A 106,586-nucleotide genomic window follows, 5' to 3' on the forward strand; every position below is an offset into this window, starting at 1 on the left:
AGCCTATTTTTCTGTCATTAACACACAGTATGACAAACTAGACAATGAGGCCATGTCACTTGGATCATATTTAAGTTGATTTAAGCTATTTACATAATTTTGTTGTCGACTAGCTATACTAGTTAGAAAAACGAAGCTGCTAGCAGCTAAGTGATTAGCTCTCACTAGGCAGCTATACTGTGCCTTGGCTGTTAACTGATTTTACTGTTGAAATAGTGGCAGGCTAGGACTAAAGTGGACTTGGCTGGTTTCTGCTTGTGTATAGAAAGTGCTAGGAATTTGAAATTTGTAAAAAGGTTTACAGTGTATGGCAAAATATGTAGCGTTTGTCTATATGATCCTAACGAATTAAATTACATCTCTATTCTGCGTTCACTTGCAAAACTTTTGAATTGCCCGAGAAAGTTTTATTCGGTCATAAAATTTCTACGAAAAATTTCCACAGAGAAACTTTGGAGAATGAAATAAAGAGCTGGGAGGAAATATATAGCCAACACAAAAGTTATGAAAGTAACGTTAAACGCAAAAACTATTATAGCCTAATCATTCCTGTCATCTCATCTTTTCCCATCACTTTAGATTTGGTTAATCTTTAATACATAATTTCACAAGCTATCTTGAACGAACAGAGGCATGGTCTGAGATATTGTAGCCTATTTACCAGTGTTGAATTCTCGGAAGATGAAGAAAATATCCGTCAGATAAAAAAAAGAAGAAAAAAAAGAGTCATTTCTTCACCAAACTACAAACCGCCACAATGGAACATCCCTGGCCTCATCGTCTAGTTTGTCATATATTGTGAGTGTGTTAATGACAAAAAAATGGGCTACTTACTTGGTGATTCCACAAGATAGTGGTAGATCTGAATAGTCCGGCATAGAGAGTATGTATGTTTGTGCCATTTTTGCTATCAAGAAACTTTGCAGATCTAGAGCGAGTTCTGTTCTCAGAGGAATCCGTTTGTCTTCCTTCGATGACGCAAAAGTAGCGTTGGACTGACCGGCGCCGCTATGAATGAAAAGGCGTCAAAATGGATAGAATTGCTCGCTTCACATTTGTTGTTCTTTTTTTCATCAAATAGCACAAGTCTATTTGATGTGATATTTACATCTGGAAGACGTATTTTTAAGAGTGTTTGCTCTTAGACGTTTAGAAGATGTCAGTTTAACATGCATTCTAAATCATTACATCTTAAAGACATCTTCTAAACGTCTATTTGACATCTGACAGGAAACGTCCTATAGACGTATTGCAGATGAGCAAACACTCTTAAAAATACGTCTTCCAGATGTAAATATCACATCAAATAGACTTGTGCTATCTGGGTCCCGCTTTTCGTAAAGGTAAGTTTATACGCACACACAAACACATGCACTGACGACTGTCCTGTCGACCACATTCTATATGGGGAGGCTGCAGACCTGGGTGCTTATTTATAACCATTGCGTACGCACAAAACAGGCCCTGAAAGAGGCGTTCGCCACTTCCGACGCACAAGCTGTGATTTATAAAAACAAACTTGACTGGAAAATTTGCGCATCTGCACGCAAACTCTGACCCATGCGTACGAACATTTTGGAGATGGAGCAGTTTGGCGACACCGATGGTGAGCTGGAGTTATGTCTTTTTGGTCACTTTTAGAAAGAAAATCGAAAACAAATATACATATAGAGAAAGATAATAAAAATAATTTCACTCACCAAGCCTATCACATGAAGCAAACAATCCATCCCTTCTTAAATGTCCGCGCCAGCGAGCGCGTTGGCCGTGCAGACTGAGTACAGTGTAGACACTTCTTGCGTTTTGATTTTTCACACAAAAATGAAAAGTGAATTTCCACATGACATGCCACATGACATTTCATTAGCTTGTAGACTAAGATATTATCAATCAATATCAATACCCAGTTTATATTTTCCACAATTAGCTCATAAATATAAAGTGCTTTTGTCTCAACTTTGTCTCAACTGTACCCATATATACACCCAAGATTAGCACAAAATGTTTAGTTCTATTTAGATTGCTCCTGACTTGAGCATATTTCTGCTCTCTGTGTCGGACAGTACAAGAACAACATAGAGGAAAGGACAGACAACATGCTTGACGTGCAGTTTATTAGACATTTATAAATCCCTTTGTGCTAAATCAGTGCAAAAGTGTGTGTGTAATATAATAGTATAATAATAGGTCATTGACAAATAAACAAATAAATGTTTTTTTAAATCTTTTCAAAACTTATGTAATGTATATTTTTGTGTCATGAACAATGTATTTAAACAAGTTTCAGTTGTGAACATTTCTAAGTGTTTAAATTCACCTGAAAGTGTACCAACCTACTCATACTTGAAAGCAGTTTTTACCAGTATTTGATAGAGATCTACAAGAATCATTAAGTCTCCTCTGGACAATGCTATATCATGCATACTGTAATTACCATAATAGGAGAGCCATGTTTGTAGTTGTGCCATTCTGACATGCAAATTGCTTGACAAAAGGTTTTCAATTATCTCAACAGCTATAAATCTACTGAAATGTATAAAATTTGGGTAACACTTTAGAATACTGTATCTTACTTAATGCATAATTAATACGGAATTATTGCAGAACTAATAGGTAATTATTTATGAACACTTCAGTCACTACTATTAACTACTAAGGAAGATGTGTTAACTAATCGGTAAGTAATATCATTTTTTTTATTGGGTTAAGTAACAATTAACTAATCAATAACTACTGAATTCAGTCATGCCTCCTGAAGAACTACTATTAAGTATCTACTAATTAAGGTTCATCAAAAATAACTATGAAGTAACTACTAATGAACAGTCACACAATTAGCCATTACAATAATCAGGTTGGTCTTTTTCTTTACTACCAATGCTAGTATTATTATTATGTATGTATGTATCATTATTTTTACTACTATAGAAATGCAATATGGATTTAGTGGAATTACTGCACTCCCAAAAATAGTCATTTAAGCAACATTTTTTTTCCTGTATGGTCTATTGCTTTGTGAGTGAGGTCTTTAAGAAGAAATAAACTTAGGAATGGAACCCCATCCCAACTCTAAGTGCCTTGCCATAACTAGCCAACTTACCGCAGGTAGGATTATGAATTTATATACAATACAGTATGTGTGTCTGTATTGGGTAAACTATTTCAAATTAGGCAATGACTGAGGGGAAGTGAAAATACAGGAAACCCATGAATATTTAAAAAAGAATTACTACATAATTCTTAAGGAATTACTTAAAAATTACTGAAGGAAAGTGAAAATATAGGGAAACCATCAGTAATTACTGCATAACTCTGAGGGAATTATCTAGAACCTGGAACAGTATTCTAAAGTGAAAATATAGGGAACCCATTAGTAATTACTGCATAACTCTGAGGGAATTATCTAGAACCTGGAACAGTATTCTAAAGTGAAAATATAGGGGATAGTGAATGATTATCGGGTGCTGAACTGTAATTCCACATTACAAGATGACAAATTATTAGAACATTGAAATTTATTGCAAAAAAGTGTTGAAAACATGTTTAAAAAAAAAAAATCCACAACAAAACAGCAGGTAATCACTGTCATAAAGAATTGTTTAAATTCCAAAACTTTTACACCAAATTACAAAAAAAAACCTGACCAAATAAAATGTCAACAAATAAAATTAATGTTTATGCACTCCCAAGGCCTGAACTTCAACCTTGCCAATGTTTCTCTAACACACTTTTGAACAAAAGTTACTTTTGTTTTTGGCAAAGGTCAATGAGCAAGCCATTTTTCTTTTTTTGCTCAATGACACTTTGAAGTGGCTCCTTCATGCACATTTCTTTGCATTGTTCTGCAAACTGTGACAGTTTCTGGCCTCTGTGGAATGTTTCTCGCAAGGTCTTGTAGGCTTCACCGTCACAAGCCTCTAGCTCAGCTATCGCTGCAGTATCCACTATTGTTTTGCGGTCAACCCCACACTTGTGGTATGCCAGCGTTTTGGTGATTCCCTGTTGCAAGTACTGCAGGACCTTTTTATATCTTTGGATTGCATGCTCTGGTAGAAACACTGGGAGAGAACAAAGGTGCATGATTGGTAAATAACTCAAATAAGACTATATTTCTCACACACACACACACACACATACATACATATATATATATATATATATATATATATATATATATATTTTTTTTTTTTTTTTTTTTTTTACTTTTTCCTAACAATAAATATGTTTCATGATATGATACGATGAAACACTCTCGATAGGATTCAAAACAATGCAATAGAGTTATCAAAACAGTGTCCCAAATAGTGTGCTTGAACATATTCACAAATCAAATTTGAAATTCAAGAAATGTTTTTTAAATATGTAATTACACAATACTGAATGCTATTTGAGAGCAGAAAGAACTCTTAATAAAGGTGGAAAATCCAAGGCACATTACATGTCACACAAAGGTTTTTCATTTTTTTTCAATATCAATTTAAATATCATTATTGAGTCTGTTTTTACATGAACAAATATTGTTACACCAAATATTCATTTAGCTTTCTATGATGTTAATTGAGAAGTTAAAACTATTTATGACATTGTTTTTGATAATGCACTTACTAGACAACATTTTACACTAGTATTTAAAACGTTTTCCCAGTACTTTAGGACCCCATTATAAGTATAACCTTGATGATAGCATAGTTATTATGACATTATGACAATAAGAACATACCTCTTCTGCTTTTTTGCATTTTTTGTCCAGCTTTCTTTGATTTTTTCTTATGTTTCCTTGATTTGTGGGGTGAAGACGAAACAGATGAATCAGAGGTGGAATAAGACACTGATTCATTGGAAGAGGATGAAGAGTCAACTTTGTTTGACTTTTTTTTCTTTTCCTTTCTTGCCCTTCTTTTGCCCTTTTTTTCATTCAGGTTGTCTACTTCATCAGAAGAGTCAGGGTTAACAATCATATTTCGCATTTTGGAGGAATCTCCTTGCATCTCATCCTTTGTTGACAATGCTGACAAGAAATACAGAAAAAAAACACGTCTCAGTTATGCATGTACCCTTAGTTCCCTGAAGAACCGCTGCATCCTCGCTATTGGTTCCATATGTGCTTCACGAAGCAATCACGCAGAGGTGTTCCCACAGCGATGTAGCTCAACCATAAGTTTATCAGTAATGAGAATACATTTTGTGCACATAAAAACAACAAAAATAATGACTGTATTTAACTATTCATTTTCTTCATTATTATTTTTTATTTTTGCGCACAAAAAGTATTTTCTTCACTTGATAAACTTATGGTTGAGCTACTTTAGTCACTTAGACTATTACAAACATTGTCTTTTCTAATTGCCTGGGCCGTCAAGTTTCAATTACAATAGAAGCCTATGGAGGAGTGAGACAGCTCTCAGATTGAATCAAAAATATCGTAATTTGTGTTCCGAAGATGAACGAAGGTCTTACGGGGTTGGATCAACATGAGGGACAGTAATTGCTAATTTTAATTTTTGGGTGAACTATCCCTTTAATGGCCAATTTGCATGGGATAAGAAATCTCAGTAAAACTATTCGCACGGGATTAGTATTACCTGAGGTGATTTTCCCGGACCTTTTTAAAGAAGGTAAAAGTCGCCGTAATCTTTACTGACATTGTCCGTAATTATAACTGAGATTGCACATTTGAACGGGACTAAAATCACTGAGAACCTCTGGTAATAATTACTTTACCCTCCTTTCCATGATTAAATAGTCTCGTCCAAATAGGGCTTAAATCTGTCATTGTATATTGAATGCATTTGCAGCCTTTTCACCTAACTAGACTTGCGATGTTGTTAACTGTGGAGATGAAAAAGGGTCCAGTCTCAGTTAGCCATGATGATTCATTTAACTCGTTAACGAAAGGGTCCAAAACCACGAGTGTACCCTCTCCATAATGTGACATGTGATTGAAATGTCAATTGAGTCCTCAGAATTTTAAGCAAATTTGTATGCTCTTCAATCGTTATAAAGATTGACTTATACTTTATTTTTATGTTTTAATGAGTGCATATTAAAAAATGTACAGTACTTTTTATTAGACAGAGAGCATTTTACCATTTGTCAGACTGCTGCGCAGGAAATCCCTCTCGCTCTCTAGATCTCTGCATTTGTCCTCAAGGACTTTGATTTTTGATAGCAAAAATATGTTTTCTTCCTTAATTTTCATTAAGGACACCTGCAGGGTTGGTGCAGGTGGTGTTGGTGGTGTTGATGCTTCTGTTGAAACAAAACACAAACATTTTATTTATGTTAAGAGAACAGCCAAAGTTGATTGGATTTATTATTAGATTAAATATAACATGTCATATGAAATCAAAATGTCATAAAAAATAAAATTTGCCTTGATGTTGTGATATAATAATTTATAATTAAAAAGTTACAGAGCTCTAAGTGTTCCACTGCCCTAAAAAGAGCATTTATTGTTTTCACCCTGCGAAAACAAGTTTTACAATGTAGAAATTGATAATCTAATGCATGTAATCTAAGTAATAGTTCCCACAGTTTTCATTGTACTCATTAAACTGATAATCAAACAGAAAGTTGCCCAGTGCTGTAGTGGTTACCAGGGTAACCGGTCCATAGCGCCATCTGCTGTCAGGGAGTAAATTAGAATTTCATTCGGCCCATGGTGGTCATGGGCAATCATTATCAGAATTATTCAGTGTTTTAGAACGCACTTAACTTATTTAACGGTATGCCATTTGGTGCCAGCTGGCATACGTAAAATAAGTTAAATGCGTTCTAAAACACTAAATAATTCTGATAATGATGTAGGCCTACTATACATATTTGCGGTATTTAGAAGTGGCCACAAATCACGTTAACAAAACCGCTTGTTCATTACAGCGATATCGTATTACCGATAACCGGTGTTATACCGAATTCTTATAGTGATGGTAAGTTTAGGATTAGCTCAATACAGTTCAATTACTGCGGTCACTTTGGTGGGCCACAGAATTCGGCACAACACAGGCATGATATGTCTGATTAAGACGCAACGTTACATACTAATATACTGTACAACTTTAAGAAAACATATAATGAAATATACAATTACCGGCTTCTTCGTTATTCTCGTCGATCAGACGTTGAGGTCGAGCCCTTTTCCGCGGATTTTTCTTCTCCATCGCCACGCTTTCTTCCGAGCTGGAACTGTATGTCATACGGTTCTCCAATCCTATTTGCGTACAACGCCCATCTCGGCTAATGAATTCAATCATTTGGTGTGACTCGTCGAGTTCATTACTCCAAAGTGTAATGATATTAATGATTGGCTTTATCCCAGTTCTTTTAACATCTTCCAACATTTTAATAACGTTTTTGTTTTTTATTCTGTCTTGCTTAAGCTGTGTGTATGCCATGTTTGGTCCACTAAATGGCTCTTAAATGAAACGCTTCTTTCCGGATCTTTTCAACCGGTTCGCAAATACTGATCCGGAATGGGCAAATGCATCCAAATCCCTTTCAGGTATATGCTTTAAGATTTAGATAATTTTGTAATCGTCCTGGGATCACATGCACTTTCCCTGAAATTTCAAAAGTAGAAAAGTAAAGCTTCTAAATGTTAAGTTATTATAATACTATCACGAAAAACTCAATTGTCCAATGAGGGCATTGCTTTTTCAGATATTAAGTGGCTTTAGGGTATTACGTAACTTTTCCAAATAAGGACAAAAAGGCGCCTACTGAACCGGATATTGTAGGTCTCCCTCCCCCCTTTATTTCATATCCCCTTGCTGTATAGTTTTGCTTGGTTGCAGGTTTTTGAACAGCAAAATAATGGCACTTGGAACGAAAGTTGTTTCACTTTGTGAGCAAACCAGCAGAAGAGGGACCAGACGATTAATTGAATGGCTACAAAAACATAGACTCATGAAGTCAAGGATGAAATGCAGACTGTGTAAAAAAAAAATGAAATTCCAGAAGACACAAACAGGAGATGGATACCAATGGTAACAATATTAATACATCTTTTTTTATTATTATTATAACTACAATTTATCATGTTTATTGTATATTTTACGATATTGAATTTCTAATCTAAATTATGTTTATGGTGATTTCAGGGAATGTAAAAAGCGAACACATAGTAAGAAAGTGAAAAAGACATGCAGGGCGGGATCAGTTTTTGAGAAAAGCAAGGTCACCTTACAAAACTGGATGAAGTTCATGTACCGGTAGGTAATAACACTGATCTATATAATGTCATTATATTATTATATTATTATTATATAGAGTTAAGAATTTTTTCCAAGCTCGATTTTACAAATACAAACACATCAAGGACAAATAATCTACCGATTGGTGAGTCAAAAACTATTTTGGGCTTAGGCTAATATTGAATTGATGTGGTTGAATTAATGCAAAACATTTGCCTTTCAATTGAGCAGTGTGTGATTTTACTTTTGCTAACTGACAAACATAATTGGCCGTTGCACAACAATTAAGGATTAAGAATGGTTGCATTCTGATGCTGGAGTGGACATGAACTACCGGTGTGTGTCTGTGCCGCGCTTGTGTGTGTGTGCGTGCGTGTATGTGTATGTGCGTGCGCGCGCGAGAAAGAGAGAGTAGGCTACACCACGATATTCATACGTTCCCTTTCGTTGTCACTCCGAGTTACGTCGGATGACGACGAATGGGGTTTTGCTTAGAAAGCCTATCAACTTCGAGTATTACAAAACGAGCCAATGGCAAAGAAATGCCATGGGTCTGCGGAATTTGCATGACGTAACTCCGCCCCACCTCGTGGGTATAAAAGGAGGACGCCAGCAACAGGCAGATATGTTTTCGCTTCGGAGCCAAGTGTAATTCTTCACTCCTTAAGCTATCTCTGATTGTCAGCTTCTTACGAGACGAGCAACTCTCCAGTGTTGGTGTGACGGCGATCTCCCGGCGAGTGCACACTTCCTGCTTATCTGAGCGTGGTTTGCCAGCGAGTGTGTTCTCCGCGGGCGCTTCAGCACTGAGTTTCTCTCACAAAAAGAGCTTGCACGCGGCACGTCTTTTTAAAGATGCCTCGCCCGTGCACTTCTGGTTGCGGTCGACTGGTGTCTGACTCTGATGGGCACGAGCGCTGCTTGGTGTGTTTGGGCTTTGATCACGCTAAAGCAGCGCTCGTGGATGAGTCATGTTCTTTCTGTGGGAACATGACCATCGCAACACTTAGATCGAGACTCAAGGATCTCGCAAGAGTGAGAGTCCCCTCATCCACACCCCGATCTAGCGCCTCCTCGAGAGGCTCTACTTCGGCTGGTGGCCAGGGTGATCTGAGGGTGACTGTGTGGAACAAAGCGCCGACTATGTGTCCGTGCCCCGCAGCACCTTCTCCAGTGTTGCAACCCGCGAGTGTTCAGGGGATCATCGCGGGACCGTCCTTTGAGGTCCCGCGAGTGTCCTTTGGCGCTCCAGAGGAAGATGCGATGTCGATCGCAGCATCACTAGGCGGGTCTGATTCGTCTGGAAGTGACGACTCGTCACAGCTGCCACCCTCGGGTGTGAATACGGCTGTGGCTCAGTCTGATCCAGAGATGACGGCCATGCTTTCCCGGGCGGCCGCGAGCATTGGTTTGGAGTGGAACCCTCCACCCTGTCCTGAGCGCTCGCGGCTGGACGATTGGTTTTTGGGTGCAGCTGCGGCTTCCCGTCCTCAGCCTGCCCCAATACCTTTCTTCCCGGACGTGCATGATGAAATCTCGAAGTCCTGGAAGACTCCCATGTCTTCCCGCGACCGCTCGTTGATTTCATCCGCCTTTCCTCCCCTCGATGGGGCAGCTGCCCGTGGGTACACTGGGCTCCCCCCGGTTGAGCGTTCTGTTGCGATGCAGTTGTGTCCTCAGAGTGCCTCTTCTCGCGGCGAGCCTAAGCACCCATCCAAGGCCTGTAGGTTCTCGTCTACCCTAGTGGCGAAGTCCTACAGAGCGGCGGGACAGGCGGCTGCCTCTTTGCATGCCATGGCCACTCTGCAGGTCTATCAGGCGCAGATGCTAAGGGACATGCACGAGGGTAGGACGGACCCAGGGATCTTCGATGAGCTGCGCGCCGCCACCGACCTCGCCCTCCGGGCGACGAAGGTGACCGCACGCTCCCTGGGTCTGGTGATGTCCACAGCTGTGGTCCAGGAGAGACACTTGTGGCTGAACCTGGCTGACATGCGGGACGCTGAGCGCTCTCGCCTGCTCGACTCCCCCATGTCCCAGGCCGGCCTATTCGGCGGTGCGGTGGAGGATTTCGCCCAACAGTTCTCCACCGCCCAGAAACAGACTGAGGCCATTAGGCACATTCTGCCCCGACGGCCCGCTGCTGCCTCCACCCAGCCGACCGGGCAGATCCCTCAGTCTGTTCGCCGCCGAGGGCGCCCTCCTGCGGCTCCCGCCCCTCCCGCCCGGCCAAAGCAGCAGCCTCCACCCAGGCCCGGTCGCGGAGGAAGCCGTAAGAAGGCGCCCCAGCCCTCTCCAGCCCCGCCCCCCGCTAAACGCCGGGCCAAGCGGCGCTCCTGAGACGGGCTGCTCAGGGATGCTGAAAATTACTTCTCAGGAGATGGTAGCAGGACCACTCCTTCCCCCGGTGGAGGGCCGGGGGAGAATCTTTTGTTCTCCACTCCCCGCTGCTCACCCACGGGTGGGCAGCACCCTAATGTGGTTAAAGAAAGAAGTAACATTTCCATCCCTGAGCACACAGAGTTCTCGGACGACACGGTGCGCCGCCTCCGAGCCGTGCACCCCTCGTCCCCCTCTGTCCCAGAGCCGGCTGGCAGTGCGCGCCGTCCCCGGACCGTGCCGCTCCCTTCCGCCTCTGTCGCCAGCCCCCTGGCAGAGCAGACCCCCGTGGAACGTTCTTCCTTCCCTGGTCTCCTCTGTCAGGGCGCGGTTAATGACTGTGCCCCCACACCGGGCCGCTATGCCGTCCACGTCCGGGCCAGTCATTCCGCCCTGCTGCACCATCGGTGGGAAGTCTGTGGTCCGTATGACCCCGCTGGTACAGTTTTTGGGAGCCTGGCTAGAGCTCCCCCTCCTGTCCCGCTGGGTCGCACGGACGATCAGGCTCGGCTACGCGATTCAGTTCGCGCGGTCTCCTCCCCGCTTCAGGGGAGTCCGCTCCACTTTGGTCGGTGGCAACGCCCCTATCATGAGAGCCGAGATCGCCACCCTGCTGGCGAAGGGTGCGATCGAGACCGTCCCTCCGGCCGAGATGAGGACCGGCTTCTACAGCCCGTACTTCATTGTCCCCAAGAAAACCGGTGGGTTACGACCAATCCTGGACCTGCGTGTGCTGAACCGTTCCCTTCACAGGCTGCCGTTCAAGATGCTCACTGCCAAACACATTCTCGGATGTGTGCGGCCCCAGGATTGGTTTGCAGCAATCGACCTGAAGGACGCCTACTTTCATGTCTCCATTCTCCCTCGACACAGACCGTTCCTTCGGTTTGCCTTCGAGGGGCAGGCATACCAGTACGCGGTTCTCCCTTTCGGGCTAGCCCTGTCTCCTCGCGTCTTCACGAAGGTCGTCGAGGCTGCCCTTGTTCCCCTTCGGGAACACGGGGTTCGTATCCTGAACTACATCGACGACTGGCTGATCCTAGCTCACTCTCGAGACCAGGTATGCGAACACAGGGACCTAGTGCTCCGGCACCTAGCTCGTCTGGGCCTTCGGGTCAACTGGGAAAAGAGCAAACTTTGCCCCGTGCAGAGGATCTCTTTTCTCGGTATGGACATCGACTCGGTCGCCATGTCCGCGCAGCTTACGAGCGAGCGCGCGCATTCACTGCTGACTTGCCTGAGACAGTTCAAGGGCAAGAGTGCGGTTCCACTGAAACTCTTTCAGAGGCTCCTGGGGCATATGGCATCTGCAGCCGTGGCAACACCGCTCGGATTGCTTCATATGAGACCGCTTCAGCTTTGGCTTCGCGACCGAGTCCCGAGGTGGGCATGGCAACACGGCACCTTCCGAGTAACTGTTACTCCGTCCTGCCGTCAGACCTTCACCCCGTGGTCGGACCTCAGTTTTCTACGGGCCGGAGTGCCCCTGGAACGAGCTTCGCGGCATGTTGTTGTAACGACAGATGCCTCCTCCACGGGCTGGGGTGCCATGTGCAATGGACGTGCTGCCGCGGGCTCCTGGACAGGACCCCGCCGCCTCTGGCACATCAATTGCCTCGAGTTGCTGGCCGTACGTCTTGCTCTGCGCCGCTTCCGGGCCGTGCTCAAGAACCAACACGTACTAGTCCGTTCAGACAATACCGCCACTGTAGCGTACATCAACCATCAAGGTGGTCTACGCTCCCGCCGTATGTCGCAACTCGCCCGCCACCTCCTCATATGGAGTCAGAAGCATCTGAGGTCGCTTCATGCCATTTACATCCCCGGAGCCCTGAACTGTGCAGCCGACGAGCTCTCACGGCTTCAGCCCCTCCCGGGAGATTGGCGACTCCATCCCCAGTCGGTTCAGCTGATTTGGGACCAGTTCGGGGACGCACAGATAGATCTGTTTGCCTCTCACGACTCGACCCATTGCGCCCTGTACTATTCCCTGACCGAGGGCACGCTTGGCACGGATGCACTGGCGCACAGCTGGCCGCGGGGCCGCAAATATGCGTTTCCCCCAGTGAGCCTTCTTGCGCAGACCCTGCGCAAGGTCAGGGAGGACGAGGAGCAGGTCATTCTGGTCGCGCCATACTGGCCCGCCCGGACCTGGTTCTCCGAACTAGTACTCCTCGCGACAGCACCTCCCTGGCCGATTCCCCTGAGGAAGGACCTCCTTTCTCAGGGACGGGGCACCCTATGGCACCCTCGTCCCGATCTTTGGAACCTCCACGTGTGGCTCCTGGACGGGACGAAGCAGGTTTGAGTACCCTTCCACCTACGGTGGCGGCTACCATCACTTCCGCTAGAGCATCGTCCACGAGACACGTCTACGCGTTGAAGTGGAACCTCTTCGTCAACTGGTGCTCTTCTCTTCAAGAAGACCCCCAGAGATGTTCGATTAGTGTCGTGCTTTCCTTCCTTCAAGATAGGCTGGAGCGAAGGCTGTCTCCCTCCACCCTGAAAGTCTATGTTGCCGCCATTGCCGCACACCATGACCCAGTCGAAGGTAAGTCTGTTGGAAGGCACGACCTGATCATCAGGTTCCTGAGAGGAGCGAGGAGACTGAATCCTCCTCGTCCTCCTCTCGTTCCCTCTTGGGACCTCTCAGTGGTTCTAACTGCCCTGCGGAGTGCTCCCTTTGAGCCTTTGCAATCAGTGGAGCTTAAGTTCCTGTCTATGAAGACAGCGCTCCTGGTTGCATTGGCCTCCATCAAGAGGGTGGGGGACTTGCATGCATTCTCCGTTGACGAAGCGTGCCTGGAATTTGGGCCGGCTTACTCTCACGTGATCCTGAGACCCCGGCCTGGATATGTGCCCAAGGTTCCTACCACTCCCTTCCGGGACCAGGTGGTGAACCTGCAAGCGCTGCCCCCGGAGGAGGCAGACCCAGCCTTGGCACTGCTCTGTCCAGTACGCGCCCTCCGCGCCTATGTAGACAGGACGCAGTGTTTCAGGACCTCAGACCAGCTCTTTGTCTGTTATGGTGGGAAGCTGAAGGGAAAGGCTCTCTCCAAGCAAAGGTTGTCCCACTGGATAGTGGACGCCATTACCTTGGCATACCAGCAGCAAGGTCGACCGTGCCCCCTTGGTGTGACCGCCCACTCCACCCGGAGTGTGGCATCCTCTTGGGCTCTAGCGCATGGCGCCTCGCTAACAGACATCTGCAGAGCTGCAGGCTGGGCGACACCTAACACATTCGCCAGATTCTACAATCTCCGAGTGGAGCCAGTGTCCTCTCATGTACTCGCTTCAACCAGCTAGTACTGGACCCGCTCAGGTGTCTTCGCTTGCTCGCCATTCCACTCCACGGACTGGATACGTGCGATATTCTCCTCAGGTGAGCTTCCCCAAAAAGCCCTGAGTTCCTCCAGCACTCCTGACGTTGGCGCCAGTGTCTATTGCCTGTGCGTCGGCTAGGTGCCTCCCGTGTGCATGGTCCCTCCTCTGAGCGACCCCCACATGTGTATTTCCACTGTAAGCCTCTCTGAGCGTGTGTCTTTCCCTTGGCAAGCCACCTTGCCACCCCTGGGGTTGAAATATTCCACCTGCGGCTGGACACCCCAGTGTTCTCCATATGTCTCCTTCGGGTCATATGTGTATTCTCTAAGTCCCCCCCCCCTCTGGGTTGGCAGTAATTGCATATTTCCCCTAAACTTTGGGATATGCTCCCCAGTGTACCTTGGTATTCCTGTGCTAAATAGGAGTCCTTCGTCCGTGCCAGTCTCACGACAGGGATCTCAGATTTACGCAGGGCACTGGAAGACAGCTGAGAAGGTGGCGTGATTAGACTGGTAACCCCATTCGTTGTCATCCGACGTAACTCGGAGTGACAACGAAAGGGAACGTCTCGGTTACGTATGTAACCCTCGTTCCCTGAGTAGGGAACGGAGACGTTACGTCTGCCTGCCACTTTCCGCTGTACCGCGGGGATCGCCTGAGCTCAGTCTTGGCTCCTCAGCGAAGAAACATATCTGCCTGTTGCTGGCGTCCTCCTTTTATACCCACGAGGTGGGGCGGAGTTACGTCATGCAAATTCCGCAGACCCATGGCATTTCTTTGCCATTGGCTCGTTTTGTAATACTCGAAGTTGATAGGCTTTCTAAGCAAAACCCCATTCGTCGTCATCCGACGTAACGTCTCCGTTCCCTACTCAGGGAACGAGGGTTACATACGTAACCGAGACGTTTTTTGTATGAATATCGAAAATATCGATGTATGTATACAATTATACTGTTAATGTTATTTGATATGCCTTGCTTGTGCGTAACGTTTACTGTTATTACGTATTATTATCCTAAACAATAAATCAGATAATCTGGCTTTCATAACTCAGTGCCTACCCTGTTTAAGACATCACCGCACGTCACTGGTAATAATAGGCTGTAAAAATAATTCACAGATTTAATATCTTGATCTGCGATCATGTCTCTACTCTACACCAGACATCCAGTCGCATCCAGTGTAGCAGCATCACTGATTATATGGGTTAAATTTGCTTTTGTCACGGATCTCTGATGTAGACGGTGTTAGTTTAAGCTGTGAATATGTAGGTGCTAGTTAAAGTACCGTAAAAAAAACAGTAATGAAATTAACTTCTTTTTTTTTTTTCAGATACTGTCAAGGACTAAGATTAAGGCAGGTCGACATGATGCAGGATGGCATAGCTGGAAGTTCAGCAACCCTGAGTAAAATGAGTCAAAAGCTCAGATTGGTCTGTAAAGATGCTTTAAAGAGATATAAAAAGAAGACTGGACAGAGTATGGGTGGAAGAACAGAGTTCATTGTTATAGATGAAAGCAACTTCCGCCATAAAAGGAAGGTGGGATATATTGTATTATTATTAATAATTTTATGTTTATGAGTTCAAGGGAAATTTCACAGATGATGGCAACATTGAAAAAAAAGTAAAATATAGCTTTTAAACAAACTTCAATTTAAATGTGCGTAATAATTAAACAATTTAAAAATACATGTAGGCCTACTGTAAAATATTTCCATGTTAAATTACAGTAAGCTACTGGCAGGTACATTTACCAGCATATAATTCTACTGTGTACTGTAATCACAGTTTATTACTGTTAAAAACATTAGACTACTGTGCTGTATAGAATACAGTACAAGATTTACATACAATTATACTGTTAATGTTATTTTACTGTTCCTATGGTAATCTCCATTAAGTGTTAAATACTGTAAAATTCCTTGAAGAACTGTAGAATATGATCTTTACAATATAACAGACACTAATATTTTATTATTTTTTACATTATAATATTAAACCCTCTGAAAATTGATTGCATTGAAATAGCTCAGTCAAGAATGACATTACATTTTTTATTATTTTTATTAAATTCAATACAGTATCTCACGCATTCAGTAATTCACTAATTAAAACTTAAATACATTATACACCCTATAATTAAAAAAAAAATCCAGATCTGAATGACTTTCTTTCTTCTGTTAAACTGTTAAATCTTCAAAAGAATATCTCAGCTCTGTATGTCATACATTGCAAGTGAATGGGTGCCAACACTCCAAAGCTAAAAATTCATCATGATTGAGATTAAGGCTAAAAACATTTACACTGATTTACATTGAGAAAGGAGATATATTTTGTTTTGTTTTCACCCAAATACTTTTGAATTACTTCAGAAGATACTTATTAAAGACTATTTGTATGTTTTTGAAGTGTTTGCAGCCATTCATTTGCATTGTGTGGAAGTATAGAGCTAATATATTCTAAAAAGCTTCATTTGTGTTGAGCAAAAAAAAAAGTAATACACATCTGGAATGCTGGAATGAGTGTGACTAAATAATAGTATTGTAATTTTAGGCTGAACTATTCCTTTAATGTACTCTGATTTCAGTATCAGTCTTTAATGTGCAATAGTAAGCAAATTGAGGAACAAACCTGGAACTTAAAATTGTATTTAGTAAAATAGCACCCTTGCATTTGATTTATTTATTTGTTTGTTACAGTATTTTAATATTTAAAAATAAAAAAAATGATATACTCTTGTTACTACAATGAATTTGACATGTTTCTTTGCAAAACATAAAATGTTATTATTTTACTGTGGTTTGGATGAAAGTTCTGTAGAATTTTTTATTTTATTATTATTTTAAAGGACAATGCTTATGCAGCCAATCAGAAAAAAGCAGTTATTAACAGTATTTTTGTATTTCTAGTATGGACGTGGGAGAGTAGGTGGAACATGGAAAAGGAAAAAGTGGGTGTTTGGCATGCTGGCCATTAAAGCTCAAAGACGACGACCGATTTTGCGACTCGTAGAACGCCGTTCAAGAAATCATCTCATTCCCATTATCAGAAGACATGTTCGCCCAGGATCCACAATTTTAAGTGATGAGTGGAGACCCTACAGGGCTTTGACAGGGCTGGGCTACTCTCACTACTCTGTGAATCACAGCAAGTTCTTTGTGAACCCAAATCATGGAGGACACACACAACATATTGAAAGGGCATGGTCTACATACAAAAGTCAGATCTGGAGATTGAGAGGCAACAAGACCGAGAAGCTCTTGAAGGAACACCTGGCTTGTATTGAATGGACTTATTGGATGGGGATGGAGCACAGATATGGTCCTCTGGGGCGTTTGTTGAAGGATATTAGAAAATATTACTGCATTTAAGACATTACAACAGATGTTGTAATTCAAACATTGTTCAGTAAAGTTGTTTGAGGATATGAAGCTAATAAAAAATAATTAAACTGACACTTGAGCCATAACTTTATTGAAATACTAAAACAATCACTCATTACTAATGCATGGGTTCCCTTTTTCACTTTAGAATACTGTTCCACTTTCTAAGAAATTCCCTCAGAATTTTGTGGTAATTATTTATTAATTACTAATGGGTTCCCTATATTTTCACTTTAGAATACTGTTCCAGGTTCTAGATAATTCCCTCAGAGTTATGCAGTAATTACTGATGGTTTCCCTATATTTTCACTTTAGAATACTGTTCCAGGTTCTAGATAATTACCTCAGAGTTATGCAGTAATTACTAATGGGTTCCCTATATTTTCACTTTAGAATACTGTTCCAGGTTCTAGATAATTACCTCAGAGTTATGCAGTAATTACTAATGGGTTCCCTATATTTTCACTTTAGAATACTGTTCCAGGTTCTAGATAATTACCTCAGAGTTATGCAGTAATTACTAATGGGTTCCCTATATTTTCACTTTAGAATACTGTTCCAGGTTCTAGATAATTACCTCAGAGTTATGCAGTAATTACTAATGGGTTCCCTATATTTTCACTTTAGAATACTGTTCCAGGTTCTAGATAATTCCCTCAGAGTTATGCAGTAATTACTGATGGTTTCCCTATATTTTCACTTTCCTTCAGTAATTTTTAAGTAATTCCTTAAGAATTATGTAGTAATTCTTTTTTTAAATATTCATGGGTTTCCTGTATTTTCACTTCCCCTCAGTCATTGCCTAATTTGAAATAGTTTACCCAATACAGACACACATACTGTATTGTATATAAATTCATAATCCTACCTGCGGTAAGTTGGCTAGTTATGGCAAGGCACTTAGAGTTGGGATGGGGTTCCATTCCTAAGTTTATTTCTTCTTAAAGACCTCACTCACAAAGCAATAGACCATACAGGAAAAAAAATGTTGCTTAAATGACTATTTTTGGGAGTGCAGTAATTCCACTAAATCCATATTGCATTTCTATAGTAGTAAAAATAATGATACATACATACATAATAATAATACTAGCATTGGTAGTAAAGAAAAAGACCAACCTGATTATTGTAATGGCTAATTGTGTGACTGTTCATTAGTAGTTACTTCATAGTTATTTTTGATGAACCTTAATTAGTAGATACTTAATAGTAGTTCTTCAGGAGGCATGACTGAATTCAGTAGTTATTGATTAGTTAATTGTTACTTAACCCAATAAAAAAAATGATATTACTTACCGATTAGTTAACACATCTTCCTTAGTAGTTAATAGTAGTGACTGAAGTGTTCATAAATAATTACCTATTAGTTCTGCAATAATTCCGTATTAATTATGCATTAAGTAAGATACAGTATTCTAAAGTGTTACCAAAATTTGTTTATATGAACGGTTTAAATGATGCCATAGAATTTCGTTTTTATTTTTTTATTCTTAAAACACCATTTAAATTAGTATTTTAATCTGTTCATTTGTGCGGACAGTTGCACAACCTGACATTTTGGGGGGTTTAAGATATAACAGGACTATAAAATATATTAAGACAATCACCTGTTTCCTGCAAGTCTCCTGTCCTTGTGAAACCATAGTGAACATTACGTGATAAACCCTTAAATAACATAGGCTACACGTTTAAGAACGTGAAAAATACTTCAAAACAACTGCAAAACGGTCTTTAACCAAGGTACAGTTAGCCAGAAAATATGTTAACAAAGGCAGGCAACGCTGGTTGACCACAATAAACATTAAATATTAGCAGATTTTTATCTTTTAAAAACAATAATGCCGTAACTACATACACATACTACATCCAAATGTCAATGTATTATATACATATTGTAAACCAACGCATTTATTGACTACAAACTACCAAACACCACAGTGCTGGGGCCTGTTCTTCGTACGTCGCTAACTCAGTTAGCTGGATTTGATTGTTGGCGATTTGGCATGATCTTGGATTGTTTGGTTCTTCGACGCTCATTCTGGACTTGCTGTCATAGCAACAGGTGCGCCAGCTTGAACCTGCTCGCAAGCAGGCTTATTTCATGTTAACAGGATTAGATCGTGGCTTTTTAAGCGGAGCTGATACGGGAAGTCTTTTAGCGCAGCGCGATAGTGTACTTTTTGAGAGATATCATTTTTCTCATGACTCGTGAGGATGTCGTTTACATCATTAATTTGTTGGAAACGCATAAATGTTTGATTCGTCGGAGTCGGGCTTTAATAACAGTGCAGGCAAGTTACTATTGCGATTCTTATCCAGATTATTATTATATCAAATTTTAAAAAGGCAGTTGACTGACTAAAATCTCTTAGATGGTGTGCTATGTTCCATATCACAAATATGGCCAGGATCTGTGCATGACTCAAGAATTTTCAGAGATTTATGCACATTATTTGAACGTGGTAAGGAAAAATGTAAATATCAAGCTCACTGTATTACATACACGTATGCTTATCCTAACAGAACTGAATTTTTCCATTAAACAGGTGATTACAACAGGATCCTGCTTGGAGACAGGTGTTTTATGACCCCATTCCCTGACCCAAACCCCAGACCAGTTACAATGCAGCTCTAGCCTGGACAAGGGCACACAATGAAGTGAACTTTAGCCAACTAAAGTATCTGAAAAGTCTGAGGGTTGCACCTGACAGGGCCTGTGACATTGCATGGGCCATATTACACAACATTGCACCATCAAGAACAATATAAAAGATTTCATTAATGTTTAATAAAAGACAAGACAAATATGCTTAGTTCCTTGATTTTTATTTTAATTGTTCTTTGTAAAGAAAAGCCAGTGATCAAGTCATCTTTTGCCTGCAAAAAAAATATATTGTACTCTGTGTGAAATAATATATTAGCACTTAACTCTGAAGTTCCTATGAAGCAACTCTATCTCTAGTGCCAGTTTTTTTTTTCTTTAAGTTGTCAAGTATTTTCAAAATACTCTTTTTTTTCTAGGGGTAGGGGTAAACCTGTCAAACACATGGCTTATGCATCAAAAATTAAAAGGAAAAGTACAACACTGCCCACCTCTGCATCACTGCTTTGTGCAGACTCTTCTGTAGATGTGGACTCCTGTAACTCATATTAGAAATAATAGGTACTCAAGTGTAAATTAAGTAAAGTTATTTATGCAGTTAAAGATACCTCAGAGGGTTTCTTCACTGTCCTGTGCATTGGGGGGAAAATGGGCGGTAACACTTTATTTTGATGGTCCCTTTTGAACTTTCTGTTGACTATAAGTAACTTTGCAACTACATGTCAACTAACTCTCATTAGAGTATTAGTAGACTGTCTGCTTAATATCTGCTAACTCTTTATTGTGATGGTCCTCCAACAGACATTCTACTGACTATAAGTAACTTTGCAACTACATGTCAACTTATTCTATCCCTAACCCTACCAGTCTACTAATACTCTACTAACACTCTAGTGAGAGTTAGTAGAGATGTAGGTGCAACGTTACTTATAGTCAACTGAATGTGTTAAAGGGACCATCAAAATAAAGTGAAACCAAATGGGCATTACAAAGTGTTGTAGCTACTTTCTTCCCTTTTGATTTAACATTAGAAAAAGTCCACTTACTGCACATGCTTCAGCCACTTGCTTGGGAATACATAAAAGTGTTGGTGTATTGTTTAATACTGCACAAAAGAGGAAAACACAATTTCATTACAATGAAGTACACTGGGGGGAAATGTGATCAATAACTCATGGCAACATATTTTTTTTTACATTAACTATGTAGTTTCACAGTCACACATGTAGACTTTCACAAGTCAAAGCAATTCATTGCTACTCAAGGTTTAACAGCTGATATGACTGGACAGCCATTTGGATTATAGGCCTACTTAATTTAATGCAGCAACAAATTATTTTACAGTGTTCTAGGATCATTTAAAGTTAATTTCCCAGCAGTGAAGGTGTTCTGCTCCTGGCCTCTGGCTGTGGGTCTGAGGAAGAGCTGAACCCAGGGATGCCCTCCACAAGGTTCACACTCAACCCAAGGGTCAGCTCTTCTGCCTGGGTATAATGTGGGAGTGCAGGACCACCACCTGTTTGTTTTTCTTTTCTTTTTTTGTTCTCAGCCTTTTTCTTGGTTGCTTTTATAAACAGGCAAACATTTATTAACAGTGCCTTTTTAAAAGAGATTAGTTAGTACAAATTACTATTATGTAGAATATTCTAGTACTTCGCTTTTACTTGTTCCCATGTTCTAGTAGTGGATGGTGACTCTGACATTACAATGAACAAAGTTATTAATTATTTAGAAATTATTAAAATATACAAATATATACTGTAATAAGTGATAAAAACATCTAACTACAAACTTAATTTGTCTGCTACGTTTTGCCAGCCCTCTCTCTTGGCTTTTGCACACTTTGAGGTGTTCCCTGGCGTTTTAATTGAGTTTTCAAATTCTGCATATCCTTCAAGCAATAACTCTTGCTCTTCTGTGGAGAAAAAAACTGAGCGCGCTCTTTGGCCACGGTGAGCAGCCAATAGCAGCGTTGCTGATCAATGTTTCTACTATCGATACATATCCCCTTTTAACCCAGCGCATGAACGCGCAACTATCTCAGATAACTCAATCCAGCGATACTAATCATAACCGGCAGGAGTGTTCGAAGAACCTAATTAGCCGGATCATGATGAGCACGATGATATTATCTTGGATGTCTCGTTTGATCTCGGATGTTTTAAGCAACGTACGAAGAACGGGCTCCAGCTCTCTAACTCCATCGATTTGAATTGGCGGCGAAGCACTTCCTGGAACTATCTGAGGTCTACGCGAATCACGTGACAACCAAGCATTTAGAACTTCCGTTGTCGCAACTCTCTCTATGGCTCTGGGTGAAGTGAAAATCTTATCTTAGAAAAAAAACTTTTGCTGATATATTCGGATCGGAGATGCGCCCGTTGTTCAAATTTCCCACGATCAAAGAGGTCACTAATACACATGTGCACAGCAAAAATCACAACTTGTGCATACTAAGCATGCAAGTTATTTAATCTCAACTGTACTTGTGTCTCACACAGTCTACCCTATCCACCTTATTCCTGACGACCTTACTGCGTTTTGAATTATGGGTGGCACTTCCGGTTTGGGGAACTTCCATTCAAAAAGGCTGAAACGAATCATTTCAAATCATAAGGTTGTCCTACAAATAAAGTTGTTCCGTCAGTTTTGACTGGATGAGCTGTCAATTTTCTTTCATGATTTATTTTCAGACATGAGAATAAAGTTATACTTGGTATTTTAATGTGACATTTTATAACAAGAACATCTATGGCAAGAGCTCTTTTCAGTCGCTGCTTTCTTTTCCTCATGATTATTTTCTGTTTTCCCTTTGCAATCCGGTGTAAATGTATGAAAAAGGCTATACTGCACATTTGTGGTCTGTTCTCCCGAATTTAATTTACGATATATTCCATTACATAGCCTATTCACTGGAATGCATGAAGAATCTCTCGTTATTCTCCTCAAATTCCTCACGTCTCTTTCCAGGTTTGTTTTCACAGTTAAATGCAATTTATAATCTGTCAAAATGACGGAAATTACTTTGAAATAGTATCACGTTAATGAACATTTTTGATTAAGGTAACATCATTTTTTTAATTTAACCAAAGACTCGCGCTTTTAGGGTTATTTGGTCTGTTGAAAGTGCCTTGTTGATGCTTTTACACTTTTAAATTTCCCTTCAATGTTCGATGGTTGATGGGTGAGTAGATTAATGTCATTTCATTGTGACACTTTTGCATTCATAGAGCGAGCCTTTCACTGACTGTTTACAGCTTAACGGAAGTTACACCCATAATTCGCGCAAAGCTTCATGGGGCGTAGGAATACTGTGGATAACGCATCTAAAACCGTAAATCTTCCTTATAAGTCCTAATCATAAATACAGTTCATGTTCACAACAACAGTTTAAATAAATAAAAGAATGATTTAAACTTTGTTTTACTTCTGTTGTAATGATTTAGATTAAATATGCCATTCTGATTAAACACTTAAATTACATGAAATCATTACTGAGAAGTTACAACATTTTTTATAATCAATTAATAGAAATATTTGTGGATGCATTTCTTTCGAACACTTTTCCTCTGGCATGCTGCGTTTTAATGTTTTAACTACAGAGATAATTGCTTATCATGATAATAGCAGGTTGTCTGAAAAATAGTTTCGGAAAAATAATGCACAACGAGGTCTATCTGTTTCCATTAAAAACATAAATCAATTAAAAATACTCTTTGGCCAGTGGAAAAGATTGAGAAAAACTTTCTCCGAAATGTATTTTACACTATTTGATTTATTTATTCAAAAATAGGAAAGGATAGGCTACTAAATGATTTTTATTAATGTAACTAATGTGACAGCACATCTGCATTTTATCACGTGGATGAATAATCATATGCAAATGATATGTAGATGAGGATATGCATAGTAAAACTAGGCGTTGTAAGCTCCATATATGGTTGTTTCGGGGAAGAGACGCATGTGCGCACAATCTTCCACTAACTGGGATTTATAAAGTGAATTCTGTTCTGTGCAGGTTCTGGCGTACGCACGGTTTATAATTCTGAATATATATTTTTTTTGCGTACGCCATTTTTGGCTTTCTGGCACACGTACACTTTTCGTAAGGATCCTACGCACAGTTTTATAAATGAGCCCCCTGGAGCCGGCAGATATACGCCTCTGGCAGTTTTACGCCCCTGTTGTCCCTGATGCGCCCAGTAGGTGGATATACTGCGAAATAACATAATTAAATCGACTCTTACATATTAATAACCCATCCATAGATTTTTGTTTTTTGTTCATTTAAATATAAACGTTACAGTGTAGATCTGCACGGATTAAAATGGCTGTAGATATTCAGTTGGGCGTCACTCTCTTCACTCAGTCTACAGAAGACTATGTGTTTTTGTGAATTAAAAAATTAAAAATACACAGTTGGATCAACTATGTTATGACAAGTATATGGCCTACTGCAGTTATAGGCCTATTCACCGTAGGTTTTTTTATGGAAGACTGAGTGAAATATGTTGTTGTGAATTTATAGTTACATTTAGATATTAACCAAATATATCCCATTAGACATACCGTGTAATCATAATGGATCCTTGATTAGCTGTAGTACTAATCTCTATTGGTCGTCATTCAGCTACAAAACAGTGTCCTACACAGCATTTTATGAAGACAAACACAAGCTATCCCTTTTCTAAAATTCCAAGGGCCATTTAAAAGAAAGACACAATATTGTTGTTCACAATATTTTTTATTAACACCATTTATGAATTATGATGACTCCCCTATGGTTTGCCCCTCTTCTTTATTTTTTTAAAAGGACATCCATGGTGATTTTATCGTGTGTGTGTGTGTGTGTGTGTGTGTGTGTGTGTGTGTGTGTGTGTGTGTGTGTGTGTGTGTGTGTGTGTGTGTGTGTGTGTGTGTGTGTGTGTGTGTGTGTGTGTGTGTGTGTGTGTGTGTGTGTGTGTGTGTGCAGAATTTATGTCAGGTGTGTGGATTGCATCAATTTGCTCCTGATCTTCAAAGTACAACGGCACAAGCACTTGTTGGTGGAACAATAGTGAAAAAAGTGTCAAGCCACTTTGATTTCTTTTGGCCACCAATAATGGACTGTGCAGAGAAATTTCAAAATGACATTAAAACCATGTCCATGTATGTCTCTGTAAGTTGTTTATTTTGTAAGTCATAAAAAAAGATGGGTGTTTATAAGTTTAGAGAGAGATTTTCATTTTCTTATAGCTAAAGCAAACACACACCTTTATGAGATGAAAGTTAAAAAGAATTTGGTAAAGACAGAGTATGATAAAACCAACATTAAGTGCAAATACCCTACATTTTAGTCCAGACCAGTAAGATATTTTAAGAAATGATGTTGGAAATAATCAAAATATTTGAGTGAGTGTGCAGTTCAACTCTTTACTTAGACAGAGATTTACATACATGCATACATATATGCCTATTATAAATGTGTCTTTTGTGTGTTCACACCATAGACTAAAAAGACAAGTTCATATATTTCCAATATCTACTGTAATGTTGCCCCAGAGACCATGTGGAGTATGTTTTAATGCAAGGAGAAAACAGGGTGTTACCAGAAGAGGCCATCACACGCAAGCTAAAGACAGGCAACAAAAGAAAATTAAAAAGAAAATGAATTTTAAAGTGAGTAGAGAAGACATGGGGCAGCTAAACCCACACGTGGTTAGCTAAGTTTAAGCCAGATAGAACATAAACCTGACCGTCAAGAACTTTTTGTCTCTCGAAATAAATTATAGACCCATCCATTGATAAAGAAATGAATTGATATCTACCTACCAAGCTAATCATTCATAGATAATAAATGTTGCATCATTGCTAAACAACAATAACTTTAGCAGATTATTTAACACACAAATGACAGAATCTATCATTTTTTGTCAGATTTTCATTCTAACGAAAAAAATCTTGATTATACGGTATTATTACTTTGTCTTCTGGGCAAGATTCATCTTCATGAAGACAGAACCATTCTATGATCCTGATTTAAGAATATTCTCCTCTGATATAAAGTCCCTTTTTCGTCATTCGAACCCAGGTGCGCACCAAAAGTGCTAGTGTGAAAGCGCCCTTAAAGGGCACCTGAAAAACATACTGCCCTACAAAGCAAAAAGGCAGTAACTGCATTTTTGGTCAAAAATGAGTTATTATCATTTTAATGACATTCAAGGCATCCTTTGTTATGTGACAAAACATCTTATCTCAAATGTGTGTTGTTTTGGAGAAAAATGGTAGTCGTTTCTACAGTAACTGCAAAAAGCCCTAGTGAAACAAAGCAAGAATACAGTAACATCCATTACTGTATTCTTGTTATGTTTTACCTAACAAAAAATAACCGTGTTGCTGCGCAGTGTAGTTACTGTTGCCATGGTGAAAACACAGCTGATTTCGCGGCATCCTCACGGGACGGTTTTAACATTTTTACCCTTCTAACTTCACACAAATTTTGTCTGAGATGGCACAAAGCCGGGGAAAGAAGATGGTCGAACTGGCGTTGAAAAGAAAATACCCGGAGAATGGTAAGTAAGAGTGACAGATTAAACATTTAGAGGCTAGGCTATCACAATATAAACTCCTGTCAGCCGCCAGGGCGGGACTTCCTCTCAGAGGTCCATTCAGATAGCATTATGCTAATTGACAGGCGATGTTTTAAATAGCTTTGCTAACCTGCCCCTGATCCTCCCTGCTTCGAGCTGTAACTTTATTCTCTGTAACTTCACATCATCGCCGATGCCATGTCATCATTTTGTTGTTCATGTCACAAAGTTATAATCCAACCTGCGGTGAAAAAATATTCAATAACTAGAAAAGCACTCGGAGAGCACTAACCTCTGTCAAGGTAGCCTAATAGGTCACTGAGGCAATTCCAAATGTCCCGTGTTCCGGATCACCACCAAAATGTAGTAATCTGTTCCTTGTCCTAATACCCATGTTGTCCGAAAATGTCATCCAAATTCGTACAGTACTTTTCGAGTTATCTTACTAACGAACAGACAAACATACACAGCACCAAAAGATAACCTTTGGGCGGAGGTAAAACTTCTTAAGGCATCAGGCTATCCCATAACATCCAAGCAGTCAGCGTGATCTTCTTCGCTCTTATTAGCCTACATGAACGGCGTCTTCTTTTTTCATAGGCTAATCATTCACAGCGTTGTTGTCCAGCAGGAGAATATATGTGTCCATAAACACAGCTATCGGTGTAACAGTTATTCTTTAACGTGACAGGTGTCTGTTCAACTTAAAACACACTCTCTTCGCGGCCGCTGTTTGAAGACTATGTCCGCTGTTTAGATAAGTTAGCAAGTTGTGAGCAAAACTGACATCTTTCTCTTTACTGTTGTAAGCATCCATGCTTTCAACAAAAACAAACTTCTGCAGACAGAGCGAGCCGGCAGGTATTTACACCCCCCCTTAGCGCTAAGGCTCAAACACATTGGTTCCTGTTCCTAAGCATTTATTTATTGCACGGTTTCTTCTTCAGAATATAAAATTATATATTTAATTTGGATTCCCCTTAATTATATTAACCTATGAAAATGTTGTCCCTCTGCATGAAAGCAAGCTTCTATGTTTTATCCTATTATAGGCCTAATGTAACTTATGAAGCCAGGCTGCTTTTTGTGTGTTGGCTTTTCTTTCTTCATTTTCATTAAGGGTGCAAAATTATTAATTTATTGTGTTAGCCTAATTCATCCATTATTTTGTCATGGACCTAATTTAAGTTATTTCCTGTACAATGAAATATTATGATATACAGACATCAATACATATATTGATCAGAGTGAAGATGCTGTCCTGTAGGTCCATATAATAATAATAATAATAATAATAATAATAATAACAATTTGTTGCAGTACACAGACAGACAGACAGACAGACAGACAGACAGACACAGACAGATGTGGATTTACATTCATGCCACTAATTTTCTCTCTTTTTCATTTAAGATACACATGTTGATATTCCATCAAAGAGGCAGAAAGTCCTGCCCCCCACTGAAGAAATGGAGTGGACCATCCTGGACACTTTGGATACCACCAGCGTGGACAGCTTATTCGATGACATTACAGACCTAGATTATGTCCCAACCCCTACGATGACACTGACTGAAGTGGAACTTGGAGACCCAGGGGAACAAGTTCAAGAGCCAGAGCCCCAGCCAGAGCCACAGCCAGGGCCCCAGCCAGAGCCACAGCCAGAGCCACAGCCAGAGCCCCAGCCAGAGCCCCAGCCAGAGCCACAGCCAGAGCCACAGCCAGAGCCCCAGCCAGAGCCCCAGCCAGAACCCCAGCCAGAGCCCCAGCCAGAGCCACAACCAGGGCCCCAGGCAGAGCCCCAGCCAGAGCCACAGCCAGGGTCACAGCCTGATGTGGAATCAAGTCGACCACCAATGAGAGGGCCATGTGGTGCCAAATGTCGAAAAAGGTGTACAGACCAAATTTCAGAGGAAAGACGGAGGGAGATATGGAGTCAATACTGGGAGATGACCTACACAGAAAGACGATCATGGATGTTTTACTCAGTTACCCCAATGCCAACCAAAAGAACAACAACCGGCCTAGAAAGTCGCCGTGGCCGCTCATTCATCTACCGGCTGCAAAACCAGAAAGGAGAGCCAAGACAGGTCTGCAAAATGTTTTTCCTGTCATCATTGGGCTATCACCCAAAAAATGACAGTCTAGTCATTTCCATGATGGGGAAGTTGAACACCAGGCCACTGGTTCCATCCAAGGACCAGAGAGGAAGACAGGCTGCAGTCAACAAGATGGACGTGAAGACCCTTGATGACCATATTGAGTCCTTCCATCCCTGTGTGAGCCATTACAGACGGGAGCATGCCCCGAATCGACGGTACCTGCCAAGTGACATCACAATAAAGATGATGCATTCAGATTACCTGGATAAAGGAAACGCCTGCTCCTATGAAGCATACAGGAAGATGGTAAAAGACAAAAAAATCAGCTTTGCCAAACTTGGGGAGGAGCAATGTGAGGACTGTTTGGAACATGCTGAACATGCGAACTGCCACGCAGGGGAGACTGAAAGCTCAGATTGCCTAGAGTGCCTAAGGTGGAACAAACATAAGCAGTCTGCCCTAGAGAGCCGCCAAAGCTACCAGGCAGATGCAGAGAGGGACTGGCCGGACATGACATCAGTTCGGAGCGTGGACCTCCAGAAGGTGATAATGCTGCCACGCATGCCAGGAGTCAAGTCAGCAGTATTTACTCGTCGCATCGTGGCATACCACAAAACATTTGCCTCAGTGGGGAAAAAAACTAACAAAAAAAACACCATCTCTGTATTGTGGTACGAGGGAATGGCTGGGCGAAGTGCAGCGGAAATTACATCAGCATACACAACTGCACTGGAGAAGGAGCGGGATGTACGGCACACCATATTCTGGGTGGACAACTGCAGTGCACAGAATAAGAACTGGTGCCATCTATCCTCACTTGTCACTCTTGTGAACAGTGACACCATTTCACAGGAGGACATCACACTAAAGTTTTTTGAGAGGGGACACACGTTCATGAGCGCAGACAGTTTCCACCATGGTGTCGAGCAGCAAATGAGGAGCCGTCCAGGTGGTGTGGTCTACGACTTCGAGGACTTTGTGAGTGTTGTGGCAAGCTCCAACTCCAGAAAGGTGGATGTTGTCAAATTGGAGAATGCCAATGTGCTAGATTGGAGGGATGGCCACTCCACCGCCAAGGTCAAGAAAGCGCAAGCACCAAAGCTTAGGGAGATGGCGGAGATTCAGGTGCGGCGTGGCTCCAAGAGCCTCTTTTACAAACTGTCCCATACGGATAATGAATTTATGGAATTGGACTTCCTCATGAAGAAATTCTCGCTGAAGGTGCCCAATCTTTTGCGACCACAGAATAGAGGGGTTGAGGAGGTCAAGAAGAGAGACACCATCTGTAATCTTTGTCCTCTCATGCCACCAAACAGGAGGGTGTTCTGGTATTCCCTGCCTGTGAGCAATGTTGTGGAGGATGAGGAGTAATAACCATATGAAATGTGTTCATAAATTATTTTCATTATTATTATTATTATTATTATTATTATCATTATTTTTTTATTTATTTATTTATATATATATATATTTGTAATCTACAATCTATTATTAAATGTATGTTTAAAAATTTGAAATATCTGTCTCATGTATTCATTTCATTCCGTACTTTGTGTTTATAAACCTACTGAAACAGATACTGCACCTTTTAAAATCATCAACTTGTTTATCTTAGTTATCATAAGAGTTTGAAAAGCCTTAGAAACACTTTGGCAAAATGTTTTTGCTTTGCTCTGTTGAATTGGAGTTTAACTTGCCTATTATTGCTCCAAAGAAAAGTTGTTTTGCAGTGCTTTAACATTAATGTGATTTGTAGGTATAGCAGATACTACATTACAGATACAGAAACACCCCCAGACACACATTAATCTAATACTCACACATAATAATGTGGTCCTATTCAAAATAAATTGTCCCCATTTGGGCCTTGATACAGCTTAGCAATGTGAGACTTTAAGCAGCCGTTTTAGCACCAGAACAGCTTCCGGGTGGAAAATATTGACCTAAAATGGTCAAATTAGTTTGGGTTTGGTATATCCATGTTCAGAAAAACAAATGGTTCCAATTGTTTCAAATACAGTGTATCTAACACACCCAGAGCCCAAGTTGTGGCAAAATAGTTTTTGGAGAATCTGTAGTTACTGCCTTTTTCCTTGGTATTGTGCCACGTTTTTTGTTAAGTAATACAAAGCAAGAATACAGTAACTGCAAAATAGGGGTAAAATATCAAATTAAATATGAGGATTGATATGTACAAAGAATAAGCTAATATAAAGTAACAAAACAGCCACATGTCCAATAATCTACCTACAACTACTTAGGCTGGATAACAGGATAACTTTAAAGTCATTTTTCTCAGTTCTGCACTGTGCGTAGTTACTGCCTTTTTGCTTTGTAGGGCAGCATAGTCCAGTCATTTTATGAAAAAAGGTTGAACAAATTGCAACAGAAGGAAACTCAACTGATTTTGTGTCCTCATATGTCCTGAGTAAGGGGGAAAAAAAGCCCAGAAGAATCCCATTAGGGGAAAGTTTCGAAAAAGACCCAAATATAGTCTATTCATTCGCCTATTCATTATCTTTCTCACGTGAATAGGGTAAACATTTTAACCTTTAAATATCATGATGAAAATTACTGAGTTGATTACTTACATCAAGACAAACAAAAAATGTATTACAAGTTTTTTGAAATTGTTTGTTAACATGGACAAACGGTGCATAATCTAATTACATATGTGGTAATTTGCATAAATACCACAACAAATCTAAACATTGGGTATAGCAGGTGAAAATGTCTTGTTGAATCTTGTTGAAAGTAAAAGACTTAATGTTAAGGTCTGAATGGAACACATTTAGGCTACTCATGAACATTTATATAAATAGAGGCAGGAAGAAGTACTTCAGAAACCAGCCTTTATTAATTATTATTAGATGGGGTTTGGGGCTGGGTCCGTGGGAATGTTTATGGGGGATAAATCTGAGGGAAGAACAGGAGACATACAAGGACTCGGAGAATGCAGAAGACAAAAGATAGGTAAAATAAAAAGTGTCTGGATCAAAAAATCTAGTTACGTACATAATGCACTCAATGCCCAAACCCCATCTCTGCAATAATAATTAATAAAGGCTGGTTTCTGAAGTACTTCTTCCTACCTCTATGTATATTAATGTTCATGGGTAGCCTCAATGTATTCCATTCAGACCTTAACATTAAGTCTTTTACTGTTATATGTCAACAAGATTCAACAAAACATTTTCACCTGCTATACCCAATGTTTAGATTTGTTGTGGTGTTTATGCAAATTAGCACATATGTAATTAGATTATGCACCGTTTGTCTATGTTAACAAACAATTAAAAAAAACTTGTAATATTTTTTGTTTGTCTTGATGTAAGTAATCAACTCAGTAATTTTCATGGTGATATTTAAAGGTTAACATTTTTACCCTATTCACGTGAGAAAAATAATGAATAGGCGAATGTATAGGCTATATTTGGGTCTTTTTCAAAACTTTCCCCTAATGGGATTCTTCTGCGTTTTTTTTTCCTTACTCAGGACATATGAGGATACAACATCAGTTGAGTTTGCTTCTGTTGCAATTTGATCAAGGTTGACCCCCATTTTGGCTTAAAATGACTGGACTAACACGTCTTCAGCTCTTTGGTCTTCAGGAAGCCGCTTTGTTTGAAGTTTGTGCATGTGAAATGTGGGTTTGTAAAGAAATCAAGCAGTAAGGAAAGAAAGTGTGGGTTTAGAGAATGTATCTCGCCCTGTTCTGTGTTGAATTACGAGCAATTTTACAAACAAAATGTGTGTCATCTGTCTTGGAGCGGAGCATGCATGGTCAGCTCTTGAGGGAGCTGGCTGTGTTCACTTTGATCGTTTCACAGTGAAGAAGCTTCACTGTCATTTGGCTCTCTGTAAAGGAGATGTTCATTGCGGGTCATAAATGCTCCCCCTCTGTGAAACGACTCTCACCGGCTATCTCTCCCCTTGAGCGGCTCCCACCTTGCCCTCTAAGCCCTTTCAAACCACATCTCAGCTCAAAGGCAAGGCGAATTATTCGTGCTAGTCCACTGGTGTTTTACGCAACATTGCAGTGATGCAAATGTTCCAGGACGATTTATTAAAAGACGTTCCTGGTAATAAAAGGAGAGTGGGCAATATCACCACTCACATCCCACTTCCTCAATGGTCGACTTTACCAATACTGGAAGTACAGAGGTAGAAGCAATGTGCTACCTCTATAATCACATATAAATGGGCTGTTACAGAAGAGTAAAACTCGCATCCCACTTCCTCATCTGCCATGGCCAATACATGAAGTATGGACAGTAATATTGCACTTTCACTTATGATGATGAGAAGGAAGGGGCTGTTCACAGAGTTGAAGCAGTGTTCATGACCTCGGATATATATATATATATATATATATATATATATATATATATATATTGCGTTAATGTGCTTTCCTTTGCAATCACATATGAATTGGATGTACAAAAGATGGAAATGGGCATTACTGCCACTTATTTCTGCTGTTTTGTCTCAATCCCTCACCTGTTGCCTCTCCAGCTTGGACCTGCAGGTGACAGTGCGGACATAATGGTGGAACTATTTTAACACGTTGGTAACGGTTTGTGAGGAGTAATGGAATGACAGACAATTAAAAAAGTGGACATCCTCGCCATTCGCGGACAGATCTCCTGAAGGTTTTATATTTCTCTTTGAGGCACTTGGGGGTAGAGCAGACAGTTGAGAGAAAGCACTGCTCTCTCCTGATGTCTCTTCTAGTCCTTAAAGACAGGCCGCTTAATTATATGCTCCCTTCGATTTAGGTGGCCCATTAGAGCTTTTGGCCAAGGGGTTTTTATGGTTGGATAAGCAGTAGGCCTACTTTAATTTCACACTTAATTTCACAGCACAGTGAGCAGGCATTTGTTCAGTATGCCACAGTGGGTTATACCATTAAACACTATAACGCAGTATCGAAGTTCCACTTCAACTGGGAATGTCTTAGGTTACTTATGAAACTCAGCTCCCTGAGAAGGAGATGCTATGTCTTGTTGCCACTTCAGACAATCTGGAGCTGATGAGGTGTTCTTCAGACTCTTGTGGGCGCCCCTGTGACATCATCTGTCTGCCGTAGCCAATCCAAATTGGCGTGTTTTCACATCGGTTCACACGGAGTCTTCACATAGTGTCAAGACCATGATGCAGCGTCTCATTGCCCTTCTCAGGGAACTGGGTTACATGCGTAACCTTTTCTCCTATACTAAATTGAAAAGTAACTGGCAAACATCTAATTAGTTTGCACTCTGTTGTCATGAGTAGCCTGACAGTCTTACTGGCGTAGGAGGGTTTTGATGTCACATTATGCACTAATAATGCTAATGATTTTGAAAGGCTTGGAAAGTGATATTAGTTCAAATGAGCATTAGGGGAAACATTTTTGTGACTAAAGTTTAAAATGGAATTATTATATTTATTTATTCAATTAATTAATCTTCATTTCTCTTTCTCTTCTCTCCAACACCCTTCATCCTTTGCAAAAAAGCAATTTTATGAAATTCAACATTCACTAAATTAGATGTTTAAGTGTGTGCCATGGGACCTCCCACTACTCTGCAATGTTAACTCTGAACCCTAGATGGTGACATTGTGTCATATTCAGTGTGAACAGCTCAGGCAAGTAATTATCAGGTTGACAGTTAGACAAGATTGTTATAATGCAAGATTGTAAATTGCATGACCTTTTTGCACACCCTATGCCTGACCATATGATATGTTTAACATTGAACATGAATTAAGGGAAATGGTATAAATCAATATTATTTGTAAATGTTCTAAAAAAAAATCAAGCAGGGCTATAAACAAAATTGTTTTGGTCTGCAAATTTACTACAAATATAGATATACAATAAATTGTCATTTTATTGGATATTGATGAAGCAGCATAAGTTTGATTAAAATGGGTTTGATAATCTAGTGTATGAATAGGGGCAACTGATATCAAACTTGTTCACATATGCAAATGCTTTTTTTTTGTAAAATTTAAATAAATGGTTTTGACATTTTATGTACCCTATGTAGCAGGAAAAAGCAAAAATATAAAAACAATGCACAAAAAAGAAATAAGACAATTTAATAAATTCTCTTCATTTTAATATTCATTTCCTTTGAAAAATATATTCTAAAATAATTTCAGCTGTTTTGTTCTAAAAAGTCACAAAACTTGATTAAAAAATGTATCAGTTACACACACTACAATTAATATTTAGCATTGCTTAAAACGTTCAAGAATTTCCCCAGACATGCTTTCACAATAATTTTGTGTTTTTTATGTACCCCCAAAAATATATAAGTTAAAAATCTTATACTTACAAGGTTAAAAGAAGTTGATTTTGAAATGACTATCTGTAAGATCTATTGATTTTTTTTGTATGTTTTTTTGAAAGAAAGAGGAAAAGTGATGGAAAGATGAGAGAATAATGACAAATTAGCAGGAATTAATATAGTATTTTGGGTTCTTGAAGAAACAAGGCTCAAGGAAAACGTGTTTCAGACATGCACTGTATGACATATTTCCCTGTCCTCTGAAAATCTTCATTCAAATGCATATACCACTTTGTTGACATTTTGTGACTTATTTTAACAAATGACACAATAAGACATTTAAATGCTAGACATCATGTAAATAGTGCACAAATAATAATAATAAAACATCTTAAACATAAAGGATTTTCATGTATTATTGCAATTCAGGTTTAAGCCACTTAGTTAAATAATTTGCAGGATGACAGAGTACATGTAGGTTTACACATGTAGACTTTTTATGGTTTCCAAAACCAGGTGAGGAAGCAAATGTCTAACCAGACTTGAAAATCAAAATTAATTAGGCTTTCTTAATTAATCAAGCTTATTAGAAAATGTTTGGATAATTAGGCATAAACATCGTCTGTTAAAGGAAACAAATCAAATTTAATACCACCTTATATTAAATGAAACTATGAAAAACAGCTGGTTCAGTGGCAATCAATAACAATAATCATCAATTAAAAGTTAAATCAACAGTTAAATATTATAATATATTATGTCACAGTTGTTCGATCTCATCATAACAGAAATCATTTGCTGAATAGTTTGCTCAAGATATACACTAAAAAAGATCAACATTAAAATCTCATGCTGTGCAAATAAAAAAAAAATGGAAAAGTAGTTTGTTTACATAATGCCTACCATGCAAAACAGAGGTAGAGCAGCACAAAATAAAAGGAAAATAGTGGCATGGTAAGTGAATTTGGTGGAAAGATTCATATTGTATTGGATGAATAATGGAGGAAGTAGTTCTGGAACTGTGGGAAACAGCTACAGCATTTCTCTACAGCTCAGCACATAAGTGAAACAATGAACTGAATTGCATAGTAGTTTAGGGATTACAATTTGCAAACCATAATGATTAAGTGAGTGAAAGACAAGTGTTCCTCAAGCCGTTCTTAAGTCTTCACAGAAAGGATCCGTGATGGGGAAGAGTTTTTACAAAATATCCCATGGTAAATGGCTTTCAGCAAATTGGATACGCTTAATAAAATCTATGCTGCAGATTGGCTGGAGGAGTTATATGGACGTCTCGGACCCTCGACTTCTCCAGTAGAAGGCATTGCTGTCATCAGGATCCATGTCTATTTTAATCTGAGGCACATTTAATGGCAGTCTCTCTGAACTGAAAAATACAGTTGAGTACAGTCAGCTTCCTAATAGGTATTCAAATGATTTCCCAGTAACTACCAATCATTTCTTTGAAACAATTTAACTTGTGGTTCAAATACCTAAGTGCATTATTTACACAACTTAATAGAGGTGATATTATGCAATCAAGAAGCCCTTACAAATTATGATGTTGCTAGAAATTGAAGTGGCTTTCATTGTCAGTATCCTTATTGAATTACAATAGAATTATAGATGTTCTTAAGGGCACATTTTTCACTTCTCAATATCATCTGTTGTTATACAGCCATACTATAAATACATACTACTAATGCATACAGATGCATACCTTGACATCGGACTGGTCTGAAAGCAGTGCTGCTTTTCAGCACGATGAATATCGGTCGAGGAATGAAGGGGACTTTTCTCCTGCAAGAGGGACACACGGTCCATTATTAGGATATTACACATGCATGACTTCTCGTTCTGCTGAACACCAGCACTGTACACCAACATCATGCATTCACACCATACAGGATGAACGGCACCAGCACAGTTTTCACAGTAGATACATGCAACAACAAAAAAGAAGCAGATTCAATTCATTCTAAAGGTGTCTAAGGATTTTATACTGACTGAGTGCTGTGATTTCATGGGTAATTTTTGATTAGCATTTCCGTTAGATAATAATTCATTCTAATACAACTACAAAGTTTTAGTAAAAAGAAATCACAGCGGACATCTTGTTACATGCTAAATGACTAATTTGCATCTTTGTCATTCTCGGTTAACAAGACAGATGGATGGGCAAAAAATATTCAAGAGGACATAAGTGTTAAAATGATCCCTGAATCCATGTTAGCAGGACACAATATCACAGTAAATGCAAACAGAAATGCAAAAGTAAAGCAAAATATCACGCCAGACAAGAAGAAGTAATGAAGCTGTCATTTGCCAAAGAGGTCTGACATAGTCCACAGGTATTATTTGACAGAGGAGGAAGTGGTAGCGTAAACTGCATGCGAAAGGAAGAGAAAGCAAAATGTTCAAGCTGAATCATTACAGAGGTACAAGTTGAGTTGAGTCCCCGGGTCCGGTCTACTCACTGTCAGAGGCCTTATCTCCTAAAAAAGGCTCCTGCTCCATCATGTCCATTGGGATTTTAATGCTGGGGACATTCTCATTGTAAGGATAGTCAGACTGCACAGGGAGAAACGGTCAAAAAGTGTTTTAGGAGCTGAACCTACCAGTTGTAAAGTACTAGAGTGGTTCACACCCCCTCTTTGATGACCGCCCAAATATTCATAGTATTAAACCGAACTAAACAAAAAAAAAGCCTTCATAGAAAATTCATAGCTTTCTGACAATCATACAAAATTTCTTGGTGTCACTGAAGTGCTTAGTACTTTTCAATCTTTTTGCTTGGTCATGGAGCTATTTCAAGTAAAAAAATTAAATAGATGTTTGTTTATTTATTTATTTATACATTCATTTATCATCAATTACTCAACCATTAGAACTTAAATTAAAGCTAAATGTGTTTCTCGAAGTCTAAAGTGTTCATAATAGTAATATAAAAACAAAAGTTTGTGGCATTTTTCAGGAAACTCACATCTTCCATGTCACTGTCTATGCTCCCTTGTTTCTTCTTTTTCTTTTTCTTCTCATCCTCCTTCTTTTTCTTGTCCTTCTCAGGTATGACATCATCCAGGAAGCTGAGGTCATGCTGGGAGAAGACATAGTCCATGGCCTTCCTCACAGCAACCAGAGCCAAGATCTGACCAATGAGAATACAGCAAATGTGCCTTTTCAGTTAGCGCAAACACTACAGATGATGACACAGAAGTGTTTCGCACATATACAGGTCCTTCTCAAAAAATTAGCATATTGTGATAAAGTTCATTATTTTCCATAATGTAATGATAAAAATTAAACTTTCATATATTTTAGATTCATTGCACACCAACTGAAATATTTCAGGTATTTTATTGTTTTAATACTGATGATTTTGGCATACAGCTCATGAAAACCCAAAATTCCTGTCTCAAAAAATTAGCATATTTCATCCGACCAATAAAAGAAGTGTTTTTAATACCAAAAAAAAAGTCAACCTTCAAATAATTATGTTCAGTTATGCACACAATAGTCAATACTTGTTCGGGAATCCTTTTGCAGAAATGACTGCTTCAATGCGGCGTGGCATGGAGGCAATCAGCCTGTGGCACTGCTGAGGTGATATGGAGGCCCAGGATGCTTCGATAGCGGCCTTAAGCTCATCCAGAGTGTTGGGTCTTGCGTCTCTCAACTTTCTCTTCACAATATCCCACAGATTCTCTATGGGGTTCAGGTCAGGAGAGTTGGCAGGCCAATTGAGCACAGTAATACCATGGTCAGTAAACCATTTACCAGTGGTTTTGGCACTGTGAGCAGGTGCCAGGTCGTGCTGAAAAATGAAATCTTCATCTCCATAAAGCTTTTCAGCAGATGGAAGCATGAAGTGCTCCAAAATCTCCTGATAGCTAGCTGCATTGACCCTGCCCTTGATAAAACACAGTGGACCAACACCAGCGGCTGACATGGCACCCCTGACCATCACTGACTGTGGGTACTTGACACTGGACTTCTGGCATTTTGGCATTTCCTTCTCCCCAGTCTCCATCCAGACTCTGGCACCTTGATTTCCGAATGACATGCAAAACTGAGCAACAGTCCAGTGCTGCTTCTCTGTAGCCCAGGTCAGGCGCTTCTGCCGCTGTTTCTGGTTCAAAAGTGGCTTGACCTGGAGAATGCGGCACCTGTAGTCCATTTCCTGCACACGCCTATGCACGGTGGCTCTGGATGTTTCTACTCCAGACTCAGTCCACTGCTTCCGCAGGTCCCCCAAGGTCTGGAATCGGTCCTTCTCCACAATCTTCCTCAGGGTCCGGTCACCTCTTCTCGTTGTGGAGCGTTTTTTGCCACACTTTTTCCTTCCCACAGACTTCCCATTGAGGTGCCTTGATACAGCACTCTGGGAACAGCCTATTTGTTCAGAAATTTCTTTCTGTCTTACCCTCTTGCTTGAGGGTGTCAATGATGGCCTTCTGGACAGCAGTCAGGTCGGCAGTCTTACCCATGATTGCGGTTTTGAGTAATGAAACAGGCTGGGAGTTTTTAAAAGCCTCAGGAATCTTGTGCAGGTGTTTAGAGTTAATTAGTTGATTCAGATCATTAGGTTAATAGCTTGTTTAGAGACCCTTTTCATGATATGCTAATTTTTTGAGACAGGAATTTTAGGTTTTCATGAGCTGTATGCCAAAATCATCAGTATTAAAACAATAAAAGACCTGAAATATTTCAGTTGGTGTGCAATGAATCTAAAATATATGAAAGTTTAATTTTTATCATTACATTATGGAAAATAATTAACTTTATCACAATATGCAAATTTTTTGAGAAGGACCTGTATTGCACTTGAGTGTCTGTTTCTAGTGGGCTAAAATAATTGATAAATAATTTTTAGCCACTCTTGGCCCTGAAGCCATCAGTTTTTCAGCCACATCTAGCATTAATTTTTGAAAGAGGTGACTAACCATGACGGGAAAGATGATGGCTGCCACAGTGGACTTGAGGACCCAGAGGAGCGCCAGGCAGAGCACCTGGACAAAGGTGAAGAGATGGACTTTCCTCAGTGGGACATGCCGCAGGTAGATCAAGTCTGGCTGGTGTTTGGCAGGCATGAGGAACAGCTTGAGTCGGTCCATAAACTGAGAAACAAAGAGCAATACTCTTAAAAAAAAAACAGTTTCCCCAAATAAGTTACTATCAACCGATTTCAAATAGTGATTATTTAAATTATGTCATGCTTTGGGAAATACCCCACATGATAATGTGTATGTGTACTCTGTCAGATTAAAATTGGAATTATAATTCTACATCCCAGAAATTGAATGTCATAGTCAGTTTTGAATGAACTCACCTGCACTCCGTTGAGTGAAGCAACACCCATGTAGAGGAAGACTCCATACAGCACTGGCATGGGTATGAACTACGGGAAAAAATTATTCAAAGCCATTGTGGGTTTCAGAAAATTCAAAGAAAAAATAAAAAAAATCACGCAAACGTAGTGGTGCGTTTGACGCTACTGGATGCACTGTATTACCTTGAGGATAGGGGACATGAAGACAGACAGACCGGTGAGAAGGAAGACAAAGACACCAGTGACTCTCTGTTCCCTGAAGAGGAGATAATAACAAATATAAAATAAAATAAATAAATATTACAGCAAAAAAGAGAGTTTTGCAGTCTATGGTCATTTCAGCTGATGGCCAAAAGTACAATACTGTTTTGTAAGATTTTTTTATGCTCTTTTTTTTTTTTCTTGGCAAGGTTGCATCCTTCAGAAATCAATCTAATATCCTGCTCAAGAAACATTTATTATTATTTTCAATGATGAAAACAGTTGTGCTGCTTTTTCTTTCTTTCTTTTTTAACAAACCATAATATATTTTTATTAGCCTGGTTGACACCAGACCCTTCTCAGTTGTAACTGAGAGTGGGTCTGGGGAAGGTTCATTCACAGCCCATTTCCAAAGGGGCGTCACCAGCGGACGTCGCTCAAATGCCACTGGGCACAATTGGATAGACCTAAAACCAATCAGAGCAATGAAGGAGATGACGCTTCAACGTAGCTGTGCTGCTATCGTCATCGTGTAAAGCCAGCCTCATTGTTGTGATTGGAGCCTCGATTTGGAAAAATTGGAAATGGGTTTGAATGGGCTCTTGGCCAGACGGACTTGCAGAGCAAATCTCAAATTTGCCTGAAGTTTGTCAGGGTTTTCCCAGGCTATATTTTTATAGGATTCTTCGAATAGAAAATTGAAAAGAACAACATTTGTTTGAATTTTTTTTTTTGTAACATTATACATGTCCTTAGAGACTTTTATTCTGCAAGAATGCATCAAATTGATTAAAAGTCTTGCTGACCCCAAAATTTTGAACGGTACTGTATGTGGGCACCACCTTAGAATTACAGGGTTGGCTTTTTCAGCTGCACCCATTACTAGTGTGTATACAGCTATAATTTCATATAGCCATACTATCATCTTAGACAAACAAATATGTAGTGTATTATTGTTTTAATTACAGGAAGAATTCAACAGGCAGACACATTTATCCACATAGATTTGCACTACACTTATTACAGTGACAGTCCCCCTGGAGCAACTTGAAGTTTAGTTCCTTGGTCAGGGGCATAAAGGTGATAATTTACGAGTTTAAACCTGCAACCTTGCAGTTACCAGCACATTTCCTTAATCATTAGACCCCACCTCCCCAATTATGAATAATTACTTCTAATGGAAATATTGATTATCATTATTATTTGAAATACTTTGAGAAACATATTGGATTGGTTAACCAAACCAGAGAAGTGTTAAAAATACAACCTAAATACTGCTGGTGTGTTTTCAGCAGACCTAGGCCTGTTCACGTTTGTACAGCTTACAGCTGCATCAATAAAGCCCCCTAGAGTTCAGTCCAACATGCAGACTTTTAAAAGGTGCCCAACTGAGCCCAAAACTGTAGTCAACGAGTGACGCAAAAGCTGTTATAGTCAGATCTATGACACTGTACAAATAGACAAGAAATCATCTCATCTTTTAAATGCTTTACAACATACCTGACACCCAAAAATTTAGGCTGTTCGCCAGGGGCGGACGTCTCAGTCTCCATCTTCAAACTGTCAATGTGGGCGATGGAAATAACAGTCGCGGCTACATACCATGGCAGACCCATGAAAGAGCACACCGCTAACAGCACAGCCACCCAGAACAAGTCCAGATGATAGCCTGCACCTTTCTGATCGAGACAAAGATGAAGGATGGTCACAAAATGTTGTTAGAGGAATCAAAAACATTTGATGACTGATAACAGTGGTCAGTGATAGTTTGCAGGAATAGTCTGCCCAGCAATGATTATTTTTAGCAGCCTCTTGTAGTACTAAACCTTTATGCTGTGTTATGTCCCTGGACGTACTGTTATTTTTTTCTTTATGTTATTGATGTTGTGAATTTATATGGTGTGCAGTTCGTTGTCTCTGTCTCTGTCTCCCTCGCTCTCTGCAGGGCTTGATTGGGTTCAGCTGCGGCAGATTACGGTGAGGAGCGGGAGCGTTTAAATGCTGAGAAAGACGGCAGTGTTACAGAGCTCCTTTTGCACGCGCGTTGTAGAGCTCCGTTGTCCTTCGTCTCCTGCCCCAGACATTCTGCCTAGTAAATCAGTAGCGTTGGTGTGCTGTTCTTTTAGTGAATTCTCCCTGTGTGGGATTCTCACGGTTAAATCATGAGGACACTTTTCTCTTTATCTGATTGTCGCAAGTTTCTCTTTTGTTTTTCAATTTATATATATTTGTCTCTGTTTATTTATTTTGTCGCTGACTTATGTCATTAGACTAAAGTTTAAATAGTTATTTTGAAAGCCGTAGGGAGGAGGTTGCCATTCTTTTCTTTATTAATTGTTTTCTCTTGTTCACTGGTTAGTTTGGGAGTAAGGGAAGGTTGTTTTATTTTCTTTGGGGATATTTTTCATTTGTTAGATAACTTGCATTTAAATCCTTTTCAGGTAGAATCACTTTTGTTTGTTATTTTGGCTTGAACCCCTCCTGAAGATTCACGCTTTCTGCTTTTTCTATTTCTGCAAAATAAAAAAGCTTTTTTTTTACACTATCTTGTTTGTGGTACTTTTGTGTGATCTGGGACAGGAGAAGGGATATTTCGATTCGGTTGTTTTTGTCATCGGCATTCCTAACCCTAGACGGGGAGGTCGTGACAGCTGTTATTTTTTTTTTTTAAGGCCTTGTGTCCACCAAAGTTTTTTTTCACGCAGCTGGCGTAAAATTCTAATTGTTTTCAATGGGAGCGCCGCGTTTTTTAAACGCCATGAGCGTAACGAGGCGCTGAGCGTTCAGCGTTTTTTACTGGTAGCCGAGAGTTGAAGAATGTTCAACTTTGGGTAAAACGCTGCGCTCATCACTGTCACTTTTTACACAGCCGTCCAATCACAGTGGAGGAGGGGCGGGACAAATACCACACTGACCAACTGTCACAACATTCTTTCTGTACAACGACGTCAACCAGCAGAGCTAACCGAACAAAATGGATGAAAAATATATTTTTAGTATGAAACAAATTATCTACGAAATCAGTTACAAGTAAACTGTATTGCGGAAATTCTGTATCATAGCAACGAATCGTCTCAACTGAAAAAACGCAGCGCTGCCAAAATGCTCTCGAGCGCCCACAGCTAGGCGTTTTCAGCAGAGCGTCCAGCGTTTTCAGCCGGGTAAAAACGCCCCTCCTCCACTGTGATTGGACGGCTGTGTAAAAAGTGACAGTGATGAGCGCAGCGTTTTACCCAAAGTTTAACATTTTTCAACTCTCGGCGACCAGTAAAAAACGCCGGGCGCTCAGCGCTTGAGTGTTAAATACCCGCTCAGCGCCTCGTTACGCTCATGGCGTTTAAAAAACGCGGCGCTCCCATTGAAAACAATTAGAATTTTACGCCAGCTGCGTGAAAAAACGCTTTGGTGGACACACGGCCTTAGGTCCCAAGTTCAAATCCACCTTTTCCCAGTCCTATTCTTCTCCCTCTTCCCATCATGTATCAGCTTGGAGAAAGGCGATTAGGGTGGGTTTTAAGGATTGGAACAAGTAAGGTCCCAATAGGCAGCATCCATTTATGATTTAAAAAAATATAATCATAGACACTGATTATGTTGTTATTGCATAAAACTACACTACACTACATCACACAAATGTACAGTACAATGTCTCCAGGGCAGTGTAATTCTCACAGAGATGACAATAGGAGTTCTTCCATGGGGAGGCATTATAGTGAGAGGACACAATGTTTTCAGGCCAGTCTCACATTACAGGCCACAAGAGAATAAACTTGTTCCACTACTCAGAATATGTTACAATGTGGACCTAAAGTGTGATGGTGGGGTGAAATCGCTTATATAATATATAACAATATTATTTTAGGATTAAGATCCTATTATGGATTTTATTAATATTTTTTAATTCGTTTTTATTTTTATATTTTCCATTTTATTAAGTTTTAGTTTTTTTTTTAGTAAATTTGTTTTTCATTTTTATACATTTTTATTAATATGTCTATATAGTTTTTATTCATTCTTTTCAGTTTTAGTTATTTCAGTACATAGTACATTTTAGCAAATGAAAATAAAACAAATAATTCCCCTTGGCAACTAGCTGAAATTAAATACGTTTTATGGTTTTAGTTTAGTTTCAGTTAAATACTGTATAATAACCCTGGCTTATAATTCACACTAATATATACATATTGATTATCAACAAAGCCTATCTAGCAATTAAAATCATTATATTACAAAATCTAACTTTCCTTCTTTCAATTTTCAATTCAAATTAAGAATTAAACAAATATTAATTCCTGAATTATGTATGGCAGCTTTTTCCCCTTTGGCTTGTATCAGTTTCACAGACCATCTGTTTGAATAATGCTAATTTTGACTCCAAGTGCTGTTTCACATCCTCCAGACAAAAGATTAAAAGGCTATATTTGTAATAGACTTTCTATAAATATCCCGATATAGTCGCCCCCCGGCACTGTGAGTGTTTCCTGTGGTCCTGGGTGGCTCAAAGTGAGCGCAATAAACCATCTGGCTTGAGGGAGAGTCACACAGCAGACTCACGGCAGGCCTACCTTAAGCTTGTGCTCCTTGCGATTGACAATGACAGCGGTGATCTGCTGATCCATGAAGAGCAGGATGGTGACCAGCAGGGCAGGCAGAGCTGCTGCCAGGTACACCCACCAGGGGTTCCCTCCGAACGGTGGCACAAACCAGCCACGGTTTGGGCTTGTTGGCTGAGGACAAGAGAGGAGTGCAGTTTGAGGATCACAGAAGTGGCACTTGGCAAATGATTACAGGATACAAACGGTAATGTCCTGAGTGGATTGGCAAGTAGCGTGCCAGCCAATGAACACTCTGATTTTTGTTCTTCCTGAACAAAATCCATTGCTATTAAGCAGACCCCCAGGTAACCTGGGTAGAAACACACCACTGTCCCCAAGATATCTGATACAAATAAATAACATCTAATGCCGAACAATTCATCTCTTGATTAGGCTATTTATTCACGCTATTCTATTTAGACAGTGCCTAAATCATATTGCTTGTTTGCTACTGATTTCGTTTTGTTTGTTTTTCCAGATAATCACAAAAAAAAACTCACAATAACTCCTTATGTCAAGATAAGTCAATGTCATAATGACTTTCATGTTTGGAAGCAGTTCATAATTCCAGTTGACTTTTGCAAGGATGCATGTGAATTATTACTTTTATCAACAAGGGTGCATTAAAATAGATTTATAATGTATAAAGGCATTTATAATGTTACAAAAGATTGCTATTTTGAATAAATGCTGTTCTTTTGATACTCAAAGAATCCTGAAAAAATGTATCACAGTTTCCACAAAAGCATTATGCAGCACAGCTGTTTTCAATATTAATAAGAAATGTTTCTTGAGCTGCAAATCAGCGTATTAGAATGATTTCTGAAGACTGGCGTAATGATGCTGAAAATTAAGCTTTGACTTAACAGGAACAAATTATATTTAAAAAAATAATCAAATATAATATTTCACAATATTTAAATTCTACTGTATTTTAATCAAATAAATGCAGCCTTGGTGAGCACAAGAAACTTCTCTCAACATTTTTTTTTTTTAATGTACCGACGAAAAACATTTGAACAGTCTATCCTGTAGCAATTTTAGAAGTGCACCTCAAAAGGAACATCACTTTACAGTAACAGACAGACAATACGAACAGAAAGTTTACCTTAAATTCACTTGGCACTATGAGCTTTGGTGTCTCTACCCCAACCAGAGCGTCGACACCACAGAAGATCAAAATGGCCAGGATAATGGCAAAGTCACTTATGAGCTTCCTCACCTAAGATGACAAAAACAAACAAAAAAGATTTTTTAGGAGCTATGTAGTATGCATCACATCAGTAGTCTCTTGCCTCAACAACTGCAGTATTGATTAGGATCAGAAACTGAATTGTCAAAACAATTGTCTACCTGCCCACAGTATATGGATAAGAGGCAAGCTTTGGCTAAATATCGATTGCCTCTACACATGCAGTATGATTAGAGCCACATATTGACAAATCCATCACAAACACAAAAACGCTACAGATTGAGAGTGTGGCTACTTACAGTAGTAGGAAAGAATGGGCTGGTCTTAAATTTCTTCAGACACATGGAGCAGGTGTAGGTGCCAAAGAAAAGGATGAAGGACATGAGGGTGATGTCGGGGACAAAGTCACAGGCTTTGCCCACTAGCTCCCCTCCATATTTCAGGCATTCCTTCTTTGACAGGGAGGACCAGCTGGCATTCAAGCGCTGCACAAATGACACAAAAATACATGATCAGAATATGAAACCTACAGATGTCAACTTTTAAAATAAAATTTCAGTTCATTCAGAGAAAATCGTGACATCCTCAAGCTGAGAGACACTTATGAACAAAGACTGTTACAGAACATCAAACGCTCTCTAGTTTCTGTTTTGTTGTCTTTAGCCTCTCTGAAGTTGGACAATGACTCTGTTACTTTTCGAGTGTACACAAAAGGTGCGAAACATGAGCTATGGCTCATTCAGTCACAAAGATGTTGGCATGGATTTGGGCATTATGTTTCATTGATCTCAAACTCATCTGAATGAAATCATTGTCATAGAGATCTTTCTCTATTATTCGCAGCTGGGAGATTGGTTTGGCTATAGAAAAGGACAAAACGTCAGCCAGGTCTGGAGAAAATGTTTTAGGAAACAGCCAACAATTTAAGGATTAAAAAGCACTATGCATTTTCTGAACAAAACCAGAACAAGGAAGTTTTCTCTAATGTGTTGTGCAAGTTCTATTGGGTGACCTCAATGAATCTAACAAGTCTTAAGACTGGAATACAGTACACTACACAAGTTTTGCAGTCTGGAAGAGTCAACGCTAGTTGCTGAAAGTCAGAGCCAGTCTGCAGATATTGGACAGATTTCACAGAAAATCGCAATCAGGTGCATGTCGACAAGCGTAAATATAAAAATTTGTAAAAAAAAATAAAAATAAAAAATAAACTCCAGCCTTTACACATATTTCAGTGATGTTTTAGGGAAAAACTTACTGTATCGCTGTAATTTACAGTCCAGATAAATGTTGAATCAAGTGGATCAGTGTACACATCTGAAGAATTGACTGAAAAACACAAAAGGTCAAAGGTTTCAAATGCGGCCTTCAGAAAAAAAAAAACATACAGTAGGGCTCAAACATCTGAATCCACTACTAAAGAAATAAAAATCCTATTTAAACCTGGAAATAAACAAAGTTTTAGGATTTTAAAAAATATGAACGTTATAAATGTAAAATAAAATAAAAATAATGCAAGTAAAAATACATTATTTTGAAAAATGCAAAAGGAAAAAAAAATGTTTGCTAGTGGTCTCATTTTTTGGACCCAATTTACCTGTAAACTTTGACTGTAGTAAATTAATAATATTTTTCATTTGTACTATTTAGCACTCTTGACTCAAGACTCGGATGATCTCATTTATTTATTTTGATCCTATAGCCATATTTAGCCTCTGAGACAAGTGACTATATACTCATATTCATGAGAATCATAGATAATGCTTTAATGGCCACTTAAACTTTAAACGCACGATAGATTTCACAAGCAGACATTCACACAAGAAACATTTTATCACGGTTGCGGTTAAGTTAAATACAGCATACGTGCTGACCATCCTCGCAATGGCCACTGTAAACATTCACCACTTCTCAACAGCATTAATCTTTAAAGAGTCTCTTTACTTGGTTCCCCTAACTGGAACTAATTTCCACGCAGCTGTTGTTCCCTCTACGCCATTGAATTGAAGAGAAGTCGAGGGAGGGCGAAGAGGAGCAAACAGCGGTTTAGAGGAAAGCAGCGTGAGTGGAAGAGAAAACCACCCGCCAGCCGGTCTCTGTACAGTCTTAATTCACCACACGCATGGAGGAGATTAACCCCAAACCGCATCACGTCCACATCCGCCCCTACATCCCTCCTTCATTCCTACTGGGGCCACCACACACACACACACACACACACACACACACACACACACACACACACACACACACACACACACACACACACACACACACACACACACACACACACACTAGCACAATAAACAAATCTATCATCTGTGAACAAGTGAATGTCAACACCAGTGCCACAAAATATCACACCAATACAAAGAAATTAATTAGTTATTACTTCAGAACTTCAAAAACAAAGTTTGTAATTGTTCAGTGGTGCATGCATATCAAACGGCCCCAGTGGAGACATTGTTTAGAAGTGTGATAATTGACTCAAAGATTCTTTCACACCAATATAACACCTGCATGCAAAAACAAATACATGTAAAGTGACAGAAGACAGCAAGTAGTGTCATAGATAGAAAATCAAGTTGGACTTGATTGGAAAAAACTTGAAAAAACTGACTTGACTGGAGCTGCGGTAACACTATAATTTGAGCAGGCAAAATTTCTATGGACACAGCAATGGTCGTAATATGATGTCACTCTGAGATGTCTTTTCTAAAAACATAAATCAATATGTAATACACCCAAAACATAAAAGTATTCAATCTACTCCGCTTGACTGCAACACTGCAACCCTGCAGATTTAAAAGGTACACTATGTAACTGTAAATTTAAAAAAATAAAATAAAAATAAAAATGAATTCACATGACCAACTTTGCAAATTCTGCATGGGGAAATCTTTCGCCCTCATGTAGAATTCCCAATGGATGTGGATTTCTACTGAAATGAACAGCAAACATTTGCCAAATAACAATAAATGTTACTATACCTTTAGACGTAAAAAAGTGACTTGTATACAACTGACTTGAGCTTTGTGACTTAAGAATCAAAAACAAGTGACAGGAGACCTGGGACTTGGCTTGTAAACAGTCGATTTGAGACTTGAAACTCGTAAAAAATTTATGAGACCTAAAAATCGTCAACCACTGACTTGAGACTTGTATTAGACTCTGTCTTCAAGACTCAGATTTAGAGATAAACTCAACAATATTTATGAAACAAACTTGTAGTGTTGAGAAACTATTACCAAAAGACTTGAGACTTGACTTTATATTAGACACCTGTGATTGTGTTTGGGCAGTGCAGTTGCAAAAGTAAACCATATGGAGCACTACTGTGTCATTCAAATTAAATTAATAGCACAACTATAATTATATCCAGGAACATTTTTTTTATGTTGTTTATATGTCTATGTGGTGTTTGAATATGCTTTAAGACGAACCATGTGCAAATCCATCAGTCAAAACCATTGCTGAGTATTTTCTCCTTAAAACCACAGTTTACCAAAGATATTATCTACGTCACAAACATGTTGTAACCAATCTCGTCATGTGCTGGTGGGCTTGATCTGCGAAGCAGGGGAGTCTCAAGAGAAGCCAGGTTTTCCCATTATATTTTTCTGTTGATTTGAAAAATCCGGTTACATTAAGCAAAATAGCGGGTGAATTATGTATATATTGTATATTACGATGTTATGATGAACTATATGCAGCTAGAAGCACTAGAAGTCTGACTCTGAGACGGTGAACGGGAACATGGTTTGTGTAACATTAGCAACACACCATTAGCTGTCTGATAACGTAGTCAAGCCAAAGGCTAATCAAATCAATTACCGTTATGTATCCGACATAGAGAGAAATACATAAAATGCATTACCAATCTGATACATCGACTTGTAGACGAGCTTGTATAATTCGCTCTTCCTCTTATTCAGTTTCTGGTTCAAACATATGGCTGAATTAAACCAGTATTCTTGCCATTGTGCAGCGTTTACTACAGTAATGTTGACAAGGTGGATCAGGTAGTCAGAGCTACTGTGATTGAGTGGAGGCGGGGACTTATTTGAATATTCCGCATATACTAAATGAAGCAAGGGTGTAGAGTTACATTCAAGCTATTTTAAGTCATGAAGAAATACTTTCAACAGGAGAAAAAAAAAGTTTAAATATGTCATTTTGGGGATCAAAGATGAATTTAAGGTATAAAATGATTGACTACAGGGGGACTTTAAGAAAAAAACAACCCTGTGAGTCTAAACTATCACTTGAAGACCAGAAATAGTACAACATAAGGAAAAGTTAAATATTTATGCTGGCCATATTCATAAAACATTTGCCAGATGTAGACCTGGACACCTTTCAAAAACTGCTGGATCATAAGTCGGACATAAACATCCATCCCCATCAGACTATTGTGCTTCCATTTGTGTATCAGTATAGATTAAGCAATCTTCAATAACATTTCAATTCATACTCAGGCAAAAAAAGTCAACTACTAGGTAGCCAAGCAGGGGAATGAAAATATGGTCACTGCATTTGAGCTCAGAGTAGCACCTTTTGGATCCCAACCAAGGGGAAAAAGGGTCACTTTGTGCTACATACAATTTGCTTCACCGAGTAAAATAATGTTACATATGCATCAGTAATCTTTTTTTTCCCCTCTGTTTGGTCAGCACTCATCGTTTCTAGCATCTGGTGTGGACATATGTGAGGCTTAAGAAGGAGATTAATCATTTAAAATTAAACATTTAGGTAAGTTTACAAACCTGCAAATGAATAAAGTTTTAGTCGGTTCAATTTGCATCTAAACATCGAAAGAAGAGAACATCAGATAAAGAGAAGTATCAGGTCTTACCATCAGTGGGCGCCATACACATGCAGTCATACTGCGTGACATAATCGATTTTATAGTCTGGGTTGATTGGGTAATAATGGGTAAACTTCAGCATCTTCTTAAAAGCGTCATAGATGAAGATGAAGCTGATGAGTGACGAGAAGCCCTCCTCTGTAAATCGGGTGAAATACTGCACCAGGAAGCTGGCATCAGTGGCCACCAAGACCAGACAGTAGAAGGCCGACCACAGGCCAATCCAAAGACGGAACTCTAGGTAGTCAAAGTCATTTTCCCTTCAGAAGAAAGTATGGATAGAAAATTAACTCATGTCCCCCCACTTTTAAATCATACAGCAATGAAAAGTACACTACAATTCGAAAGTTTAGGGTCGGTAAGGTTTATGTTTTTGAAAGAAGTCTCTTACCAAGGCTCCAATTATTTGATCAAAAATACAGTAAAATAATATAAAATATAAATACAATTAAAAATGACTTTTATTCTTGAATTTATTTTAAACATTTAATTTATCGCTTTGGTGCCAAAGCAGAATTTTCATCAGCCAAAACTCTTCAGTCTTCAGTCACATGATCCTTCAGAAATCATTCTGATTTGCTCGAGAATCATTTATTATGATCAATGTCGAAAACAGCTGTGTTGCTTAATATTGTTGTCCAAACTGATACTTTTTTTTCAGGATTCTTAAAAGTTAAACAGTTTTAAATAAAAATCTTTTGGAACATGGTAAATATATTTACTGTGCTTTATGATCAATTGAATGCATCCCTTGATAAATAAAAGTATGTATTTCTTTTCTTTTCTTTATTCTGAATGATCCCAAACTTTTAAACATTAGTGTATCTATGACCAGCAACGAACATATTGAATGCATTGAACACTCCTGCTTTATTTACAGAATATAAGTTTCAGTTAATTACAAAATTGGTCAGTTAGTTCATTTACATTTATTTAGCAGACACTTTTTTTAAAAGCGACTTACAAATGACGAATACAAGCACTTCATCTTAAGAGAGCAATACACACAAGACGTGCTAGTAATATAGTGTCAGTCAGAGTTCAGAGTAGTGCAAGCCACAACATGGAGGGATTAAGGAATAGTGATTTTTTTTCAGAAGCAGTTAAATGCTCATGTAAAAGTTTTCAGCCGTTTCTTGAATTTTTTCAGGGGTTTGGGTGCCCGTAAAGGTTTGTGATGTTACATTGTAAACAAAGATGATCAAGCACCTGCTGAAGTTGAAGAGCAGCCTTTCAAACACCAGCACTGGCCCCGTACTGCTCAGAATGATCAGCGGTTGCCCACCCAAAAGACAGAAGATGGCTCCAGTGACTGCTGTACCCAGAAAGCTCTCCAGCACACCCTTCACCAAACACACAATAAAGTCAAAGTCAAAGGCTTATGGAAAACCCCAACTGCAGCTCAGTCACAATTACGTTCCCTGCAAGGAAAGTCTGTTTAAGCATGTTTAAATCCATATTTGGATGGGACAAGCTATCCCTGAGGAGGATAAAGGAAATTCATCATCGTTCACAGACATACTTTGTGATTTGTACAGAGGATGTGTGAGAAGAAACAAGGGGCACATATTTGCAAGGGATAATTTCACAAAGAAAAATTCTTTCTACTTTTCACCTAACTCAAAGTTACTCACAGAAATGGCTCAGATCTATTCTTAATTAAGCCCTTAATTAATACTTCCCTAATTTATGTACATACTGTTAACAATAGTCTTATTTCAATTGATTTATTATTCATATCAAGCAAACTTTATCTACCTTAATTCAAAAAACAGATTGTATTACCCATAGATTTAATCAACTGATGCACTTTTTACTTTTAAGATCGCATGACCTTCCAAAATGCCCATATCCAGACAACAGACACTCCCTCCTCAGTAGTAACTAACCATGACCAAATTAGTATATGAATTCAAATAGTCCTGTTTTATAACTGAAATCCAAATATTGTTTGGAAGACCAATCCTGCTGAAATAGTGCCTATGAGAACTGTTGAGATGAACTGCCATTGAAGAGATGTGACTTCATGTTACAGTTTGCTCTGCAATTTAAATCCCATCTGAATCAGTGTTTGTGTTTTTCTCACAAAATCTAAGTAAAAATTGACCAGATAATGGATAACTCATTTACCCTCTGAGAAATCTAATCCTGTCCAAATGAGAATGTCTGTGATTGTGGTATATAATTACCACTTCATCTGTCTTTTGACCTTTAACCAAAACTGTGACTAAAGCCTGCTACACCTTCATTAAGGATTTAGGCCTTTTGTTGAGTAAAATGACAAACAACAGTTGGTGGTTAAAATAGTCCTGTCAACCCATTTGACGTAAATTAAATCAATAAGGGGAGTCTGATCTACTCTGGGCTACTCAGAACAGACACTGTAGTCCTCATCTTAATTAATTTCTTCATTTAATTTTATAATGTATTTAAAAATAAATAGATCCCTCTAAATTGCAGCACTTTGCAAGCTGACTTGCTTATGTGTTTCCCTAAGCTAAACGACATGTGCAGTAGATCTCAGGATTTTTCTTTAAAGGGGTCATGAACTGAAAATTCAAATATTCCTTGATCGTTTGACAGGTAAGGTATTTAAGGTCGGTATACTATAAAAATATCCAGTTTCAAAACTCAAAACTTCCTAGTTATTCCAAAAATAGCTTTTATTTGAAATCAAGGCCAGAAAACAACAGGCTCTGAAAGGTGTGGAATTATGACATCATAGGCCAGCGAAAGACTACCTTTGCAGAAGAATATCAATGCCTACGTCTACATCACAGCGTATTTGGCCCCGCACACTGGTGCGTTAGTGAATAGTGATATGAGAATGAGAAAAGATCGAAACAGGATCAATAGCATTACCATCCAAAGGATCCTAATGCTAGGAAAGTGTTTTTTTCTCAACTATGTGAAAGTCTCAGCAGTGCACTATTTGTTTGTATTCATGTATGTAACCATGTTTACCAAAATAATTCGTTATTTAAATTGTGATTAAATTATATACAGAAAGCGATCAAAGAACACTCCCCTTACAATCACTGAAGCTGTGAATCACACAGCGCGAGTTTATCTGGGCACTTTCCAAATTTCAAAGCTCTTACAGTATTTAAATTGTGATTGCATTGTTTTTTATGGTGAAATCACGCTGCAGTGATGAGATCACTGCATTCATGCGTTCAACAGACTGTCATCACTCATCACTGAAACATTTCATGTGTTGGGAATAGATCTAAATATAATACTATAAGCATATTTGACAGCTGTAATAGTAAAAACATAGTAAAAGAATTCGAGAGGGTTCTACATGTACTTATTTCATATACAAAGATGTAAGCCAATCACAGCAGTGAGCGTTTCCACTGAAGTCTCACAGCAGACACGTCCCTTCAAACAGAGCATTCAAATCAGAGGCTAAAATCAGGATAGGAAATAGCCATTTATTTCTAAATTGTGAAAAAATTTTTTTATGTAAAATCATATTAACATTATACATGTACCTCAGGAAATATTATAAAATAATCCACAAAATCCAGTTCATGACCCCTTTAAAACAGCTAAATATATGAACTGTGAGACTTCAACTTACTAACATGACCTTTGAACTAGAAGTAACATTTCAAAAAGAGGGCAGAGAAGAAGGTGCTCCCAGTATGTGTCAGTTAAAGATTGACCCACACTGAATTACATTGTAATCTCTGGCAAGGTTGGACTGATTCTTATTTAGGAAGGCTCAGGCACAAATAGCATATGGCACACAATAGGAAACAAAATTTCCTATGATTTGCTGTAGTATCTTTACCTGCATGTTCTCTGTGGCATCGCCCAGCAATCCTCCAAATGTGATGGCATTAGTTACTGTTCCCAGGTAGATGAAAAGAATGGCAGACAAAGACTGGATGTGTAGTGCATCGTAGAAATCACTGAAGAAAAAGGGGGCTTTTCTTTTGATATCAAGAATAAGGCCTCCACAAAACCTGAAGAAAAAAATATGATACGAGTTAGTTTTTATACTAAATGTCTACAGGTAATCTTATTCTGCCTTGCTCTATTCAAAGATGTTGTTTTTTTTTCACTTTGAACAGGGGGGTTCAAAAATCTGAAAATCTGGGATCCAATTTCAAATTTTTAGCATGGAAATAAATAAAAAATAAATAAAACATGCAATAAATCACAAAATTATAATGTTATAACATGCAATGAAGAAGTAGTATTATAATATACTATTTCAAGGTCAGTAATCAAAAGTAATAGAGGGATACACCAAATACTAAAACATTTTGAAATTAATTTAAAAATTGTATTAATTATTATTAAAAAAAATGTTTACGCGAATTTTAATGCTGACAATATAATTTGCAAAGAAAAATGCTAAATTAAATTAGAAAAATACAAAATAGAAACATTTTCACTAGTGGACTTTTAGACCATATATTATATGAACAAAGTAATATTTTAAATAGCAGTATGTTTATTGGTATTATGAATTGGTAACAGCAAAAAAAAAAAATCTATTTAGCGCAAAAGCAGAACTAATAGTACGAGGCAGTAATTTTCCAAAGTTCAAGGTGTCTCCAAAACCAACATAATATTTGCCTTATATTAAGATAGGTCTAGTAATTTAGAAAGGAGGAAAACAAACCTTTATCTGAACTAAACCATGGTGTTCAGAGAACATAATCTGTTCCTTGAGAAACATTTATACAAACATTAACTCACTTCCCCGTCTTCTTTAGCTCATTGCCTACTGCGTGCCCCCCGCCCCCGTCTCCACCGCTGTGAGGCGTGTCTCCATTCATCTGTGTGCTGTCCCCTCCAGCATACATGTTCTTTCTGGATAACATAACAAACAAATGGAGATTGTTGAACACGACATTTCAATGTCATTAATGTCCTGAAATAACTTATAGAGGAGGAAAGAAAACCAAGAAGGAAGAAAGAAGACGCACTCGTGGACATTTTAAGGCCATGATATATGAATATGGAACTCATCCAATCATCCATATGGTGTGATGATCATTTAAACCAAGAAATGATAACGAACGAAGGGACGATAAACTGATAAAATAATCAAACTATAGATAGAATGATAAAACAACAGATACAAACGAGATAAAGACAGATAGAACGATTGAACAATAGATAAAATGGTTGATCAACAGATAAAACAAAAAACAGACAGAAAAAAAGATAAAACACAAAATAAAATAAAACAATTTACAACAGACAGATTGATAAAAAACAATAAAATGAAATAAAAAATAAGGACTGATCAATAGATAAAATGATAGATGATAGAACAAGCTAAAGTGGATGGATGGATGGATGGATGGATGGGTGTTTTATGAACGACAGACAGACAGACACAGATAATAAGTGAAGCAGTTCAGACTGTTGTTTACCTTCAACAACCCGTGAATGCATGTACAAGGACTGCTGTGTGTAATGTGTTGTGTACACTGTGTGTGATGCTGGTGTGACTGCATTCTGTGGGCACACAGCTCTGCTTTTTGTATTCAGGTGGCACGATAAAACGGCAGCCTGCTGTCACTTCACCTGAAGCCAAAGAGAGGTGACGTACTTCATCTAATTAACCGCTGCTCTGCTCTTTCACACTGAATGAATGAATGGCACAGACCTGGCTGGCTGGCCTTTGAAACTACTTCCTGACACACCGTATATAGCTAATATATATATATATATATATATATATATATATATATATATATATATATGACATATAAAGGGGTAGGCTCAGAAATTATATCTGACCATCATTTGAGTCAAAATAGGAACATTAACAGAGTTTGTTGTGAGATATTGGTGGGGCTTCAGCAAAATGTATATGCTGCTAAACATCAATTACCTTTTATCTGAGGATGGCAGAGATTTTGGAGGCTCTATCCTGATGGCAGGGTCCCATTCTCCAGGAGGAAGGACGATGACCTCATCCAAGAACTCGTCAATGCCAGCGAGGAGATCTTGTCTGTCCTTGGCTTTGTACGCAATTTCATGGAATACCTTGATAAGAGAAGGGTGATTACTGGCCAACTTTCCCTACACAATCCAATCCAACTAATTCAAGCACAAACCTTTTTTTTCTTTCTTTTTTTCAGCCACAGCTACACATTATCAGAACATGTAAGATACGTTCATACAGTCAGTGTTTAGGATTGACAAATGTATTTACAAATAGGTGTGACTATTGAATTGGCCTGTTCATACAGCAGTTTATTGTACAACAGTGGCCCAAATACTGTTTTTTGAGATGAACAACAGCCCTGAGTAACATATAAAATCTGTGTACCAAACTCTAAAAATGTGAGAGAAATTAAATGTTTAAGTTGAAATACTAAATTACTAAGACTAAATCTGAAACAAAAATAGATCAGAGCTAAATAGAAATAAAAAACAAAACAGAAAATTACAAAAACAACAATTACTAAAACTTAATACAAAACTTAAAATATAGTAACAGTAAAATTAAAACACTACTTCTGTTACAGAATGTAGTTGTTCATAACCAAACAAGAATGAATGCAACAATATTTAGCACTCTAAAACAGGATTGCAACAGTTTTCAGCTAAGATTAGACTCTCTATGTACCTCATCAGACATCAGGGTAGCGATTGCTCTACCAATTTCATGGTATGACTTTCCTTTGCCTTTGGGTCCAAGCAGAATGAACAGAAATCTGGGGACAAGAAGACAATAACAAATATTAACGCACTTGATGTAAAACATACACATTTAATGAAAGCTTCGTTTTTAACTGAGCACCCCATTCACCACAACTTTTACTTCCCTCCTTGGCCTTGTGGCATGAAAGCAGGTCATACCTGGTGGGTACAGGCACTTCAGTCAGCGCCCCCAACATGACTGCCTGCTGCAGCCTCACAAAGGCCACAAAAGGACTGTCCAGGAAGTCCACTTCTCCGACGAGAACATTGGAAGCTTCAGCATCTCTGGGCAGCTTCTTCATAAACTTGTTCTTCAGCTGGAAACATGCAGGATGGTATTTTAAAGAAGCTCAATAAGAAAGAAAAAAAAACGGATAAACAAAGTGCACAAATCAAGCCCTAACGCATGACCTCATTAAACATATTGACCGGCTGGCATTTTGTGCCAAGAGTTGCCTGAGGTGAGATGTGATGAATCCAAAAGCCGCAACTGTCCAACTAATGGAAACTACAAAGATTGGTGGTTGTACATAGGATGGTGCATTCTAGGGTTCAGCAAAGGCCCACTGTGACGCCTGCATTCTTTTGCTCTAAAATCAGAGGAACCAGTGGTAACCAGTATAAAGAACTGTTAAATTAATTTTATTTATATGGGCTGTTGTTGCTCCTACCAGTGATAAAATGAAGGCCAACTTCAAAGCAGTGGCATCTGCCAGCTCAGTCTTTGAGGTCTTGCCAAAAGTGAAATTTACAAGCCAAAGATAATTAGCACACCCTGCTCACATAGCCATAAATTGTTAAGCAACTGTAACTGGTGCCTTTATTCACCATTCAAGGTCATTATTGACCTCTCTATTATTATTTTAATAGCTAAACGTGTTATTTCACAATTGCTCAAGCTTATTGCGTATATAAAATAACATTTATTTGTTTATTACTTCCAAAAATGCAAACACTCATTATTCTTTAACAGTAAGACTAGCGCACATGGCTGAAATCCTCTGACACGTTAATTAGGAAGCTCATAAATCAGATTTGACAGCTATGCTGATAAACTGAAGATGAGGTCCCAGTGTCAGTCATTCATAAACCAGTTCCCCAGTATACTGCCAATACATAAACAAAAAATATTCTCTCCTGAATTCTTATTTAACAGGCAGAGTAAGCAGTTTAGTTAACAATTGACAAAACAACACTTCTAGCAAGCACCATGGAAAACATTTAACCTGGAGCACCTGAGCACATGACAAGACAGACCTCTCACTCATCAGAAGCAGCATATAAACTACTTCATGTTTCTTTTGAGTGATTTTAAAGGCTCCTTCCTGTGTAACACTAAAGAAAGTTAGTCATACACTTTGGAACATGGGGGTGAGCAAAATAAGACATTTTGGGTGAACTATACCATTAACACAGAGTTTGCTTGGTTAAAGAAAGAAGACCGAGACGAAAGAGGCAGTCCAATATGATTATCTCTGCTTCGTGGGAATAACCCTTGCAGAAGCTCAATTCAACTCATGCTTAATCATCTGGGAATTTAGAAAGCAAAGCCACCATGGAGTAATAAAAATGATCTTAACCATGAATGAAACAAAAACAAGTGAGGAAGCGATGGCCATAGATGGAGATGAGTGACGTCACGGATGTTAACTTGAGGCCAGATTGTAGACAACATTACCAAACGAGCACAAAGGGATGATTAAGGTATTAGAAGGACACACCTTAAACAACCCATAGTGTTTTTTCTCAGACATATATGAATGTTTACTTCTGAGTCAAAGAAGAGTCGGCAGATTGTCACTAAAGCAGCACATCATGCTGAATACAACGCCACACAAAGCGGTAACAAAGTCTAGTGCATTTTTTACATGGTATGTATCACAATTTTATTAAAGTTAACTTCTGACCTTTCAATACATCACACCCCAATCAATTTCCATTAAAACCAAATATTACATATCTACCCTATAAAAAAAACCTGTACCAAAATATATTTAAATAAAGCAATAAGCCCCGCGAAACCGTGATTTATAGTGAACTTAGAACAGCTAAGGTGCGTTGTTGGGCACCACGGAGTGCCTAAAACCCCCTCAGCTGTTCTAAATTCACTGTAAAACACGGCTTCAAGGGGCTTATTGTTTTTATAAAATGGTTACTCCATAAAAAAATATTAATTATATTCATAAAATAAACACCAGCAACAAAAAAGTATAACATTATAACACATTTATTCCACCACCAAAGCAACACATGCAGCAACATAGAATCACAAACAGCAGTTGCGCAGTAATACTAATGTAATGCAGTCACAGGTGTATGTTTGTTGAGTAATTTACAGCGGCTGTAAACGTGGCTCAACCAATCAGAATCAAGGACCAGAACTATCCATTTTAATAATATATTTATTTCATACTAAGTATACTACAAATGCAACAACATATTTACTAACATGATGCTTAAGGGTTACTGATATAAATATTAAAAATTAACCTTTATTTGGAGTACTTCTGTATTGCATAATGCACATTTTTTTAATATTAAGCCTAAACTGTGTTTTAATATCACTCTTAGTTAGGATAGAATGATCTCTGTATAAGGTCAGTGTTTAAATTCAAGGTATTTAAACAGAGCCTTAAGTATACTTGCAATAGTTCCACTTTAGCACAATCAAATATACTTAAATATATCTTTAGTTGGACTTCAGCACTATTTCCGGATAACTAAAGTGCATTAAGTACAGAATTGGTTGTTCCAATTTAGCAGATTTTAAGTATGTCAGTTTAGTATAACAAAAGTACAATGGTAGGGTAATTTATATTAAGTAAATAATATGTAAGTGTATTTGTAGAATACTTAGCATAAAATAAATGTATTTCAAATATATTTTGTTATATCTATTTTTCACTAGGGTACGAAGTAGCCAGGAAGTATGCGGTGTGGAAGGGCTTCGCATCATCTCTGATACTGGCTCACTTACCAAGCTAGAACTTTATTACATCAGTCTGTCAACACGGTCTGACAGCCAGCATTTTCATGTAGTCAAGCCATGGAACTGATGACTTCCTGTTGAAGCTAACGTAAATGGATGGCTGCCCCCAAAATCTGGGCAAATATGTTTAAATTAATGCTTTACAATTTAAATAGTGTTGCTATTTTTCATACTGTATTTGTCTTATTCCCATCACTCTTAATAAAATGTAATAAAACAATTTTTGCCAAGGCTTGGAAGACTAATAAATTCATTATCCTTCCTTAGGGGGGCACTCTCTCTGAGGAAAAAAGTCAAGGTACTCTTGTCCTACATTACAGAGAGAAGCCATGGGATATGGATATTAAGTTAGCTCAATTTAGAACAGCAAAATTATTCATTATACAAAGGGAAAAATAATTCATCACCCTAAACCACAATAAATCACTCAAACCTAAACCAAATCACTCAAAAATACTTAATTTTCTTCATTTCCAGATTCTGTGAATGTCTAATCTCAGAAAGCAGGAATGACGTCATCAAAAAACTAAAAAGAAGCTAAAGTGTGACAAGCCACAAGGCTTTCACAGTGCACGACACAAAGCCGAGCCACCCCTCAATCTGTGCTTACAATCGCAATCTGGCCATGTCTCTGGCCCCCCTCACGCAAGCAGCCTCTCAATCCCCTACTCTCTCACAAGGAGCAAGGGCCATCTCCTAAGAGTCTGTCAACAGCCGAGGCCTTCCAGTAATCACATTCGCACTAGTATTTTCTGCCCGAAGCACAGAAACACTGTCAAAATTTGTCAGCTATTTCACATAATGCTGCGTTCAGCAAGAAGGGATGAATTCCCAAGTAAAAATTAAAGATTCTGCAATTCCTCTAAGGTGAACTTCTTTGAAGTGAGTTAATTTTTACGGTTTGTCACCGATTGACACCACCCTTATGACCTCTTGGTGCTCCCTCAATGAGAGACCAACTTCACATTAGCAATGCAAGTCCGTAATTCCCACCAGCTATGTCCTTGTGTTGCAAAGTCAACTGCTTTTGGTCTGCTGTGCATGTAACCGCAATGCCCTATTTTATCATTAGGAAAACAATAATAATAATAAAAAAAAGACTGTTTATGTGCAAAGGTTTTTGGCAATCCAAATTACAGTCAATTACAGATACCATGCATTCTCTCTTTATTTTTATATTTGAGTATAAAAAATATTTCTTTATGCTCTCGTTTAATGTTTAAAAGAAGACTCTTATGTTCAAGGCTCCATTTATTTTATCAAAATTAGTCTAAACCGTAATATTGTTTGTTAGTTAACTTTAGTTATTACATAGCTCTGTGGAATACTTGATTCTTATTCAATTGGTCATCCAGCTGTATGTTATTCCCCAAAAACAATTGCTGAAAACAGATAGCATAGGCTCATCTGGATCAGCAAAGCTATACGCTTGCTTGGAACGTTTTTTCTTCGTGGAAGTTTAGCGTTTGGTGAGCTAATAAAATATTAAAACTCAGTCAAATCAATATTTTGAGTACAGTTATTTAATTATGTCATCCAGTATTGTGGATTCGCTCTCATTCGCTTGTTTCATATAAACGCAGCTGCTGCCATTTTGCGACTATTGTTTTGTACACTGTTGGATTATAAAGTACAAACAGGTACAATTTTATCAAATTTAGACTCACCTGGTCTTTCTCTGGCTTGTCTGAGATATCGTTCAAGCTGCTTGATGTCAAGTTGCGATGTGTAGTGGTTGGGCTACCTGAGAAAGACAATGGTTTCAATAAAAAAGACCCAAATTAAAAGGGCACCGTTCCATTATTTTAAAAACAAATTTTAAAAGAGGTCAACAAAGAAACCCAAATGCGGAATAAGCAAGAGCATTTTGCATGTCACAATAAACTAATGGGAAACAAGTGGGACTGACAACACTTTACAGAATATGAATATTTTATATGCTCTGAATTCCTTGAGTCCATAGAATAAAATAAATTAGGAAAGGTGATGTGCCAGGAGAGAAAGGAATCTACTGAAAGGTTAACTGTTAACCTTTCAGAGCCCGAGTCATTGTCATCATGCTGTGAAAAGCATGTGCAGGAGAACAGGACAAGCAGTGAAGCAAAGTATTTTAAAATGTCACTGAAAACCTGAAAGTCAGCAATATTACTGACCAGGATTCTTGTGCTATAGTGAATAAGATGTCAGTTTGATGCAGCCAAAAGAAGAAGAAAAAAGTAGCCAAAAGATGAAAAAAAAGCTTTACTTATGAATCACTTACAAAGAAAGAATAGTAACTTGATAAAAAAGAGATTTCACAGCCACCTTCATAAATCCTACATTATCTGATCAGAGCAGTTAAATAATAAGGTTATAGTCATGATGACATGACGATCTCTAGTGGAATGTTCCACATAAATGAGTCCAATGTGATTATTAAAAGACTTTGGCATTGAAATCTTTTAAGGGTGAAGATCACCATAATAGGAAATTCTAGATATGAAAATCTATTACATAACAATGATCACAGGACTGAGTAGTTAAACACAGATAGCCACAACAACAACAAAAAAATGGTAAAAACTTTGGAAGGGTCATTTCATACAATCTTAAAAATGAATGTTCTTTATTGGCATTGACAGTTCCTTTAACATCCATGTAACCTTTCCATTGTACAATATGTTCTTTATAGTGGTGGTGGTTGAGGAGATTCCCACTTCCATATGTAAAGCGCTTTGAGTACATACAAAAGCGCTACAATATATAAATGTAACAAATTACTACTATTATTATAGTGGTTATATAAAAGGTTATTCAGATGTTAATATTCTTTAGACTTAAAAGGGTTCTTTAAAGAACCGTTGACTAAAAGGTTATTTGAGGAACCAAAAATGAATCTTCTGGCATCGCTGAGAAAACTCACTGTTGAATGAAGAGTTCAATGAATCTGAACCTTTTAATCTACCATGCTATGCTATTCTATCACATCAATGTTAAGCCCAAAGTATACTCAAGTTTATTACAGTGAAGGCTAGTGTATGAGAGTACAGCCAAATGCATAGCCTTTTAAAGTATACTCCATTTAATAGTGTAAGCGAACACAAGCAGTCAAACTCATGCGCACTAGAAAGTTTAATCCTTGTCCGGTGTCCGATAAAATGTCTTTGTACTCATTAAAACTAAAGTTGTGGGTTTCTTTTAATCCCCTCACACAAGCAATCGTCAACGCGGCCATCTATTCTTGTTACCGTCTTGAGTAGTTTGTTGTTGTTCCGTCTCAGCCATTTCTTTTTCGACTGTGAAACAACAGGCCAGGGTGGAGTTGCCAGCTTGTGGACAAAATCATTTGAACTATGCTGATGATGAAATTCACACCATGTGAACTGTACGCATACCCTACACATGCAAACTTAAGTATACTTTGGACTTAACACTACGTGGGGTGAGACACATACACACATTGGCAACTGGTAAGTTGGAACTTACTAGGCCATCCCATGCTTGGACTTCCAGGGACTCGCAACACCTCCTCAGAGGTGCGAGTCATTAGACAAGGCACTGAACTCTCAAGTGGATTACGTGCTTTTAGTGACAAGTGCAGCAGAGCATCCAGAGGATAAAAGATGGTAAGAAGGGTGAAAAGAAAGATTGTTAAGGTGTTAGAGGTCATACCAGTGGTTATAGGCATAAAGTTTAGCTAGTTTTGTAAAAGATTGTGCGAGACTGGAGTAAATCTCACACATTGCTCAGAAAAAGAGAAGGTAGAAAAGAAACATTTGTTAAGAAGGTAGGGAAGTTAAGGGAATATAAAGGTTCTAGTGAATAACATTTATCACATTCAAAAAGTCCATGTGTCAATGAATCACAGGATTCATGTTATAAATCCTGTGATTTGTAGCCTAATATGACCATCAATCGAATCATGATGTTTAGGAACATTTTTATCAATGCACTATAATTTGTCTTAACTGAGGTATTATGTGAATATTACTGCCAAAAATCTAATGATCCTCTTGACCCTTATTTAAAGTGTTGTATCTTATCTTTCTCAGATTAGTTCATTAGTTCACCAGTTCATAACAGTTTAGATTTTCAACAATGTAACACAACAGCATTTTGTGTGCATCACTGAAAAACATGGAGACAGAGAAAGGACAGACTAAACATAAACAATATCAAGGACTGACAAGGAACGAGTTACTATTTAAAGACCCCATGAACTCTTTCCATGTCTACTAGCTTTGTCTATATGCGTTTGTACTCCTTAAAAAAGCCAAAATTTACCTTTAACAGATATTGATGACTCATCCTTACCTACACAGTTTTTGTCCAATAAAACACTCTCCAGAATGAGAATGCCCCTCCCCCCAATTCGACCTGTACCTGACTAGCAAGTGGCAAATCATATTAATAGCTGTGACATAACTAAAGCCTACTGGTTATTAAAGAAATACAATCCCTTTAATATGTCAAACCCAAACCTACTGTTATAACAGAAAATATACTACTGTTCAAAAGATTGGCATTGGTAAGATTTTTTGTTTATGAAAGAAGTATCTTATGCTCACCAAGACTGCATTTATTTTACAAAAAAAAAAAAGTAAACAATAAAACAATAAAAACTATTATTACAATTTAAATTAATTTAAATATATAAGAATTTTCAGCAGCCATTACTATACAGTAATACAGTCTTCAGTGTCACATGACAGAAATCACTATCAATATTGAAAACACTTGTGGCGATTTGTAATTTTGTGGAAACCGTGATACTTTTTTTCAGGATTCTTTGATTAATATACGTTCAAAAGAACAGAATTTACTCAAAATATAAACTATTTGTATCTTAAATCGCCTTACTGCCACTTTGGATCATATAAATGTATCCCTGCTAAATTAAAGTATACTAATTTCTTTCAAAATACAAAATAAAAATAAAACATTTGAATGGTAGCATATGTCATCCCAATGTCAAGTTATTTCATGGAGTCTTTAAAATATGGAGACAACTACTTAATGAAATCAGCAAATTAGAAAAGCATTCATTACAAACACATTTTTAATATTCAAAAACTATGTGACAGATGCTATCAAATCTGTAAAAGGTTGTGATGTAAATCTTCAAAATAAAGTAAAACGAATAAAACAAAAAATATTTGGTTTTATGGTTCTTCAGTTATCTTTTTGAATAACACGATACAATTCAAAACGCAAAATCAAAAAAGGGCAAAAATAACTGTGTAGAAAACAATCCACAAAATATTATATAAAAAAGAAAAAAAAGAATAAAAAACATATTAATAGCTTAAAAAGAAAAAGGAGGAATGACTGCACCAAACTGGCACCCATATTACCATTATCCGGGGTGGAAAACAGCCTACTTGCACTGGAGACCGTCTTGCCAATGTCAGCCAAAGAGCGAAGATTGGACTTCTTGGTCTGGTGGCGATGCTTCCTCAGCAAGGTGTACATGACCTTATCTTTCAGGTCAGCTTTCAAGAGACCATTCTCAATCTGACTGTCAGTGATCATTTCTGAAAGAAACAGAGTGAATAGCAATTAGAGACTGGTAGACTGTGAGAAGGCAAAATGAGGGTTTAAAAAGAGACCTGCCAAATGGTTATTTCACTTCTACAGATTTTGAGGAGCTCATTGCACCCCCATCACAACAGAGCAATTTTTTTTTATTTAAATATCAACTTTACATAACTCTGTTCTAAAAACGTTTAACTAGACCTTGAAATGGAACTCTCTGACAGAACTTAAAGTCAGTGTCAGTGAAGCGACACGTTGCGTTCTATTCTTAGCTTTTAGAAGTGGACTTCTAATGAGGCAGTGGCTTGTGCATAAGATTGTCTGGTGGTTCCTGTAAGCATCTATTTTTATAAGAGAGAGTCAAAGACACGAGGCCTGGGCCCTCAGGCCCTTTTTGTGAATGGTTTGGCCCTTAATAGCTGATCCTTCAATTCATTTTTATCTCAAAAGGCGCTCTATGAGGTTGACTGAGCTGAACTCAGCCAAACTTAAGATTTACTGCAAATTGATAATAGGACTTGACACATCATGCTCGGAGTAAAAGATACGAGTATAAGATTCAAGAATGAGAATTAATAAATCTCACTTGATTGGTGGCAGTGGTTACAATCTATAACCAGCCATCTTAAATCCAGACAGCTGCAGTAAATGACTAATTTTTTCAATCAATCCTCTAAGGAAGCTCTTATGAAAAAATTACCAGATTCAGATACTTTGCTAACAGTGCACTAGCATTGTTTAACGGCCACACAATTTTCAACCTGATCTTCCTCACGCTCTGTCTGAATTCAGTATAAAAGAAATGGCCACCCTGAATGGATGCAACCACCCGTGCATCTGAACCCAGAGTTACAGCGGAGGTTGAGAGAGGAGTGTATTAAACAGAGCAATGAATGCATCCTGACATGTGAGCGTTTGGAAAGCGAATAAATAGATGGGCTGTGCTGGCCGAGACAGTGAATGCATCACACGTGCTATATCTCAGTCCGTACAGTACATTTGGAATAGCTTTTTTTTCTCTGAGTCTGATCTGATCTCAAGTGTTATCTTTATGATCTTTCTTTTGCCCTTTGTCCACTGACAGGGTGCCAGTGCTTGTGCCAGAGACCATGCCTTACAAGAAACCATTCTGCAAGCTTTCACTACAGAAAAGGCAGCTCAAAATGTTATCATAATGTTAAATTATTTTCTAAAAACGTGTACTTTCAACCGTATTTACCTTGTCTGTCTAAAATAAAATGATAGGCTTATACTAAACATCACGTGTGAACTGACTGCAATACATTTTTCTTTATTGAATTTGTGATGAAGAAACTGAAATGAATTATTTTGGAAGTAATAAAAAGTCAAAGAAAATATTTGTTTTTAAAACTCGTTATAATGTTATAATGTAGTCGGTTACATCATTGTTCTGCCCTTAAATCAGTGGGTCACTCAATTTGAGTTCACTTTGGTTCCATTCTGGTGGAAAAAGGGTATTTGAGTGCCATAGATACTTTACATTTGTAATCAGAGCATCCACAACAGTCAAAGTTAATTATCCTCTGACTAAGCAGGACAGTCAAAGCCCAAAATGTTTGCAGAGGAAAAGCTTACCAACGACCCCTGGCAGTGTGGAGGCCTCTAGGTCCAGCATGATGGTGCCCTTCTCTATACACGTCCTAAGTTCAAAGAGACTATGTAGGGACAGAGTGGCCACATGTGGTTTACTCCATCGCTCCCCACCTTTTTCCACCTTCTCTTCAAACTTGATCCACCTTAGTAGAAGAAACAACAGAGACTTGAAAGTAATGAAGCTCAAATCAAGTCTCATGTGAACAGTTCTGTATGAAAGTGCAATGTGCAAGTAAACTGATCATTGATTGAAAATGTATTTGGTGCTCAACTAGGAACATTTCTTATAATTATCACAGTTGAAAATGGTTGTGCTTGTTAATATATTAGTGGAAATTGAGATACAGAGACATTTTTCAGGATTCTTTGGATGAACAGAAAGTTTAAAACAACAGCATTCAATTTAATGCATCCTTGCTGAATAATAGTATTAATTTAAAAAAAGTAAAAAAAAACAAACAAACTATATACATATAATGCCATTTTTATACAATTTAATTTGATTCTTTAGGGTATAAATGAAAAGTTTGTAATATACTTTAATTAAAAATTATCATTAGTATTGTAAGAAAACACTCATTATACCTGGTCAAAAACAGCTCTGTTTTCAGCGCGCCATTTAAGTGCATGTGTTTTTAAATGATAATGACCTTTGCTCACCCCGCCACTCTGTTCTGTGGGGCGTTTTGACCATGTTTTGACACAACGCATAACACACGTGGAGTGTTGCCTTGACATATTTTGGAGAAAGAATGGCAGCGGGAGTCTCTGAGGACACATCTGTGCAACCGTATCAATTTGAACCAGAGTCGGACCCGGAACAAGATGACGTTCGACAAGTAAGGTTCGAACAGGACGTTTCTGAATGGTTGGTTAACGTAAAGTCGCTTTGATCTATCTTTGTATGTACTGGCAGGGTAACCGAGTAGTGAGATACGAACGCTATGTGTTTACTGATGTATACGTTAGTTCATTGACAGATTGAGGTTACAGCTAATGGTCATAATCATGAAAAACTTTTTTTTCGGTAAATGTAGGCTTGTCAGTGATATGTAACGTTATCTTTGCAGTGTTAAGTACAACTGTCAGAAATGATTCGGCAAACATGAAAGCATTGACGTTGATCGTGGGGAATATTCCCTTTGAAAACAGCCACTGCGTCTTCAGCGATTCATATTTAGAAACACCAAAATGACTGCTGTGTTCGTTATTACACCCAAGAACAGAACACCACAATCGCTTAGATGCCATTCTGCTCCAGTGTATCAACAATGGCGGATTACGATGACAGCTCGCTCAGGGCGGGTCTGTGTTGAAACGCTGCTGTCAATTATCAATCGTGGGAGGGGCGTCGATCTAGTGACGTCACAAGATCGAAAGGCTCAATTTGAGGCAGGGGAAAACATATAAGGAGATTAAAACAAAAAAACTGGATGGATTTTTATCATTATATGATTGTTGTGTACAGCCACTGCCAACACACATTTCAGTACAATCAACTTGTAAAAGTGCATGTACCATTATATGACCCCTTTAAAAATCTACTGTATCAGAGACAAAATCCACTCCCAGACATCAAACTAGAGTCTAAAACAGCCCTCATATTGAGCTCTAATCTTTCCTCCTGTAAAACTTTGTTTATTCAAATTGACGACCCTGCTTGAAAGGATTAAATATGCAATCTCTAATCCTAAAATACACAAACAGGCTGTAATCTCATCACTAAAACAATCTCTCAAAAAAAGTCTTGATTGAAAATGAAAAGATCAGCAGTAATAATTCCTGTACTCATTCGTAGTGATCTGTTAAATGGCCGCTGTGGCATGTGATAATGGCCAATGATTAAGTACCACCTGGAATGCTACTCAATTTAACATGAAACTGCCCCTCTCATTGAATGATCAAACCAATTCAAGAGCAGCACAGCTCCATAATTGATGTGTGCTGCATGCAAGACTCGTCCTTCATCAGAGACCAAGTTTTCTGCTCAAATGAACTCACGATCACAGGGATTTAAAGCAACAGTGTCTGTTAAATGCTTGAGTGTCAGCTTAAAGCATATATGCGATATTTCTAAATTACTTCACACCATTCCCTAAAAATAATCAGGTGGGAAACATCCCTTTAGACACTATCAAGCATTTAATATGTCTTCAGATACTGGCACCAAGCAGTAATTGGCAATGAGCCAGTACACTTGAATGTTCTTTTGATGAATTGTATGGAGCCTGTATAACAAGTCTGCAAGAGTAATTAAAGCGGTCTATAAAGCACACAGAACATAGGTGTACTATTTTTCCCATCTTCTCGAAAAATGCACTACCATTTAAAAGTTTGGGATCTGAAAAATTATGTTTTTGACAGAAGATTCTTATGTTCACCAAGGCTGCATTTATTTGTTAAAAAAATAATACAAAAAAGGTAATATTTTAAAATATTGCCATTTATTCCTGTTATAGGAAAGCTGAATTGTCAGCAGCCATTACAACTCACTTCAGTGTCACATAATCCTACAGAAATCATTCTAAAATGCTGAATAGAAAGCTGAAAAAACAGAATTTAAAATAGAAATATTTTTAATGCATCCTTGCTGAATAGAAAGTATACATTTCTTTTTGTTATGTCATACATCTTTTATTAAAAACTCTTAAATGACCCCAAACTTATAAATTAACTTATAATTCCTCCAAAAAAAATGAGTACATTTTAGGAGATCTGTTTGCAAATTTAAAATGAATAGAATTTGAGCAAAACATGAGATAAAATAATACTATTAGAAAAAAATAAATAGTCAGGGAACCTTAGCTTTTTTCAACACCTAGTTGCTGCTAATTATACTGGCACTAATAGCTCTGGCCCCATTTTGAGTCCCAGCAAAGTCACAAGGCTCTTACCTGGCAGTTTCCTTCCACTCCATCTCCTGGCCATCAACAGAAAGTAGCTCGTCCAGCTCTGTGAAGAGCTGAGGAGGTGCTGGACTGTCATCGTCCTCTCCCAGCATGAATCGGATACGCTCCGCAGCAGGTGAAACTGCAACAGGAAAAATACTGCGGGTCAGAGGCACAGGTACAGTCCTGCATATTTCCAGCTTGCCATCACTTATGCCATTAGGCCAGATATCCAGTTTTTCTCCAGAGGGAGTTGGCTCAGGTGGAGGAGGAATCTTGACCGCAGACAGGTCTGAATCTGGGTCCACATCCTGATTGGACTCAGATTCCATCTTCACCTCCTCTCCAGCCTCACTCTTCTCCACATTATTGTTCTCAGACATGTTCTCCAGGTTATTATCTGAAGCATCCATCCTAAAACCCTCTTTAAAAACACTTTTGTTCCCCAGAACACGATCAAAGCTGGTGAGGATGGCTGAGAGTGGGAGGGAGGTCAAAGACACGAGACCCCACGCAGACAAGCAGCACTCAGACCGTCATTAGAGATCATCCGTGTTGTCTGCTATCCTGTACACCCCACTCTAACACAGTGACACCTAGGTAGTTAAAAGGGGGTCCCACAAGTCACCCCAGTGGAACAGCCCGCCCATCGGCTGCTCCGGCTCTACCCCCTCGCCATTGGCCCTCCGACTTTGGCACCTTGCCCTGAGCCCCTCATTAACAATTAGGAAATGTTTCACAAACTGTTCATTCTTCACAAGAGGGCCTCGCTTTCCATCTCTCTTGTTTTCTAATTTGAATATGTATTAGTTCTTGTGGAAAAGAGTAAACAGTGCCTAGTGAAAAAGAATATATTCCTAAATGTATTTTCAATATGTTTGTTTCAAACTAAGTATACTACAAACACATTAACATATTTACTGACTTACTGACTTTTTATTTGGAGTACTTCTGTATTGCACAATGCACATTTCTTAATATTAAGAATTAAATGGGTTTAAATATCACTCTTAGTTAGGATAGAATGATCTCTGTATAAGATCAGTCTTTAAATGCAAGATATTTAAAGTGTACCTAAAGTATACTTGCAATAGTTCCACATTAGCACAATCAAATAAGTCTATCTTTAGTTGGACCTCAGGACTAATTTCTGGATAACTAAAGGGTCAGTTCACTCAAAAATGAAATTTCTGTCATTATTTACTTACACTCAAGTCGCTACAAACCCGTAAAATCTTCGCAAGACCGACTTTCATCTTCGGAACACAAATTAAGATATTTTTGATGTACTGTAATCTGAGAGGCCATAACAACGTTATTGCAACTTTTAAGGCCCAGAGAGGTAGTAAAGACATTGTTAAAATAGTCTGTATAATGTGACTACAGTGGTTCAACCTTTATGTTATGAAGCGACGAGAATACTTTTTGTGCGCAAAAAAACAAACAAAAATAGCGACTTTATTCAACAATATCTTCTCTTCAATGTAAAGTAAACACAAAGCAACGCTTCTGGGTTGTACGTCAGAACGCCGTCTCAGTATTGGCCAGCTCCTGTGTCAGCAGCACACGTATGTGTCGTGTAGATCACGTGAACAGGGCCAGCCAATAATGAGCCGGTGTTCTGACATAGAACCTAGAAGCGATGTACTGCACTTCTCGTCGCTTCATAACATTAAGGTTGAACCACTGAAGTCACATGGACTATTTTAACGATGTCTTTCCTACCTTTCTGGGCCTTGAAAGTTGCAATAATGTTGCTGCCTATGGCTGGTTCAGAAAGCTCTCGGATTACATCCAAAAATATCTTCATTTGTGTTCCAAAGATGAATAAAGGTCTTATGGGTTTGGAACAACTTGAGGTTGAGTAATTAATGACAGAAATTTCATTTTTGCGTGAACTGACCCTTTAAGTACAAAATTAGTTGGTCAAATTTAGCTGATTTTAAGTATTTTTTCAGTTTAGTATACCAACAGTGCAATCGCAGGGTATTTATTTTAAGTGTATAAATATGTAAATGTATTGCAGTATACTTAGCATAAAATAAATGTTTTTTTTTTATTCATTTTGGTATAGGGGTAATGTTCAATCTAAATAAGGCTCATTTTTCTAAATTGAGTTCATCATTAAAGGTTCATCATTAAAATCTGGTATTAAAATTCATTGTAAAAGTGAAAATGTTTGTTTTCTGACGTAACATGTAAAACATATTTTATTTGCTGTAGCCCAATTTATTTATGTAGGGTATGGACCAATCAGACACATACTAATTATTCATTATATACAAAGGTTTATGAAACTCCTCACACAGCCCAAATGAACGAACACAAGGGCAGAAACAGTGTCATGTTACAGGGCATGATAAGGAGATTTTACGCCCTCCGAGGAATGTGGCCACATACTCATGAGAGAGACTATGAAACAGAAACCCTCTTTAAAACAGACTTTGCTGCATTAATCATAGACTAACTGATCTATAAATGAACATGCATAAAACTGTGAAAGAAACAGTGTAAATGGTTTACTGTCTCGTGTACTATTAGGTATATATTATGGTATGTATCCTGGTATACAACCAACTAACGATCAATGTAACCTCACCTGTATCATGCCTCCTACCTAATTAATCCTCATTTAATGACTCACACTTTGTTGTACATCACCTTCTTCTAGAATGCAGTGTGGATGTGTTATAGCTATCTGAGCATTAATGAAGGCTAGGGACAAAGATCCGTAAATCAACTAAGAGCCACTTTCCCTCTCAGACATGTCACCTTTCTGATTGGTCGAGTTCAACCCTTAGGGGAAGATCTTTTCCAGGCCTTATTAGAGACAGTCCACATGTGACCTATCTCTCTTAGTTCTTTCATCCAGCCGCAACACTGTTCTGGTGATTCTGGGGAACCCCCTCCCCCTCCACGGGGGCCACAGGGCCCAGCAGGCCTCGATCCAACCAGAAATGGGCTCAGGCAGGAGAGAGATGACTCTCTCACAAAGAACCAAGGACAATCTCAAGAGTTTTGGAACAAAGACTCCAACCAACAACGACTCCAATCACCCATCCTTCCGACTTCCTCACTTCTCCTGGGTGCTCGGCGTGGCCTCAACAGAGTCCCAGGCCTTGACCAAACCAGCCATGCGTTCCTGGAGAAAGAGAACGCTCAACCAACTTCCACTTGACACTGCCGGAACCATCAACGACTTCAATTTTCAACAACTTCAAGAATTGTTCCCACTACAAATGCAAGTATTCAATTCAATGAAATGTGAAAATGAAATTCTGATGGTTCTTCTCATAGACCCTCTTCCGGTTTCCAATTTCATCCTATCACTAACCTATTTATGTATTCATGTGTGTATGTTGTTTAGTGTATTTATATTCATATAAATATCTATATTTAGTTAATAAAACTTGTACATAATATGTATTTGGTTCTGTTTTGTTTGCAATACAAGTCACTTTACGATCACGGTTTTTGCTACTGGCTCAAAGTACTGTACAGGCGAAGAAATAATTATTCTTCTGTGGCCATGGAAGATACCCTTTTCTTAGAATAAATTAATAATCAAAAGAGTTCATTGGAAGAACTGATTAATTGATTGTAATATTAATTCAGCCACATCAAGTTAATCCAATTAACTGACCCAAATATTTATAATTAATAATAACAAGATATTATTGATTATTAATATTTCCAAAAAGCTGAGTTCCTTACATTCATGTTGATTCATCCTTGATAATACTAATAATAATTTTTAAGAAAAACATTTATTTATTTTAAAACATTTATCCAAATGCACAGATATTACGCAATGAAGTGAATCTTAAAATGCTCGCTATAGGCTAACAAACACTAAAAATAAGTGAATAAACCAAGCGTCAACCTTCCGGTCTCTCTCTTGAATCCAACCCGGAAGTGACTTAAACTGCAATTCATTGACCGGCCATTAGAGACAGGCCCCAAAAGAGAGTCAATCCCATGTTAAAACTTTACAGCGGAATTTTCTTTTTACAGCCTGGTTGTATACAAAAATACAAAAAATGGTTTTGGTCTATACATATAGCTAATTTTGCCCTTCATGACAACTGTGAGGGGGGTGAATTTTTTATTTTTTTTGGATTGCCGCTGCTGTCACTACTAGCCGTTTGTCTGCTGTCTGTTAGCCGTCACGTCACCTCAGCTAATCCAGCCACTTTGCCCATTTTCGGCTATCCGGGAGTGACTCGCGGTGACGTGCTGCCAAGATGGCGACGGCCAGCTCCGCCCACTTTGGGCTTCAAAAATGCCCTTCAGAAACCTATGGGTGACATTTGTTTTATAGTCTATGGAATAAACACTGTTTTTTTTAATAGAACTGGTCATTTTAATATTTTTCAGAGATTTGTGTAAGGTGAACGCTCATGGTGACTATTCTTCTATACCTCTCCCTATTATTCAATATATGCTCAGGAAAATTTGGTATAAGTGACGTATGTAGCACTAGCTCAGTGTGAATAGAGCTAGTGAGTGAATACTGTCATAGGCATTTCGTATACTGTAATAAAAAGAGAAACTGTCCTCTGATTCAACGTCCATTGCTGATGTCATTGGCTCGAGTTGACATCTTCTAATGTTGATAACATCAAAATAAACATCATGGATACAATGCTGTTTGAGTAAATGAGTAATCTTATTGTGCAGTTCTGCACTGATTTCTGACGAAACCTCCACACTGAATTACTATCCATAAAGTGCTTGTGTTTCTTTGAAAAGGTTATTAAACAACAGTATCTGAGGGGATAGAAGTGCTGGATATAACACTAGCTTTCCAAAGCCAGTATTTTCCTCAACTTTTATTGCTTCTGATATGGTGAAAGACAAGTCAGAAATGTTATCACCACCACCTGGAAAAGTGATAACAGAATGAGAAGAAACTTTAAAACTACACTAGCCACAAAACATCAGTAATTCCAACATTTATATAATACCATAACCTACGACACCTTTGTTCATATTGAACACTATAATGAGTTTACAAATCAAAACACTGTAACTGAGACTATAAAAATGTGTCATCTAATATACAGAGATTTTGCCTTGTTAGTCTGCCATGAGGTCCTCTTATCTTTGGTGAATTTAAAGATATTTAAAGAATTTAATACACACTTTTTCAAATATACACTACCGTTCAAATGTTTGGGGTCAGTATTTTTAAGAAATAAATACTTTTATTCAGCAAAGTTGCAATAAGCTAATCAAAAATGTCAAGTAAAAAGACATTTATTATTTGACAAAAGATTTCTATTTCAAATAAATTCTGTCAAATAATCCTAAAAATGTTTATCAAAATCTCCATAAAAATATTAAAATATTAAAGTTCAATAAAAATAAGCAGCACAACTGTTTTAAACAATGATAATGACAAGAAATGTTTCTTGAGCACCAATTCAGTACATTATAATGATTTCATGAGACACTAAAGACTGGAAATGATGCTGCAAATTCAGCTTTGCCATCACAGGAATCAATTAAATTGTACAATATATTTAAATATAAACAGTTATTTTAAGTTGTAATAATGTTTCTGTATTTTTGATCAAATAAATGCAGCTTTGGTGAGCATTAGAGACTTATATCAAAATCATTTAAAAAAAAATCTTACAGATCCTAAACCTTTGAAACGGTATGTATCAAGAAATTGTAATACATTATGTTCATTACTCAAAGTTTTAAGTATACCTTTATTGATTATTTTATTATTTTTACGATATGTTCAGTTCACGGGAAATGACTAGGCAGTACTGTTTAACTCATTTGGGCCAATTCGTTGTCCCAACTCTGTTCTTTAAAGTCCACACACAAAATGACCCTGCAATGCATACAGACAACTCTGCTATGGATACCAAGCACTAAGCCTCAGCGGACACTCACTTCATGCTGTTGTTAAGCAGGGCCGGGACAGAGGGAACAAGCGAGGGAGGGAGAGAAAGAGGCATGGGTGAGTTCAGTATGGGAGAGAGCGCAAAGGACAGATAGAAATGAAAATCGCATCGTTCAAACAAAGTTTCAAAGCTGTGGGCTCTCTCGCCAAGAGCTACGACCTACACAAAGGAGACTTTGTCCATGCACCAGGGGCTTATGGGAAAAGCGAGGGGGAAGTATACCCAGGGTCCAAAAAGGGACTTAGCTGAGCGGCCACTTCGTGCTGGAGAGTCCCAATCTCACTAGCAAAACTGTGCAACATCCCACATGCAAACAGCAGCAGTATCCCAATCCACATTCCTCTCACTTCATCTGAGAGCAAGTATTCAATGGCATTCTTGTGCCATGCATAGACCAGAAAAACAATAATTCTCAATGCTCACGGGTCTGTGAATTGTGGTGTTGAGGCAGTTACAAGCTTCCCACGTATGTCTGTAGTAGAATTAATGGCCTTTGGAGCATTGCAAGGCCAATATTAAAGAAATAGTTCACACAAAAATTTAAATTCTGTCATCCTTCACTTACCCTTATGTTGTTCCAGACCTGTATGAGTTTCTTTGTTCTGTTGGACACAAAAGAAGATGTTTTAAAGAATGTTGGTAACAAGACAGTTGACGGTAGCCACTAGCCATTGACTTCCATAGTATTTTTTTCTTACTATGGAAGATCAATGGGGCCCATCAACTGTTTGATTACCAACATTCTTCAAAAAATCTTCTTTTATGTTCAACAGAAGAAAAAAATTCATACAGGTTTGGAACAACATGAGGGCGAGTAAATTATGACAGATTATTTGGGTGAACTAACCATTCAAGGCATAAAATACAACCAACAGAACTACATAGTCAGTTTCAGAGTGAAGAGCGGCTCTGTTCATTTCCACATGTGCAGCTTATAATACCATGCAGCTCATCTTCTCTCAAACGAGTCTGCGCAGTAGTGAACTCGGAGCCAGATTTTGCGCAGTAGTGAACTCGGAGCCAGAGTCTGCGCAGTAGTGAGCGTAAGTGGAGGCCCCACAGAAACGGTTAGTACAGTTTACTTAGGGCCCTATAATTTCCTTGATCATGGAATCATGGACGGAATCGCGGAATTGGCAAATGAACGCAGAATCTAGTGTTAATGTGGAATTTCGCGGAATTTTACATATTTGGAATGAAATTATGTTTTTGTGTGGGAGAAGAACGTATTTCTCGGGAAAATCCAGACCTGGGGAAGCAAATCTGGGCGACACAACCCCTCCCGTCATTTCAGCTGCCTCTCCCCCTTCAAAACAATGAAAGCATGGCGAAGCGGCTCTCCACGGCTCTGCTTTAGTCTGCGAAAAAGTTAAGAAACTTGACGCTAAGCCCTCAGTACCGAGCCGAGCAGTTCCCACGTGACTTTTATGCAGTGTTTCCCACACATAGACTAATTCGTCGCGGTGCGCCACAGAATCAACACCGGCCGCCACATATTGCTTTCCGTTATTTTTTTTTTAACGCTATTTAAAATACGCAGCGTATTCTTTCAGTTGCATTTCCTTTCCCTGCTCTCCCTCCGTCTCTGTCACTCACGCGTCTCTCTCACATACACACACACACAACCCCTCTCGAGCACAAGGCGCTCCGGACTGGACAAAAGCGAAGCGAACTCCGCGAGCGACACTGTGTGAGTGAGACCGAGTGTGTCCGAGAGCGCGCTCGATAGTGCGAGCGAGAGACCGAGTGTGTCCAAGAGCGCGCTTTACAGTTTGCTAGAGAGAGACTGAGTGTGACTTTTATTTAAACTTATATAAACTAATATAATTTATTTTACAGGATAATTTAAAGCTCATAACCATTAATATTTTGTTGTTACCTGAAGTACTTCGAGTGCAGTGTTTGCATCATGCAGTATTTGTCCTGAAAAGTAAATGTTATGTTTGTTACCTCAATAAATTTAAGGTCATTCCTGTTTCATTTGTGTACATTTTAATCATTAACATTAAAAGCACACTCTTTGTACGACTAAAATAACAGTAAAGGGTAAAAAAAAAATTCCCCAAAAGTAAAATGGGAAAAACGGAATTTGCAAAAATTAAAACGGAAAAAATTGAATTTGGGAAAAAATAAAACGGAATTTGGAAAAAAATAAAACGGATTTTAAAGGGCCCTATTTACTGCAGCACAACTCATTATGTCAGTGTGATATAAACAGCTATGGAAAGGTAGAAATTAAAGTTCAATCTTTTGTTCCATACGATTAGATGGAGAGGGCGGGGTTTATGAGCTATACTGCATCCAGCCACCTGGAGGCGATCTAAACGTTTTGGCTTCACTTTTCAGGACTTGTGCGGCACACTTGGTATGAGCAATAGTAATCTTTGTTTTTGCAATCCATTTTCAAACAATCATATATACGTAACACTTTCACATAGTTTTTGGACTAATGAGTGTGTTGCATATTAATAATTGCATGCAACATTTTTTATTTATTTACATACAGTATATATTTTTAAACATTTCTGCGAACCTGACAGCCGTGCTATGTGAGTAGATTTACACTTCACTAGTTTACTGGCACAAAAAGGCATGATAAGATTGTGTATTAAGAGGCTGTCTTTTGTATTTTCTCCTAGCAACAGATGCTTGGCGGAAACACACGACTTGCCACTTATCAAGGCACAAAGAGGGTTTCAAGTAAACTTCCAAATGGGATGCACAAATGGGGTAACACTTAAACTAGCAATAACTCAAAATAATTCAATATAGTTTATTATATTATTAGTATACAGCTAATAAAAATTTAATTTGTAGCTTTCAGACTAACTCTTATGACAAAATGACGTGTTAAGTGTGATGTTTTCTCAGTCTTTTATGTCAGATGAAACATTTAGCCTGTAAGAAAGAAGTCAAATGCTGGTTATCACTGCTGTGTGTTTCACATCAGTCCAGCAGTGATGAGCACAACAGTGATTAAACACATTTGAGGCGTCACATGCCTGTGATGAGTGGCTCTTGTCTTTTGTTTCGAGGCACAAAAGAGTTTTATTCAGAACAGCTATTGTTCTTTCACTTGACTGCCTCCCCTGCCATCTCCTACTGACTTCCTGACAGTAACTGATACCCTGAGCACACCAGAGCACAACTACCACTGTCTTCACAACAACTTTTCCACATCATGGAGAACGTCTACATCCTAATGATTCTTTGAATAGCTGTTTGGGACAGCTAACTGCCTGATTTTCATCTTCCACTTTAGATTGAACTGTTCTACCCTAGTAGTAACATTTTCTAGCACAGATTATGTCAGATAAACATTTATTGTTATTATTCAGTGTGTGATTATACAACTGTTAGCGACAACAAGGGGACAGAATTGTCGATGAGCCACTAATCAGAAAAGAAGCCTCACATGCAGGACCCTTATGTCTGTTTTCCCTTTCTCATCAGGAAGTGATTAGATTGAGCCACTTAACACTCTCCGATTACCCTACGTGCCTGACACATAGCCTACCTCAAGATAATTTTACCATGACGTTTGTGTTGCTCTCTATAGATACAATTAAAATTTTGTGAAATCACTCTTTTGTTATCTGAAAATTAATTTCAACACTTGACCCTCCTCAGATGTCAGGATTAGAGCGGAGTCAACAAAGGACCAGGAATACATTTGGGTCTGACTTAAAACTGATGTTTTGAGAGGGATTCCAAAATGGTAACCATGAGATACTAATAATGAATGGAGAAATCTGTCACCAGAGAAGGGATTGACGCTTACTTTTTTCCCCCCCAAGGAGCACGTCTGCTCCCAATTTGAAAAATTTAGGAGCCCATAAAGAACTTTAGGGGTGTAAAAACTAATGTCTCAAATAATTTGTTTTTTTCTTAAAGGATTACGAGGAAACAAAGGATAAAACATTTACAAGCAAAATTATTTAATCTTAAGTTATTTAATAATTGTGGAATTATGCATATTCTAAACATTGAATTATATGCCAGATACAGTTTATTTTGTAACTGTCTAAAACAAGCAATCGCTTGGCAAAAAAGGCAATAGTGCCCGATTTTACTTTGAATGTGCAGCTCTAATACTTATTTAATGAAATCATCACCTCAAGGAAACTTAAAAAACTTAAGTTGTCTTTTGAAATGTAATAATCACATAAAAACAGTGTTTAATGTAAAACCTAAAATTAAGAATTTGTTAAACCATTTAAGATATTTAAGATACTTATAACTGAATTTAAGACTTTTTTTAAAGGTGCCATGTGTCAGAATTGAGTTAAAAACATACAAAAAATGAGTTACACGGATCAAAAGAATGAGAAGAAATAAGGGCGATGATGTCATTAAAAAAATGAAAAGTTATAGTGTTGCAGAGATATCAACCTGAATTAGCATGCTAAATTAGTAGCCCCGGCCCGACAGATGTCATAATACCAGTTTCGGCCATGGGAGGCAGTATGCGGGCAACAACAGCCAAACTGCAATACACAAATAAGTCGCACGGCTTGTGGGCGTACTTGAAACTGATGTCAATCGTCTGGAAAGTACACCCCACTACTACAGTTCAGTTCAGGGAAGAGAGCGGAAGAATGGCTGAAGCCCTTGGCAAGAGACCCTTACCACAACCACCCGCAGCAGGGAAAAAAAACGCGCTCGGAATCACAAATAAAATCGGATAAAAAAAAGGAGCAGAACCACAGTTAACATTGGCACTGCTTTCCATCGTTGGAGACAACTAATGGAAATGAAAGAAATGAGGTTTGACGCCGAACTTGCAACATTTCTTTTGGATTGGTAAGTAAGATGGTGTTAGTATTTCGCTAGAAGTATGTTTTATATGTTTGTTTAGTTTTTTCGGGAAGTTATAACATAAAAATGTATCGAAGGCTGTTCGATATAAGTTCTAAAGTTAGCGATGGCTACATTGAAAGGTGTAATGAGAACTACGTGAGCTATATTATGTTTACTAAATTGCTTTCCTGAGGTAAATCTGACATATTTGTTCTCCAGCTATGTTATTGACCTCTGCACGCTGATTAAAAAAAAGGATTGGTGGGTATTATGTATGAAGAATACATTTTGGTAAGTTGTAGCATACTGTATCTTTCAACAATGTTCGTGTGTTTTTACTATTAGCTATTAGAGATGATCGGTTCACGTGCGCTAGGGATCTGTCGTGTAACGTTAACATTACAAGCGCCAAAACGGTATTTTTTGTTTGAATTGCGTAATAACATTGACAGAATCGGTGACGGTGAATTCGTGAGAGTCGGCAGCTCTGAATGGCGCTAGTTTGGTCAACAGCAGCGAATGCTGTCTGTCAAATTAATGTAATTCAAACTAACAATAAAAATGTAATATGAACAAAACAAATATGAACATTCACTGGTGAAGGGGAGTAGCTTGAAGGTGTCATTTAAAAATCATCAACCAACGACTCTCCTCTGGAGTCAAAACGTCCTCTATTAGGAGTAGGCTCGGCTTCGGCTATGGCTCTAGGGTCGTTGTGAAGGTAGGGGTGGAGCATAGAGACTATGCCGTTTCTCGTTTGTTTCTCTAGAGTAGATCAATTCACTTTCTGGAGGTAGACTGCCCCCATCTGGTATGGAATGTGGAGAATGAATTGATTTTTTTTGCGGAAATTACACAAGGCACCTTTAAGATCCGCAGTGACCTACTTTTTATTTACACGTACTCCAAAATACATTTTACGGTTCACACACAGTTTCTTCCTTTCATGGAAAGAAAAGTAAAGTAATTAAACAGATAGTACTTTATAAACTTTATAAAACAGATAGTTATGGCCCTAGATATCTAAATTAAAAATCTTTCGTATGTTGAAATCCACAATAGCCTATAGCAATAGTTTGTTATGGTTGGTATGGTACGCACAACACAAACAGGCACATGCACAAAAAGGAAAATACTATTTCTAGCATTTAACAAATAAGATGGCTTTATTAACAAAACAAATAAAATAAATGATATCTGACTCCTGCTGCTGATCTGTGACTCTCATTCAGACAAGCAGACGTGATTAGTTTTTAATTGTAGTGTCTGTTCTCTAACTGAAGTAAATTATTTTTTTTATTACTAAAAACAAAAAATGAAACCAGTGGGGGGCGGTGCCGTGGTGGGCAAATGAGGTAATCGGTGTCAGGTTGAACACCGTATAACACCGGTAACACTGACTATCGCAGCAAGCCTAGTCTAAAAATAAAAGTATTTTATGTTCACCAAGCCTGCATTTATTTGATCAAAGTATACAGTAAAACATTAATATGGTGAAATATGATTAATATTTAAAATAACAGTTTTATATTTTTTAAACAGAATTTATTCCTGTGATGGTCAAAGTTGAATTTTCCGCATCATTCTCTTCAGTGTCACGTGATCCTTCAGAAATCATTCTAATATGCTGATTTGGTGCTTAGTAAGGAACATTTCTTAATATTATCAATGATTAAAACCGATTTGCTGCTTAATGTGGAAAGCGTGATACATTTCAGTATGCTTTAATGAATCGAAGGTCCAAAAGAACAGAGTTTATCTGAAATATAAATCTTTGTAGCATTCTAAAAGTCTTTACTGTCACTGTTGATCAATTTAATGTGGTTTTGCTGAATACATTTATTAATTTCTCAAAAAAAAAAAAAAAAGTCAGTGTACATGCCAGGAACTACATCTGGTGGAAAGATAGAAATGATTGAATATGCTTGAAAGAATAATAAATAAAATACATAAAATTTTAATGAAAACATTGTCCTTTTTTATTATGTAGTGTTTAATAATAAAACACTCAAGATGACGGTGTATAGTAAATAAGTCATTGGGCTTAATTATACCAGATGAATAAAACCGAGAATCAAAACTTTCAGTTGAAGATAAATCACATGCAATTTTTAGACTACATAATAGACAGAGATCACCGTGCATCATAATAGTGATAATACACAGTGTTGGTCCATTTGTATTCACACATATCCAAGTGTGATCTGGTCACTACCTGGTCATTGGGAATAGTGTGTGGGTAGACATGTGGTCAGCTATAAGCACCTTTAATCCCAAACATCCCCCAAAGACAGTCAGGGGAAGCAGCATGTCCAGACACTCTCTATGCTTCAATAATACATGTTCAACTGCTGCCCAATATTATCATACACAAAGCTTGACAAACATGTATACACTAGAATGTGACAATCCATCCAAAACAACATTCGACTAAACAGTGTTTCCACATTCACATGCAGACCAGATTATCCATTACTATCATAATGGCAAGACGACCATTATTTTTTTCATGTCCGATATTAACTAACTAGTCAATAAAATAAAGATTTGTTATAGCTGGCAATCACTAATGTGGGCCTGACTTAGGAAGGTAAGATTAACTAATTATAACCTGCAGTGGAGGAAGAGAATAACTGTAGTTGAGAGGATTACAGTGCACCAGCCCTCCTGCCTCTGGGGTTAAGAGATCTCCTGTGGGACATCCTACTCAGCAGAGGGTCTGACTGGCTCCCATTTATGAAGTTTACAATTATCAAGAGACAGAGAGAAGGGACAGAGCATCCATTATAAATCAAGTCAAAACTAAAAATACATCTTTTAATCTTTAAAGTCTGATGTAAAAAAAAGTCAGTGGTGTAATGAGAACGTCTCTGTGACTTTTCTTGAATAAAGATTTTGCCTGGATCCTCTCAACGCAAAACACACACATACCACATCACTCACGCTGTTTTAATTGAAGGACACACACGTCACTCTGAGATCACGCTGCACGTGCACACACAGAAGCATTCAGGAGCACACTGCCACGCAACTTTTATTTAAAAAATTGCTTCTCTACTGAATCGCTATGTTATTTTTCTCATTAACGAGGGGATAAAATTGCTGGTTTTAAAGAAGTTAAACTCACAGTTTCATTGTTAATAGAGAGAGACGCTGAACAGACACAAGAAAATCACACATGCATCTCTCATGCATCTCTTGCTCTCTCTCTCTCTCTCTCTCTATGATTTCAAATAAATGCTATAATTCATTTGTTGAAATAAATGCAATCTTACGCAGTATTTGATCTCAGTGCGTTTACTGGCACCATCACTATTGCGTTTATAATGGGATTTTGGCAATATTGCGTTTAAACTTTACCTCATGTAAAAGCAATACTTTGAATATGGTTACTACGATTATGAGATTGATCGCATTATTTTGATCAAATTAAACCATCTTTGTCCGTTTTGTGTGGTTTGCTTATTAATTGTGCAGGGTGAAATGTTGCTTCACAAATGTATAGCAATAGTCTTTTTCAGCTGTTTCACAACTATGCTCCAAAGTCAAAAATCTAGAGCGACTAGGTAAGAGCTGCTCAACTGTGGCATTAGCTGTAAAAGATGTTTGTGTTGGGTAGGGCTCTGCACTTTTCTCATATCTTGTCTCCTGCTTTGTCGGTTCATGTATGTTACATGTGTAGCAGCAGCATGTCTTACATGCTCACCACAATGTCTGTGAATGTACTGCAATATAAAGTCTCAGTACCTGCTCTGTAGCGGCTGCGGGGTAGCAGATCTATTCCGCCAACACCAAATATATTAACATTACCAATTCCATTACATGCCAATATCTCAGAGTTGTCATAACATAAATTCATCACCGTGAGCATAAGACATTAGTTTAAAAACATTTAAAAATCTTACCGACCCCAAACTTTTAAACTGTGGTTTGCATGGAGAAAATACTGTATAAATGTATTTATTATTTAAGGTGTATCAATGTTATTGTTTCTTAATGTCATTGGTTCTCTAATGTGTTGTGATTTCTATTAAAATGAACTAAACTGCAAAGCAAATGTAAAGGAATCACTACATATGAGAGAAACTATTCATCTTAACAGATGAGAAGAGAAAAGCTTTGAATATAAAATTCTCAGAAAACAATGGGCAGTTGCAATCTGGCAGATCATTAGCAATGATCTCACACAACACACAGGACAGTTTCCCGCCTATATTTGGACGCATGAAAATGAACCATAGTGCTGAATTGGAGGTACAAAGGCATGTTTTTAATGGAGGAAAAGAGAACGGAATAAGACAGGGAGGCATCTTCAGCACTAAAAAATACAGTTAAAGGGGTGATGAACTGAGAAATCAAAATTTCCTTGAGCTTTTGACATACAGGAGGTCTTCATACTAGAAGAATATCCTGTAAGTTTCAGAACTGAAAACTTCCTTGTTAGTCCAATAAAAGTTTTTATTGACACCAGGCTCAGCGAACGACAGGTTTTTCAAAGTGGAGATCTATGACGTCAAACAGGATAAAACCCCTCCTACGACGATGTAATTTTGCTAAACTGGATCGAGCTACCAAGCAATAAACATTTACGAAATATTGTGCAGTACCTGGTCGTGGAAGAAGACAGTTGCTGCATAAGCTTCCTTCGGATTCCAATATTAGGAATGCGTGGTTAAGCTTTATTAAATCAACAGAAAATCAGTCACAATTTCCAACACAGGCTCTGCAAACAGACTTTTACGACACGGATCTGCCAGCAACTCACAAACATGTAAGTAACCATGTTTATTTTAATTCCTGATCTGTGAGCAGTGATTTCTGATGTGTAATTATTCAAGTTCAGTAGTATCTTTCTCTCAAAATCATTCAATACTGATTATGCATCAGTGACTAAACGATCAACTTCACATCGTTTCTCTTAAGATGAAATAATATTAAAACTGTGATTAAGTTATAGAAAGAAAGCGACCAAAGAACGCTCCTTTCCCAATCGCCCAAACTGTCAGTCAATCAATCACACAGCGCGCAAATCTCGTTATGAAATCAATGCACAACGAAGCTCTACCTGTATTTACGTCGTGTTTGCATTGTTATTTGGTGAAAAAGCATTCGTGAGTGTGCAAAAACTGCGTTGCAATAATGAGATCTTTCTTCACGCGATCACCAGACTGTATGTCATCTGCTCAGCTCATCACTGCAACCTTTCATGTGATGGAATAGATTTGAATATAATGCTTTAAACAATACATTTAAATATTTGTCAATCTTCTCGATAGCTGTAATAGTAAAAACGTAGTAGTTTCCGAGAGTTTCACATGTAATACTAGCTATTTTATATGCAAACATGTCAGCCAATCACAGCAGTGGGTGTTTACTCTGAAGTCTCACAGCAGACACGCTCCTTCAAACAGTGTGTTCAAATCAGAGGCTAAAATCAGGCTAGGAAAAATGCCTTTTATTTCTTAATTATGACAATGTTTAATGTAAAAACAATACTAACATTATAAGGGCACCCCAGGCAACATTATAAAATAATAAAATAATCCAGTTCATGACCCCTTTAAGGGTGACGGCAGCTCGAAAGACTATGACTTCAGAGCACTGAAGCAGAATTCCTCCTAAAAACAACGTCAGTTTAAAGAGATACAATATTCTGGCTTTATTTACTCAATCTTATGTCATTCCAAATCTGTATGGCTTTTTGATTGCAATCAATGTGCTGGTCAATCTTTTTAATGCAATTACAAAAAACAAGGCCTGGATAGGGCTGGGCGATAAATCGATTTTATCGATTAACTCGAATGTGTAGTTTACGCCGATTTTTTTTTTATGAAAATCGGTTTTCTCTTTCACAACCGCCGACGCTCCCATCTGGGCTCCCGTAGTTCCGACCGGGCTCAGCGCTTGCCATGATAGAGATACACAAACAACATGGCAAATGAGCAGGACCGCGGCAGCAGAAGCACACCCGCCGAAAACATTTAGGCTACAAGCTGAATCTGTAGGGCCGCCAACTCTCACGAGTTCACTGTGAGAGACGCAATTCTGTCACTTTTTACACGCTCTCACGCCACACATCCATTTTCTCACGCAGAGAAAAATCGCGAAGCAAAGAGGACACTGACACCGACAGACAAGACAGAGCAGTTTACTATCGATATGAAACAGATTCTCAGCTCTCAGATTCTGTCAATTTTATTACAAAATTCAAACAATAAACACCGTTTTGGCGCTTGTAAATGTGACGTGAAAGAACGCTGGCAGATCTCAGTTCAAGCGGCACGTGAACCGAACATCTGTTACTCTTTACTACCAACTTACCGAAATATAATAAAATCGATCGATCAGTGTTTTTCAACCACGGAAAGATGTCCATAAAACAGCTGGAGAACAACATATGTCACGTAACGTTACATTTACCTCAGGATGGCTTTTAATGACCCATAGAACGCATGTTAGTTAGACGCATTATAAAATAAAAAAACGCATTATATTTAATTTCAGTTAGTAAATTAAACCTTAGTAAACCTTTAATAATACCAGCTGACAGGGCTCTTTGTATGTTTACAGCATTAGGAGAATTTTTTCTTTTTGGGAGAACAATTAACACATTAACGTATCTACTGTACCTATTTATCCAAAGGAATTTATATTGAATAAAGATCAGAATCAAATCACAAGAATAGAATTGAAATTGGGAAATTTGTGTTAAGTTATAATAAAAACAATAGCATACCAGTAAACTTAATAAAATTATGTTTAGTTACCAAATAATTTGACAATCACAATACACTTATTGTGATGCAAGTTTTTTTTTGTTTTTTACACATCCCCCCCAATCCCAATCCACCCATTTTATTTTATGTTACATTTTCATTGTTTTCAAAGACAGGGCCTGTCCTCTTGTCTTTTTGGCTTGTTGTTTTTGATTGCACTTTAATGGAGATCAAATCCCAGAAGGGAATATTAAAACAAAATAAAGTTAAAACTTGTTTTGAACAATTTCTTTGTCATCTGCAGATTGATTTTAAGTAGGGAGAGAAAAAAATCGATTTAAATCGTAAATCGGATTTTTTGTGAAAAAATCGGGGATTTTTTTTTTAGGCCATATCGCCCAGCCCTAGGCCTGGAGCTTTCTAGCTTCATAAATTACCTTAAAAGTGGTCGATATGACTGGTGAGCTGTAATCAATTTAAAGCAATTCATTGAAAAGACATGTCTCCAAAAGAACGAAATATACAGAAATCATGCATGCATCATGCATTCTCTCATGAAGTCATATGGTCAGGTTTTATACTGCCTTTTTGTAATTTTAAAGATTTGACTTACTTCTATTATACTGAAAGGGATATTGTTCTTCTTCAAAAAAAAAAAAGTATTCCACAGAATTAATTACATATTTTTCATTCTTGGGTAAACTATTCCTTTAAGAAGTAGGGATATGAACACATTCACATTTCGTGCTTGCAATGTATTTATTTATTTATATCATACTGTTCAGATTTAAAGAAGATTTACGGTGTTATTTGTAGCAGCCTATAAAGAGGAAGATTGATACTAACAAACATGCATCCGGATTAGGGATAACAATCAGGAAGTAATCCATCTACAGACAAAGGTCAGTACTCGCGCTGCTCAGGGTCAAAAGGCAAGGAGCCAGAACATTGTTACATGTGGGACTGCCCTATTCTTCTGCATTAAATCAATTTCCATCAGAAAATCCCTTGCATGGGAAAAGCAGACACTGACACACTTTACAACAATATATGTGGACAATTTTGCATGTACAAAACATATACGCATATAAAAATTAGGTTTGATTCTTTGTGTAAGAATGTATGAGAGCTCACTCTCCCTTTCCGTTAACTTCAACATAAATGCATTAATGCAAGAAGACCAAAGTTAATTTGTCCAAATGACCTACAAATAGCTTACTTCTAGTTGTGTGCACATTGAAATAGAATAGAAGAAGGATTTTAAAGATTTTAAAGATTTTAAAACAGAAAAAAATGACACACATCCCTTTTAAGGATAAGGAAGATGATTAATAAAATAAATTATTTAAAAAATCTTTGGGTTAATGCGTTCCTATGGAGCTGAAATGGCAACGCATAACAAATACGGTTCAATTTGTTAACATTAGTTAACTAAATTAGATACCATGAACTAACAATGAAAAATACTTCAGAAGCATTTAGTTTAATTTAAATTTTTGTTAAATTTAATTTAATATATTATTAAAACCAAAAGTTGTGTCTGCTAATATATATATATTTTTTTTATAAAATAACATTAACAAAGATTATTATATATTGCATAATGCACTAACTAATGCTAACTAAGGGGACCAAATTGTAAAGTGTATTGTAAAACATGTTTTTTGATAAAGGGATTCAGAGGATAAATTGAAAGCCCAGAGATGGTAAGTCAGGTGAGCTCTGGGTCGACATCTCAAGTTCTTGATTCTGCTTGGTTGCACTTGAGTTTCCATTAGGAGCTGAATACGGTCAATAACTGAGTTTGTGCAGAGTCATCACAGTAAACTGCACTAAAACCTCAGCAGATTTAAGAATTTATAAGAATAATTCAGCCAAAACTGCGTCATTATTTACTCACCCTCATGTCGTTCCAAACCCTTATACTATTATGTCTTCAGTGGCACACAGTCAAAATAAAATCAAACTGTCTTTCAAATCAAACACAGCATCAAACGTCATTAGTTCTCAAGTGTCAAGTAACCAGAAATAATGACGTCAAACCTGCACACTATAGGTGCCATATTTAATTTGAAACCTGCAGTGGAGGTGAAGTTAAAGCTGTAAAGTAAAATATAGAGCACAAATCATAGGTACTACTTTTTTGAGATTGACAACCCTGTGTTTACTATAAACCAGTGTCTTTGTATGGAAACATTCTGTGTGAAGACACTTTTGAAAATCACTTTTGTGTCCCACTGAAAAATAAAGAAATAAAACCGAATGAAGGTTTAAATTGTAATAATAGTGAGTAAATTACTCTTCTTTTTTTTAACCCACTTTTTTTATTTACTTTGAACAAGTCTATATTGCCACTGCATGATTTTAAGTCAACATTTTCCTTATATGACCTTGGAATCATCGTGTACTTTCTGAGCCTCTCCCTCGCTTAAGTGATCCCTTTCACCTCCTCTCTTCCTCCTCATTCTCCCTTTCAGCTACCACATCATTAGAGAGCATTCAAAGTCCTGGCATCCAAATCAACAGAAACGCCTCCTAAGTGATCCTCCCTTGGGCGTATAATACCTCGCCATTAGAAATCTCAGAGACACACATACTTCCCTCCCTCAGCGGCTCACGTCAGGCAATCGTGACCCATTTGGATGGTTATTACTTACACGCAGGGGCCCTAGCCCTGTCTGTCCAAACACACTCATCCACTGACTAGGCAGCTCTGGATATCTGTTCTGACAAAGTAGAGTCAGCAGCAGCCTTGGCTTTCAGCTGTGTGTCTATGTGTGTGTGTGTGTGTGTGTGTGTGTGTGTGTGTGTGTGTGTGTGTGTGTGTGTGTGTGTGTGTGTGTGTGTGTGTGTGTGTGTGTGTGTGTGTGTGTGTGTGTGTGTGTGTGTGTGTGTGTGTGTGTGTGTGTGTGTGTGTGGTTCTGTGAAGGAGCCCTCAGGATTAATGTGAATTGATGGCTCTTTGGCAAGCGCTTACTGAGTGGTTTGAGGATGCTGTTGCTGGCCTCCTCATTGTTCTCTGCGTCTGACCTGTCCGAAGTGTTCTCAGTCACTTTCTCCTTTCTGTCCTTGTGACTGGTGCGCCGGCGATGACGTCTCCGTCGACGGTAGCTCTTAGGCACATGCACACCGATGTATACGGTGTGGTGACCTGAGAGAGTAAAATTGAGAAGATGAGTCAGGCTATTTAGATCACATGACATAACCAAACCTAAGAAACACAAAAAGACTCCAGAAAACAATTGAACTTCAGCATAAGCTCACTGCAAAAAAAAAAAAACAATCATTATTTTCTGTCTTGTTTACTGGTAAAAAAAAAAAGAAAAGAAAATGGACCACCAACATTTGAACGATAGTGTAAATTGCCCTGGAAATAAAAATATAAAAAATGTTTAAAAAACTTCTGCATTAACCTTTTTTTGTTTTGTGATTTATGGTCAAACAAGAAAAACGAATGTGGCAAAACCTTCTTCATTCAAATATATTCTCTATAAACAAGTCTTTGTATTTCAGATATTTTACATACTTATTTTCAACAACTATGATCCCAGACAAAATGTGCAAAAACAGCGCTATCAGTGGCTGCAGCTCGTTCTGAGTGAATTCCCCTCAGTATATCAAAAAAGCCCTTGATGACGTAGATAAACACTAACAGAATTAATTGACTCAGCCAAGTCAAGTAAATACAATAATGTCAGTCCTAACATTGTTGTTGTCATGAGATAAACGGCTCCCTTCTGTCAAGATAGCACAAGCCACGTGACCATCCCACAGATACACACTTCAACATCTGTAAGATAAATAATGTGTAGTGCCACTGAGGTCAGGAGATGAATGCTGACTGTTTCCTTGCGGCCCATTGGTTACGGCATATGATGCAACCTGAGTAAAGACATAAATAAATGGCGTGACTTCCTCAATGCAATTTATGCAGGAAATTGTGGATTTCACCGGAGGGGTTTGCAGCAGACTGTCAAGCTAAATATTTTGGCAGGAACAGCTAGCAGGTAGAGCGAAACGTCCAATGTTTAGATCCATATCATACAGACACTTTCCATGTCTCTCTCCCAGTCACATGAAGTACATCTGTTAAAACTACATCCCACACAATGTTACTGAGTAACTTATTGAAATATTCTGTAATGCATCTCTAACTAGAGCAGTGACATCAGTGCAGATCTGCAAACCAGACCTGGTACAATCTATCCCTGAATTCTAAACTTTTTCAGGCTAGTGCTACAATTTAACTGAGATGTTTAATTTACCAGGCCATAATCTAACATGGCATAAGTTGTCAAAGAAATGTATATTAAAGTGTGCAGTGCATCTATAAATGAAAATGAAATGCATGTCAATATTAGTTAGAAAGGTCTTTCACAAAGCCAGTGTTCTGCAACCTCTGACTCCATAATAAACTGCTTTACTTAAAGATAAACACTTATTAGCTTTTGATGCACAACATTTACACAACTAAACATTTTGAGGTCAAAAATTAGGATAAGGATTAGATTCTGGTCTGCAACATGGCAATCTGTGTCAAAATTGTTCAATTTAATACTTTCAGCCCAAGTATTAGAGATTAGAGATCAGATCGATCAGAGACTTCTGAAATTTCAGTATTTACAGTGCTAAAGTGCATCTCAAATGAAGGTTTTATACACCAATTAAAAGTAGGACAAAAAAACAAGTACAGTAAAAAAAACTAAGTCGAAGTCATATTCATGTCATGTAGGATTTATTCAGGTGCATCTGTACTTGTTTATCCACAGCCAATTACAAGGCTGTCTTTACATCTTCAGCCCAGCTGTAGTGCCACAGGTCACATAGTGATCATGATTCACCCCATCAGAGAGACTAATAGACCACCACAGTGATTTATAAGCCTCATGACATAATCAAGCATCGAGGTTAAACGCAGGACAATCACCGCCATTAGGCAACAGACGAAGCCACTGGAAGCAGTGGCAACACATCCCACACTTCGTTCACACTACCAGCATTTTTCATGTTTCAAGTGGCTGGCGGTAACTGGGAGTTACCAAGTAAAGTTTGTGAATGACATTCACAGATGTTACTCCATATTGTAGACAACGCCCCACTGAATTAACTCCTATTGGTTGTCGCTCCAGAAAGTCACTCTCCATTTGCATAAAGTTAAACATATCTCAACTTTGTCGCTACGCTGGACATGCCTACATCCTGTCGCCAACTGTCATCATGTCGCCGGAAATCGCCAGCTCGGATCGTGCCGCTTTGTCGCTGGTAGTGTGAATGCATATTTAAATGGCTAGATAGAACAAGTCCAGATGACCATAGATAATATGATGCGGGAACATTCTGCATTATTTGTTTCTTGTTTTTATTTTCTGCATCGAAATTTGGTCTAAAATGACTTACTTTCCGATGAGTCAAAAAAAAGTTTTGCAAATAAATGAATACATTTTATGCAATAAGAAAGGTATATGATATAATGTTTACATAATGTCTAAAAAGAAAAGAAAATCACTTGGTTTTCAATCCAGTGTATCCTGAATTTAAGTGGAGATTTCTTCTAAAACAGTTGATCTTTATTATATTTGACTCAATCGTGAAGATACGGCTGCTACTGTTTTTATGATCTTATAATGATTTTCTTCTTCTGAAACAGAGACAAATCCTACATTAAACCTGCACGTTTTTGTGCACCTGCACAAGTAAGTACAAGTCAAGATACAAGTCAAAACTGTCTCCGGGACTTTGAACTACGGTCCAAACAAAGCAAAATAACAATGATTATCCACTGAACCTTAACACAAAGATCTGTTTGTATTTGTAAAACTTCACCCATCACCCACATCTTTACTTACAGGATAATACACTCTCACAGTCAGCGAGAGATCACTGCATTTGGATGCAGTCCAAATTGTCTTTCCAAATGTGACATGCATTTGTAATTATTGAGTGTGTTAATCTCATGTTTTCATCTTGTTCTTATCTCATTACCAAAATGTGTAACTTCATTAGTACGTTCACAATAGATCATATTTAATGTTACAATATAATTTGTCATAGTATGAATTACTTAAGAATTACTGTGCATTTTTTTTAATAGTATGATTTACTAATTATTTTGCATAAAAACGTCATCAATTATACAAAAAGCTTAGTTACTGTATGTGTCTGTTTGCCTTAAGTTAAGAATCAGTCAAGATGGTCCGCTCCAGGGCACATTCGGCATCTTTTCTGCAAACATTCTGGAAAATGATTGTAAATTGTAGACATTTTGCTTTTTTCTTTGCTTGTTTTAAACAAACAAGCAAATGGTGCAGAAAGATCATCGAGAACCATTTATGAATAGGGATCCCACCTATGCTGGGATGGGCGAGAGTAAATAAGGAAAGGGAGCAAGAGCAAGGACTAAGAGAAGGAAAGGGAGAGGTAAGAGGGAGGGAGGAACCACACATAGTCGAGCCAGCTTTGTGCCAAGCTTCCTGTTCTTTTGGAGGGACCCTTTTCTATGCGACCATAGAAAGAGAGCTGAATTGGAGTGGCACGCAATTCGTCACTGGATAAAGCGTATTCCCTGATTCTGGCTGGGACATTATGGGCTTCAACATCTGAGCACCTTGTGTTACCGCAGTAACAGAGCTGTTGAGATGGAGGGTACAAGTACAGAAGATAGCGACACGCTACTGTGCATGCTAATAAAGATGCTAATAAAGCTCTAGGCTATATCTAAAAGAACTGCGACATATAGGCTCTTTGTCTAACAGGCACATGTTGTTATAGGTTACTTTGAGGGCAGGCCGACATTTTTTGTTGTTGTTTTGGGAATTTCTAAGACTAATGTTTGTTCTTTCAACAGTAAAGTTTGGGGTCAGTATTAATAAAATAAATACTTTGTATTAAGCCGCTCCATCCAATTCCCATTTAAACAGCAGTAATAGTACTTCTATTAAAAAAAAAAGTAGTAGTGTCCCTCAAAGATATGGAAAATGCAATTGTAATACAAAGTTTCTCTGGTTATGTTTAGAATAAAATACTGACATATACTAGTATGAAAATATTCAGTATGCACAGATGACCTATGACATTTTAAAATGAACAGCGTACAACATAACATACAGTGTGAAATACTATATCCTACAATCCAAAGTGCTTGACCTGACCTTCTATTTCCATTGTGACAAATAAATAAATATTTATCCCCCATGAGATCAAGAATATACATATATATATATATATATATATATATATATATATATATATATATATATAGATAGATAGATAGATAGATAGATAGATAGATAGATAGATAGATATAGATAGATAGATAGATATATATAGGTATAGAGATATATATATATATCATTCAGTTTCATTCTAACTCTGATTCTAGTTGTCTGACTTACAGTAGATAGATTCAAAAATGTATTAAAAAATAAATTGTGTACTTTTCTAAGTACCTTCCTAAACATGCTCCTAAACTACACTCTGATAAACAAACACACACTAACACTCATTTAAATCTATCTTTGGACCGGAAGGAAACTGACAGGGTAAACAAAAAATCACCTGGTATTTGTGCCCTACATCTTCATCACCTTCAAGTCAACACTAAACGTTCCACTCAAATCAAACTGTATCAAAGCAAAAGCAAACGACTCTTTCACACTTAGAACATTTTCTTGATTCCAAACTTTGAAAAACAACAAATTAAACAACTAAAATAAGTGACTTTAGACTAAAAATTAGGTACTTACCTTCAACCTCTTCCTGATCACAAAAGTGCTTGAGTAGCGAGACCCCTCTGTCCAGCACGGCCTCATCCTCAACCCTATAGTAGTAAAAGAGGAAGAAAGACTGCTCACACTTCTCTTCTAAAGACAACATGGAGCCGTAGCATTGCGGTTCATTCACTTGTAGTGTGTTTCTGCTAGTACTAGCCATTTTCCCAGGTTACCAGGTACCGCTAACAAGGGGGAAGTCTTCTGTTCTGGATCCAGTCCTGGTTAGTAGATGTGTGATGTAACTTATGAGACACAGTCCTGTTCTGAGGCTGCTGCCCTTGAGGGTACGCAGGAGCGGTCAGGTAGACGTTGGGAGGGTAATCCCGTCTATGGGGGATGGGGCGGGCTGGGCAGCCTAGTAAGATACTAATTGAGTCTGATGTCCAGGAGGAGTGAGCCGGGCTGCCACACACAGATTTCAGATCAACTAAAGAGCGATACTAATGCTAATTCAACAAGTTACACGTGGGTGGAATAAACACTGAGCATGAACACAAACACTGTTTATGACAATCGGATTTATCCATCTGGTCTATTATACTCAAAAGTGATCCACGAAGCACACACACACACATTAACAAAAGGCTGGAGTAGTATCACATGGTTATCGGGAATTTTTATATGCCCTTGTGGCATTAAATCAATAATGAAATAACCTAATCAGTCTTGAGATGGGAAACTTTACAAACAAACAATGTGTACTGTATTTTTCTGGAAAATAAATCACACCTGACTCTAAGTCAGACCAGGTCAAATATGCATTGTTGAGAGAAAAAAAATCCCTCAGATAATTCCATCGGTATATGTTACATTTTACTACATTTAAAAATAATGTAAAAATTGTGTTATATTCAGAAAAAATGCAGTAATATTTGTTAGCATATATCTGCAGCAGCATATTAAATATTAAAATTAATTTAATGTGTTTGTATCAGTTTTATAAATAAAATTAAATAAAATATAAAAATAAAATACAAATAATTGAAAATAAAATATATCCATGTCTAAGCATACCAAAAACATACAGCAAAAAAAAATCTCTAACAAATTTGTCCAATTTATAAATAACAGTACCGTAACTAACTAATTTCCTGTTTGACATTCATGCAATAAGAGTTTGCTATTCCTTACAGATTTTTTTTTAATGAAGTGAAGTCAGTTATATCACTGGAAAAGTTATTGTTAATTTTAATACTTTGAACCAAAACAATTTCCTACCTAAACCAACAAATACACAAGAGTTCCAAAAATTCAACAAAACTTCATATGTTCAAATTGTAGAATAACATTTACATCTTTCTATTATAAGATGATTCTTATTAGTCAGTTCTGAATGGACTGATGTACGGCATTAAGCATTTGTTAGTAAACTTTCATCCGACCTGATCTGGCATAGACTAGTGGTACGTTTAATTTCTTATTTGTGCATTCTCTTTTCATTTCCTTGCTTCCTTTCCTCGTGTCTCAGCTCCACCCCCCGTAGGATACAAGGGAACGATGCAAAGAAAGAAAATTAGGAAAATTAGATTATTTAAGAAATCCATAATAAATAATAAAGCAAAAGGTCCTGTTGAAATATGTGAGATGTATTTCAACTGAAAATGTAAAGCATACATTAAAATTATTTTTATATACATTATATGTGCAATTTATATGTGCACCAGGTTTTTGACAAAAAAAGACTTCCGCATAGGATACTGTGGCGAGCATGACGAGGCCGAGGGCCGTGAGAGAACGGCGCGAGGCCGGTGGCGTGATTACTGATGATCGACACCTGCGCGACGCACCGTTCTCATATCTCTCACGGAGGAGCGGAAGCATAAAGGAGGAGCGACGAAAGTGGAGATCGAGAGAGGCCAGGCCTGGACTATTTTATTTAATGTTTTGTTTTATTATGTCTGTCCCTCACGGTCGACTGCCGTCTTTACTTTCGTTTTTGTATTTGTTTAATTATTTATTATTAAAATTGTTGAAAGTTTGCCGGTTCCCGCCTCCTTCTTCCTACAACATCTAACCTTGCTACAGATACACCTGTGCTTCCTCACTCATAGCTCCTCTGGAATCTTCCTCACTCCTCGTTCCCCGCGGTGCAAATAGAAAATTGAGATGTTTTTTTCTAAGATGGCTTTTTTTATTGGTTTCCGGGTCACAGGCTGAAGGACGGAGGAGCGAGGAATCGAGGAAGCATCAATTTGTGTATTGAGAAGCAACCTATTTGAGAATATCACAATACTATGCATAATGAATTTTTGGGCTATTTACTAAAGAGTGTATTAGTTTCACAATGCGTCCATGTACAATAACACTAATTTGATTATTAACGCATAAAAGGAATGTCTTTTTTGAGACTTCATCACACTCTGCATGTAAAAGGTATGCTGTAAACTCTATGTGGTGTGCTTTACAATTGTATCTTGGGGACAACGCCATTTGTCGACTAGGGACAAGGATTTGTGCTCCTAGCGAGGTGTGACTGCTATTTGTCACTTTAGGAAGAAGTCCAGACTGAAACAATTCAGGCACTGAAATTTCTCTAAGGTGAGGTAAGACTAAAGGTGTGCAGAAAATGGATATGATATGATGCTATTTGTTCTGAACACAAATCATCTTTTCAGGTTTGAAAATAAAGAGAATTTGACCTCTAAAATCTATTAAAACCTTCCCTTTTTTTCCCTTTCCCTTGAGAACACACTCAGATAATGATTTCCTCTGTGCGCTCCTTTCAACATGAATTGTCACTGAATGTTTACAAAACCATAAAAACAAGCCAAAATGTAAACACAAACAGGAAGGATAGAGCCTATTCCTCTGATAGAGCACAGAGCTCCCTGAGAGCCCAGTGTCACTGCATATCTCGACTAGATGCAATCAGGCATGCTGAAAAGATGCCAAGTTTAACCACTCAATTCTGTAACCCAGACTCATTGAAAAAGTGTGCCTGTGGTGACATTTCTGCACAACGATATCACATTGCTTCTTGCATGTTTCAGTGAAATGTCAAATGAGTGGCACTAGAAGTAGAACCGCACGAAAATAAGTCTTTGTTAATCGATTAATCTGCCCTTGTAATCATCATTTGTTTTGAAGTCACCATGAAGTCAAAATGGACGGATCTTATTTTTAATGGAATATTATTGTAGTTTTTATTATAAATGATTTATCTGTGCATATCATTATTTTTGAGTAAATTAATGTGCCTTAATCTTAAATCAAAATAACTTCTTCCTCTTGCAGCGACATCTCTTCTCTTCTTTGATGACGTGTTAACTGGTGCGGGGGCGGGATCAACCTGTCACTCACATGACATCACAGATATGCAAACCACAACCATGCAACAACCCAATCAGTTCTCCATGGCCAAAATCAAGTCCCACCCTACATTTCACTGGGATATATGTCACAATACGGAATAAAAGACTCTTCATGCTGACTTTAAAAGGAATTGTTGGTATGTTACTGCCTCTAGTTGTTTCAGCTAGAAACTGCAATGAATTGCATGTAAAGGTACGTTTTTTGAAGTTTTGCAAAAATGTAGATAGAGGCACGTTTTTCCAATGAGCCTAGGTGACAGTCTACAGCACGTCAAGCTATAGGTCACCCAAAGGGCCATTTAACTTTTATGAAAGTTAAAAGCTAACAGTTAGTAATACACTAACGACCGTTTAAAAAACTATATCACGAGGCCTGTGGGGGTTTTACAATTATACATGTTGTTAAACAATAACTATATATAGTAGGTTAACGGTGACCCAAACAAGGTGTAAATTATTGTATAGCACTTGGTTATCCGTGACGTGATATAATACTAGACGACTGGTAAAAAGGTCAATGAACATTGGCTAACACAGAGCTTGTGGACATGACTGTCTTTCTAACAGCTAGACTTTACACACAGCATGGTTAATACTGTTAATAGCAACCATCAACAATACCAGCTTTATAGACAAGTGTCAAAAATGATAACCCGTATTATAAATCAGACTTCTACCAAACAATCCTGTTTATAGTAATCTTACTTGTACGGAATGTACAAATTGTAAGGAAAAAAAATTCTCTAAATTGGCAAAGGTAGGCTTGATTAACCCAGGGTTTGTTAAAAGGTACAAAAATGCAAAAATGGTCGGCACTCTAAGAATATTTTATTTGTTACAAACAGGAGATAAAGAATATATGAATGTTTAGATACATTTGTATATTCGTTAGGCCTATCTCCTGTTTGTAACAAATAAAGTATTCTTTCTTAGAGTGCCAACCTTTTTTGGATTTTTGTACTGATATAGGTCTCAGCACCTAACTAGCTGGGAGTGAGTGGGAGAGCGAGGTTTGTTAAAAGGTAAAATATTTCTTGGAAAATACTTTTGTCGACCATTATGGGAAGTAGGCACAAAAAAAAGGAAAAATGAAAGATCCGCATTGGAACTGGTTTTTGAACATCACACTCTGTCCCATCAGATTAAACCTGTCCCTCTTCCTCCCCCAATCTTCATTGCCACCTATGGAACAGATATTGACACAGCAGACACACAGTGCTCCTTCACATGAGAGGTTCACCTCATGTTTCATTAAAAACACTTTGGTGTCAATTGGGTAAAGTATGATTTCAGCATTGCTATCTTGAGCAACTGACCAGAATTAAGAACGTATAAGTCTTTGAAGGTAAATACATGGGAAATATTACAAACTAGCATATTAAACTACACCCACACTTAACAATACAAGCAAGACTGATAAGTGGTAACAAAATATTTTCAAAAATGTATAAATAAATAAAATCTACACGGCCAATAGTCCCATGAAGGCAAATTAAATTAATTATGTATCCTCTTTTTAATGATTTCTTTAGTGTTTTATGAATAACAGTTTGGATTACATATCTGGCCTCAAATGAGAGAATAATTCTCCAATATTTTTAGGCTGTGTATTTAGATATTGTATGGCTGATATTTGAGAACTGGGACATAGCAGGCTAAAAAGGAGGAAAAAAATATAGGTATAACCAAGTTTACATGTGAACAAATTGTTTTGGATGTATCTGCTGAACATGAAAAGCTTTGACCTGAGTTTGTAGGATATTGCATGTTTATTATAGGCTATAGGTTATATGCTTCATTCACAGGAATTAATCAATCAAGCCGACTTTAGTTCCAATCGAACTTTTACTAGTTAATAGTAAAAAAAAAAGATTTTGACAGCTGAAGGTGTTGCTAAATTAGCCACGTTTTGCATAACATTAAATGCAGTAGCCAACTTGTTCTGATAAAGTTAGTTACTAATAACTTAAAATGAATGACATTACTAAACAAAAAAATATCCAAAAGAATGTCTTCATAATTTGTATGATTGAGCTGACCTAGAGACAATGGCAGAAATCATTAATGCAATTACTTAAAACTGCAAAACTGCAACAACAACAAAAAAACTATAAAACTAAACAGAGCTTGTGATGTTGAATTTACAGCAGATTAGATATGGAAAGAGGACCTTCAGAATGACTTTGCTATATTCATTTTATAAGTTTTCGTGCATTGCCTATGACAGTGCTGGAAAAAAGTAGGGACATAAAAACTTATAATGATAAAGTTGTGTGGTTTGTTTTGTCCCATGTGTGAAGACTCCTTCGGATAACAGTTTACAGTGTTTGTTATTGTACAGGGGCTTTCAGATGCCAATCTTCTGCTATGAATTGGATGAGACTATTAACTGAACTGTAACCCGAATCACAGAACCGGTAAATATAGCAACAGTTTTCGGGGGTTCTTACCTCTTCCCGGCGCTCATTTTGTGAAGTTGAATAGCTGATAATTTATTCCAGTGGTTTGGTGTTTCAGTCCAGCGCAGTAGACGTCAATGGAAACACTTCAACGGCAAACGTTTCAACTGTCCGGTAACTGGGCGCACTCAAAACATTGACAACACTGGTTTTAATTACTCCTTAGAATAACTTTTTCTAATAGCAAGAAGAAAAAAGTGACAAAGAAAAGAACATTAAAAATACCTCCAGTTATGTCTGAATGTGCCCCACCGCATGTAGCTAAAAGACGCGCGTCTGCTGAAGCAGCAGAACAACTGGACGCTTCAAAATGCGCTTTTCATTTATTACTAGACGCTGCTAGTCACGTCACAGCACGAGTGGGGTGGGAACCGGTCAAGAAGTTTACCTTGAGTAAGATGAGACTAACACATATTTCTCTGAGAAGACGGCTATTCACTAACGTTACCGTAAGAAGACGACTGAATATACCCCTCAGTGTAGACATAAGTAACCCGCGTGTCTAGTTTAATGTGCGCTCATGTGATCAACGGATTCAAAGTTGACCCGAAGTTTCGCGGAGGGATGAAAGAAAGCAGGTACTCGATCCGCGCACACTTTGCGGCTACTTCACGTTCACGCGAGACACAGCGACACCTTCTGAAGAAATCTCACATAGACAACATGGTGGTTACTCGTAAGTCAAAATACACGTTATACGTAAAACGTGTGAAATGTTTTCATGTTAAACTTAGAATGTAGGCTTATTTGAATTAACCTTTTTGAATAAGATTTATTGAACGACGGATATTTTATTTTATTTTGTAATAGCGTAGCCTATATTAATCATTATGCTATGTTATGTTATGTTATGTTATGTTATGTTTCAATTGGATGAAACAGAAACCAAACAGAACACAATGCTAGACATACACGTTTACACACAAACACTCTAGTCGCCTACATGATAGGCTACATTATTAAATGCTCAGTCGGAGAGCCTCTCTCTGAAGGTCAGCCATTCTTTTGCTCTCCCCTGTAGGAATAAAAGCCATATGTGCAAAAGGAGTGGACTCAAGTCCAGATATGTTAGAGGATGGAAGGCAAAAATAATGGTTGAATTTTTTTTTAAACAGTCATATTAAAATGTTTGCACATTATTGTCTTTGGTTTTTTACACGCACTATACTCTTGTTTGTTTGTTTGTTTTGTTTGTTTTTTGGCAGAACACTTCATTAAATACTGCGGGTGAATGAAACTATGATGGTGGTGGAAAGTATAGCCTAACTGATAACTGTTAATAATAGCTGTTTTTTATATATTTGCACTTTGCAGTTTTGAACTGTAGCTGAACTTTTGTCTATTTTTTAGAAATATCAATAGTTTTCTTATAGAATAAATTTGTTTTAATGATTCAAAGGTCTCCTACATAAGCTGCGTGGAGAATAGATGGATGAATTCAAAGATCTTTTTTTCAGAGGGTAATGAAAATTGTCAGCATTACAATTTATACCGTTTATGTTTTTGATTTAGAATAATTTATGTTGCTTTCATAGAGATGCTCATTTTGTAGTCCTATAAAACTCAGAAGAGATTTAGCATTTACTAACCCTGAGTTCCCTTGGAAATTTCATATGGGTTTTCATTTTAAAAGGATCTGTTGGCATTACTTAAAAAAGATTCCCCGTTTTGTTCAACAACATAAATTACACATTCTAATTAATTAACTAATTCGAGGTTAAATGATGACTACAATGATTGACAAATCGAACTGTTACAGTTGTTATGTAACATAGCAAATGTTTTTTTAAATTTGGCATGAAACGGAAGTTGCGATGGTCTTTTCTGCCTTATTGTGACGTATATCCGAATGAAAAGGCATGTCATCAGATAAGAGAGGAGATGTTACTGCAAGAGGGAGGTGAAGTTATTTTGATTAAAGATTACAAGGGCACATGAATTAATGGTTTCTTTCACATGAATTTATGGTGACTTCAAAACAGACTAAATGCAATGCTTACTTCATCCTCTGTTTATTTGGCCTTGTTTTCAAACACACTATTCACTGCAAATTAAAATATTCTTTAAATGTTGCCCTTATGAATGCAGAAAAGAATGAAGACATGAGTTGCCTTCAAACTGTTTCAGACAGACTGTAGGTTGCTATAGTTATGTGGACAGACAAGGACAGAATCTATGTATGGTGTTATCTGCAGGTTTTAAATGAGCAAAATAAAGCACTGAAGAAATTTTGAAGCCCTTGTTGCTCTATTGACTTTTTTTTCTTGGCAGACAATCCTAATCCATTCTCTTGAACTAAAACATCACTCTGAGAGCTTTCTAAAGCATGTATTGTATGATGACACGCAACAGTTTTGAAGTTTCAACTGTCTCTGTAAACATGTTTGATCCAGACAGTCTTATTTCGATGTTTCTTGTTGTTTGGAGACTCCTGGAATCTATGCAGTTCATCCCTTTTCTTTCCCTCTTGTTTTCCTTCTCATAAATACTATACTTACAAGACAAGTACACTCACCCTCTCACCTTGAGGCAAGAGGAATATACACACACACACAGACACTCAGATCAAGAGAGGATCTTGTCATTGACTCCAGGGAGATCATGTCACGTAAAGACTGCTGTGTATTGCCTTCGAGTTATATAATCGCTTTTTGGGAGACTTCCAGTAAGAGCTCTCAAAATACAAATCTATATCCATCAGCATACTATTAACCAAACACTTGACCATTTGTAAACTCAAAAACCATCATTATCATCATCATCATCATCACAAAATCTACAATGAAAAAAAAATGTAAATACTGATTTTTTAAAGGGCTGAAATCTTTAAAGCGGTTTTAATCCATCATGTAGCTACATAACTCATTGGTACCATCGTCAAGATACGTAGGCTACTCTTTAGACTCTTGTAGGAGCATGAGAAAGAATTTTGCACACACTACTGTTATGATTATCATAGTTCATCTTGATCATTTTGACTATGTGGGTGTCATGGGGCTGGTTGTATAAACATAAACGAAGATGAAGACAATAAGGTAATATTTAATAAATCCAACGGGTAATCCAAACGAATAGAGCAACATTCAACACATCCACAATAGACGACACCGGGCACTGAACTGAAACAGAACCGAACATATATACAGGTGATAATGATGGTGATTGATGAGTGCACAGCTGAACAGAATAAGTGTCCGTGACAAAAAAGAAAGACTTTGTGCCGTGGAGAAGAGGAGATAAAGAGGATGAGGGGATGCCACAGACAGGCAGCAGGAAGTTCTAGGGCTGGATGAACAACCAGGAGAAGGACGAACAGCAAAGTCCAGGGTGGTGATGAAGGTGAAGTGAGCCAAGGGATGACCTTGAGCAGGGAATGATGACTCTTCATCCAGGCCACAGCCAGAGGAGTGTCCCATGGCGGCTTTGATGGAGGTAAGAGCAATGGAGGAACAATGATGAGGGCCACCATAGGGATTACAGGACAGGAGGCAATGACGGCGTGAATGGAGTCCACCGCACATCCGATGAGCCGAAGTGGTGGAGAGATTACGACGAACTATGTGGACACGACTGAGCCTCAGTGACGACCTCCTGAGATTGAGGTGGGGATCCGGAGGTCTGAAGGCAAGCTGGAGTGACCGAGTGTAGAGGTGGAGCAAGCCGCAGCTGAAGGGGTGGAGGACCAGAGAGCAGCAGACAGGTGAAGCGATGTCTGACCCAAGTGGAGCCGACATGCCGAGGGAGTCCGGCGAGGCTGAATGGCCAATGGTCTACGCTGAGGTTGAGGGAAGAAGGAGCGCGGGTGCCAGGGCGACGGGTCGAGGCAGATCGTGGCTCACGGAGGGTACGGGTCTCACTTCCGAACCCTCGAAGTCCACCAACACTCCCTCGGCGATGGATGGATCGGCTGGCTCACACACCTGGTCAGGCGCACGCTGCTCAGGCTCTGTGATCCTCGGTCGCTCTTGGGAGTGCGGGCTCATACATTGCGGCGGTCTCCGCACGCAACCTGCGGTAGGGTCAGGGCATCAATCCTTATCGTCTGGGTGCTTCTGGATGGGCAGTGGGGCTGGCGCTGTCCTCGATGGTGAACGCTGATCCGCAGGAAGCCAGCACCCACTCCACATATGTCGCAAAGCTCCCTGCTCAAGGCACAATAGTTACACTACCAGAAAGTCCATGGTGAAAGCGGGGGTGTAGATGGAACAAACACTGAACACGAAAACAGAAAAGAAAATCTTACAAAACAAGTCGCTTTTTATTTTGTTGGTCCAGTGTTCTGTCACAGGGCTGGTTGTATAAACAAACACGAAGATTACATGTACACAGTTACGTAATTTATTGGTAGGCTACTTTACTTTTATTTCATGACTTACTAATTGACAACAAGACTACGACGTTGCACGTTCGTAGTTTGTTTTGCGCTAGTGGAGATACAATGCACGCGGACGAATTTGCACGTGCAAATGAAGAGTGCACCCAATGACCACAGTACAACGACTGACAGGTGAGAGACTTTTAAGAATATTTGAAAATAACGTTAGTATAATGACACTGACATATAGCCTGCCTGGAAACATCTCATCTGACAATAGATACTGAATCGGGACAATGTTTTTTCTCAATGTTTTTTCATTTTTCCCAGCACCCAAAATACTATCAAAACACTCCAACACAGCCTCCATTCTTCGCGAAAGATGGATTAAAAGGCACACAGGAAACAAAAACCTTGAAAAAATGATATACGATCCGGCCAAATCACAGAGATCCCGATTCGTGCGGGACTAATATTAACACAGGACGTCAGTTTTCGGCAAAATATAGTAGGTAATTTGCGGGGGAATTTTTACTTTGCAAATTACAGTCATGGCCTATTCGCACGGGATAAAGATCTCAGACAAACTCCGCAATTATGA

At 38.2% G+C, this 106,586-nt stretch overlaps 1 protein-coding gene across 12 annotated transcripts; it reads right to left on the minus strand.

The window, feature by feature from the left end:
• Nucleotides 1-34,639: 34,639 nt before the first annotated feature.
• slc4a4a (solute carrier family 4 member 4a) lies at nucleotides 34,640-102,276 on the minus strand. Of its 12 annotated transcripts, XM_077231568.1 has the most exons (28): nucleotides 101,896-102,110; nucleotides 101,662-101,797; nucleotides 95,874-95,947; nucleotides 91,109-91,282; nucleotides 70,701-70,836; nucleotides 67,789-67,949; nucleotides 66,012-66,191; nucleotides 64,144-64,239; nucleotides 62,346-62,422; nucleotides 57,849-58,006; nucleotides 57,616-57,703; nucleotides 56,875-57,029; nucleotides 55,728-55,841; nucleotides 54,811-54,985; nucleotides 52,221-52,354; nucleotides 51,000-51,271; nucleotides 47,403-47,473; nucleotides 46,444-46,629; nucleotides 46,061-46,174; nucleotides 44,923-45,084; nucleotides 41,858-42,036; nucleotides 40,340-40,412; nucleotides 40,157-40,225; nucleotides 39,771-39,944; nucleotides 37,811-37,975; nucleotides 37,305-37,398; nucleotides 36,548-36,627; nucleotides 34,640-36,214 (listed from the first exon to the last, which is right to left on the minus strand). In XM_077231568.1, the coding sequence occupies exons 2-27, from the start codon at nucleotides 101,676-101,678 to the stop codon at nucleotides 36,584-36,586; spliced, it is 3,342 nt and encodes a 1,113-aa protein (XP_077087683.1). In that variant the 5' UTR covers nucleotides 101,679-101,797; nucleotides 101,896-102,110; the 3' UTR covers nucleotides 34,640-36,214; nucleotides 36,548-36,583. The 12 variants fall into 12 exon arrangements, with proteins under 12 accessions (XP_077087683.1, XP_077087688.1, XP_077087689.1 ...); XM_077231573.1 differs by lacking the exon at nucleotides 64,144-64,239 and having other exon boundaries at nucleotides 66,039-66,191; nucleotides 101,662-101,815; nucleotides 101,896-102,276; XM_077231574.1 differs by lacking the exon at nucleotides 64,144-64,239 and having other exon boundaries at nucleotides 66,039-66,191; nucleotides 101,896-102,241.
• Between the last annotated feature and the right edge of the window lie 4,310 nt (nucleotides 102,277-106,586).

This window comes from Siphateles boraxobius, unplaced genomic scaffold (genome assembly GCF_051911475.1).
Source record: "Siphateles boraxobius isolate OS27281-9 unplaced genomic scaffold, OSU_SipBor_1 16, whole genome shotgun sequence".
Taxonomy (NCBI): Eukaryota; Metazoa; Chordata; class Actinopteri; order Cypriniformes; family Leuciscidae; genus Siphateles; species Siphateles boraxobius.

Excerpts from the sequence above, each read along its gene's own strand:
- slc4a4a (XM_077231563.1), bottom strand. The coding sequence starts at position 96,060 with ATGGCTAGTACTAGCAGAAACACACTACAAGTGAATGAACCGCAATGC. Across the intron at positions 66,192-67,788 it reads CACACTGCCAGGGGTCGTTG|AAATGATCACTGACAGTCAG; the intron begins GTAAGCTTTTCC and ends TGTTTCTTTCAG. Across the intron at positions 46,630-47,402 it reads CTGTAAATTACAGCGATACA|CGCTTGAATGCCAGCTGGTC; the intron begins GTAAGTTTTTCC and ends TCATTTGTGCAG.